Source organism: Coregonus clupeaformis, unplaced genomic scaffold, assembly GCF_020615455.1.
Source record: "Coregonus clupeaformis isolate EN_2021a unplaced genomic scaffold, ASM2061545v1 scaf0644, whole genome shotgun sequence".
NCBI lineage: Eukaryota > Metazoa > Chordata > Actinopteri > Salmoniformes > Salmonidae > Coregonus > Coregonus clupeaformis.
In genome coordinates, this window is record NW_025534099.1 from 1 (window position 1) to 140994 (window position 140994).

Genomic DNA, 140994 nt, shown 5'->3' on the forward strand with positions numbered 1-140994 from the left:
TGTTTCAGAGATGTCTGTTTCCGCCCGGTTTTGAACCGGGGACCTTTTCGCGTGTGAGGCGAACGTGATAACCACTACACTACTGAAACTACATGTTAAAAAAGTACAATGAGTATATAGAATTTTACTTATATTCTTTGCATGTATTTGCGTTCCCATAATGAGGAGCACATAAAACAAAGAGTTTTCCTTTATGTCTCAGAGGTCTCTGCTTCCGCACGGTTTTGAAACAGGGACCGAGAGCGGTTGAGTCAAACGTGATAACCGCTACACTACGGAAACTGCTAGTTGAAGAGTCTACAAGGAGTAAACAGAATTTTACTGATTTTCTTTGCATTTAAATGAATTCCCATAACGAGGCACTCATGAAAAGGAATGTTCTCCTCTACTGCTTCAGAGATGTCTGTTTCCGCCCGGTTTTGAACCGGGGACCTTTCGCGTGTGAGGCAAACGTGATAACCACTACACTACGGAAACTACATGTTTAAAAAACTACAATGAGTATATAGAATTTTACTTATATTCTTTGCATGTATTTGCGTTCCCATAATGAGGAGCACATAAAACACAGAGTTTTCCTTTATGTCTCAGAGGTCTCTGCTTCCGCACGGTTTTGAAACAGGGACCTAGAGCGGTTGAGTCAAACGTGATAACCGCTACACTACGGAAACTGCTAGTTGAAGAGTCTACAAGGAGTAAACAGAATTTTACTGATTTTCTTTGCATTTAAATGAATTCCGTTCACGAGGCACTCATGAATAGGAATGTTCTCCTCTAATGTTTCAGAGTTGTCTGTTTCCGCCCGGTTTTGAACCGGGGACCTTTCACGTGTGAGGCGAACATGATAACCACTACACTACTGAAACTTCATGTTTAAAAAAGTACAATGAGTATATAGAATTTTACTTATATTCTTTGCATTTATTTGCGTTCCAATAATGAGTAGCACATAAAACAAAGAGTTTTCCTTTATGTCTCAGAGGTCTCTGCTTCCGCACGGTTTTGAAACAGGGACCTAGAGCGGTTGAGTCAAACGTGATAACCGCTACACTACGGAAACTGCTAGTTGAAGAGTCTACAAGGAGTAAACAGAATTTTACTGATTTTCTTTGCATTTAAATGAATTCCCATAACGAGGCACTCATGAAAAGGAATGTTCTCCTCTACTGCTTCAGAGATGTCTGTTTCCGCCCGGTTTTGAACCGGGGACCTTTCGCGTGTGAGGCGAACGTGATAACCACTACACTACGGAAACTACATGTTAAAAAAACTACAATGAGTATATAGAATTTTACTTATATTCTTTGCATGTATTTGCGTTCCCATAATGAGGAGCACATAAAACAAAGAGTTTTCCTTTATGTCTCAGAGGTCTCTGCTTCCGCACGGTTTTGAAACAGGGACCTAGAGCGGTTGAGTCAAACGTGATAACCGCTACACTACGGAAACTGCTAGTTGAAGAGTCTACAAGGAGTAAACAGAATTTTACTGATTTTCTTTGCATTTAAATGAATTCCCATAACGAGGCACTCATGAAAAGGAATGTTCTCCTCTACTGCTTCAGAGATGTCTGTTTCCGCCCGGTTTTGAACCGGGGACCTTTCGCGTGTGAGGCGGAACGTGATAACCACTACACTACGGAAACTACATGTTAAAAAAACTACAATGAGTATATAGAATTTTACTTATATTCTTTGCATGTATTTGCGTTCCCATAATGAGGAGCACATAAAACAAAGAGTTTTCCTTTATGTCTCAGAGGTCTCTGCTTCCGCACGGTTTTGAAACAGGGACCTAGAGCGGTTGAGTCAAACGTGATAACCGCTACACTACGGAAACTGCTAGTTGAAGAGTCTACAAGGAGTAAACAGAATTTTACTGATTTTCTTTGCATTTAAATGAATTCCCATAACGAGGCACTCATGAAAAGGAATGTTCTCCTCTAATGTTTCAGAGATGTCTGTTTCCGCCCGGTTTTGAACCGGGGACCTTTCGCGTGTGAGGCGAACGTGATAACCACTACACTACGGAAACTACATGTTAAAAAAACTACAATGAGTATATAGAATTTTACTTATATTCTTTGCATGTATTTGCGTTCCCATAATGAGGAGCACATAAAACAAAGAGTTTTCCTTTATGTCTCAGAGGTCTCTGCTTCCGCACGGTTTTGAAACAGGGACCTAGAGCGGTTGAGTCAAACGTGATAACCGCTACACTACGGAAACTGCTAGTTGAAGAGTCTACAAGGAGTAAACAGAATTTTACTGATTTTCTTTGCATTTAAATGAATTCCCATAACGAGGCACTCATGAAAAGGAATGTTCTCCTCTACTGCTTCAGAGATGTCTGTTTCCGCCCGGTTTTGAACCGGGGACCTTTCGCGTGTGAGGCGAACGTGATAACCACTACACTACGGAAACTACATGTTTAAAAAAACTACAATGAGTATATAGAATTTTACTTATATTCTTTGCATGTATTTGCGTTCCCATAATGAGGAGCACATAAAACAAAGAGTTTTCCTTTATGTCTCAGAGGTCTCTGCTTCCGCACGGTTTTGAAACAGGGACCTAGAGCGGTTGAGTCAAACGTGATAACCGCTACACTACGGAAACTGCTAGTTGAAGAGTCTACAAGGAGTAAACAGAATTTTACTGATTTTCTTTGCATTTAAATGAATTCCCATAACGAGGCACTCATGAAAAGGAATGTTCTCCTCTACTGCTTCAGAGATGTCTGTTTCCGCCCGGTTTTGAACCGGGGACCTTTCGCGTGTGAGGCGAACGTGATAACCACTACACTACGGAAACTACATGTTTAAAAAACTACAATGAGTATATAGAATTTTACTTATATTCTTTGCATGTATTTGCGTTCCCATAATGAGGAGCACATAAAACACAGAGTTTTCCTTTATGTCTCAGAGGTCTCTGCTTCCGCACGGTTTTGAAACAGGGACCTAGAGCGGTTGAGTCAAACGTGATAACCGCTACACTACGGAAACTGCTAGTTGAAGAGTCTACAAGGAGTAAACAGAATTTTACTGATTTTCTTTGCATTTAAATGAATTCCCATCACGAGGCACTCATGAAAAGGAATGTTCTCCTCTAATGTTTCAGAGATGTCTGTTTCCGCCCGGTTTTGAACCGGGGACCTTTCGCGTGTGAGGCGAACGTGATAACCACTACACTACTGAAACTACATGTTAAAAAAGTACAATGAGTATATAGAATTTTACTTATATTCTTTGCATGTATTTGCGTTCCCATAATGAGGAGCACATAAAACAAAGAGTTTTCCTTTATGTCTCAGAGGTGTCTGCTTCCGCACGGTTTTGAAACAGGGACCGAGAGCGGTTGAGTCAAACGTGATAACCGCTACACTACGGAAACTGCTAGTTGAAGAGTCTACAAGGAGTAAACAGAATTTTACTGATTTTCTTTGCATTTAAATGAATTCCCATAACGAGGCACTCATGAAAAGGAATGTTCTCCTCTACTGCTTCAGAGATGTCTGTTTCCGCCCGGTTTTGAACCGGGGACCTTTCGCGTGTGAGGCGAACGTGATAACCACTACACTACAGAAACTACATGTTCAAAAACTACAATGAGGATATAGAATTTTACTTATATTCTTTGCATGTATTTGCGTTCCCATAATGAGGAGCACATAAAACAAAGAGTTTTCCTTTATGTCTCAGAGGTCTCTGCTTCCGCACGGTTTTGAAACAGGGACCTAGAGCGGTTGAGTCAAACGTGATAACCGCTACACTACGGAAACTGCTAGTTGAAGAGTCTACAAGGAGTAAACAGAATTTTACTGATTTTCTTTGCATTTAAATGAATTCCCATAACGAGGCACTCATGAAAAGGAATGTTCTCCTCTATTGTTTCAGAGATGTCTGTTTCCGCCCGGTTTTGAACCGGGGACCTTTTCGCGTGTGAGGCGAACATGATAACCACTACACTACGGAAACTACATGTTAAAAAAACTACAATGAGTATATAGAATTTTACTTATATTCTTTGCATGTATTTGCGTTCCCATAATGAGGAGCACATAAAACAAAGAGTTTTCCTTTATGTCTCAGAGGTCTCTGCTTCCGCACGGTTTTGAAACAGGGACCTAGAGCGGTTGAGTCAAACGTGATAACCGCTACACTACGGAAACTGCTAGTTGAAGAGTCTACAAGGAGTAAACAGAATTTTACTGATTTTCTTTGCATTTAAATGAATTCCCATAACGAGGCACTCATGAAAAGGAATGTTCTCCTCTACTGCTTCAGAGATGTCTGTTTCCGCCCGGTTTTGAACCGGGGACCTTTCGCGTGTGAGGCGAACGTGATAACCACTACACTACGGAAACTACATGTTTAAAAAAACTACAATGAGGATATAGAATTTTACTTATATTCTTTGCATGTATTTGCGTTCCCATAATGAGGAGCACATAAAACAAAGAGTTTTCCTTTATGTCTCAGAGGTCTCTGCTTCCGCACGGTTTTGAAACAGGGACCTAGAGCGGTTGAGTCAAACGTGATAACCGCTACACTACGGAAACTGCTAGTTGAAGAGTCTACAAGGAGTAAACAGAATTTTACTGATTTTCTTTGCATTTAAATGAATTCCCATAACGAGGCACTCATGAAAAGGAATGTTCTCCTCTACTGCTTCAGAGATGTCTGTTTCCGCCCGGTTTTGAACCGGGGACCTTTCGCGTGTGAGGCGAACGTGATAACCACTACACTACTGAAACTACATGTTAAAAAAACTACAATGAGTATATAGAATTTTACTTATATTCTTTGCATGTATTTGCGTTCCCATAATGAGGAGCACATAAAACAAAGAGTTTTCCTTTATGTCTCAGAGGTCTCTGCTTCCGCACGGTTTTGAAACAGGGACCTAGAGCGGTTGAGTCAAACGTGATAACCGCTACACTACGGAAACTGCTAGTTGAAGAGTCTACAAGGAGTAAACAGAATTTTACTGATTTTCTTTGCATTTAAATGAATTCCCATAACGAGGCACTCATGAAAAGGAATGTTCTCCTCTACTGCTTCAGAGATGTCTGTTTCCGCCCGGTTTTGAACCGGGGACCTTTCGCGTGTGAGGCGAACGTGATAACCACTACACTACTGAAACTACATGTTAAAAAAACTACAATGAGTATATAGAATTTTACTTATATTCTTTGCATGTATTTGCGTTCCCATACTGAGGAGCACATAAAACAAAGAGTTTTCCTTTATGTCTCAGAGGTCTCTGCTTCCGCACGGTTTTGAAACAGGGACCTAGAGCGGTTGAGTCAAACGTGATAACCGCTACACTACGGAAACTGCTAGTTGAAGAGTCTACAAGGAGTAAACAGAATTTTACTGATTTTCTTTGCATTTAAATGAATTCCCATAACGAGGCACTCATGAAAAGGAATGTTCTCCTCTACTGCTTCAGAGATGTCTGTTTCCGCCCGGTTTTGAACCGGGGACCTTTCGCGGTGAGGCGAACGTGATAACCACTACACTACGGAAACTACATGTTCAAAAAACTACAATGAGGATATAGAATTTTACTTATATTCTTTGCATGTATTTGCGTTCCCATAATGAGGAGCACATAAAACACAGAGTTTTCCTTTATGTCTCAGAGGTGTCTGCTTCCGCAGGGTTTTGAAACAGGGACCTAGAGCGGTTGAGTCAAACGTGATAACCGCTACACTACGGAAACTGCTAGTTGAAGAGTCTACAAGGAGTAAACAGAATTTTACTGATTTTCTTTGCATTTAAATGAATTCCCATAACGAGGCACTCATGAAAAGGAATGTTCTCCTCTATTGTTTCAGAGATGTCTGTTTCCGCCCGGTTTTGAACCGGGGACCTTTCGCGTGTGAGGCGAACGTGATAACCACTACACTACGGAAACTACATTTAAAAAAAACTACAATGAGTATATAGAATTTTACTTATATTCTTTGCATGTATTTGCGTTCCCATAATGAGGAGCACATAAAACAAAGAGTTTTCCTTTATGTCTCAGAGGTCTCTGCTTCCGCACGGTTTTGAAACAGGGACCTAGAGCGGTTGAGTCAAACGTGATAACCGCTACACTACGGAAACTGCTAGTTGAAGAGTCTACAAGGAGTAAACAGAATTTTACTGATTTTCTTTGCATTTAAATGAATTCCCATCACGAGGCACTCATGAAAAGGAATGTTCTCCTCTAATGCTTCAGAGATGTCTGTTTCCGCCCGGTTTTGAACCGGGGACCTTTCGCGTGTGAGGCGAACGTGATAACCACTACACTACGGAAACTACATGTTCAAAAAACTACAATGAGGATATAGAATTTTACTTATATTCTTTGCATGTATTTGCGTTCCCATAATGAGGAGCACATAAAACACAGAGTTTTCCTTTATGTCTCAGAGGTGTCTGCTTCCGCAGGGTTTTGAAACAGGGACCTAGAGCTGTTGAGTCAAACGTGATAACCGCTACACTACGGAAACTGCTAGTTGAAGAGTCTACAAGGAGTAAACAGAATTTTACTGATTTTCTTTGCATTTAAATGAATTCCCATAACGAGGCACTCATGAAAAGGAATGTTCTCCTCTATTGTTTCAGAGATGTCTGTTTCCGCCCGGTTTTGAACCGGGGACCTTTCGCGTGTGAGGCGAACGTGATAACCACTACACTACAGAAACTACATTTTAAAAAAACTACAATGAGTATATAGAATTTTACTTATATTCTTTGCATGTATTTGCGTTCCCATAATGAGGAGCACATAAAACAAAGAGTTTTCCTTTATGTCTCAGAGGTCTCTGCTTCCGCACGGTTTTGAAACAGGGACCGAGAGCGGTTGAGTCAAACGTGATAACCGCTACACTACGGAAACTGCTAGTTGAAGAGTCTACAAGGAGTAAACAGAATTTTACTGATTTTCTTTGCATTTAAATGAATTCCCATAACGAGGCACTCATGAAAAGGAATGTTCTCCTCTATTGTTTCAGAGATGTCTGTTTCCGCCCGGTTTTGAACCGGGGACCTTTTGCGTGTGAGGCGAACGTGATAACCACTACACTCAAAACTACATTTAAAAAATACTACAATGAGTATATAGAATTTTACTTATATTCTTTGCATGTATTTGCGTTCCCATAATGAGGAGCACATAAAACAAAGAGTTTTCCTTTATGTCTCAGAGGTCTCTGCTTCCGCACGGTTTTGAAACAGGGACCTAGAGCGGTTGAGTCAAACGTGATAACCGCTACACTACGGAAACTGCTAGTTGAAGAGTCTACAAGGAGTAAACAGAATTTTACTGATTTTCTTTGCATTTAAATGAATTCCCATAACGAGGCACTCATGAAAAGGAATGTTCTCCTCTAATGTTTCAGAGATGTCTGTTTCCGCCCGGTTTTGAACCGGGGACCTTTCGCGTGTGAGGCGAACGTGATAACCACTACACTACGGAAACTACATGTTTAAAAAACTACAATGAGTATATAGAATTTTACTTATATTCTTTGCATGTATTTGCGTTCCCATAATGAGGAGCACATAAAACAAAGAGTTTTCCTTTATGTCTCAGAGGTCTCTGCTTCCGCACGGTTTTGAAACAGGGACCTAGAGCGGTTGAGTCAAACGTGATAACCGCTACACTACGGAAACTGCTAGTTGAAGAGTCTACAAGGAGTAAACAGAATTTTACTGATTTTCTTTGCATTTAAATGAATTCCCATAACGAGGCACTCATGAAAAGGAATGTTCTCCTCTACTGCTTCAGAGATGTCTGTTTCCGCCCGGTTTTGAACCGGGGACCTTTCGCGTGTGAGGCGAACGTGATAACCACTACACTACGGAAACTACATGTTAAAAAAACTACAATGAGGATATAGAATTTTACTTATATTCTTTGCATGTATTTGCGTTCCCATAATGAGGAGCACATAAAACACAGAGTTTTCCTTTATGTCTCAGAGGTCTCTGCTTCCGCACGGGTTTTGAAACAGGGACCTAGAGCTGTTGAGTCAAACGTGATAACCGCTACACTACGGAAACTGCTAGTTGAAGAGTCTACAAGGAGTAAACAGAATTTTACTGATTTTCTTTGCATTTAAATGAATTCCCATCACGAGGCACTCATGAAAAGGAATGTTCTCCTCTATTGTTTCAGAGATGTCTGTTTCCGCCCGGTTTTGAACCGGGGACCTTTCGCGTGTGAGGCGAACGTGATAACCACTACACTACGGAAACTACATTTGAAAAAAACTACAATGAGTATATAGAATTTTACTTATATTCTTTGCATGTATTTGCGTTCCCATAATGAGGAGCACATAAAACAAAGAGTTTTCCTTTATGTCTCAGAGGTCTCTGCTTCCGCACGGTTTTGAAACAGGGACCTAGAGCGGTTGAGTCAAACGTGATAACCGCTACACTACGGAAACTGCTGGTTGAAGAGTCTACAAGGAGTAAACATAATTTTACTGATTTTCTTTGCATTTAAATGAATTCCCATAACGAGGCACTCATGAAAAGGAATGTTCTCCTCTACTGTTTCAGAGATGTCTGTTTCCGCCAGGTTTTGAACAGGGGACCTTTCGCGTTTGAGGCGAACGTGATAACCACTACACTACTGAAACTACGCGTTTAAACAACTACAATGAGTATATAGAATTGTTCTTATATTCTTTGCATGTATTTGCATTCCCATAATGAGGAGCACATAAAACAAAGAGTTTTCCTTTATGTCTCAGAGGTCTCTGCTTCCGCACGGTTTTGAAACAGGGACCTAGAGCGGTTGAGTCAAACGTGATAACCGCTACACTACGGAAACTGCTAGTTGAAGAGTCTACAAGGAGTAAACATAATTTTACTGATTTTCTTTGCATTTAAATGAATTCCCATAACGAGGCACTCATGAAAAGGAATGTTCTCCTCTACTGCTTCAGAGATGTCTGTTTCCGCCCGGTTTTGAACCGGGGACCTTTCGCGGTGAGGCAAACGTGATAACCACTACACTACGGAAACTACATGTTCAAAAAAACTACAATGAGGATATAGAATTTTACTTATATTCTTTGCATGTATTTGCGTTCCCATAATGAGGAGCACATAAAACACAGAGTTTTCCTTTATGTCTCAGAGGTGCTCTGCTTCCGCACGGTTTTGAAACAGGGACCTAGAGCGGTTGAGTCAAACGTGATAACCGCTACACTACGGAAACTGCTAGTTGAAGAGTCTACAAGGAGTAAACAGAATTTTACTCATTTTCTTTGCATTTAAATGAATTCCCATAACGAGGCACTCATGAAAAGGAATGTTCTCCTCTATTGTTTCAGAGATGTCTGTTTCCGCCCGGTTTTGAACCGGGGACCTTTCGCGTGTGAGGCGAACGTGATAACCACTACACTACGGAAACCACATGTTAAAAAAACTACAATGAGTATATAGAATTTTACTTATATTCTTTGCATGTATTTGCGTTCCCATAATGAGGAGCACATAAAACACAGAGTTTTCCTTTATGTCTCAGAGGTCTCTGCTTCCGCACGGTTTTGAAACAGGGACCTAGAGCGGTTGAGTCAAACGTGATAACCGCTACACTACGGAAACTGCTAGTTGAAGAGTCTACAAGGAGTAAACAGAATTTTACTGATTTTCTTTGCATTTAAATGAATTCCCATAACGAGGCACTCATGAAAAGGAATGTTCTCCTCTAATGCTTCAGAGATGTCTGTTTCCGCCCGGTTTTGAACCGGGGACCTTTCGCGTGTGAGGCGAACGTGATAACCACTACACTACGGAAACTACATTTAAAAAAAACTACAATGAGTATATAGAATTTTACTTATATTCTTTGCATGTATTTGCGTTCCCATACTGAGGAGCACATAAAACAAAGAGTTTTCCTTTATGTCTCAGAAGTCTCTGCTTCCGCACAGTTTTGAAACAGGGACCTAGAGCGGTTGAGTCAAACGTGATAACCGCTACACTACGGAAACTGCTAGTTGAAGAGTCTACAAGGAGTAAACAGAATTTTACTGATTTTCTTTGCATTTAAATGAATTCCCATAACGAGGCACTCATGAAAAGGATTGTTCTCCTCTACTGTTTCCGCCCGGTTTTGAACCGGGGACCTTTCGCGTGTGAGGCAAACATGATAACCACTACACTACAGAAACAACATGTTCAAAAAACTACAATGAGTATATAGAATTGTACTTACATTATTTGCATGTATTTGCGTTCCATTAATGAGGAGCACATAAAACACAGAGTTTTCCTTTATGTCTCAGAGGTCTCTGCTTCCGCACGGTTTTGAAACAGGGACCTAGAGCGGTTGAGTCAAACGTGATAACCGCTACACTACGGAAACTGCTAGTTGAAGAGTCTACAAGGAGTAAACAGAATTTTACTGATTTTCTTTGCATTTATATAAATTCCCATAACGAGGCACTCATGAAAAGGAATGTTCTCCTCTACTGTTTCAGAGATGTCTGTTTCCGCCCGGTTTTGAACCGGGGACCTTTCGCGTGTGAGGCGAACGTGATAACCACTACACTACGGAAACTACATGTTTAAAAAAACTACAATGAGTATATAGAATTTTACTTATATTCTTTGCATGTATTTGCGTTCCCATAATGAGGAGCACATAAAACAAAGAGTTTTCCTTTATGTCTCAGAGGTCTCTGCTTCCGCACGGTTTTGAAACAGGGACCGAGAGCGGTTGAGTCAAACGTGATAACCGCTACACTACGGAAACTGCTAGTTGAAGAGTCTACAAGGAGTAAACAGAATTTTACTGATTTTCTTTGCATTTAAATGAATTCCCATAACGAGGCACTCATGAAAAGGAATGTTCTCCTCTAATGTTTCAGAGATGTCTGTTTCCGCCCGGTTTTGAACCGGGGACCTTTCGCGTGTGAGGCGAACGTGATAACCACTACACTACTGAAACTACATGTTAAAAAAAGTACAATGAGTATATAGAATTTTACTTATATTCTTTGCATGTATTTGCGTTCCCATACTGAGGAGCACATAAAACAAAGAGTTTTCCTTTATGTCTCAGAGGTCTCTGCTTCCGCACGGTTTTGAAACAGGGACCTAGAGCGGTTGAGTCAAACGTGATAACCGCTACACTACGGAAACTGCTAGTTGAAGAGTCTACAAGGAGTAAACAGAATTTTACTGATTTTCTTTGCATTTAAATGAATTCCCATAACGAGGCACTCATGAAAAGGAATGTTCTCCTCTACTGCTTCAGAGATGTCTGTTTCCGCCCGGTTTTGAACCGGGGACCTTTCGCGTGTGAGGCGAACGTGATAACCACTACACTACGGAAACTACATGTTTAAAAAACTACAATGAGTATATAGAATTTTACTTATATTCTTTGCATGTATTTGCGTTCCCATAATGAGGAGCACTTAAAACAAAGAGTTTTCCTTTATGTCTCAGAGGTCTCTGCTTCCGCACGGTTTTGAAACAGGGACCTAGAGCGGTTGAGTCAAACGTGATAACCGCTACACTACGGAAACTGCTAGTTGAAGAGTCTACAAGGAGTAAACAGAATTTTACTGATTTTCTTTGCATTTAAATGAATTCCCATCACGAGGCACTCATGAAAAGGAATGTTCTCCTCTAATGTTTCAGAGATGTCTGTTTCCGCCCGGTTTTGAACCGGGGACCTTTCGCGTGTGAGGCGAACGTGATAACCACTACACTACGGAAACTACATGTTAAAAAAAAGTACAATGAGTATATAGAATTTTACTTATATTCTTTGCATGTATTTGCGTTCCCATAATGAGGAGCACATAAAACAAAGAGTTTTCCTTTATGTCTCAGAGGTCTCTGCTTCCGCACGGTTTTGAAACAGGGACCTAGAGCGGTTGAGTCAAACGTGATAACCGCTACACTACGGAAACTGCTAGTTGAAGAGTCTACAAGGAGTAAACAGAATTTTACTGATTTTCTTTGCATTTAAATGAATTCCCATAACGAGGCACTCATGAAAAGGAATGTTCTCCTCTACTGCTTCAGAGATGTCTGTTTCCGCCCGGTTTTGAACCGGGGACCTTTCGCGTGTGAGGCGAACGTGATAACCACTACACTACGGAAACTACATGTTCAAAAAACTACAATGAGGATATAGAATTTTACTTATATTCTTTGCATGTATTTGCGTTCCCATAATGAGGAGCACATAAAACACAGAGTTTTCCTTTATGTCTCAGAGGTGTCTGCTTCCGCAGGGTTTTGAAACAGGGACCTAGAGCGGTTGAGTCAAACGTGATAACCGCTACACTACGGAAACTGCTAGTTGAAGAGTCTACAAGGAGTAAACAGAATTTTACTGATTTTCTTTGCATTTAAATGAATTCCCATAACGAGGCACTCATGAAAAGGAATGTTCTCCTCTACTGTTTCAGAGATGTCTGTTTCCGGCCCGGTTTTGAATCGGGGACCTTTCGCGTGTGAGGCGAACGTGATAACCACTACACTACAGAAACTACAAGAAAAACTACAGTGAGTATATAGAATTTTACTGATATTCTTTGCATGTATTTGCGTTCCCATAATGAGGAGCACATAAAACAAAGAGTTTTCCTTTATGTCTCAGAGGTCTCTGCTTCCGCACGGTTTTGAAACAGGGACCTAGAGCGGTTGAGTCAAACGTGATAACCGCTACACTACGGAAACTGCTAGTTGAAGAGTCTACAAGGAGTAATCAGAATTTTACTGATTTTCTTTGCATTTAAATGAATTCCCATAAAGAGGCACTCATGAAAAGGAATGTTCTCCTCTAATGCTTCAGAGATGTCTGTTTCCGCCCGGTTTTGAACCGGGGACCTTTCGCGTGTGAGGCGAACGTGATAACCACTACACTACGGAAACTACATGTTAAAAAAACTACAATGAGTATATAGAATTTTACTTATATTCTTTGCATGTATTTGCGTTCCCATAATGAGGAGCACATAAAACAAAGAGTTTTCCTTTATGTCTCAGAGGTCTCTGCTTCCGCACGGTTTTGAAACAGGGACCTAGAGCGGTTGAGTCAAACGTGATAACCGCTACACTACGGAAACTGCTAGTTGAAGAGTCTACAAGGAGTAAACAGAATTTTACTGATTTTCTTTGCATTTAAATGAATTCCCATAACGAGGCACTCATGAAAAGGAATGTTCTCCTCTACTGCTTCAGAGATGTCTGTTTCCGCCCGGTTTTGAACCGGGGACCTTTCGCGTGTGAGGCGAACGTGATAACCACTACACTACGGAAACTACATGTTAAAAAAACTACAATGAGTATATAGAATTTTACTTATATTCTTTGCATGTATTTGCGTTCCCATAATGAGGAGCACATAAAACAAAGAGTTTTCCTTTATGTCTCAGAGGTGTCTGCTTCCGCAGGGTTTTGAAACAGGGACCTAGAGCGGTTGAGTCAAACGTGATAACCGCTACACTACGGAAACTGCTAGTTGAAGAGTCTACAAGGAGTAAACAGAATTTTACTGATTTTCTTTGCATTTAAATGAATTCCCATAACGAGGCACTCATGAAAAGGAATGTTCTCCTCTACTGTTTCAGAGATGTCTGTTTCCGCCCGGTTTTGAACCGGGGACCTTTCGCGTGTGAGGCGAACGTGATAACCACTACACTACTGAAACTACATGTTACAAAAACTACAATGAGTATATAGAATTTTACTTATATTCTATGCATGTATTTGCGTTCCCATAATGAGGAGCACATAAAACACAGAGTTTTCCTTTATGTCTCAGCTTCCGCACGGTTTTGAAACAGGGACCTAGAGCGGTTGAGTCAAACGTGATAACCGCTACACTACGGAAACTGCTAGTTGAAGAGTCTACAAGGAGTAAACAGAATTTTACTCATTTTCTTTGCATTTAAATGAATTCCCATAACGAGGCACTCATGAAAAGGAATGTTCTCCTCTACTGTTTCAGAGATGTCTGTTTCCGCCCGGTTTTGAACCGGGGACCTTTCGCGTGTGAGGCGAACGTGAAAACCACTACACTACGGAAACCACATGTTAAAAAAACTACAATGAGTATATAGAATTTTACTTATATTCTTTGCATGTATTTGCGTTCCCATAATGAGGAGCACATAAAACAAAGAGTTTTCCTTTATGTCTCAGAGGTCTCTGCTTCCGCACGGTTTTGAAACAGGGACCGAGAGCGGTTGAGTCAAACGTGATAACCGCTACACTACGGATACTGCTAGTTGAAGAGTCTACAAGGAGTAAACAGAATTTTACTGATTTTCTTTGCATTTAAATGAATTCCCATAACGAGGCACTCATGAAAAGGAATGTTCTCCTCTACTGCTTCAGAGATGTCTGTTTCCGCCCGGTTTTGAGCCGGGGACCTTTCGCGTGTGAGGCCAACGTGATAACCACTACACTACGGAAACTACATGTTAAAAAAAGTACAATGAGTATATAGAATTTTACTTATATTCTTTGCATGTATTTGCGTTCCCATAATGAGGAGCACATAAAACAAAGAGTTTTCCTTTATGTCTCAGAGGTCTCTGCTTCCGCACGGTTTTGAAACAGGGACCGAGAGCGGTTGAGTCAAACGTGATAACCGCTACACTACGGAAACTGCTAGTTGAAGAGTCTACAAGGAGTAAACAGAATTTTACTGATTTTCTTTGCATTTAAATGAATTCCCATAACGAGGCACTCATGAAAAGGAATGTTCTCCTCTACTGCTTCAGAGATGTCTGTTTCCGCCCGGTTTTGAACCGGGGACCTTTTCGCGTGTGAGGCGAACGTGATAACCACTACACTACGGAAACTACATGTTAAAAAAACTACAATGAGGATATAGAATTTTACTTATATTCTTTGCATGTATTTGCGTTCCCATAATGAGGAGCACATAAAACAAAGAGTTTTCCTTTATGTCTCAGAGGTGTCTGCTTCCGCACGGTTTTGAAACAGGGACCTAGAGCGGTTGAGTCAAACGTGATAACCGCTACACTACGGAAACTGCTAGTTGAAGAGTCTACAAGGAGTAAACAGAATTTTACTGATTTTCTTTGCATTTAAATGAATTCCCATAACGAGGCACTCATGAAAAGGAATGTTCTCCTCTATTGTTTCAGAGATGTCTGTTTCCGCCCGGTTTTGAACCGGGGACCTTTCGCGTGTGAGGCGAACGTGATAACCACTACACTACGGAAACTACATTTTAAAAAAACTACAATGAGTATATAGAATTTTACTTATATTCTTTGCATGTATTTGCGTTCCCATAATGAGGAGCACATAAAACAAAGAGTTTTCCTTTATGTCTCAGAGGTCTCTGCTTCCGCACGGTTTTGAAACAGGGACCTAGAGCGGTTGAGTCAAACGTGATAACCGCTACACTACGGAAACTGCTAGTTGAAGAGTCTACAAGGAGTAAACAGAATTTTACTGATTTTCTTTGCATTTAAATGAATTCCCATCACGAGGCACTCATGAAAAGGAATGTTCTCCTCTACTGCTTCAGAGATGTCTGTTTCCGCCCGGTTTTGAACCGGGGACCTTTCGCGTGTGAGGCGAACGTGATAACCACTACACTACTGAAACTACATGTTAAAAAAAGTACAATGAGTATATAGAATTTTACTTATATTCTTTGCATGTATTTGCGTTCCCATACTGAGGAGCACATAAAACAAAGAGTTTTCCTTTATGTCTCAGAGGTCTCTGCTTCCGCACGGTTTTGAAACAGGGACCTAGAGCGGTTGAGTCAAACGTGATAACCGCTACACTACGGAAACTGCTAGTTGAAGAGTCTACAAGGAGTAAACAGAATTTTACTGATTTTCTTTGCATTTAAATGAATTCCCATAACGAGGCACTCATGAAAAGGAATGTTCTCCTCTACTGCTTCAGAGATGTCTGTTTCCGCCCGGTTTTGAACCGGGGACCTTTCGCGTGTGAGGCGAACGTGATAACCACTACACTACGGAAACTACATGTTCAAAAAACTACAATGAGGATATAGAATTTTACTTATATTCTTTGCATGTATTTGCGTTCCCATAATGAGGAGCACATAAAACACAGAGTTTTCCTTTATGTCTCAGAGGTGTCTGCTTCCGCACAGTTTTGAAACAGGGATCTAGAGCGGTTGAGTCAAACGTGATAACCGCTACACTACGGAAACTGCTAGTTGAAGAGTCTACAAGGAGTAAACAGAATTTTACTGATTTTCTTTGCATTTAAATGAATTCCCATAACGAGGCACTCATGAAAAGGAATGTTCTCCTCTACTGCTTCAGAGATGTCTGTTTCCGCCCGGTTTTGAACCGGGGACCTTTCGCGTGTGAGGCGAACGTGATAACCACTACACTACTGAAACTACATGTAAAAAAAAGTACAATGAGTATATAGAATTTTACTTATATTCTTTGCATGTATTTGCGTTCCCATAATGAGGAGCACATAAAACAAAGAGTTTTCCTTTATGTCTCAGAGGTCTCTGCTTCCGCACGGTTTTGAAACAGGGACCTAGAGCGGTTGAGTCAAACGTGATAACCGCTACACTACGGAAACTGCTAGTTGAAGAGTCTACAAGGAGTAAACAGAATTTTACTGATTTTCTTTGCATTTAAATGAATTCCCATCACGAGGCACTCATGAAAAGGAATGTTCTCCTCTAATGTTTCAGAGATGTCTGTTTCCGCCCGGTTTTGAACCGGGGACCTTTCGCGTGTGAGGCGAACGTGATAACCACTACACTACTGAAACTACATGTTAAAAAACTACAATGAGTATATAGAATTTTACTTATATTCTTTGCATGTATTTGCGTTCCCATAATGAGGAGCACATAAAACAAAGAGTTTTCCTTTATGTCTCAGAGGTCTCTGCTTCCGCACGGTTTTGAAACAGGGACCTAGAGCGGTTGAGTCAAACGTGATAACCGCTACACTACGGAAACTGCTAGTTGAAGAGTCTACAAGGAGTAAACAGAATTTTACTGATTTTCTTTGCATTTAAATGAATTCCCATAACGAGGCACTCATGAAAAGGAATGTTCTCCTCTACTGCTTCAGAGATGTCTGTTTCCGCCCGGTTTTGAACCGGGGACCTTTCGCGTGTGAGGCGAACGTGATAACCACTACACTACGGAAACTACATGTTTAAAAAACTACAATGAGTATATAGAATTTTACTTATATTATTTGCATGTATTTGCGTTCCCATAATGAGGAGCACTTAAAACACAGAGTTTTCCTTTATGTCTCAGAGGTCTCTGCTTCCGCACGGTTTTGAAACAGGGACCGAGAGCGGTTGAGTCAAACGTGATAACCGCTACACTACGGAAACTGCTAGTTGAAGAGTCTACAAGGAGTAAACAGAATTTTACTGATTTTCTTTGCATTTAAATGAATTCCCATAACGAGGCACTCATGAAAAGGATTGTTCTCCTCTACTGTTTCCGCCCAGTTTTGAACCGGGGACCTTTCGCGTGTGAGGCGAACGTGATAACCACTACACTACAGAAACTACATGTTAAAAAAACTACAATGAGTATATAGAATTTTACTTATATTCTTTGCATGTATTTGCGTTCCCATAATGAGGAGCACATAAAACACAGAGTTTTCCTTTATGTCTCAGAGGTCTCTGCTTCCGCACGGTTTTGAAACAGGGACCTAGAGCGTTTGAGTCAAACGTGATAACCGCTACACTACGGAAACTGCTAGTTGAAGAGTCTACAAGGAGTAAACAGAATTTTACTGATTTTCTTTGCATTTAAATGAATTCCCATAACGAGGCACTCATGAAAAGGAATGTTCTCCTCTACTGCTTCAGAGATGTCTGTTTCCGCCCGGTTTTGAACCGGGGACCTTTCGCGGTGTGAGGCGAACGTGATAACCACTACACTACGGAAACTACATGTTAAAAAAACTACAATGAGTATATAGAATTTTACTTATATTCTTTGCATGTATTTGCGTTCCCATAATGAGGAGCACATAAAACAAAGAGTTTTCCTTTATGTCTCAGAGGTGCTCTGCTTCCGCAGGGTTTTGAAACAGGGACCTAGAGCGGTTGAGTCAAACGTGATAACCGCTACACTACGGAAACTGCTAGTTGAAGAGTCTACAAGGAGTAAACAGAATTTTACTGATTTTCTTTGCATTTAAATGAATTCCCATAACGAGGCACTCATGAAAAGGAATGTTCTCCTCTATTGTTTCAGAGATGTCTGTTTCCGCCCGGTTTTGAACCGGGGACCTTTCGCGTGTGAGGCGAACGTGATAACCACTACACTACGGAAACTACATTTTAAAAAAACTACAATGAGTATATAGAATTTTACTTATATTCTTTGCATGTATTTGCGTTCCCATAATGAGGAGCACATAAAACAAAGAGTTTTCCTTTATGTCTCAGAGGTCTCTGCTTCCGCACGGTTTTGAAACAGGGACCGAGAGCGGTTGAGTCAAACGTGATAACCGCTACACTACGGAAACTGCTAGTTGAAGAGTCTACAAGGAGTAAACAGAATTTTACTGATTTTCTTTGCATTTAAATGAATTCCCATCACGAGGCACTCATGAAAAGGAATGTTCTCCTCTAATGTTTCAGAGATGTCTGTTTCCGCCCGGTTTTGAACCGGGGACCTTTCGCGTGTGAGGCGAACGTGATAACCACTACACTACTGAAACTACATGTTATAAAAAGTACAATGAGTATATAGAATTTTACTTATATTCTTTGCATGTATTTGCGTTCCCATACTGAGGAGCACATAAAACAAAGAGTTTTCCTTTATGTCTCAGAGGTCTCTGCTTCCGCACGGTTTTGAAACAGGGACCTAGAGCGGTTGAGTCAAACGTGATAACCGCTACACTACGGAAACTGCTAGTTGAAGAGTCTACAAGGAGTAAACAGAATTTTACTGATTTTCTTTGCATTTAAATGAATTCCCATAACGAGGCACTCATGAAAAGGAATGTTCTCCTCTACTGCTTCAGAGATGTCTGTTTCCGCCCGGGTGTTGAACCGGGGACCTTTCGCGTGTGAGGCGAACGTGATAACCACTACACTACGGAAACTACATGTTCAAAAAACTACAATGAGTATATAGAATTTTACTTATATTCTTTGCATGTATTTGCGTTCCCATTATGAGGAGCACATAAAACACAGAGTTTTCCTTTATGTCTCAGAGGTCTCTGCTTCCGCACGGTTTTGAAACAGGGACCTAGAGCGGTTGAGTCAAACGTGATAACCGCTACACTACGGAAACTGCTGGTTGAAGAGTCTACAAGGAGTAAACATAATTTTACTGATTTTCTTTGCATTTAAATGAATTCCAATAACGAGGCACTCATGAAAAGGAATGTTCTCCTCTACTGTTTCAGAGATGTCTGTTTCCGCCAGGTTTTGAACAGGGGACCTTTCGCGTTTGAGGCGAACGTGATAACCACTACACTACTGAAACTACGCGTTTAAACAACTACAATGAGTATATAGAATTGTTCTTATATTCTTTGCATGTATTTGCGTTCCATTAATGAGGAGCACATAAAACAAAGAGTTTTCCTTTATGTCTCAGAGGTCTCTGCTTCCGCACGGTTTTGAAACAGGGACCGAGAGCGGTTGAGTCAAACGTGATAACCGCTACACTACGGAAACTGCTAGTTGAAGAGTCTACAAGGAGTAAACAGAATTTTACTGATTTTCTTTGCATTTAAATGAATTCCCATAACGAGGCACTCATGAAAAGGAATGTTCTCCTCTAATGCTTCAGAGATGTCTGTTTCGCCCGGTTTTGAACCGGGGACCTTTCGCGTGAGGCGTAACGTGATAACCACTACACTACGGAAACTACATTTAAAAAAAACTACAATGAGTATATAGAATTTTACTTATATTCTTTGCATGTATTTGCGTTCCCATACTGAGGAGCACATAAAACAAAGAGTTTTCCTTTATGTCTCAGAAGTCTCTGCTTCCGCACAGTTTTGAAACAGGGACCTAGAGCGGTTGAGTCAAACGTGATAACCGCTACACTACGGAAACTGCTAGTTGAAGAGTCTACAAGGAGTAAACAGAATTTTACTGATTTTCTTTGCATTTAAATGAATTCCCATAACGAGGCACTCATGAAAAGGAATGTTCTCCTCTACTGCTTCAGAGATGTCTGTTTCCGCCCGGTTTTGAACCGGGGACCTTTCGCGTGTGAGGCAAAGTGATAACCACTACACTACGGAAACTACCTGTTCAAAAAACTACAATGAGGATATAGAATTTTACTTATATTCTTTGCATGTATTTGCGTTCCCATAATGAGGAGCACATAAAACACAGAGTTTTCCTTTATGTCTCAGAGGTGCTCTGCTTCCGCACGGGTTTTGAAACAGGGACCTAGAGCGGTTGAGTCAAACGTGATAACCGCTACACTACGGAAACTGCTAGTTGAAGAGTCTACAAGGAGTAAACAGAATTTTACTGATTTTCTTTGCATTTAAATGAATTCCCATAACGAGGCACTCATGAAAAGGAATGTTCTCCTCTAATGTTTCAGAGATGTCTGTTTCCGCCCGGTTTTGAACCGGGGACCTTTCGCAGTGTGGCGAACGTGATAACCACTACACTACGGAAACTACATTTTGAAAAAACTACAATGAGTATATAGAATTTTACTTATATTATTTGCATGTATTTGCGTTCCATTAATGAGGAGCACATAAACACAGAGTTTTCCTTTATGTCTCAGGGGTCTCTGCTTCCGCACGGTTTTGAAACAGGGACCTAGAGCGGTTGAGTCAAACGTGATAACCGCTACACTACAGAAACTGCTAGTTGAAGAGTCTACAAGGAGTAAACAGAATTTTACTGATTTTCTTTGCATTTAAATGAATTCCCATCACGAGGCACTCATGAAAAGGAATGTTCTCCTCTAATGTTTCAGAGATGTCTGTTTCCGCCCGGTTTTGAACCGGGGACCTTTGGGTGTGAGGCGAACGTGATAACCACTACACTACTGAAACTACATGTTAAAAAAAGTACAATGAGTATATAGAATTTTACTTATATTCTTTGCATGTATTTGCGTTCCCATTCTGAGGAGCACATAAAACAAAGAGTTTTCCTTTATGTCTCAGAGGTCTCTGCTTCCGCACGGTTTTGAAACAGGGACCGAGAGCGGTTGAGTCAAACGTGATAACCGCTACACTACGGAAACTGCTAGTTGAAGAGTCTACAAGGAGTAAACAGAATTTTACTGATTTTCTTTGCATTTAAATGAATTCCCATAACGAGGCACTCATGAAAAGGAATGTTCTCCTCTACTGCTTCAGAGATGTCTGTTTCCGCCCGGTTTTGAACCGGGGACTTTTCGCGTGTGAGGCGAACGTGATAACCACTACACTACTGAAACTACATGTCAAAAAAAGTACAATGAGTATATAGAATTTTACTTATATTCTTTGCATGTATTTGCGTTCCCATTCTGAGGAGCACATAAAACAAAGAGTTTTCCTTTATGTCTCAGAGGTGTCTGCTTCCGCAGGGTTTTGAAACAGGGACCGAGAGCGGTTGAGTCAAACGTGATAACCGCTACACTACGGAAACTGCTAGTTGAAGAGTCTACAAGGAGTAAACAGAATTTTACTGATTTTCTTTGCATTTAAATGAATTCCCATAACGAGGCACTCATGAAAAGGAATGTTCTCCTCTACTGCTTCAGAGATGTCTGTTTCCGCCCGGTTTTGAACCGGGGACCTTTCGCGTGTGAGGCGAAACGTGATAACCACTACACTACGGAAACTACATGTTTAAAAAAACTACAATGAGTATATAGAATTTTACTTATATTCTTTGCATGTATTTGCGTTCCCATAATGAGGAGCACATAAAACAAAGAGTTTTCCTTTATGTCTCAGAAGGTCTCTGCTTCCGCACGGTTTTGAAACAGGGACCTAGAGCGGTTGAGTCAAACGTGATAACCGCTACACTACGGAAACTGCTAGTTGAAGAGTCTACAAGGAGTAAACAGAATTTTACTGATTTTCTTTGCATTTAAATGAATTCCCATCACGAGGCACTCATGAAAAAGGAATGTTCTCCTCTACTGTTTCAGAGATGTCTGTTTCCGCCGGTTTTGAACCGGGGACCTTTGCGCGTGAGGGCTAACGTGATAACCACTACACTACGGAAACTACATGTGTAAAAAAACTACAATGAGTATATAGAATTTTACTTATATTCTTTGCATGTATTTGCGTTCCCATACTGAGGAGCACATAAAACAAAGAGTTTTCCTTTATGTCTCAGAGTGCTCTGCTTCCGCAGGGTTTTGAAACAGGGACCTAGAGCGGTTGAGTCAAACGTGATAACCGCTACACTACGGAAACTGCTAGTTGAAGAGTCTACAAGGAGTAAACAGAATTTTACTGATTTTCTTTGCATTTAAATGAATTCCCATAACGAGGCACTCATGAAAAGGAATGTTCTCCTCTACTGCTTCAGAGATGTCTGTTTCCGCCCGGTTTTGAACCGGGACCTTTCGCGTGAGGCGAACGGAAACCACACACTAAAAAAAAACAAAAAGAAATTCTTTGCATGATTGCAAAAGATTATGTCTCACACGGTTTTGAAACGGACTGAGAGCGTGATAACATACACTACTGAAACTACATGTTAAAAAAAAGTACAATGAGTATATAGAATTTTACTTATATTATTTGCATGTATTTGCGTTCCATACTGAGGAGCACATAAAACAAAGAGTTTTCCTTTATGTCTCAGAAGGTCTCTGCTTCCGCACAGTTTTGAAACAGGGACCCAGAGCGGTTGAGTCAAACGTGATAACCGCTACACTCACGGAAACTGCTAGTTGAAGAGTCTACAAGGAGTAAACAGAATTTTACTGATTTTCTTTGCATTTAAAATGAATTCCCATAACGAGGCACTCATGAAAAGGAATGTTCTCCTCTAATGCTTCAGAGATGTCTGTTTCGCCCGGTTTTGAACCGGGGACCTTTCGCGTGTGAGGCGAACGTGATAACCACTACACTACGGAAACTACATGTTCAAAAAAGTACAATGAGGATATAGAATTTTACTTATATTCTTTGCATGTATTTGCGTTCCCATAATGAGGAGCACATAAAATACAGAGTTTTCCTTTATGTCTCAGAGGTGTCTGCTTCCGCAGGGTTTTGAAACAGGGACCTAGAGCGGTTGAGTCAAACGTGATAACCGCTTACACTACGGAAACTGCTAGTTGAAGAGTCTACAAGGAGTAAACAGAATTTTTACTGATTTTCTTTGCATTTAAATGAATTCCCATAACGAGGCACTCATGAAAAGGAATGTTCTCCTCTACTGCTTCAGAGATGTCTGTTTCCGCCCGGTTTTGAACCGGGGACCTTTCGCGGTGAGGCAAACGTGATAACCACTACACTACGGAAACTACATGTTAAAAAAACTACAATGAGTATATAGAATTTTACTTATATTCTTTGCATGTATTTGCGTTCCCATAATGAGGAGCACATAAAACAAAGAGTTTTCCTTTATGTCTCAGAGGTCTGCTTCCGCACGGTTTTGAAACAGGGACCGGGAGCGGTTGAGTCAAACGTGATAACCGCTAGCACTACGGAAACTGCTAGTTGAAGAGTCTACAAGGAGTAAACAGAATTTTACTGATTTTCTTTGCATTTAAATGAATTCACCCGAGGCACTCATGAAAAGGAATGTTCTCCTCTACTGCTTCAGAGATGTCTGTTTCCGCCCGGTTTTGAACCGGGGACCTTTCGCATGTGATGTTACGAACCCCGTGGCTCTAAACATCTAGGGTGGATGGACATGAGACCCGTAACATAAATTCATGTAAATTATAAGTGTGGCATGGAATAGGTGAGAACAAATAAGACACAACTACCATGAACTACCGTCAAACACAAAGTGTTTATTTATGAACACACGGTAAGGGTTTGGGAAAAAGGGCTGAGCAGGACCCAAGAAATGAAACAATAGTGTAAAAACCCCTAAACTGATCTAGCCTGCCTGAAGAACCGCTAGGCTACTGCTACCATACAAAAATACAGTGGGTGGTCCGCTCAGGTCTAACTGGTGTTTATAGACAGATTTCTTCCTACGGGTAATGTACGCCCAAGGGCAACTAGCTTAAACCCCCCTTTCCCAAAAAAACACACAAAACTACTAAACAGGGTACTCAGCAATTAAATAAGTACACAGGATACAACAGTATCCACACTCAGGTAAAGAAATATATTCTAATAATGTTACCAATAGGGTAACCAACAACCTAGTGCGTACACAACACACAGGACACCACCGTGTCCATACTCACATATGGCAAAAAGTCTCTCTCTCTCAACAAACACAAGTCTGGTTTTTATAAAATGGGATGTGTGATTGAACAAACGAATAACAGGTGGTGCAATTAACAGGAATGTTCACTGATTGGTCCAATCAGCAGACACCTCAACGACCACCAATCAGGAACATACAGGACACCTGTGATTAGGGCAGAAAGAGTAGAAACACACAAAAACACAGGATACCTGTATCCGTAACACTCCCACCCTTAAAAGAGCAAACCAAAATGGTTTGCGACACACGTACTATCACAACACCCAAATTCACAAATCATCCTATCGGGATAACAAAAAAAAACCTAGATCATTACACACGAGACAAAGCATCTGCCAACACATTATCTAACCCCTTTTTGTGGCGGATCTCCAAATTATAATTTTGCACGACAAGTGCCCAACGCATAAGGCGTTGGTTCTGGTTGCACATCCGGTGGAGAAAAACTAAGGGGGTTATGGTCAGTATACACTACCACTGGTAATGCACTGGAACCAACATAAACTTCAAAGTACTGCAGAGCTAACAACAAAGCTAGAGCTTCTTGTTCAATGGTGGAATAGTTTGTCTGACATTTGTTAAATTTCCGTGAAAAAATAACAGACAGGATGGTCCACTCCACTCTGGTCTTGCTGCAGTAGAACAGCACCAGCACCTCTGGCACTTGCATCTACCTCCAGTTTAAACGGCCGCTCAAAATCTGGCGCAGCAAGAACAGGAGTACTACACAAGAGTGCTTTAGCAGTGTTGAAAGCAGTACAACAATCTTCAGACCATACAAATTTTCTCGCCGGACTGAGCAAATCCAGTTAATGGAGCAACTACCGCAGAGAAATTTTTACAGAAACTACGGTAGTAGCCAACCATCCCTAAAAAACGGCGTAGCTCTCTTCTGGTGGTAGGTGCGGGAAATGCGTTTATAGCTGAGACCTTGGCATCTACAGGGCGCACCTGACCATGGCCGACCTGTTTACCAAGATAAGTAACAGTAGCCTTCCCAAACTCGCACTTTGCTAAGTTCAGGGTTAGAGAAGCGGTTGCTAGACGTTCACACACTACCCTTAGAGTGTTAACATGATCAGACCACTCAGTTGAATAAATGACCAGATCATCAAGGTAAAGCACTACAATTAGGAACTCCAGCCAATACTGTGTTAACCAGGCGTTGGAAAGTGGCTGGTCGTTCCGCATCCCAAATGCCATGACAGCATATTGTAGGAAGTGATCTGGGGTCACAAATGCAGAGAGATGTCGGAGGCACGTGGGGTTAACGGCACCTGCCAGTAACCTTTTAGAAGATCTAATTTGGTTACATAGGTAGCAGCACCAACAGTATCAATACAGTCATCCAGTCTGGGTAACGGGAACGAGTCGGGCACTGTGACAGCATTGACTTTCCGATAGTCCGTACATAATCTGGATGTCCCATCAGGTTTAGGAACCAGAATGCACGGAGAACTCCAAGGACTTGAACTTGGCATAGCCAGGTTATTCTCCAGCAAATAACCGACCTCACCCCTCATTATCTTTCTCTTAGCGACGTTGACACGATAAGGATGTTGCTTGATAGGTGCAGCGTTTCCAACATTAATGTCATGTTCTAACACATTTGTACATGTAGGAACATCATTAAAAAGACATGGAAAGCTGTGTAATAGTCTCACAATATCATCTGACTGTCTGTCCGTTAAATGAATCAGGCTTGGACGGGAGAGACAGCAGCATCTCTGAATTGGGCAATCTAGCACACTGCTGCTGAGTATTGCGCAACTCCAAACCATCTCCGTCCACATCATTAACATGACCTCCCACTACAGCCGTAGCAGCAACAGAGACAGCCGACTCGGCCAGTTTCTCTGGACTGTCTACCTGAGTAACGGGTCTGTTGTGGTATGTCTTCAACATGTTAACGTGGCACACACGAGATTGGCGTTTTCTATCAGGAGTCTGTATCACATAGTCAGTTTCAGTTAGTTTCTTTTCAATGACATAAGGACCAGAGAAACGTGCTGACAATGACGCTCCTGGCACAGGCAACAACACAAGAACTCGGTCACCTGGCTGCAGTGAACGAGAAACAGCCTGTGTGTCATAGTGTCGTTTCATCCGTTTCTGTGAGGAAGACAGCGCCCTTTGCTAGAGCACAGGCAGCATGTAGGCGGCTCACGGACAGCAAACAACACTAGAGGAACTCCCTCATCCCAATCTTTCTCAGATTCCAAACAATATTTACGGAGCATAGACTTCAGGGTCTGATGCCAACGTTCAAGCGCACCCTGAGACTCTGGGTGATATGCGCTTGACACACGGTGTAACTGACAAGGATTTTAACACTTGTTTGAACAGTGTAGAAAGGAAATTCGTACCCTGATCAGTTTGTATCACCTTAGGTAATCCAAAAGTTGAGAAGAATTTGATCAACGCTTTACTCACCACCGGAGCAGTAATCCTTCGCAGAGGAATGGCCTCTGGGTACCTGGTGGCCACACACATAATTGTCAACATAAACTGGTTACCAGATTTTGTTTTTGGTAATGGTCCAACACAATCAACCATCACATGTTCGAATGGTTCACCTATGGCGGTATGGGACAAAGAGGCGCGGGGAAATAACCTGGTTCGGTTCCCAACTACTTGACAGGTGTGGCAAGTCCGACAGAACTGAGCCACATCTTGTTTTAAGCCAGGCCAAAAGAAATGTCGCAAAACACGATCATAAGTCTTGGTGACTCCCAGATGTCCGGACCACTGGTGATCATGAGCGAGGGATAAAACATTTTGTCGAAAGGCTGTAGGAATCACTATTTGGTAAACAGCATTCCAATCTCCGCCAGCGTCAACATGGGATGTCCATTTACGCATGAGGAGATTACCATCAATGAAGTATGCCATGTTTTTCTTCTTTAGCTCGTCCTCTGAGACAACACTAGAAAAACATTTAGCCAGGCTAATGTCAACCTGTTGGTTAGCGATCAGCTGCTCACGAGTAACTGGTAACTGTATTGCTTCAGCAACAAGTTCCACATCCTTCTTCCTTTCTCTGGGCTGTTGGTCAGACTGCACCCAGCTTACCAGAGGTAGCACTCGAACTATCCTCTGGGTCACACTCTCTGAATAGAATCGTGTCTGACAAATCTACCACTTCACCCACTTGTCGTGCTTGAGCACGTGTGACAGCACAAGCGGGGAACACATCTGGATAACCCTGTGCCAGCTCCTCGGAGAGAGACTGGTCACTTTTATCCAATACCTCCAATATGGGTATTACCTTTCCCTCCGGCAATATCGTTGCCCATTATAAATGTCACACCTTTTACTGGCAACATAGGACGTACGCCCACTCTGAACAATCCACTGACTAACTCAGAGTGTGCACGTTCACAAAGTGCAATGGCACTGGGACGAAACCCATTTCAATTCCTTGTACTAACACATTGGAACCACAATATGTATTATTAGACAAGGGCAACACATCAGATAGTATGAACGACTGCGCCGCACCAGTATCTCTGAGGATTCTAACTGGACGCTGAGACGCTTCATCATCTGATATAGAAACAAACCCCTCAAAAATGAACGGTTCATAACTGTGATCTGGGACAGGGACTTTCAAACCACATTCACTATGAGGCTTCTGTCTTGATTCCGGCCCTACAACCGTACTGAATCAGCCCAACACCCGTTGGCGGCCCGGCAAGTGCTGAGGCATCCCGGTTTGCGTTTTAGCAGAAAGCAATCATTAACTATATGTCCCACCTTATGACAATAGAAACAGTGACGCACATCTTTTGGGCGTGCTGGATGTACTGCTGGTCGACTAGGACTAGAAGTTAGCAACTCCGCAGCCCTGCTCTCCGTACGAGCCGAAAACACGCTCTTATGCGTCAACACAAACTCGTCTGCCAATACAGACGCTTCCGACAGTGAGGATACTTTCTGTTCGTTCAGATAAACTACAATGCGTTCCGGTAAACAATTTTTAAACTCCTTCTAACAAGATTAACTCCCGTAGAGAGTTAAAATCAGTTACCTTACTTGCACTGTGCCATTTGTCAAACAGATTTCCTTTGTCTCTAGCAAACTCCACATAAGTCTGAGTAGGAGACTTTTTATGAGACCTAAATCTCTGTCGATATGCCTCAGGAACAAGCTCATAGGCACGAAGAACAGTAGCTTTGACCACTTCATAATTCAAACTGTCTTCAAGAGGTAGCGCTGCCAGAACCTCTTGGGCTTTACCTGTTAGCTTACACTGAAGTAATAGGCACCATACTCCTCGTCGGGCCATTTCAATGCTACCGCTATACGCTCAAACACACTGAAATAGGAATCAACCTCTGACTCCCTAAACACAGGTACCAAGGTGATCTGTCTACTAATATCAAATGTAGCAGACGACACCGCTGGTGAGGCTGGCTCACTAGCAGGCATAGTATGAGCAGAGACTAACCTCGCTGTTTCTGCCTCTAGTTCCATTTACGATCTCCAGTTCCATCTTACGCGTCTCCAGTTCTTGATCAAGCCTACGCGTCTCCAGTTCCATCTTACGCGTCTCCTGTTCTGCCTCTAGCTTACGCTCTCTGTTCTGCCTCTAGCTTACGCGTCTCTGTTCTATCTTACGCGTCTCCTGTTCTGCCTCTAGTTCCATTTTACGCATCTCCAGCTTGTCTTGCCTGATGTGTGCCCGCTCTTCCGCCTCCATTTGGAGCCGCGTCGAGCGGACATCGATCCTGGCATCACTGTCAGTCAGTGGGGAGAGTGGGTCATAACGGGGCAATGTGGCTGGAGCCTTAGCCTCGTCCTCAGACACTGATGGGCTTACAGGAACAGCAACCACATCCCCTACAGGAGCAGCAGACTCAGGCGGCGGTAACTCAAGCACTCGCTCGTTTAACAATATCGCTAACACTACTTCCCTAACTTCTGCTTTCACTAAACCCCTCGGTATGGGTACAGAAAAGTGGTCAGCCAAAGCCTGTAGATCCACTCTACGGCAATTATCAAAAACCTCCCACGTAGGGTTTTCCAAAAATGCCTCCAACTCAAAAGTAGCCATCCTACTAGCAACACGAGCCGTCGACTACTGAACACACAAAAAAAACAGGTAGTTACAGCTGCTAAGCTCAACACTGAACCAGACACTAACTAATTTACATGAGTAGCATGGGATAGATAGGATCCCGGACGAGCCCCCCACTTTATGTTACGAACCCCCGTGGCTCTAAACATCTAGGGTGGATGGACATGAGACCCGTAACATAAATTCATGTAAATTATAAGTGTGGCATGGAATAGTGAGAACAAATAAGACACAACTACCATGAACTACCGTCAAACACAAAGTGTTTATTTATGAACACACGGTAAGGGTTTGGGAAAAAGGGCTGAGCAGGACCCAAGAAATGAAACAATAGTGTAAAACCCCCTAAACTGATCTAGCCTGCCTGAAGAACCGCTAGGCTACTGCTACCATACAAAAATACAGTGGGTGGTCCGCTCAGGTCTAACTGGTGTTTATAGACAGATTTCTTCCCACGGGTAATGTACGCCCAAGGGCAACTAGCTTAAACCCCCCTTTTCCCAAAAAAACACACAAAACTACTAAACAGGGTACTCAGCAATTAAATAAGTACACAGGATACAACAGTATCCACACTCAGGTAAAGAAATATATTCTAATAATGTTACCAATAGGGTAACCAACAACTTAGTGCGTACACAACACACAGGACACCACCGTGTCCATACTCACATATGGCAAAAAGTCTCTCTCTCTCAACAAACACAAGTCTGGTTTTTATAAAATGGGATGTGTGATTGAACAAACGAATAACAGGTGGTGCAATTAACAGGAATGTTCACTGATTGGTCCAATCAGCAGACACCTCAACGACCACCAATCAGGAACATACAGGACACCTGTGATTAGGGCAGAAAGAGTAGGAATACACAAAAACACAGGATACCTGTATCCGTAACAGATTTGTCAGACACGATTCTATTCAGAGAGTGTGACCCAGAGGATAGTTCGGGTGCTACCTCTGGTGAGCTGGTGCAGTCTGACCAACAGTCCAGAGAAAGGAAGAAGGATGTGGAACTTGTTGCTGAGGCAATACAGTTACCAGTTACTCGTGAGCAGCTGATCGCTAACCAACAGGTTGACATTAGCCTGGCTAAATGTTTTTCTAGTGTTGTCTCAGAGGACGAGCTAAAGAAGAAAAAACATGGCATACTTCATTGATGGTAATCTCCTCATGCGTAAATGGACATCCCATGTTGACGCTGGCGGAGATTGGAATGCTGTTTACCAAATAGTGATTCCTACAGCCTTTCGACAAAATGTTTTATCCTCGCTCATGATCACCAGTGGTCCGGACATCTGGGAGTCACCAAGACTTATGATCGAGTTTTTGCGACATTTCTTTTGGCCTGGCTTAAAACAAGATGTGGCTCAGTTCTGTCGGACTTGCCACACCTGTCAAGTAGTTGGGAAACCGAACCAGGTTATTTCCCCGCGCCTCTTTGTCCCATACCGGCCATAGGTGAACCATTCGAACATGTGATGGTTGATTGTGTTGGACCATTACCAAAAACAAAATCTGGTAACCAGTTTATGTTGACAATTATGTGTGTGGCCACCAGGTACCCAGGGGCCATTCCTCTGCGGAGGATTACTGCTCCGGTGGTGAGTAAAGCGTTGATCAAATTCTTCTCAACTTTTGGATTACCTAAGGTGATACAAACTGATCAGGGTACGAATTTCCTTTCTAAACTTTTCAAACAAGTGTTAAAATCCTTGTCAGTTACACACCGTGTGTCAAGCGCATATCACCCAGAGTCTCAGGGTGCGCTTGAACGTTGGCATCAGACCCGAAGTCTATGCTCCGTAAATATTGTTTGGAATCTGAGAAAGATTGGGATGAGGGAGTTCCTCTAGTGTTGTTTGCTGTCCGTGAGACAGTACAGGAATCCCTAGGGTTCAGCCCAGCTGAACTGGTGTTTGGACACACCATGAGAGGACCTATGAAAGTCCTTAGGATCAGTTTTTTGTCACAAGAGTTGTGTGTGAAAGAAAATGTGTTGGACTACGTTAGTCGCTTTCGTGAGCGCCTACATGCTGCCTGTGCTCTAGCAAAGGAAGCGCTGTCTTCCTCACAGAAACGGATGAAACGACACTATGACACACAGGCTGTTTCTCGTTCACTGCAGCCAGGTGACCGAGTTCTTGTGTTGTTGCCTGTGCCAGGAGCGTCATTGTCAGCACGTTTCGCTGGTCCTTATGTCATTGAAAAAGAAACTAACTGAAACTGACTATGTGATACAGACTCCTGATAGAAAACGCCAATCTCGTGTGTGCCACGTTAACATGTTGAAGACATACCACAACAGACCCGTTACTCAGGTAGACAGTCCAGAGAAACTGGCCGAGTCGGCTGTCTCTGTTGCTGCTACGGCTGTAGTGGGGAGGTCATGTTAATGATGTGGACGGAGATGGTTTGGAGTTGCGCAATACTCAGCAGCAGTGTGCTAGATTGCCCAATTCAGAGATGCTGCTGTCTCTCCCGTCAAGCCTGATTCATTTAACGGACAGACAGTCAGATGATATTGTGAGACTATTACACAGCTTTCCATGTCTTTTTAATGATGTTCCTACATGTACAAATGTGTTAGAACATGACATTAATGTTGGAAAGCTGCACCTATCAAGCAACATCCTTATCGTGTCAACGTCGCTAAGAGAAAGATAATGAGGGGTGAGGTCGGTTATTTGCTGGAGAATAACCTGGCTATGCCGAAGTTCAAGTCCTTGGAGTTCTCCGTGCATTCTGGTTCCTAAACCTGATGGGACATCCAGATTATGTACGGACTATCGGAAAGTCAATGCTGTCACAGTGCCCGACTCGTTCTCGTTACCCAGACTGGATGACTGTATTGATACTGTTGGTGCTGCTACCTATGTAACCAAATTAGATCTTCTAAAAGGTTACTGGCAGGTGCCGTTACACCCCACGTGCCTCCGACATCTCTGCATTTGTGACCCCAGATCACTTCCTACAATATGCTGTCATGGCATTTGGGATGCGGAACGCACCAGCCACTTTCCAACGCCTGGTTAACACAGTATTGGCTGGAGTTCCTAATTGTAGTGCTTACCTTGATGATCTGGTCATTTATTCAACTGAGTGGTCTGATCATGTTAACACTCTAAGGGTAGTGTGTGAACGTCTAGCAACCGCTTCTCTAACCTGAACTTAGCAAAGTGCGAGTTTGGGAAGGCTACTGTTACTTATCTTGGTAAACAGGTCGGCCATGGTCAGGTGCGCCCTGTAGATGCCAAGGTCTCAGCTATAAACGCATTTCCCGCACCTACCACCAGAAGAGAGCTACGCCGTTTTTTAGGGATGGTTGGCTACTACCGTAGTTTCTGTAAAAATTTCTCTGCGGTAGTTGCTCCATTAACGGATTTGCTCAGTCCGGCGAGAAAATTTGTATGGTCTGAAGATTGTTGTACTGCTTTCAACACTGCTAAAGCACTCTTGTGTAGTACTCCTGTTCTTGCTGCGCCAGATTTTGAGCGGCCGTTTAAACTGGAGGTAGATGCAAGTGCCAGAGGTGCTGGTGCTGTTCTACTGCAGCAAGACCAGAGTGGAGTGGACCATCCTGTCTGTTATTTTTCACGGAAATTTAACAAATGTCAGACAAACTATTCCACCATTGAACAAGAAGCTCTAGCTTTGTTGTTAGCTCTGCAGTACTTTGAAGTTTATGTTGGTTCCAGTGCATTACCAGTGGTAGTGTATACTGACCATAACCCCTTAGTTTTTCTCCACCGGATGTACAACCAGAACCAACGCCTTATGCGTTGGGCACTTGTCGTGCAAAATTATAATTTGGAGATCCGCCACAAAAAGGGGTTAGATAATGTGTTGGCAGATGCTTTGTCTCGTGTGTAATGATCTAGGTTTTTTTTGTTATCCCGATAGGATGATTTGTGAATTTGGGTGTTGTGATAGTCGTGTGTCGAAACCATTTTGGTTTGCTCTTTTAAGGGTGGGAGTGTTACGGATACAGGTATCCTGTGTTTTTGTGTGTTTCTACTCTTTCTGCCCTAATCACAGGTGTCCTGTATGTTCCTGATTGGTGGTCGTTGAGGTGTCTGCTGATTGGACCAATCAGTGAACATTCCTGTTAATTGCACCACCTGTTATTCGTTTGTTCAATCACACATCCCATTTTATAAAAACCAGACTTGTGTTTGTTGAGAGAGAGAGATTTTTGCCATATGTGAGTATGGACACGGTGGTGTCCTGTGTGTTGTGTACGCACTAAGTTGTTGGTTACCCTGTTGGTAACATTATTAGAATATATTTCTTTACCTGAGTGTGGATACTGTTGTATCCTGTGTACTTATTTAATTGCTGATTACCCTGTTTAGTAGTTTTGTGTGTTTTTTGGGAAAAGGGGGTTTAAGCTAAGTTGCCCTTGGGCGTACATTACCCGTAGGGAAGAAATCTGTCTATAAACACCAGTTAGACCTGAGCGGACCACCCACTGTATTTTTGTATGGTAGCAGTAGCCTAGCGGTTCTTCAGGCAGGCTAGATCAGTTTAGGGGTTTTACACTATTGTTTCATTTCTTGGGTCCTGCTCAGCCCTTTTCCCAAACCCTTACCGTGTGTTCATAAATAAACACTTTGTGTTTGACGGTAGTTCATGGTAGTTGTGTCTTATTTGTTCTCACTATTCCATGCCACACTTATAATTTACATGAATTTATGTTACGGGTCTCATGTCCATCCACCCTAGATGTTTAGAGCCACGGGGTTCGTAACACTCTAATGGGGGTAAACAGAGAGAACTCACCCCAGGCGGGAAGGGAAACACTGGGGAGAGAATCCAAACCATGGAGTAAAAATGTACAGTACACTGGGTGCTGGGTGCCAAATGGAACAACAACAGCTTGTGAGGAGAAGTTTGTGTGTTGGGTGTGTGTTACGAACCCCGTGGCTCTAAACATCTAGGGTGGATGGACATGAGACCCGTAACATAAATTCATGTAAATTATAAGTGTGGCATGGAATAGTGAGAACAAATAAGACACAACTACCATGAACTACCGTCAAACACAAAGTGTTTATTTATGAACACACGGTAAGGGTTTGGGAAAAAGGGCTGAGCAGGACCCAAGAAATGAAACAATAGTGTAAAACCCCTAAACTGATCTAGCCTGCCTGAAGAACCGCTAGGCTACTGCTACCATACAAAAATACAGTGGGTGGTCCGCTCAGGTCTAACTGGTGTTTATAGACAGATTTCTTCCTACGGGTAATGTACGCCCAAGGGCAACTAGCTTAAACCCCCCTTTTCCCAACAAACACACAAAACTACTAAACAGGGTACTCAGCAATTAAATAAGTACCCAGGATACAACAGTATCCACACTCAGGTAAATAAATATATTCTAATAATGTTACCAATAGGGTAACCAACAACTTAGTGCGTACACAACACACAGGACACCACCGTGTCCATACTCACATATGGCAAAAAGTCTCTCTCTCTCAACAAACACAAGTCTGGTTTTTATAAAATGGGATGTGTGATTGAACAAACGAATAACAGGTGGTGCAATTAACAGGAATGTTCACTGATTGGTCCAATCAGCAGACACCTCAACGACCACCAATCAGGAACATACAGGACACCTGTGATTAGGGCAGAAAGAGTAGAACACACAAAAACACAGGATACCTGTATCCGTAACACTCCCACCCTTAAAAGAGCAAACCAAAATGGTTTGCGACACACGTACTATCACAACACCCAAATTCACAAATCATCCTATCGGGATAACAAAAAAACCTAGATCATTACACACGAGACAAAGCATCTGCCAACACATTATCTAACCCCCTTTTTGTGACGGATCTCCAAATTATAATTTTGCACGACAAGTGCCCAACGCATAAGGCGTTGGTTCTGGTTGTACATCCGGTGGAGAAAAACTAAGGGGTTATGGTCAGTATACACTACCACTGGTAATGCACTGGAACCAACATAAACTTCAAAGTACTGCAGAGCTAACAACAAAGCTAGAGCTTCTTGTTCAATGGTGGAATAGTTTGTCTGACATTTGTTAAATTTCCGTGAAAAATAACAGACAGGATGGTCCACTCCACTCTGGTCTTGCTGCAGTAGAACAGCACCAGCACCTCTGGCACTTGCATCTACCTCCAGTTTAAACGGCCGCTCAAAATCTGGCGCAGCAAGAACAGGAGTACTACACAAGAGTGCTTTAGCAGTGTTGAAAGCAGTACAACAATCTTCAGACCATACAAATTTTCTCGCCGGACTGAGCAAATCCGTTAATGGAGCAACTACCGCAGAGAAATTTTTACAGAAACTACGGTAGTAGCCAACCATCCCTAAAAAACGGCGTAGCTCTCTTCTGGTGGTAGGTGCGGAAATGCGTTTATAGCTGAGACCTTGGCATCTACAGGGCGCACCTGACCATGGCCGACCTGTTTACCAAGATAAGTAACAGTAGCCTTCCCAAACTCGCACTTTGCTAAGTTCAGGGTTAGAGAAGCGGTTGCTAGACGTTCACACACTACCCTTAGAGTGTTAACATGATCAGACCACTCAGTTGAATAAATGACCAGATCATCAAGGTAAGCACTACAATTAGGAACTCCAGCCAATACTGTGTTAACCAGGCGTTGGAAAGTGGCTGGTGCGTTCCGCATCCCAAATGCCATGACAGCATATTGTAGGAAGTGATCTGGGGTCACAAATGCAGAGATGTCGGAGGCACGTGGGGTTAACGGCACCTGCCAGTAACCTTTTAGAAGATCTAATTTGGTTACATAGGTAGCAGCACCAACAGTATCAATACAGTCATCCAGTCTGGGTAACGGGAACGAGTCGGGCACTGTGACAGCATTGACTTTCCGATAGTCCGTACATAATCTGGATGTCCCATCAGGTTTAGGAACCAGAATGCACGGAGAACTCCAAGGACTTGAACTTGGCATAGCCAGGTTATTCTCCAGCAAATAACCGACCTCACCCCTCATTATCTTTCTCTTAGCGACGTTGACACGATAAGGATGTTGCTTGATAGGTGCAGCGTTTCCAACATTAATGTCGTGTTCTAACACATTTGTACATGTAGGAACATCATTAAAAAGACATGGAAAGCTGTGTAATAGTCTCACAATATCATCTGACTGTCTGTCCGTTAAATGAATCAGGCTTGACGGGAGAGACAGCAGCATCTCTGAATTGGGCAATCTAGCACACTGCTGCTGAGTATTGCGCAACTCCAAACCATCTCCGTCCACATCATTAACATGACCTCCCACTACAGCCGTAGCAGCAACAGAGACAGCCGACTCGGCCAGTTTCTCTGGACTGTCTACCTGAGTAACGGGTCTGTTGTGGTATGTCTTCAACATGTTAACGTGGCACACACGAGATTGGCGTTTTCTATCAGGAGTCTGTATCACATAGTCAGTTTCAGTTAGTTTCTTTTCAATGACATAAGGACCAGAGAAACGTGCTGACAATGACGCTCCTGGCACAGGCAACAACACAAGAACTCGGTCACCTGGCTGCAGTGAACGAGAAACAGCCTGTGTGTCATAGTGTCGTTTCATCCGTTTCTGTGAGGAAGACAGCGCTTCCTTTGCTAGAGCACAGGCAGCATGTAGGCGCTCACGAAAGCGACTAACGTAGTCCAACACATTTTCTTTCACACACAACTCTTGTGACAAAAACTGATCCTTAAGGACTTTCATAGGTCCTCTCATGGTGTGTCCAAACACCAGTTCAGCTGGGCTGAACCCTAGGGGATTCCTGTACTGTCTCACGGACAGCAAACAACACTAGAGGAACTCCCTCATCCCAATCTTTCTCAGATTCCAAACAATATTTACGGAGCATAGACTTCAGGGTCTGATGCCAACGTTCAAGCGCACCCTGAGACTCTGGGTGATATGCGCTTGACACACGGTGTGTAACTGACAAGGATTTTAACACTTGTTTGAACAGTGTAGAAAGGAAATTCGTACCCTGATCAGTTTGTATCACCTTAGGTAATCCAAAAGTTGAGAAGAATTTGATCAACGCTTTACTCACCACCGGAGCAGTAATCCTTCGCAGAGGAATGGCCTCTGGGTACCTGGTGGCCACACACATAATTGTCAACATAAACTGGTTACCAGATTTTGTTTTTGGTAATGGTCCAACACAATCAACCATCACATGTTCGAATGGTTCACCTATGGCCGGTATGGGACAAAGAGGCGCGGGGAAATAACCTGGTTCGGTTTCCCAACTACTTGACAGGTGTGGCAAGTCCGACAGAACTGAGCCACATCTTGTTTTAAGCCAGGCCAAAAGAAATGTCGCAAAACACGATCATAAGTCTTGGTGACTCCCAGATGTCCGGACCACTGGTGATCATGAGCGAGGGATAAAACATTTTGTCGAAAGGCTGTAGGAATCACTATTTGGCAAACAGCATTCCAATCTCCGCCAGCGTCAACATGGGATGTCCATTTACGCATGAGGAGATTACCATCAATGAAGTATGCCATGTTTTTCTTCTTTAGCTCGTCCTCTGAGACAACACTAGAAAAACATTTAGCCAGGCTAATGTCAACCTGTTGGTTAGCGATCAGCTGCTCACGAGTAACTGGTAACTGTATTGCTTCAGCAACAAGTTCCACATCCTTCTTCCTTTCTCTGGGCTGTTGGTCAGACTGCACCAGCTTACCAGAGGTAGCACTCGAACTATCCTCTGGGTCACACTCTCTGAATAGAATCGTGTCTGACAAATCTACCACTTCACCCACTTGTCGTGCTTGAGCACGTGTGACAGCACAAGCGGGGAACACATCTGGATAACCCTGTGCCAGCTCCTCGGAGAGAGACTGGTCACTTTTATCCAATACCTCCAATATGGGTATTACCTTTCCTCCGGCAATATCGTTGCCCATTATAAATGTCACACCTTTTACTGGCAACATAGGACGTACGCCCACTCTGAACAATCCACTGACTAACTCAGAGTGTACGTTCACAAAGTGCAATGGCACTGGGACGAAACCCATTTCAATTCCTTGTACTAACACATTGGAACCACAATATGTATTATTAGACAAGGGCAACACATCAGATAGTATGAACGACTGCGCCGCACCAGTATCTCTGAGGATTCTAACTGGACGCTGAGACGCTTCATCATCTGATATAGAAACAAACCCCTCAAAAATGAACGGTTCATAACTGTGATCTGGGACAGGGACTTTCAAACCACATTCACTATGAGGCTTCTGTCTTGATTCCGGCCCCTACAACCGTACGAATCAGCCCAACACCCGTTGGCGGCCTGGCGTGCTGAGGCATCCCCGGTTTGCGTTTTAGCAGAAAGCAATCATTAACTATATGTCCCACCTTATGACAATAGAAACAGTGACGCACATCTTTTGGGCGTGCTGGATGTACTGCTGGTCGACTAGGACTAGAAGTTAGCAACTCCGCAGCCCCTGCTCTCCGTACGAGCCGAAAACACGCTCTTATGCGTCAACACAAACTTCGTCTGCCAATACAGACGCTTCCGACAGTGAGGATACTTTCTGTTCGTTCAGATAAACTACAATGCGTTCCGGTAAACAATTTTTAAACTCCTCTAACAAGATTAACTCCCGTAGAGAGTTAAAATCAGTTACCTTACTTGCACTGTGCCATTTGTCAAACAGATTTCCTTTGTCTCTAGCAAACTCCACATAAGTCTGAGTAGGAGACTTTTTATGAGACCTAAATCTCTGTCGATATGCCTCAGGAACAAGCTCATAGGCACGAAGAACAGTAGCTTTGACCACTTCATAATTCAAACTGTCTTCAAGAGGTAGCGCTGCCAGAACCTCTTGGGCTTTACCTGTTAGCTTACACTGAAGTAATAGGCACCATACCTCGTCGGGCCATTTCAATGCTACCGCTATACGCTCAAACACACTGAAATAGGAATCAACCTCTGACTCCTAAACACAGGTACCAAGGTGATCTGTCTACTAATATCAAATGTAGCAGACGACACCGCTGGTGAGGCTGGCTCACTAGCAGGCATAGTATGAGCAGAGACTAACCTCGCGCCTCTAGTTCCATTTTACGCATCTCCAGTTCCATCTTACGCGTCTCAGTTCTTGATCAAGCCTACGCGTCTCCAGTTCCATCTTACGCGTCTCCTGTTCTGCCTCTAGCTTACGCGTCTCCTGTTCTGCCTCTAGCTTACGCGTCTCCTGTTCTATCTTACGCGTCTCCTGTTCTGCCTCTAGTTCCATTTTACGCATCTCCAGCTTGTCTTGCCTGATGTGTGCCCGCTCTTCCGCCTCCATTTGGAGCCGCGTCGAGCGGACATCGATCCTGGCATCACTGTCAGTCAGTGGGGAGAGTGGGTCATAACGGGGCAATGTGGCTGGAGCCTTAGCCTCGTCCTCAGACACTGATGGGCTTACAGAAACAGCAACCACATCCCCTACAGGAGCAGCAGACTCAGGCGGCGGTAACTCAAGCACTCGCTCGTTTAACAATATCGCTAACACTACTTCCCTAACTTCTGCTTTCACTAAACCCCTCGGTATGGGTACAGAAAAGTGGTCAGCCAAAGCCTGTAGATCCACTCTACGGCAATTATCAAAAACCTCCCACGTAGGGGTTTTCCAAAAATGCCTCCAACTCAAAAGTAGCCATCCTACTAGCAACACGAGCCGTCGACTACTGAACACACAAAAAAAACAGGTAGTTACAGCTGCTAAGCTCAACACTGAACCAGACACTAACTAATTTACATGAGTAGCATGGGATAGATAGGATCCCGGACGAGCCCCCACTTTATGTTACGAACCCCGTGGCTCTAAACATCTAGGGTGGATGGACATGAGACCCGTAACATAAATTCATGTAAATTATAAGTGTGGCATGGAATAGTGAGAACAAATAAGACACAACTACCATGAACTACCGTCAAACACAAAGTGTTTATTTATGAACACACGGTAAGGGTTTGGGAAAAAGGGCTGAGCAGGACCCAAGAAATGAAACAATAGTGTAAAACCCCCTAAACTGATCTAGCCTGCCTGAAGAACCGCTTAGGCTACTGCTACCATACAAAAATACAGTGGGTGGTCCGCCCAGGTCTAACTGGTGTTTATAGACAGATTTCTTCCTACGGGTAATGTACGCCCAAGGGCAACTAGCTTAAACCCCCTTTTCCCAAAAAACACACAAAACTACTAAACAGGGTACTCAGCAATTAAATAAGTACACAGGATACAACAGTATCCACACTCAGGTAAAGAAATATATTCTAATAATGTTACCAACAGGGTAACCAACAACGTAGTGAGTACACAACACACAGGACACCACCGTGTCCATACTCACATATGGCAAAAAGTCTCTCTCTCTCAACAAACACAAGTCTGGTTTTTATAAAATGGGATGTGTGATTGAACAAACGAATAACAGGTGGTGCAATTAACAGGAATGTTCACTGATTGGTCCAATCAGCAGACACCTCAACGACCACCAATCAGGAACATACAGGACACCTGTGATTAGGGCAGACAGAGTAGGAACACACAAAAACACAGGATACCTGTATCCGTAACACCACTACACTACAGAAACTTAATGTTTTAAAAACTACAATGAGTATATAGAATTGTACTTATATTATTTGCATGTATTTGCGTTCCCATAATGAGGAGCACATAAAACACAGAGTTTTCCTTTATGTCTCAGAAGTCTCTGCTTCCGCACAGTTTTGAAACAGGGACCTAGAACGTTTGAGTCAAACGTGATAACCACTACACTACATGTTAAAAGAACTACAATGAGTATATAGAATTTTACTTATATTCTTTGCATGTATTTGCGTTCCCGTAATACGCAGAGTTTTCTGTTACGTCTTGTATGTGTCAGCGGTCTCTGCTTCCGCACGGTTTTGAAACAGGGACCTAGAGCGGTTGAGTCAAACGTGATAACCGCTGCACTACGGAAACTGCTAGTTGAAGAGTCTACAAGGAGTAAACAGAATTTTACTGATTTTCTTTGCATTTAAATGAATTCCCATAACGAGGCACTCATGAAAAGGAATGTTCTCCTCTACTGCTTCAGAGATGTCTGTTTCCACCCGGTTTTGAACCGGGGACCTTTCACGTATGAGGCAAACGTGATAACCACTACACTACGGAAACTACATGTTCAAAAAACTACAATGAGGATATAGAATTTTACTTATATTCTTTGCATGTATTTGCGTTCCCATAATGAGGAGCACATAAAACACAGAGTTTTCCTTTATGTCTCAGAGGTGTCTGCTTCCACAGGGTTTTGAAACAGGGACCTAGAGCGGTTGAGTCAAACGTGAAAACCGCTACACTACGGAAACTGCTAGTTGAAGAGTCTACAAGGAGTAAACAGAATTTTACTGATTTTCTTTGCATTTAAATGAATTCCCATAACGAGGCACTCATGAAAAGGCATGTTCTCCTCTACTGCTTCAGAGATGTCTGTTTCCGCCCGGTTTTGAACCGGGGACCTTTCGCGTGTGAGGCAAACGTGATAACCACTACACTACTGAAACTACATGTTTTAAAAACTACAATGAGTATATAGAATTGTACTTATATTATTTGCATGTATTTGCGTTCCCATAATGAGGATCACTTAAAACACAGAGTTTTCCTTTATGTCTCAGAAGTCTCTGCTTCCGCACAGTTTTGAAACAGGGACCTAGAACGTTTGAGTCAAACGTGATAACCGCTACACTACGGAAACTGCTAGTTGAAGAGTCTACAAGGAGTAAACAGAATTTTGCTGATTTTCCTTGCATTTAAATGAATTCCCATCATGAGGCACTCATGAAAAAGGAATGTTCTCCTCTAATGTTTCAGAGATGTCTGTTTCCACCCGGTTTTGAACCGGGGACCTTTCAGCGTGTGAGGAAAACGTGATAACCACTACACTACAAAAACTACATGTTAAAAGAACTACAATGAGTATATAGAATTTTACTTATATTCTTTGCATTTATTTGCGTTCCAATAATGAGTAGCACATAAAACGCATAGTTTTCTGTTACGTCGTGTATGTGTCAGCGGTCTCTGCTTCCACACGGTTTTGAAACAGGGACCTAGAGCGGTTGAGTCAAACGTGATAACTGCTACACTACGGAAAATGCTAGTTGAAGAGTCTACAAGGAGTAAACAGAATTTTACTGATTTTCTTTGCATTCAAATGAATTCCCATAACGAGGCACTCATGAAAAGGAATGTTCTCCTCCACTGCTTCAGAGATGTCTGTTTCCGCCCGGTTTTGAACCGGGGACCCTTCGCGTGTGAGGCGAACATGATAACCACTACACTACGGAAACTACATGTTACAAATTGTACAATGAGTATATAGAATTTTACCTATATTCTTTGCATGTATTTGCGTTCCCATAATGAGAGCACATAAAACACAGAGTTTTCCTTTATGTCTCAGAGGTCTCTGCTTCCGCACGGTTTTGAAACAGGGACCTAGAGCGGTTGAGTCAAACGTGATAACCGCTACACTACGGAAACTGCTAGTTGAAGAGTCTACAAGGAGTAAACAGAATTTTACTGATTTTCTTTGCATTTAAATGAATTCCCATCACGAGGCACTCATGAATAGGAATGTTCTCCTCTAATGTTTCAGAGATATGTGTTTCCACCCGGTTTTGAACCGGGGACCTTTTTGCGTGTGAGGCGAACGTGATAAACAATACACTACGGAAACTACATGTTAAAAAAACTACAATGAGTATATAGAATTATACTTATATTCTTTGCATGTATTTGCGTTCCCATAATGAGGAGCACATAAAACACAGAGTTTTCCTTTATGTCTCAGGAGGTCTCTGCTTCCTTGACGGTTTTGAAACAGGGACCGAGAGCGGTTGAGTCAAACGTGATAACCGCTACACTACGGAAACTGCTAGTTGAAGAGTCTACAAGGAGTAAACAGAATTTTTACTGATTTTCTTTGCATTTAAATGAATTCCCATCACGAGGCACTGATGAATAGGAATGTTCTCCTCTAATGTTTCAGAGATGTCTGTTTCCACCCGGTTTTGAACCGGGGACCTTTCGCGTGTGAGGCGAACGTGATAACCACTACACTACGTGTTAAAAGAACTACAATGAGTATATAGAATTTTTGTTATATTCTTTGCATGTATTTGCATTCCCATAATACGCAGAGTTTTCTGTTACGTCTTGTATGTGTCAGCGGTCTCTGCTTCCGCACGGTTTTGAAACAGGGACCTAGAGCGGTTGAGTCAAACGTGATAACCGCTACACTACGGAAACTGCTAGTTGAAGAGTCTACAAGGAGTAAACAGAATTTTACTGATTTTCTTTGCATTTAAATGAATTCCCATAACGAGGCACTCATGAAAAGGAATGTTCTCCTCTACTGTTTCAGAGATGTCTGTTTCCGCCCGGTTTTGAACCGGGGACCTTTCGCGTGTGAGGCGAACGTGATAACCACTACATGTTAAAAGAACTACAATGAGTATATAGAATTTTACTTATATTCTTTGCATGTATTTGCATTCCCATAATACGCAGAGTTTTCTGTCACGTCTTGTATGTGTCAGCGGTCTCTGCTTCCGCACGGTTTTGAAACAGGGACCTAGAGCGGTTGGGTCAAACGTGATAACCGCTACACTACGGAAACTGCTAGTTGAAGAGTCTACAAGGAGTAAACAGAATTTTACTGATTTTCTTTGCATTTAAATGAATTCCCATCACGAGGCACTCATGAAAAGGAATGATCTCCTCTACTGCTTCAGAGATGTCTGTTTCCGCCCGGTTTTGAACCGGGGACCTTTCACGTGTGAGGCGAAATTGATAACCACTACACTACGGAAACTACATGTTAAAAAAACTACAATGAGTATATAGAATTTTACTTATATTCTTTGCATGTATTTGCGTTCCCATAATACGCAGAGTTTTCTGTTACGTCTTGTATGTGTCAGCGGTCTCTGCTTCCACACGGTTTTGAAACAGGGACCTAGAGCGGTTGAGTCAAACGTGATAACCTCTACACTACGGAAACTACATGTTAAAAAAAGTACAATGAGTATATAGAATTTTACTTATATTCTTTGCATGTATTTGCGTTCCCATACTGAGGAGCACATAAAACAAAGAGTTTTCCTTTATGTCTCAGAAGTCTCTGCTTCCGCACAGTTTTGAAACAGGGACCTAGAACGTTTGAGTCAAACGTGATAACCGCTACACTATGGAAACTGCTAGTTGAAGAGTCTACAAGGAGTAAACAGAATTTTACTGATTTTCTTTGCATTTAAATGAATTCCCATAACGAGGCACTCATGAAAAGGAATGTTCTCCTCTACTGCTTCAGAGATGTCTGTTTCCACCCGGTTTTGAACCGGGGACCTTTCGCGTGTGAGGCGAATGTGATAACCACTACACTACGGAAACTACCTGTTCAAAAAACTACAATGAGGATATAGAATTTTACTTATATTCTTTGCATGTATTTGCGTTCCCATAATGAGGAGCACATAAAACACAGAGTTTTCCTTTATGTCTCAGAGGTGTCTGCTTCCGCAGGGGTTTTGAAACAGGGACCTAGAGCGGTTGAGTCAAACGTGATAACCGCTACACTACGGAAACTGCTAGTTGAAGAGTCTACAAGGAGTAAACAGAATTTTACTGATTTTCTTTGCATTTAAATGAATTCCCATAACGAGGCACTCATGAAAAGGAATGTTCTCCTCTACTGCTTCAGAGATGTCTGTTTCCGCCCGGTTTTGAACCGGGGACCTTTCGCGTGTGAGGCAAACGTGATAACCACTACACTACAGAAACTACATGTTTAAAAAACTACAATGAGTATATAGAATTGTACTTATATTATTTGCGTTCCCATAATGAGGAGCACTTAAAACACAGAGTTTTCCTTTATGTCTCAGAAGTCTCTGCTTCCGCACAGTTTTGAAACAGGGACCTAGAGCGGTTGAGTCAAACGTGATAACCGCTACACTACGGAAACTGCTAGTTGAAGAGTCTACAAGGAGTAAACAGAATTTTACTGATTTTCTTTGCATTTAAATGAATTCCCATAACGAGGCACTCATGAAAAGGAATGTTCTCCTCTATTGTTTCAGAGATGTCTGTTTCCGCCCGGTTTTGAACTGGGGACCTTTCGCGTGTCAGGCGAACATGATAACCACTACACTACAGAAACTACTTTTTAAAAAAACTACAATGAGTATATAGAATTTTACTTATATTCTTTGCATGTATTTGCGTTCCCGTAATGAGGAGCACATAAAACAAAGAGTTTTCCTTTATGTCTCAGAGGTCTCTGCTTCCGCACAGTTTTGAAACAGGGACCTAGAGCGGTTGAGTCAAACGTGATAACCGCTACACTACGGAAACTGCTATTGAAGAGTCTACAAGGAGTAAACAGAATTTTACTGATTTTCTTTGCATTTAAATGAATTCCCATCACGAGGCACTCATGAAAAGGAATGTTCTCCTCTAATGTTTCAGAGATGTCTGTTTCCGCCCGGTTTTGAACCGGGGACCTTTCGCGTGTGAGGCAAACGTGATAACCACTACACTACTGAAACTACATGTTAAAAAAAGTACAATGAGTATATAGAATTTTACTTATATTTTTTGCATGTATTTGCGTTCCCATACTGAGGAGCACATAAAACAAAGAGTTTTCCTTTATGTCTCAGAAGTCTCTGCTTCCGCACAGTTTTGAAACAGGGACCTAGAACGTTTGAGTCAAACGTGATAACCGCTACACTATGGAAACTGCTAGTTGAAGAGTCTACAAGGAGTAAACAGAATTGTACTGATTTTCTTTGCATTTAAATGAATTCCCATAACGAGGCACTCATGAAAAGGAATGTTCTCCTCTACTGCTTCAGAGATGTCTGTTTCCGCCCGGTTTTGAACCGGGGACCTTTCGCGTGTGGCTGAACGTGATAACCACTACACTACGGAAACTACATGTTCAAAAAACTACAATGAGGATATAGAATTTTACTTATATTCTTTGCATGTATTTGCGTTCCCATAATGAGGAGCACATAAAACACAGAGTTTTCCTTTATGTCTCAGAGGTGTCTGCTTCCGCAGGGTTTTGAAACAGGGACCTAGAGCGGTTGAGTCAAACGTGATAACCGCTACACTACGGAAACTGCTAGTTGAAGAGTCTACAAGGAGTAAACAGAATTTTACTGATTTTCTTTGCATTTAAATGAATTCCCATAACGAGGCACTCATGAAAAGGAATGTTCTCCTCTAATGTTTCAGAGATGTCTGTTTCCGCCCGGTTTTGAACCGGGGACCTTTCGCGTGTGAGGCGAACGATATAACCACTACACTATGGAAACTACGTGTTAAAAAAAGTACAATGAGTATATAGAATTTTACTTATATTCTTTGCATGTATTTGCGTTCCCATAATACGCAGAGTTTTCTGTTACGTCTTGTATGTGTCAGCGGTCTCTGCTTCCGCACGGTTTTGAAACAGGGACCTAGAGCGGTTGAGTCAAACGTGATAACCGCTACACTACGGAAACTGCTAGTTGAAGAGTCTACAAGGAGTAAACATAATTTTACTGATTTTCTTTGCATTTAAATGAATTCCCATAACGAGGCACTCATGAAAAGGAATGTTCTCCTCTACTGTTTCAGAGATGTCTGTTTCCGCCAGGTTTTGAACAGGGGACCTTTCGCGTTTGAGGCGAACATGATAACCACTACACTACGTGTTTAAACAACTACAATGAGTATATAGAATTTTTGTTATATTCTTTGCATGTATTTGCATTCCCATAATACGCAGAGTTTTCTGTTACGTCTTGTATGTGTCAGCGGTCTCTGCTTCCGCACGGTTTTGAAACAGGGACCTAGAGCGGTTGAGTCAAACGTGATAACCGCTACACTACGGAAACTGCTAGTTGAAGAGTCTACAAGGAGTAAACAGAATTTTACTGATTTTCTTTGCATTTAAATGAATTCCCATCACGAGGCACTCATGAAAAGGAATGATCTCCTCTACTGCTTCAGAGATGTCTGTTTCCGCCCGGTTTTGAACCGGGGACCTTTCACGTGTGAGGCGAAATTGATAACCACTACACTACGGAAACTACATGTTAAAAAAACTACAATGAGTATATAGAATTTTACTTATATTCTTTGCATGTATTTGCGTTCCCATAATACGCAGAGTTTTCTGTTACGTCTTGTATGTGACAGCGGTCTCTGCTTCCACACGGTTTTGAAACAGGGACCTAGAGCGGTTGAGTCAAACGTGATAACCTCTACACTACGGAAACTACATGTTTAAAAAACTACAATGAGTATATAGAATTGTACTTATATTATTTGCATGTATTTGCGTTCCCATAATGAGGAGCACTTAAAACACAGAGTTTTCCTTTATGTCTCAGAAGTCTCTGCTTCCGCACAGTTTTGAAACAGGGACCTAGAGCGGTTGAGTCAAACGTGATAACCGCTACACTACGGAAACTGCTAGTTGAAGAGTCTACAAGGAGTAAACAGAATTTTACTGATTTTCTTTGCATTTAAATGAATTCCCATCACGAGGCACTCATGAAAAGGAATGTTCTCCTCTAATGTTTCAGAGATGTCTGTTTCCGCCCGGTTTTGAACCGGGGACCTTTCGCGTGTGAGGCAAACGTGATAACCACTACACTACTGAAACTACATGTTATAAAAAGTACAATGAGTATATAGAATTTTACTTATATTCTTTGCATGTATTTGCGTTCCCATACTGAGGAGCACATAAAACAAAGAGTTTTCCTTTATGTCTCAGAAGTCTCTGCTTCCGCACAGTTTTGAAACAGGGACCTAGAACGTTTGAGTCAAACGTGATAACCGCTACACTATGGAAACTGCTAGTTGAAGAGTCTACAAGGAGTAAACAGAATTTTACTGATTTTCTTTGCATTTAAATGAATTCCCATAACGAGGCACTCATGAAAAGGAATGTTCTCCTCTACTGCTTCAGAGATGTCTGTTTCCGCCCGGTTTTGAACCGGGGACCTTTCGCGTGTGAGGCGAACGTGATAACCACTACACTACGGAAACTACCTGTTCAAAAAACTACAATGAGGATATAGAATTTTACTTATATTCTTTGCATGTATTTGCGTTCCCATAATGAGGAGCACATAAAACACAGAGTTTTCCTTTATGTCTCAGAGGTGTCTGCTTCCGCAGGGTTTTGAAACAGGGACCTAGAGCTGTTGAGTCAAACGTGATAACCGCTACACTACGGAAACTGCTAGTTGAAGAGTCTACAAGGAGTAAACAGAATTTTACTGATTTTCTTTGCATTTAAATGAATTCCCATAACGAGGCACTCATGAAAAGGAATGTTCTCCTCTACTGCTTCAGAGATGTCTGTTCCCACCCGGTTTTGAACCGGGGACCTTTCGCGTGTGAGGCAAACGTGATAACCACTACACTACAGAAACTACATGTTTAAAAAACTACAATGAGTATATAGAATTGTACTTATATTATTTGCGTTCCCATAATGAGGAGCACTTAAAACACAGAGTTTTCCTTTATGTCTCAGAAGTCTCTGCTTCCGCACAGTTTTGAAACAGGGACCTAGAGCGGTTGAGTCAAGCGTGATAACCGCTACACTACGGAAACTGCTAGTTGAAGAGTCTACAAGGAGTAAACAGAATTTTACTGATTTTCTTTGCATTTAAATGAATTCCCATAACGAGGCACTCATGAAAAGGAATGTTGTCCTCTATTGTTTCAGAGATGTCTGTTTCCTCCCGGTTTTGAACTGGGGACCTTTCGCGTGTCAAGCGAACATGATAACCACTACACTACAGAAACTACTTTTTAAAAAACTACAATGAGTATATAGAATTTTACTTATATTCTTTGCATGTATTTGCGTTCCCGTAATGAGGAGCACATAAAACAAAGAGTTTTCCTTTATGTCTCAGAGGTCTCTGCTTCCGCACAGTTTTGAAACAGGGACCTAGAGCGGTTGAGTCAAACGTGATAACCGCTACACTACGGAAACTGCTATTGAAGAGTCTACAAGGAGTAAACAGAATTTTACTGATTTTCTTTGCATTTAAATGAATTCCCATCACGAGGCACTCATGAAAAGGAATGTTCTCCTCTAATGTTTCAGAGATGTCTGTTTCGCTCGGTTTTGAACCGGGGACCTTTCGCGTGTGAGGCGAACGTGATAACCACTACACTACTGAAACTACATGTTAAAAAAAGTACAATGAGTATATAGAATTTTACTTATATTCTTTGCATGTATTTGCGTTCCCATACTGAGGAGCACATAAAACAAAGAGTTTTCCTTTATGTCTCAGAAGTCTCTGCTTCCGCACAGTTTTGAAACAGGGACCTAGAACGTTTGAGTCAAACGTGATAACCGCTACACTACGGAAACTGCTAGTTGAAGAGTCTACAAGGAGTAAACAGAATTTTACTGATTTTCTTTGCATTTAAATGAATTCCCATAACGAGGCACTCATGAAAAGGAATGTTCTCCTCTACTGCTTCAGAGATGTCTGTTTCCGCCCGGTTTTGAACCGGGGACCTTTCGCGTGTGAGGCAAACGTGATAACCACTACACTACAGAAACTACATGTTCAAAAAACTACAATGAGGATATAGAATTTTACTTATATTCTTTGCATGTATTTGCGTTCCCATAATGAGGAGCACATAAAACACAGAGTTTTCCTTTATGTCTCAGAGGTGTCTGCTTCCGCAGGGTTTTGAAACAGGGACCTAGAGCGGTTGAGTCAAACGTGATAACCACTACACTACGGAAACTGCTAGTTGAAGAGTCTACAAGGAGTAAACAGAATTTTACTGATTTTCTTTGCATTTAAATGAATTCCCATAACGAGGCACTCATGAAAAGGAATGTTCTCCTCTACTGCTTCAGAGATGTCTGTTTCCGCCCGGTTTTGAACCGGGGACCTTTCGCGTGTGAGGCGAATGTGATAACCACTACACTACGGAAACTACCTGTTCAAAAAACTACAATGAGGATATAGAATTTTACTTATATTCTTTGCATGTATTTGCGTTCCCATAATGAGGAGCACATAAAACACAGAGTTTTCCTTTATGTCTCAGAGGTGTCTGCTTCCGCAGGGTTTTGAAACAGGGACCTAGAGCTGTTGAGTCAAACGTGATAACCGCTACACTACGGAAACTGCTAGTTGAAGAGTCTACAAGGAGTAAACAGAATTTTACTGATTTTCTTTGCATTTAAATGAATTCCCATAACGAGGCACTCATGAAAAGGAATGTTCTCCTCTACTGCTTCAGAGATGTCTGTTTCCACCCGGTTTTGAACCGGGGACCTTTCGCGTGTGAGGCAAACGTGATAACCACTACACTACAGAAACTACATGTTTAAAAAACTACAATGAGTATATAGAATTGTACTTATATTATTTGCGTTCCCATAATGAGGAACACTTAAAACACAGAGTTTTCCTTTATGTCTCAGAAGTCTCTGCTTCCGCACAGTTTTGAAACAGGGACCTAGAGCGGTTGAGTCAAACGTGATAACCGCTACACTACGGAAACTGCTAGTTGAAGAGTCTACAAGGAGTAAACAGAATTTTACTGATTTTCTTTGCATTTAAATGAATTCCCATAACGAGGCACTCATGAAAAGGAATGTTCTCCTCTATTGTTTCAGAGATGTCTGTTTCCTCCCGGTTTTGAACTGGGGACCTTTGCGTGTCAAGCTGAACATGATAACCACTACACTACAGAAACTACTTTTAAAAAAACTACAATGAGTATATAGAATTTTACTTATATTCTTTGCATGTATTTGCGTTCCCGTAATGAGGAGCACATAAAACAAAGAGTTTTCCTTTATGTCTCAGAGGTCTCTGCTTCCGCACAGTTTTGAAACAGGGACCTAGAGCGGTTGAGTCAAACGTGATAACCGCTACACTACGGAAACTGCTATTGAAGAGTCTACAAGGAGTAAACAGAATTTTACTGATTTTCTTTGCATTTAAATGAATTCCCATCACGAGGCACTCATGAAAAGGAATGTTCTCCTCTAATGTTTCAGAGATGTCTGTTTCCGCCCGGTTTTGAACCGGGGACCTTTCGCGTGTGAGGCAAACGTGATAACCACTACACTACTGAAACTACATGTTAAAAAAAGTACAATGAGTATATAGAATTTTACTTATATTCTTTGCATGTATTTGCGTTCCCATACTGAGGAGCACATAAAACAAAGAGTTTTCCTTTATGTCTCAGAAGTCTCTGCTTCCGCACAGTTTTGAAACAGGGACCTAGAACGTTTGAGTCAAACGTGATAACCGCTACACTATGGAAACTGCTAGTTGAAGAGTCTACAAGGAGTAAACAGAATTGTACTGATTTTCTTTGCATTTAAATGAATTCCCATAACGAGGCACTCATGAAAAGGAATGTTCTCCTCTACTGCTTCAGAGATGTCTGTTTCCGCCCGGTTTTGAACCCGGGGACCTTTCAGCGTGAGGCGTAACGTGATAACCACTACACTACAGAAACTACATGTTCAAAAACTACAATGAGGATATAGAATTTTACTTATATTCTTTGCATGTATTTGCGTTCCCATAATGAGGAGCACATAAAAGACAGAGTTTTCCTTTATGTCTCAGAGGTGTCTGCTTCCGCAGGGTTTTGAAACAGGGACCTAGAGCGGTTGAATCAAACGTGATAACCGCTACACTACGGAAACTGCTAGTTGAAGAGTCTACAAGGAGTAAACAGAATTTTACTGATTTTCTTTGCATTTAAATGAATTCCCATAACGAGGCACTCATGAAAAGGCATGTTCTCCTCTACTGCTTCAGAGATGTCTGTTTCCGCCCGGTTTTGAACCGGGACCTTTTCGCGTGTGAGGCAAACGTGATAACCACTACACTACGGAAACTACATGTTTTAAAAACTACAATGAGTATATAGAATTGTACTTATATTATTTGCATGTATTTGCATTCCCATAATGAGGATCACTTAAAACACAGAGTTTTCCTTTATGTCTCAGAAGTCTCTGCTTCCGCACAGTTTTGAAACAGGGGACCTAGAACGTTTGAGTCAAACGTGATAACCGCTACACTACGGAAACTGCTAGTTGAAGAGTCTACAAGGAGTAAACAGAATTTTGCTGATTTTCCTTGCATTTAAATGAATTCCCATCATGAGGCACTCATGAAAAGGAATGTTCTCCTCTAATGTTTCAGAGATGTCTGTTTCCACCCGGTTTTGAACCGGGGACCTTTCGCGTGTGAGGAAAACGTGATAACCACTACACTACAAAAACTACATGTTAAAAGAACTACAATGAGTATATAGAATTTTACTTATATTCTTTGCATTTATTTGCGTTCCAATAATGAGTAGCACATAAAACGCATAGTTTTCTGTTACGTCTTGTATGTGTCAGCGGTCTCTGCTTCCACACGGTTTTGAAACAGGGACCTAGAGCGGTTGAGTCAAACGTGATAACCGCTACACTACGGAAAATGCTAGTTGAAGAGTCTACAAGGAGTAAACAGAATTTTACTGATTTTCTTTGCATTCAAATGAATTCCCATAACGAGGCACTCATGAAAAGGAATGTTCTCCTCTACTGCTTCAGAGATGTCTGTTTCCGCCCGGTTTTGAACCGGGGACCTTTCGCGTGTGAGGCGAACGTGATAACCACTACACTACGGAAACTACATGTTACAAATTGTACAATGAGTATATAGAATTTTACTTATATTCTTTGCATGTATTTGCGTTCCCATAATGAGGAGCACATAAAACACAGAGTTTTCCTTTATGTCTCAGAGGTCTCTGCTTCCGCACGGTTTTGAAACAGGGACCTAGAGCGGTTGAGTCAAACGTGATAACCGCTACACTACGGAAACTGCTAGTTGAAGAGTCTACAAGGAGTAAAAAGAATTTTACTGATTTTCTTTGCATTTAAATGAATTCCCATCACGAGGCACTCATGAATAGGAATGTTCTCCTCTAATGTTTCAGAGATATGTGTTTCCACCCGGTTTTGAACCGGGGACCTTTTGCGTGTGAGGCGAACGTGATAAACAATACACTACGGAAACTACATGTTAAAAAAACTACAATGAGTATATAGAATTATACTTATATTCTTTGCATGTATTTGCGTTCCCATAATGAGGAGCACATAAAACACAGAGTTTTCCTTTATGTCTCAGAGGTCTCTGCTTCCGCACGGTTTTGAAACAGGGACCGAGAGCGGTTGAGTCAAACGTGATAACCGCTACACTCACGGAAACTGCTAGTTGAAGAGTCTACAAAGGAGTAAACAGAATTTTACTGATTTTCTTTGCATTTAAATGAATTCCCATCACGAGGCACTCATGAATAGGAATGTTCTCCTCTAATGTTTCAGAGATGTCTGTTTCCACCCGGTTTTGAACCGGGGACCTTTCGCGTGTGAGGCGAACGTGATAACCACTACATGTTAAAAGAACTACAATGAGTATATAGAATTTTACTTATATTCTTTGCATGTATTTGCGTTCCCATAATACGCAGAGTTTTCTGTCACGTCTTGTATGTGTCAGCGGTCTCTGCTTCCGCACGGTTTTGAAACAGGGACCTAGAGCGGTTGGGTCAAACGTGATAACCGCTACACTACGGAAACTGCTAGTTGAAGAGTCTACAAGGAGTAAACAGAATTTTACTGATTTTCTTTGCATTTAAATGAATTCCCATCACGAGGCACTCATGAAAAGGAATGTTCTCCTCTACTGCTTCAGAGATGTCTGTTTCCGCCCGGTTTTGAACCGGGGACCTTTCGCGTGTGAGGCGAACGTGATAACCACTACAGTACGGACACTACATGTTAAAAAAACTACAATGAGTATATAGAATTTTACTTATATTCTTTGCATGTATTTGCGTTTCAATAATGAGTAGCACATAAAACGCATAGTTTTCTGTTACGTCTTGTATGTGTCAGAGGTGTCTGCTTCCGCACGGTTTTGAAACAGGGACCTAGAGCGGTTGAGTCAAACGTGATAACCACTACACTACGGAAACTGCTAGTTGAAGAGTCTACAAGGAGTAAACAGAATTTTACTGATTTTCTTTGCATTTAAATGAATTCCCATAACCGAGGCACTCATGAAAAGGAATGTTCTCCTCTATTGTTTCAGAGATGTCTGTTTCCGCCCGGTTTTGAACCCGGGGTCCTTTCGCGTGTGAGGCGAACGTGATAACCACTACACTACAGAAACTAAAAAAACTACAATGAGTATATAGAATTTTACTTATATTATTTGCATGTATTTGCGTTCCCATAATGAGGAGCACATAAAACACAGAGTTTTCCTTTATGTCTCAGAGGTCTCTGCTTCCGTCACGGTTTTGAAACAGGGACCGAGAGCGGTTGAGTCAAACGTGATAACCGCTACACTATGGAAAATGCTAGTTGAAGAGTCTACAAGGAGTAAACAGAATTTTACTGATTTTCTTTGCATTTAAATGAATTCCCATAACGAGGCACTCATGAAAAGGAATGTTCTCCTCTAATGTTTCAGAGATGTCTGTTTCCGCCCGGTTTTGAACCGGGGACCTTTCGCGTGTGAGGCGAACGTGATAACCACTACACTACGGAAACTACATGTTAAAAGAACTACAAAGAGTATATAGAATTTTACTTATATTCTTTGCATGTATTTGCGTTCCCATAATGAGGAGCACATAAAACAAAGAGTTTTCCTTTATGTCTCAGAGGTCTCTGCTTCCACGGTTTTGAAACAGGGACCGAGAGCGGTTGAGTCAAACGTGATAACCGCTTCACACTACGGAAACTGCTAGTTGAAGAGTCTACAAGGAGTAAACAGAATTTTACTGATTTTCTTTGCATTTAAATGAATTCCCCATAACGAGGCACTCATGAAAAGGAATGTTCTCCTCTAATGTTTCAGAGATGTCTGTTTCGCCTGGTTTTGAACCGGGGACCTTTCGCGTGTGAGGTGACCGATATAACCACTACACTATGGAAACTACGTGTTAAAAAAAGTACAATGAGTATATAGAATTTTACTTATATTCTTTGCATGTATTTGCGTTCCTATACATACGAGAGTTTTCTGTTACGTCTTGTATGTGTCAGCGGTCTCTGCTTCCGCACGGTTTTGAAACAGGGACCGAGAGCGGTTGAGTCAAACGTGATAACCTCTACACTCACGGAAAATGCTAGTTGAAGAGTCTACAAGGAGTAAACAGAATTTTACTGATTTTCTTTGCATTTAAATGAATTCCCATAACGAGGCACTCATGAAAAGGAATGTTCTCCTCTATTGTTTCAGAGATGTCTGTTTCCGCCGGTTTTGAACGGGGACCTTTCGCGTGTGAGGCTGACGTGATAACAACTACACTACGGAAACTACATGTTAAAAGAACTACAATGAGTATATAGAATTTTACTTATATTCTTTGCATGTATTTGCGTTCCCCATAATGAGGAGCACATAAAACAAAGAGTTTTCCTTTATGTCTCAGAGGTCTCTGCTTCCGCACGGTTTTGAAACAGGGACCGAGGCGGTTGAGTCAAACGTGATAACCGCTACACTACGGAAACTGCTAGTTGAAAAGTCTACAAGGAGTAAACAGAATTTTACTGATTTTCTTTGCATTTAAATGAATTCCCATCACGAGGCACTCATGAATAGGAATGTTCTCCTCTAATGTTTCAGAGATGTCTGTTTCCACCCGGTTTTGAACCGGGGACCTTTCAGCGTGTGAGCGAGCGTGATAACCACTACATGTTAAAAGAACTACAATGAGTATATAGAATTTTACTTATATTCTTTGCATGTATTTGCATTCCCATAATACGCAGAGTTTTCTGTCACGTCTTGTATGTGTCAGCGGTCTCTGCTTCCGATGATTTTGAAACAGGGACCTAGAGCGGTTGGGTCAAACGTGATAACCGCTACACTACGGGAAACTGCTAGTTGAAGAGTCTACAAGGAGTAAACAGAATTTTACTGATTTTCTTTGCATTTAAATGAATTCCCATCACGAGGCACTCATGAAAAGGGAATGTTCTCCTCTACTGCTTCAGAGATGTCTGTTTCCGCCCGGTTTTGAACCGGGGACCTTTCAGCGTGTGGCGAAATTGATAACCACTACACTACGGAAACTACCAGGTTAAAAAACTACAATGAGTATATAGAATTTTACTTATATTCTTTGCATGTATTTGCGTTCCCATAATACGCAGAGTTTTCTGTTACGTCTTGTATGTGTCAGCGGTCTCTGCTTCCACACGGTTTTGAAACAGGGACCTAGAGCGGTTGAGTCAAACGTGATAACCTCTACACTACGGAAAATGCTAGTTGAAGAGTCTACAAGGAGTAAACAGAATTTTACTGATTTTCTTTGCATTTAAATGAATTCCCATAACGAGGCACTCATGAAAAGGAATGTTCTCCTCTATTGTTTCAGAGATGTCTGTTTCCGCCCGGTTATGAACCGGGGTCCTTTCGCGTGTGAGGCGAACGTGATAACCACTACACTACAGAAACTACATGTTAAAAAAATCTACAATGAGTATATAGAATTTTACTTATATTATTTGCATGTATTTGCGTTCCCCATAATGAGGAGCACATAAAACACAGAGTTTTCCTTTATGTCTCAGGAGGTCTCTGCTTCCGCACGGTTTTGAAACAGGGACCGAGACCGGTTGAGTCAAAGCGTGATAACCGCTACACTATGGAAAATGCTAGTTGAAGAGTCTACAAGGAGTAAACAGAATTTTACTGATTTTCTTTGCATTTAAATGAATTCCCATCACGAGGCACTCATGAAAAGGAATGTTCTCCTCTAATGTTTCAGAGATGTCTGTTTCCGCCCGGTTTTGAATCGTGGACCTTTCGCGTGTGAGGCAAACTTGATAACCACTACACTACATGTTAAAAAAAGTACAATGAGTATATAGAATTTTACTTATATTCTTTTGCATGTATTTGCGTTCCCATAATGAGGAGCACATAAAACACAGAGTTTTCCTATATGTCTCAGAGGTCTCTGCTTCCGCACGGTTTTGAAACAGGGACCTAGGAGCGGTTGAGTCAAACGTGATAACCGCTACACTACGGAAACTGCTAGTTGAAGAGTCTACAAGGAGTAAACAGAATTTTACTGATTTTGTTTGCATTTAAATGAATTCCCATAACGAGGCACTCATGAAAAGGAATGTTCTCCTCTACTGCTTCAGAGATGTCTGTTTACGCCCGGTTTTGAACCGGGGACCTTTCGCGTGTGAGGCGAACGTGATAACCACTACACTTGGAAACTTCATGTTAAAAAAACTACAATGAGTACATAGAATTTTACTTATATTCTTTGCATGTATTTGCGTTCCCATAATACGAGAGTTTTCTGTTACGTCTTGTATGTGTCAGCGGTCTCTGCTTCCACACGGTTTTGAAACAGGGACCTAGAGCGGTTGAGTCAAACGTGATAACCTCTACACTACGGAAAATGCTAGTTGAAGAGTCTACAAGGAGTAAACAGAATTTTACTGATTTTCTTTGCATTTAAATGAATTCCCATAACGAGGCACTCATGAAAAGGAATGTTCTCCTCTATTGTTTCAGAGATGTCTGTTTCGCCCGGGTTATGAACAGGGGTCCTTTCGCGTGTGAGGCGAAACGTGATAACCACTACACTACAGAAACTACATGTTAAAAAATCTACAATGAGTATATAGAATTTTACTTATATTATTTGCATGTATTTGCGTTCCCATAATGAGGAGCACATAAAACACAGAGTTTTCCTTTATGTCTCAGAGGTCTCTGCTTCCACTGCGGTTTTGAAACAGGGACCGAGACCGGTTGAGTCAAACGTGATAACCGCTACACTATGGAAAATGCTAGTTGAAGAGTCTACAAGGAGTAAACAGAATTTTACTGATTTTCTTTGCATTTAAATGAATTCCCATCACGAGGCACTCATGAAAAGGAATGTTCTCCTCTAATGTTTCAGAGATGTCTGTTTCGCCCGGTTTTGAATCGTGGACCTTTCAGCGTGTGAGGCAAACTTGATAACCACTACACTACATGTTAAAAAAAGTACAATGAGTATATAGAATTTTACTTATATTCTTTGCATTTATTTGCGTTCCCATAATGAGGAGCACATAAAACACAGAGTTTTCCTATATGTCTCAGAGGTCTCTGCTTCCATGCGGTTTTGAAACAGGGACCTAGAGCGGTTGAGTCAAACGTGATAACCGCTACACTCACGGGAAACTGCTAGTTGAAGAGTCTACAAGGAGTAAACAGAATTTTACTGATTTTGTTTGCATTTAAATGAATTCCCATAACGAGGCACTCATGAAAAGGAATGTTCTCCTCTACTGCTTCAGAGATGTCTGTTTACGCCCGGTTTTGAACCGGGGACCTTTCGGCGTGTGAGGCGAACGTGATAACCACTACACTTCGGAAACTTCATGTTAAAAAAACTACAATGAGTACATAGAATTTTACTTATATTCTTTGCATGTATTTTGCGTTCCCATAATACGAGAGTTTTCTGTTACGTCTTGTATGTGTCAGCGGTCTCTGCTTCCACACGGTTTTGAAACAGGGACCTAGAGCGGGTTGAGTCAAACGTGATAACCTCTACACTACGGAAAATGCTAGTTGAAGAGTCTACAAGGAGTAAACAGAATTTTACTGATTTTCTTTGCATTTAAATGAATTCCCATAACGAGGCACTCATGAAAAGGAATGTTCTCCTCTATTGTTTCAGAGATGTCTGTTTCCGCCCGGTTATGAACCGGGGTCCTTTCGCGTGTGAGGCGAACGTGATAACCACTACACTACAGAAACTACATGTTAAAAAAATCTACAATGAGTATATAGAATTTTACTTATATTATTTGCATGTATTTGCGTTCCCATAATGAGGAGCACATAAAACACAGAGTTTTCCTTTATGTCTCAGAGGTCTCTGCTTCCGCACGGTTTTGAAACAGGGACCGAGACCGGTTGAGTCAAACGTGATAACCGCTACACTATGGAAAATGCTAGTTGAAGAGTCTACAAGGAGTAAACAGAATTTTACTGATTTTCTTTGCATTTAAATGAATTCCCATCACGAGGCACTCATGAAAAGGAATGTTCTCCTCTAATGTTTCAGAGATGTCTGTTTCCGCCCGGTTTTGAATCGTGGACCTTTCGCGTGTGAGGCAAACTTGATAACCACTACACTACATGTTAAAAAAAGTACAATGAGTATATAGAATTTTACTTATATTCTTTGCATGTATTTGCGTTCCCCATAATGAGGAGCACATAAAAACACAGAGTTTTCCTATATGTCTCAGAGGTCTCTGCTTCCGCACGTGTTTGAAACAGGGACCTAGAGCGGTTGAGTCAAACGTGATAACCGCTACACTGACGGAAACTGCTAGTTGAAGAGTCTACAAGGAGTAAACAGAATTTTACTGATTTTGTTTGCATTTAAATGAATTCCCATAACGAGGCACTCATGAAAAGGGAATGTTCTCCTCTACTGCTTCAGAGATGTCTGTTTACGCCCGGTTTTGAACCGGGGACCTTTCGCGTGTGAGGCGAACGTGATAACCACTACACTTCGGAAACTTCATGTTAAAAAAACTACAATGAGTACATAGAATTTTACTTATATTCTTTGCATGTATTTGCGTTCCCATAATACGCAGAGTTTTCTGTTACGTCTTGTATGTGTCAGCGGTCTCTGCTTCCACACGGTTTTGAAACAGGGACCTAGAGCGGTTGAGTCAAACGTGATAACCTCTACACTACGGAAAATGCTAGTTGAAGAGTCTACAAGGAGTAAACAGAATTTTACTGATTTTCTTTGCATTTAAATGAATTCCCATAACGAGGCACTCATGAAAAGGAATGTTCTCCTCTATTGTTTCAGAGATGTCTGTTTCCGCCCGGTTATGAACCGGGGGTCCTTTCGCGTGTGAGGCGAACGTGATAACCACTACACTACAGAAACTACATGTTAAAAAAATCTACAATGAGTATATAGAATTTTACTTATATTATTTGCATGTATTTAGCGTTCCCATAATGAGGAGCACATAAAACACAGAGTTTTCCTTTATGTCTCAGAGGTCTCTGCTTCCGTACGGTTTTGAAACAGGGACCGAGACCGGTTGAGTCAAACGTGATAACCGCTAGCACTATGGAAAATGCTAGTTGAAGAGTCTACAAGGAGTAAACAGAATTTTACTGATTTTCTTTGCATTTAAATGAATTCCCATCACGAGGCACTCATGAAAAGGAATGTTCTCCTCTAATGTTTCAGAGATGTCTGTTTCCGCCCGGTTTTGAATCGTGGACCTTTCGCGTGTGAGGCAAACTTGATAACCACTACACTACATGTTAAAAAAAGTACAATGAGTATATAGAATTTTACTTATATTCTTTGCATTTATTTGCGTTCCCATAATGAGGAGCACATAAAACACAGAGTTTTCCTATATGTCTCAGAGGTCTCTGCTTCCGCACGGTTTTGAAACAGGGACCTAGAGCGGTTGAGTCAAACGTGATAACCGCTACACTACGGAAACTGCTAGTTGAAGAGTCTACAAGGAGTAAACAGAATTTTACTGATTTTGTTTGCATTTAAATGAATTCCCGTAACGAGGCACTCATGAAAAGGAATGTTCTCCTCTACTGCTTCAGAGATGTCTGTTTACGCCGGTTTTGAACCCGGGGACCTTTCGCGTGTGAGGCGAACGTGATAACCACTACACTACGGAAACTTCATGTTTAAAAAACTACAATGAGTACATAGAATTTTTCTTATATTCTTTGCATGTATTTGCGTTCCCATAATACGCAGAGTTTTCTGTTACGTCTTGTATGTGTCAGCGGTCTCTGCTTCCACACGGTTTTGAAACAGGGACCTAGAGCGGTTGAGTCAAAGCGTGATAACCTCTACACTACGGAAAATGCTAGTTGAAGAGTCTACAAGGAGTAAACAGAATTTTACTTATTTTCTTTGCATTTAAATGAATTCCCATAACGAGGCACTCATGAAAAGGAATGTTCTCCTCTACTGCTTCAAAGATGTCTGTTTCCGCCCGGTTATGAACCTGGGACCTTTCGCATGTGAGGCGAACGTGATAACCACTACACTACAGAAACTACATGTTTTAAAAACTACAATGAGTATATAGAATTTTACTTATATTATTTGCATGTATTTGCGTTCCCATAATGAGGAGCACATAAAACACAGAGTTTTCCTTTATGTCTCAGAGGTTTCTGCTTCCGCACGGTTTTGAAACAGGGACCGAGAGCGGTTGAGTCAAATGTGATAACCGCTACACTACGGAAACTGCTAGTTGAAGAGTCTACAAAGGAGTAAACAGAATTTTACTGATTTTCTTTTGCATTTAAATGAATTCCCATCACGAGGCACTCATGAATAGGAATGTTCTCCTCTACTGTTTCAGAGATGTCTGTTTCCGCCAGGTTTTGAACAGGGGACCTTTCGCGTTTGAGGCGAACATGATAACCACTACACTACGTGTTTAAACAACTACAATGAGTATATAGAATTTTTGTTATATTCTTTGCATGTATTTGCATTCCCATAATACGCAGAGTTTTCTGTTACGTCTTGTATGTGTCAGCGGTCTCAGCTTCCGCACGGTTTTGAAACAGGGACCTAGAGCGGTTGAGTCAAACGTGATAACCGCTACACTACGGAAACTGCTGGTTGAAGAGTCTACAAGGAGTAAACATAATTTTACTGATTTTCTTTGCATTTATATGAATTCCCATAACGAGGCACTCATGAAAAGGATTGTTCTCCTCTACTGTTTCAGAAATCTCTGTTTCCCCCCGGTTTTGAATCGGGGACCTTTCGCGTGTGAGGCGAACGTGATAACCACTACACTAGGGACACTACGTTTTTAAAAAACTACAATGAGTATATAGAATTTTACTTATATTATTTGCATGTATTTGCGTTCCCATAATGAGGAGCACATAAAACACAGAGTTTTCCTTTCTATATCAGAGGTCTCTGCTTCCGCTGCGGTTTTGAAACAGGGACCTAGAGCAGTTGAGTCAAACGTGATAACCGCTACACTACGGAAACTGCTGTTTGAAGAGTCTACAAAGAGTAAACAGAATTTTACTGATTTTCTTTGCATTTAAATGAATTCCCATAACGAGGCACTCATGAAAAGGATTGTTCTCCTCTACTGTTTCAGAGATCTCTGTTTCCTCCCGGTTTTGAACCGGGGACCTTTGCGATGTGAGGCGAAAGTGATAACCACTACACTACAGAAACTATATGTTAAAAACACTGCAATGAGTATACAGAATTTTACTTATATTCTTTGCGTTCCCATAATGAGGAGCACATAAAATACAGAGTTTTCCTTTACGTCTCAGAGGTCTCTGCTTCCGCACGGTTTTGAAACAGGGACCTAGAGCGGTTGAGTCAAACGTGATAACCACTACACTACGGAAACTGCTGTTTGAAGAGTCTACAAGGAGTAAACAGAATTTTACTGATTTTCTTTGCATTTTTATGAATTCCCATAACGAGGCACTCTTGAAAAGAATTGTTCTCCTCTACTGTTTCAGAGATCTCTGTTTCCGCCCAGTTTTGAACCGGGGACCTTTCGCGTGTGAGGCTAACGTGATAACCACTACACTACAGAAACTACATGTTAAAGTAACTTCAATGACTGTATAGAATTTTACTTATATTCTTTGCATGTATTTGCGTTCCCATAATGAGGAGCACATAAAACACAGAGTTTTCCTTTATGTCTCAGAGGTCTCTGCTTCCGCACGGTTTTGAAACAGGGACCTAGAGCGGTTGAGTCAAACGTGATAACCACTACACTACTGAAACTGCTGGTTGAAGAGTCTACAAGGAGTAAACAGACTTTTACTGATTTTCTTTGCATTTAAATGAATTCCCATAACGAGGCACTCATGAAAAGGATTGTTCTCCTCTACTGTTTCAGAGATCTCTGTTTCCGCCCGGTTTTGAACAGGGGGACCTTTCGCGTGTGAGGCGAACGTGGTAACCACTACACTACAGAAACTTCAGGTTGAAGAGTCTACAAGGAGTAAACTGAATTTTACTGATTTTCTTTGCATTTATATGAATTCCCATAACGAGGCACTCATGAAAAGGAATGTTCTCCTCTAATGTTTCAGAGATGTCTGTTTCCGCCCTGTTTTGAACCGGGGACCTTTTGTGTGTGAGGCGAACGTGATAACCACTACACTACGGACACTACATGGTAAAAAAACTACAATGAGTATATAGAATTTTACTTATATTCTTTGCATGTATTTGCGTTCCAATAATGAGTAGCACATAAAACGCATAGTTTTCTGTTACGTCTTGTATGTGTCAGAGGTCTCTGCTTCCGCACGGTTTTGAAACAGGGACCTAGAGCGGTTGAGTCAAACGTGATAACCGCTACACTAAGGAAACTGCTAGTTGAAGAGTCTACAAGGAGTAAACAGAATTTTACTGATTTTCTTTGCATTTCAATGAATTCCCATAACGAGGCACTCATGAAAAGGATTGTTCTCCTCTACTGTTTCAGAGATGTCTGTTTCCGCCCGGTTTGAACCGGGGACCTTTCGCGTGTGAGGCAAACGTGATAACCACTACACTAAGGACACTACGTTTTTAAAAAACTACAATGAGTATATAGAATTTTACTTATATTATTTGCATGTATTTGCGTTCCCATAATGAGGAGCACATAAAACACAGAGTTTTCCTTTCTATGTCAGAGGTCTCTGCTTCCGCACGGTTTTGAAACAGGGACCTAGAGCGGTTGAGTCAAACGTGATAACCACTACACTACGGAAACTACATGTTAAATAAACTACAATGAGTATATAGAATTTTACTTATATTCTTTGAATGTATTTGCGATCCCATAATGAGGAGCACATAAAACACAGAGTTTTCCTTTATGTCTCAGAGATCTCTCTTTCCGCCCGGTTTTGAACAGGGGACCTTTCGCGTGTGAGGCGAACGTGATAACCACTACACTACAGAAACTACGTGTTAAAATAACTTCAATGACTGTGTAGAATTTTACTTATATTCTTTGCATGTATTTGCGTTCCCATAATGAGGAGCACATAAAACACAGAGTTTTCCTTTATGTCTCAGCTTCCGCATGGTTTTGAAACAGGGACCTAGAGCGGTTGAGTCAAACGTGATAACCGCTACACTAAGGAAACTGCTGGTTGAAGAGTCTACAAGGAGTAAACAGAATTTTACTGATTTTCTTTGCATTTATAGGAATTCCCATAACGAGGCACTCATGATAATGATTGTCCTCCTCTACTGTTTCAGAGATCTCTGTTTCCACCCGGTTTTGAAACGGGGACCTTTTGCATGTGAGGCAAACGTGATAACCACTACACTACGGAAACTACATGTTAAAAAAACTACAATGAGTATATAGAATTGTACTTATATTATTTGCATGTATTTGCGTTCCCATAATGAGGAGCACATAAAACACAGAGTTTTCCTTTATGTGTCAGAGGTCTCTGCTTCCGCACGGTTTTGAAACAGGGACCTAGAGCGGTTGAGTCAAATGTGATTACCGCTACACTACGGAAACTACGTGTTTAAAAAACTACAATGAGTATATAGAATTGTACTTATATTATTTGCATGTATTTGCATTCCCATAATGAGGAGCACATAAAACACAGAGTTTTCTGTTACGTCTTGTATGTGTCAGCAGTCTCTGCTTCCGCAGGGTTTTGAAACAGGGACCTAGAGCGGTTGAGTCAAACGTGATAACCTCTACACTACGGAAACTGCTGGTTGAAGAGTCTACAAGGAGTTAACAGAATTGCACTGATATTCTTTGCATGTATTTGAATTCCCATAATAAAGTATTTCTGAAAAGCCGAGATATCTCTTACGAATATGGACCTTTGCAAGTGAGACAAAGGTGTTGAGCACTAAACTATAGAAACTTCTGGTTAAAGCATCGACAAGGAGTAAACTGTATTTTATTGATTTTCATTGTTTTTATATGAATTCCCATAATGAGGCATTGATGAAAAGTGACATTCTATGATTTATCCAGGTATTACACACGCCAGAGACCTCTATTTACGCCTGTTTTTCAAACAGGGTCATTTCTATGTGAGGCGTAAAGCCATACTATTATGCATCGGAAACTTCTGGTTGAAAAGAATAATGAGTAAACAGAATTGTACTGATTTTTGTTGCATTTATATGAATTCCCTTAATGAGGAGCACATAAAAAGCAGAGTTTTCCGTTCTTACTTTTATGTGTCAGAGATCTGTTTCCGCCTAAATTTTGAACCTTTTTGCGTGTAGAGGCAAATGTGATAACCTCGACACTACGGAAACTGCTGGTTGAAGAGTCTACAAGGAGTAAACAGAATTGTACTGATATTCGTTGCATTTATATGAATTCCCATAACAAGGCATCCTGGGAAAGCAGTGTCTGCTGTCTTTTACTTCTGCAGTCAGAGATCTGTGTTTCCGCCTGGTTTTGAAACAGGGACCTTTCGCGTGTGGGAGCGAATGTAAAATCCACTACACTACGGAAACTTCTGGTTGGTCCATAAACAAGAAGTTAACTGTATTCACGGATATTCCTTGCATTTATATGAATTCCCATAATGAGACATTAATGAAAAGCGGACTTCTCTGTTATGAATCAGGTACTTCTCGGATGTGATAATCACTACACTACAGAAACCGCTGGGTGAATCACCTACTTGGAGTTAACAGAGTTCATGAGGCATTGATGAAAAGCAGAGTTCTCTGTTATGAATCAGGTACTTCTCACATGTGTCAGAGATCTCTTTTTCCGCCCGTTTTTGAACCGGGGACCTTTGGTGTGTGAGCCGGATATAGTAAAGCTTTCCTTTCCTTAATTTGTCCTATTAATTCTCTATAGTCATGTCACTATGGGTGTAATATATCTCTGGCCACTGGTTGGTTTTGTGGCTCTGTTCCACACCCCATAGGCTACTGTCTGTCAATACTATAACATTAGCTACTCCTCAGTAAAAGGCACATGCCCGCTATGAATTTGCAAAAAGGCACCTAAAGACTTTCAGACCATGAGAAACAAGATTCTCTGGTCTGATGAAACCAAGATTGAACTCTTGTTAGTTTGTTATTTTTTATAACATTTGCAAAAATGTCTAAAAACCTGTTTTTGCTTTGTCATTATGGGGTATTGTGTGTAGATTGATGAGGGGGGAAAAACAATTTAATCCATTTTAGAGTAAGGCTGTAACGTAACAAAATGTGGGAAAAGTCAAGGGGGTTTTGAATACTTTCCGAATGCACTGTATGTGTGAAATGCTTGATAGTGTGTGATGTAAACATAGAGGTCTACTTTCTTGGGGACCTGAATATTGACTGGTTTTTCAGAAAGCTTTCCGCTCAAGAGGAAGCTTCTCACTGTAACCAGTGCATGTAATGTGGTTCAGGTTATTCATTAACCTACCAGTGTGTTTACATACACTACAGGAACAAGATCATCCACATGTATTGATCACATTTTTACTAATACTGTAGAACTTTGTTCTAAAGCTGTATCCGTGCCCATTGGATGCAGTGATCACAATATAGTGGCTCTATCCAGGAAAGCCAAAGTTCCAAAAGCTGGGCCTAAAATAGTGTATAAGAGATCATACAAAAGATTTTGCTGTGACTCTTATGTGGATGATGTTAAAAATATTTGTTGGTCTGATGTGATTAATAAGGAGCATCCAGACGCTGCACTTGATGAATTTAGGAAATTGCTTCTTCCAATTATTGATAAACATGCACCTGTTAAGAAACTGACTGTTAGAACTGTTAAGGCTCCATGGATTGATGAGGAATTGAAAAACTGTATGGTTGAAAGTGTTGTGACGTGACTTTAACATTATTCTGAAGACTTTTAGCTCTAATTAACTAACTATGTTTAATTGTTCCCGATTAAATGAATCATGTAACAATTAACTCATCAGAGATCTGGGGCACTACGAGAGCAGTGCTTTAAAGAGTTACCATCTCCTGAATTAAACTCTAAAAGGTCTTTACCTATCGCATCTATAAACAGTGAACTTATTAATCATAACCTCGTATCATGTCATCATTCTGAAATTCATAACCTCCTTGCATCTGCAAAAACTCTAGCCTTACTTATGACTCAATACTACACAAAAGTGTTTAATTATTTATTTACTAGCTTATTAAATGGGAACACAGGATAAACACACACACTCTGCAGCGGTTAGTGACTGGAGAAAACAGGTCCCTAGTGGAATGACAACAACATGGCTGCTTTTTCAACAGAAGAGATGGAGAGGAAGAAAGAGAGGGACAGAGACACTTAACCTTGACACATTCAGAAACTACTCTCACCTACAGTAATTACATACTTGGCACATGAACCGCCGCCACATTGAGTAAGAAATCAGTGAATGTATTTACGTGAAATGTCTTAGTTCACCAGGGGATCTCGGTGAACCGGGCTACCTGGAAGGGGGGTGGGCCTGTTCACGGCACGCTTGTAAGTCTCTTATTGTTAAAAATGGTTCCAATAGTCTTCTACTGTTGTCTTTCTTCGTAGTTGTCCAGTCTCCGATAACTTGTCACATAGTCCTGAACAGAACTACAGAATAGATTTTCCTTCCATTTGCTCTTGAAGTTGCTTCTTTGAAGATAGGCTAGCCAGCCGTATCGATGGTTCCCCAGTGGGGTGATGAGAGGTTGGTTCTTTCAAGATAGGCTAGCCAGCCGTATCGATGGTTCCTCAGTGGGGTGATGAGAGGTTGGTTCTTTGAAGATAGGCTAGCCAGCCGTATCGATGGTTCCTCAGTGGGGTGATGAGAGGTTGGTTCTTTGAAGATAGGCTAGCCAGCCATATCGATGGTTCCTCAGTGGGGGTTATGAGAGGTTGGTTCTGTGAAGATAGGCTAACCAGCCGTATCGATGGTTCCCCAGTGGGGTGATGAGAGGTTGGTTCTTTCAAGATAGGCTAGCCAGCCGTATCGATGGTTCCCCAGTGGGGTGATGAGAGGTTGGTTCTTTGAAGATAGGCTAGCCAGCCGTATCGATGGTTCCTCAGTGGAGTGATGAGAGGTTGGTTCTTTGAAGATAGGCTAGCCAGCCGTATCGATGGTTCCCCAGTGGGGTGATGAGAAGTTGGTTCTTTGAAGATAGGCTAGCCAGCCGTATCGATGGTTCCTCAGTGGGGTGATGAGAGGTTGGTTCTTTGAAGATAGGCTAGCCAGCCATATCGATGGTTCCTCAGTGGGGTGATGAGAGGTTGGTTCTGTGAAGATAGGCTAGCCAGCCGTATCGATGGTTCCCCAGTGGGGTGATGAGAGTAGCTTAATACGATAGTTTGAGCAGAGTAGCAGATGGTCCTACTTAAATTCACTTTCCAAGATACCTTACTTAGGACCAGTGGTGGAAAAAGTACTCAATTGTCATACTTGAGTAAAAGTAAAGATACCTTAATAGAAAATGACTCAAGTAAAAGTGAAAGTCAACCAGTAAAATACTACTTGAGTAAAAGTCTAAAAGTAGTTTTAAATATACTTAAGTATCAAAAGTAAAACTAAAAGTGTAAATCATTTCAAATTCCTTATATTAAGCAAACCAGATGGCGCCATTTTCTTGTTTTCTTAATTTACAGATAGCCAGGGGCACGTGCCAACACTCAGTCATCATTTATAAACGAAGAATTTGTGTTTAGTGAGTCCAGATCAGAGGCAGTAGGGGTGACCAGGGGTGTTCTCTTGATAAGTGCATAAATTGGACAATTTTCTTGTCAAAATGTAACAAGTACTTTTGGGTGTCAGGGAAAATGTATGGAGTAAAAAGTACATTATTTTCTTTAGGAATGTAGTGAAGTAAAAGTTGGCTAAAAATATAAATAGTAAAAGTAAAAGTACAGATACTCAAAAAAACGACTTAAGTATTTTTACTTAAGTACTTTACACCACTGCTTAGGAAAGGTAATCAGCCGTACCCAGTGATTATCCGGGAGGTGGGTTTATTTTCTTCACCTCGTGTTGAGATTCAAAGTTCCAACCATTTTTAAACGTGTGGCTGCCAGCTCACGCTTTTTTGGTCTAATGTGTTCATTCGTAACCTACTTTTTATACACTCTGCTCGAAAGGGGGTGGTTCCGTCAGGTTGACACGCTTTCTGACCTCACTTTGGTGGTGACTACTAACTGTGCAAAGTTATGAAAAACAATTATCTCATGTAAGTTCTCAAATCACGTCCCTCTTTTTAACAAAAACACTTTCATCATTTTTCATATTATATACCCAATGCACAGGATGGACACTTCGTATATGTAGTGGGTATACTTTCCAAGTTACAGTATTTCCTTTATAACATTTTTAATGACATCACAAAATAATAAACCAAATGACATTCTATAGATCGCCTCCGACCATTCCCCACGTTCTATGTTAGAAATATTGTTCCAATATTCTCTTTTGAATGTGTTGGAGTTTCAGCGGAAAAGGTCTGTGGAGACAAAGGACATTCCTTTGGTGAATCTTGAGAGGGAGGGCCTTCTTTGTTGATTTACAACAGGGTGTGAGCTCTTAACCCCCTCTATGGTGAATCTTGAGAGGGAGGGCCTTCTTTGTTGATTTACAACAGGGTGTGAGCTCTTAACCCCCTCTATGGTGAATCTTGAGAGGGAGGGCCTTCTTTGTTGATTTACAACAGGGTGTGAGCTCTTATCCCCCTCTATGGTGAATATTGAAAGGGAGGGCCTTCTTTTGTTGATTTACAACAGGGTGTGAGCTCTTAACCCCGCTCTATGGTGAATCTTGAGAGGGAGGGCCTTCTTTGTTGATTTACAACAGGGTGTGAGCTCTTAACCCCCTCTATGGTGAATCTTGAGAGGGAGGGCCTTCTTTGTTGATTTACAACAGGGTGTGAGCTCTTAACCCCCTCATTGGTGAATCTTGAGAGGGAGGGCCTTCTTTGTTGATTTACAACAGGGTTTGAGCCTTAACCCCCTCTATGGTGAATCTTGAGAGGGAGGGCCTTCTTTGTTGATTTACAACAGGGTGTGCGCTCTTAACCCCCTCTATGGTGAATCTTGAGAGGGAGAGCCTGGCCTTCTTTGTTGATTTACAACAGGGTGTGAGCTCTTAACCCCCTCTATGGTGAATCTTGAGAGGGAGGGCCTTCTTTGTTGATTTACAACAGGGTGTGAGCTCTTAACCCCCTCTATGGTGAATCTTGAGAGGGAGGGCCTTCTTTGTTGATTTACAACAGGGTGTGAGCTCCTAACCCCCTCTATGGTGAATCTTGAGAGGGAGGGCCTTCTTTGTTGATTTACAACAGGGTGTGAGCTCTTAACCCCCCTCTATGGTGAATCTTGAGAGGGAGAGCCTTCTTTGTTGATTTACAACAGGGTGTGAGCTCTTAACCCCCCTCTATGGTGAATATTGAGAGGGAGGGCCTGCTTCGTTGATTTACAACAGGGTGTGAGCTCTTAACCCCCCTCTATGGTGAATCTTGAGAGGGAGGGCCTTCTTTGTTGATTTACAACAGGGTGTGAGCTCTAACCCCCCTCTATGGTGAATATTGAGAGGGAGGGCCTTCTTTGTTGATTTACAACAGGGTGTGAGCTCTTAACCCCCCTCTATGGTGAATCTTGAGAGGGAGGGCCTTCTTTGTTGATTTACAACAGGGTTTGAGCTCTTAACCCCACTCTATGGTGAATCTTGAGAGGGAGGGCCTTCTTTGTTGATTTACAACAGGGTGTGAGCTCTTAACCCCCCTCTATGGTGAATCTTGAGAGGAGGGCCTTCTTTGTTGATTTACAACAGGGTGTGAGCTCTTAACCCCCCTCATTGGTGAATCTTGAGAGGGAGGGCCTTCTTTATTGATTTACAACAGGGTTTGAGCTCTTAACCCCCCTCTATGGTGAATCTTGAGAGGGAGGACCTTCTTTGTTGATTTACAACAGGGTGTGAGCTATTAACCCCCCTCTATGGTGAATCTTGAGAGGGAGGGCCTTCTTTGTTGATTTACAACAGGGTGTGAGCTCTTAACCCCCCTCTATGGTGAATCTTGAGAGGGAGGGCCTTCTTTGTTGATTTACAACAGGGTGTGAGCTCTTAACCCCCCTCTATGGTGAATCTTGAGTGGGAGGGCATTCTTTGTTGATTTACAACAGGGTGTGAGCTCTTAACCCCCTCTATGGTGAATCTTGAGAGGGGAGAGCCTTCTTTGTTGATTTACAACAGGGTGTGAGCTCTTAACCCCCTCTATGGTGAATCTTGAGAGGGAGGGCCTTCTTTGTTGATTTACAACAGGGTGTGAGCTCTTAACCCCCCTCTATGGTGAATCTTGAGAGGGAGGGCCTTCTTTGTTGATTTACAACAGGGTGTGAGCGCTTAACCCCCCTCATTGGTGAATATTGAGAGGGAGGGCCTTCTTTGTTGATTTACAACAGGGTTTGAGCTCTTAACCCCCCTCTATGGTGAATCTTGAGCGGGAGGACTTTCTTTGTTGATTTACAACAGGGTGTGAGCTCTTAACCCCCTCTATGGTGAATCTTGAGAGGGAGGGCCTTCTTTGTTGATTTACAACAGGGTGTGAGCTCTTAACCCCCTCTATGGTGAATCTTGAGAGGGAGGGCCTTCTTTGTTGATTTACAACAGGGTGTGAGCTCTTAACCCCCTCTATGGTGAATCTTGAGAGGGAGAGCCTGTCCTTCTTTGTTGATTTACAACAGGGTGTGAGCTCTTAACCCCCTCTATGGTGAATCTTGAGAGGGAGGGCCTTCTTTGTTGATTTACAACAGGGTGTGAGCTCTTAACCCCCTCTATGGTGAATCTTGAGAGGGGAGGGCCTTCTTTGTTGATTTACAACAGGGTGTGAGCTCTTAACCCCCCTCTATGGTGAATCTTGAGAGGGAGGGCCTTCTTTGTTGATTTACAACAGGGTGTGAGCTCTTAACCCCCTCTATGGTGAATCTTGAGAGGAGGGCCTTCTTTGTTGATTTACAACAGGGTGTGAGCGCTTAAACCCCCCTCATTGGTGAATATTGAGAGGGAGGGCCTTCTTTGTTGATTTACAACAGGGTTTGAGCTCTTAACCCCCCTCTATGGTGAATCTTGAGCGGGAGGACTTTCTTTGTTGATTTACAACAGGGTGTGAGCTCTTAACCCCCTCTATGGTGAATCTTGAGAGGGAGGGCCTTCTTTGTTGATTTACAACAGGGTGTGAGCTCTTAACCCCCCTCTATGGTGAATCTTGAGAGGGAGGGCCTTCTTTGTTGATTTACAACAGGGTGTGAGCTCTTAACCCCCCTCTATGGTGAATCTTGAGAGGGAGAGCCTGTCCTTCTTTGTTGATTTACAACAGGGTGTGAGCTCTTAACCCCCCTCTATGGTGAATCTTGAGAGGGTGTTACGGTCCGGCACTGTTGGTCCTGTTCCCGCTTGTTTTCCTTTTCCTTTTTTCCCTGTGTGTGTCTGTCTCCCCCTGCTGTGCAGCCCAGTCAGAGGATCTAGGTCAGGGGGCGTGGCCATTCTCTCTCATGCTCAGTTACATCCAGCTGCAGTTCATTGTCACCAATCAACCAGCAGTTATCTACCCGGGCTGGACACCTCTCCAGCGCCAGTTCGTTCCTACACCACCTGTGATCCCGTCTGTTCCTGCTGCCTGCCTGCCTGCCATTCCCACGCCGCAACCTGCTCATCTGTTGTCTGATATCCTCGTCATCCAGCTCTCGGTACTACTGGCTCTCCACCCCACTCAGCTCCTACCCCGGTCTGAAGCTACTCCACCCTGAACTGTTTCTCTCTGCCAAAACACGCTGAATAAACAACATCCTAATTCACCCTCTTTGTCCGTGTGTCCGTCTCTGCACCTGAGTCCCCCACCCAGCCTAACAGAACGAACTGGCCAAACATGGACTCAGCAGAGATGCCACATGAAACAACGGGTGATGGCGTACAACGCGCCCTCCATTCACAGGGAATGTTATTGGGACAACACGACCAACTCATCCGGTCTCTATTGGATAATAACCAGCGGTTGTTGGATCAAGTATCTCATCTCACCTCTCAGGTAGCTAACCTGGTAACACTCACTACTCTTCCTCCCTCTGCTTCTCCTCCGCCTGTTCCTCCTACAGTGGCTCCAGGCTCGGCTTCCGCTCCTGCCCTTCGGGAACCACCTACAACCTCACCCGAACCTTTCACCGGGGACCTGAACAAATGCCGTGGTTTCCTGCTTCAGTGCCGCTTGGTGTTCCAACAGAAGCCCCTGTCTTTCTCCACGGAATCCTCAAAGGTACATTACGCTCTGGGGTTACTGAGGGCAAAGCTTTGATTTGGGCAGAAGCGGCTTGTTCTACTCAGCAGATTGCCAGCCTGTCGTTTGACGATTTTTCCTCTCAATTGAAAGTTGTGTTTGATCACCGGACCATGCCGGGACCGCCACAAAGAGACTGTTGAAGCTACGACAGGGCACGGGTAGCGTGGCTGAATACGCCATTGATTTTTGGACCTTGGCAGCCCGATTCCAAGTGGAATGACGAAGCTCTTCAGGGAGCGTTTGTTAACGGTTTAAGTGACACGATTAAGAATGAACTAGCTGTTCGTGATGAGCCTGCTAACCTTCATGTTCTCGTTTCCCTTGCTACACGAATAGACAACAGGCTACGGGAGAGGAGACAGGAGAGGGGCGGTCGGGTCCACACCGCAGGCGGGGCCCTCGCTTTCTGCAACCCGAGCAACACCACCACTCGGACACCGCCCACACACCTCAGCGGATCCCTCCACGGAACTAGACGAGCCCATGCAGCTGGGCTCGTGCTCGTCTGTCCCCTGCCGAAAAGGAACGGCGCATGCGGGCTGGTGAGTGCATGTACTGTGGGGACCGCACTCATTTCCTGGTTAACTGTCCGGTTCGCCCAAAAGACAAAGCTCGCAGGTAAAAGTGGCGTACTTGCAGTGCTACACCTGACTCAATGCCCACAGCACCCCGTCTAGTTATCCCAGCTACAGTCCAGTTCAGGAATCTGTCTCTCCCATTAGCTGCTCTCATTGACTCTGGTGCTGAGGATAGTTTCCTTGACGTTAACCTGGTCACTCAGGCTGAGATCCCTGTTAAGCCCTTGCCTAAGCCTATAACAGTAACCGCTATAGACGGCCATCAGTTTGCCAACATCACCCACCAAACTGTCCCCGTTTCTCTCATGCTGTCCGGCAATCACAAAGAAACCATCCAGTTTAAAGTAGTCTCCTCCTCGGCCTCCCCTCTTATCCTCGGTTTCCCTTGGCTTAGCCTTCACAACCCCCATATTGACTGGCAAAACCACAAAATACACAGTTGGAGCACTCACTGCCATTCTGCTTGCCTTGGGTCGGCTATTCCGCCTCGGTAGGTTCCCCTGCTTCCCCTGTCAAACCCCCAGACCTCTCTTCAGTCCCTGAAGAGTACCTGGACCTGGCCGAGGTATTCAGTAAGTCCAAGGCACTTTCACTACCACCTCATAGGCCATACGATTGCGCTATTGAGTTACTGCCTGGAGCCCCTTTGCCGTCCAGTCGGCTTTTCAATCTGTCCCGTCCTGAGAGAGAAGCTATGGGAAACCTACATAGGCGACTCCCTAGCCTCTGGCATCATTCGTCCCTCATCTTCCGCTGTTGGTGCTGGGTTCTTTTTTTGTAGAGAAGAAGGACAAAACATTACGCCCTGCATTGACTACAGAGGACTAAATAACATCACAGTCAGAAATACGTACCCCCTGCCTCTCATCAACTCAGCATTTGAACCCCTTCGATGGTGCCACCGTGTTTACCAAACTCGACCTGCGAACGCTTACCACCTCGTTAGGATCAGGCAGGGAGACGAATGGAAAACTGGGTTCAATACCCCTCTCGGACACTTTGAATACCTAGTCATGCCATTCGGTCTCACTAACGCCCCAGCAGTGTTTCAGGCCATGGTTAACGATGTGTTGAGGGATTTTCTACACCGTTTTGTGTTTGTCTATTTGGATGACATTCTAATATTCTCTAAGTCACAGGATGAACACGTCTCCCACGTCCGTCTGGTTCTCCAACGCCTCATGGAAAATAAACTGTATGTGAAAGCAGAAAATGTGAGTTCCACCGGCAGTCCGTCCCCTTTTTGGGCTTTATTATCGGCGGGGACAAGTGTCACCAGACCCTGACAAGATCAGGAGCGGTTGCGGAGTGGCCCACACCCACGTCTCGGAAGCAGCTAACGCTTCCTGGGCTTCGCCAACTTCTACCGCCGCTTCATCAGGGGTTTCAGCCGAGTGGTTGCCCCCTGACCAAGCTCACCTCCCCAAAGGTGCCATTCCTGTGGACGCCTGAGGCCGAGTCAGCCGTGAGTACATTGGGAAGGAACTGTTCTCCACCTCACCTGTTCTTATTCATCCAGACACTAGTTTGCAGTTTATTGTGGAAGTGGACGCCTCTGATTCGGGGTGGGGGCTGTCCTGTCACAACGTTCCCCCACGGACCAGAAGCTCCATCCTGTGGCCTTTTTCTCCAGGAGATTGACCCCTGCTGAGAAGAACTACGACGTGGGTAACCGGGAGTTGCTTGCTGTCAAGTTGGCGTTGGAGGAGTGGAGGCACTGGCTAGACGGAGCAGAGCAACCCTTCATAGTCTGGACAGACCACAAGAACCTGGCTTACATCCAGTCATCCAAGAGGCTAAACTCCCGTCAGGCCAGATGGGCTCTGTTCTTCAGCAGGTTCAAGTTTATTTTAACATATCGTCCCTGGCACACGTAATGTCAAGCCTGATGCTCTCTCTCGCCAGTTTACAGACAATGAAGACTCCAGCAATCCTGAACCTGTTCTGCCTGCTTCCTGTTTGGTGGCGGCTGTTCACTGGGAAATCGAGTCCCTCGTCCGATCGGCACAAGAGTCGGAACCTGGATCGGCCGATGGCCCCCGACCTTCTCTATGTTCCCGCAGTCGTGCGGCCGCAAGTGCTCAACTGGATCCACACCTCGCGCTTCTCCTGCCACCCTGGTATGAACCGTACACTGTCGCTACTGAAGAGGCACTTTTGGTGGCCATCCGTCGAGACTGACGTCTGGGAGTACGTGGCGGCCTGTTCCATCTGTGCCCAAAATAAGGCTTCCCACCGGGCTACTTCGGGCCTGCTGCGGCCTCTCCCAGTCCCGAGTCGTCCTTGGTCTCACGTGGCCTTGGACTTCGTCACTGGACTTCCTATGTCTGAGGGTAATGACACCATACTCACCATCGTGGACAGATTCTCTAAATCTGCCCATTTTGTTGCATTACCAAAATTACCGCTCTGCCAGTGAGACAGCTTCGACCTCTTTGTCCTACATGTATTCCGTCCCCATGGAATACCTGTGGACATAGTGTCCGATAGAGGCCCACAGTTCATTTCTCGGGTATGGAAGGAGTTTTGTTCTGCTCTGGGTGCCTCTGTCAGTCTCTCATCAGGTTTCCATCCCCAGTCCAATGGCCAGACTGAGAGGACCAATCAGGACCTGGAGGCTGCTCTACGCTGTGTGACATCCCAGAACCCGTCCACCTGGGCCAAACACCTCCCGTGGGTCGAATATGCCCACAATTCCCTCACCTCATCTGCCACCGGCCTTTTTCACCATTTGAGGCGGCTTTGGGGTACCAACCAGCCATTGTTCCCGTCTCAGGAAAAGGGTTAGCCGTCCCGTCAGTTCAGGATAACCTTCGTCGCTGCCGCAAGGTGTGGGTGGACACCCGTGAGGCCCTTCTACGGACAGCAGAGCGTAACAAGAGAGTGGCGGACAGGCACAGGGTAGTCGCTCCCCAGTTCCAGCCTGGTCAGCGAGTCTGGCTCTCCTCCAGCAACATCCCCCTGCGCACTGACTCCCGTAAGCTGTCGCCCCGGTATTTGGGTCCTTTCGAGATCGACTCCATCATCAACCCTTCGGCTGTTCGGTTGGAAGCTTCCCCAGGCCATGAGAGTCCATCCTACATTTCACGTGTCCCAGCTGAAGCTGGTCTCCTCCAGCCCTTTGTGTCCGCCTCGTGGATCCCCCTCCGCCACCGCGTGATATTGGCCGACCATCCAGCCTACACGGTGCGGAGACTGCTGGACGTCCGGAGGGACCACCCTGACAAGCCGGGTGGGTCGCGGGTGGCGCCCGTTGAGGGGTACTGTTACGGTCCGGCACTGTTGGTCCTGTTCCCGCTTGTTTTCCTTTTCCTTTTTCCCCGTGTGTGTCTGTCTCCCCTGCTGTGCAGCCCAGTCAGAGGATCTAGTTCAGGGGCGTGGCCATTCTCTCTCATGCTCAGTTACATCCAGCTGCAGCTCATTGTCACCAATCAACCAGCAGTTATCTACCCGGGCTGGACACCTCTCCAGCGCCAGTTCGTTCCTACACCACCTGTGATCCCGTCTGTTCCTGCTGCCTGCCTGCCTGCCATTCCCACGCCGCAACCTGCTCATCTGTTGTCTGATATCCTCGTCATCCAGCTCTCGGTACTACTGGCTCTCCACCCCACTCAGCTCCTACCCCGGTCTGAAGCTACTCCACCCTGAACTGTTTCTCTCTGCCAAAACACGCTGAATAAACAACATCCTAATTCACCCTCTTTGTCCGTGTGTCCGTCTCTGCACCTGAGTCCCCCACCCAGCCTAACAGAGGGAGGGCCTTCTTTGTTGATTTACAACAGGGTGTGAGCTCTTAACCCCCCTCTATGGTAAATCTTGAGAGGGAGGGCCTTCTTTGTTGATTTACAACAGGGTGTGAGCTCTTAACCCCCTCTATGGTGAATCTTGAGAGGGAGGGCCTTCTTTGTTGATTTACAACAGGGTGTGAGGCTCTTAACCCCCCTCTATGGTGAATATTGAGAGGGAGGGCCTTCTTTGTTGATTTACAACAGGGTGTGAGCTCTTAACCCCCTCTATGGTGAATCTTGAGAGGGAGGGCCTTCTTTGTTGATTTACAACAGGGTGTGAGCTCTTAACCCCCTCTATGGTGAATCTTGAGAGGGAGGGCCTTCTTTGTTGATTTACAACAGGGTGTGAGCTCTTAACCCCCTCTATGGTGAATCTTGAGAGGGAGGGCCTTCTTTGTTGATTTACAACAGGGTGTGAGCTCTTAACCCCCTCTATGGTGAATCTTGAGAGGGAGGGCCTTCTTTGTTGATTTACAACAGGTGTGAGCTCTTAACCCCCTCTATGGTAAATCTTGAGAGGGAGGGCCTTCTTTGTTGATTTACAACAGGGTGTGAGCTCTTAACCCCCTCTATGGTGAATCTTGAGAGGGAGGGCCTTCTTTGTTGATTTACAACAGGGTGTGAGCTCTAAACCCCCTCTATGGTGAATATTGAGAGGGAGGGCCTTCTTTGTTGATTTACAACAGGGTGTGAGCTCTTAACCCCTCTATGGTGAATCTTGAGAGGGAGGGCCTTCTTTGTTGATTTACAACAGGGTGTGAGCTCTTAACCCCCCTCTATGGTGAATCTTGAGAGGGAGGGCCTTCTTTGTTGATTTACAACAGGGTGTGAGCTCTTAACCCCCCTCTATGGTGAATCTTGAGAGGGAGGGCCTTCTTTGTTGATTTACAACAGGGTGTGAGCTGTTAACCCCCTCTATGGTGAATCTTGAGAGGGAGGGGCCTTCTTTGTTGATTTACAACAGGGTGTGAGCTCTTAACCCCCTCTATGATGAATCTTGAGAGGGAGGGCCTTCTTTGTTGATTTACAACAGGGTGTGAGCTCTTAACCCCCTCTATGGTGAGTCTTGAGAGGGAGGGCCTTCTTTGTTGATTTACAACAGGGTGTGAGCTCTTAAACCCCCTCTATGGTGAATCTTGAGAGGGAGGGCCTTCTTTGTTGATTTACAACAGGGTGTGAGCTCTTAACCCCCCTCTATGGTGAATCTTGAGAGGGAGAGCCTTCTTTGTTGATTTACAACAGGGTGTGAGCTCTTAACACCCCTCTATGGTTAATCTTGAGAGGGAGGGCCTTCTTTGTTGATTTACAACAGGGTGTGAGCTCTTAACCCCCCTCTACGGTGAATCTTGAGAGGGAGAGCCTGTCCTTCTTTCTTGATTTACAACAGGGTGTGAGCTCTTAACCCCCCTCTACGGGTGAGAGTGGGTCTTATTGAAGTTATTCATTGCAAACCTGATCTGACCTATTTGGATTCTCGTGGACAGTCTTTACAAAAGAGATGGGGCAAAAGGAGTGGCTAATAAGTCTGGCTGCACTTCTGACTGGCTGACTTAACGCACATTGAGGAATTATGTGACTAAACTCAACAAAAAGAAGAAGAAACTGTATTATGAAGCCAAGATCAATGATATAAAGAATGATGGAAAAACACTTTGGAGTACTTTAAATGAAATTGTGGGCAGAAAGACAAATTCAACTCCATCTTTCATCGAGTCAGGTGGCTTATTCATCACAAAAGCATTTGATGTTGCCAATTATTTTAATGTTTACTTCATTGGCAAAGTGGGCAAACCTAGGCAGAAAATGCCAACAACGAACATTGAGCCATCGTATTTATGCATGAAAAAAACAAATAATGAAAGAAAAGCAAGTTTGAATTTTGTAAAGTTAGTGTGGGAGAGCTGGAAAATTATTGTTATCGATCAATAATGACAAACCTCCGGCATTGACAACTTAGATGGAAAGCTACTGAGGATGGTAGCTGACTCTATAGCCACTCCTATCTGTCATATCTTTAATCTGAGCCTAGAGGAAAGTCTTTGTCCTCAGGCCTGGAGAGAAGCCAAAGTAATTCCGCTACCCAAGAGTGGCAAAGCGGCCTTTACTGGTTCTAACAGTAGACCTATCAGCTTGCTACCAGCGCTTAGCAAACTGTTGGAAAATAATGATGTTTAACCAAATACAATGCTATTTCTCTGTAAACAAACTAACAACAGACTTTCAGCATGCTTATAGAGAAGGGCACTCAACATGTACTGCACTGACACAAATGACTGATGATTGGTTGAAAGAAATTGATAATACGAAGATTGTGGGAGCTGTACTGTTAGATTTCAGTGGAGCCTTTGATATTATTGACCATAACCTGTTGTTGAAAAAACTTGTTATGGCTTTCAACATCTGCCATATCGTGGATTCAGAGCTATCTATCTAATAGAACTCAAAGGGTTTTCGTTAATGGAAGATTCTCTAATGTCAAACATGTAAAGTGTGGTGTACCGCAGGGCAGCTCTCTAGGCCCTCTACTCTTTTCTATTGTTACCAATGACCTGCCACTGGCATTAAACAAAGCATGTGTGTCCACTCCAAGAAAAGCAAGTTTGAATTTTGTAAAGTTAGTGTGGGAGAGCTGGAAAATTATTGTTATCGATCAATAATGACAAACCTCCGGCATTGACAACTTAGATGGAAAGCTACTGAGGATGGTAGCTGACGCTATAGCCACTCCTATCTGTCATATCTTTAATCTGAGCCTAGAGGAAAGTCTTTGTCCTCAGGCCTGGAGAGAAGCCAAAAGTAATTCCGCTACCCAAGAGTGGCAAAGCGGCCTTTACTGGTTCTAACAGTAGACCTATCAGCTTGCTACCAGCTCTTAGCAAACTGTTTAAAAAAATGATGTTTGACCAAATACAATGCTATTTCTCTGTAAACAAATTAACAACAGACTTTCAGCATGCTTATAGAGAAGGGCACTCAACACATACTGCACTGACACAAATGACTGATGATTGGTTGAAAGAAATTGATAATACGAAGATTGTGGGAGCTGTACTGTTAGATTTCAGTGCAGCCTTTGATATTATTGACCATAACCTGTTGTTGAAAAAACTTGTTATGGCTTTCAACATCTGCCATATCGTGGATTCAGAGCTATCTATCTAATAGAACTCAAAGGGTTTTCTTTAATGGAAGCTTCTCTAATGTCAAACATGTAAAGTGTGGTGTACGCAGGGCAGCTCTCTAGACCCTCTACTCTTTTCTATTTTTACCAATGACCTGCCACTGGCATTAAACAAAGCATGTGTGTCCATGTATGCTGATGATGCAACCATATATGCATCAGCAACCACAGCTAATGAAGTCACTGAAACCCTTAACAAAGAGTTGCATTCTGTTTTGGAATGGGTGGCCAGTAATAAATAATAATCTCTAAAACTAAGAGCATTGTATTTGGTACAAATCATTCCCTAAGTTCTAGACCTGAGCTGAATCTGGTAATGAATGGTGTGGCTGTTGAACAAGTTGAGGAGACTAAATTACTTGGCGTTACCTTACATTGTAAACTGTCATGGTCAAAACATATAGATTCAATTGTTGTAAAGATGGGGAGAGGTCTGTCCGTAATAAAGAGATGCTCTGCTTTTTTGACACCACACTCCAAAAAACTATTCCTGCAGGCTCTAGTTTTGTCTTATGATTATTGTCCAGTCCTGTGGTCCAGTGCTGCAAGGAAAGACCTAGTTAAGCTGCAGCTGGCCCAGAACAGAGCAGCACGTCTTGCTCTTCATTGTAATCAGAGGGCTGATATAAATAATATGCATGCCAGTCTCTCTTGGCTAAGAGTTGAGGAGAGACTGACTGCATCACTTCTTCTTTTTAAAAGAAACATTCATGTGTTGAAAATCCCAAATTGTTTGCATAGTCAACTTACACACAGCTCTGACACACACACTTACCCCACCAGACATGCCACCAGGGATCTTTTCACAGTCCCCAAATCCAGAACAAATTCAAGAAAACAACAGCTAATGGGGATCCTAATAAAATACCAAATACCAAAATACCAAACACTCATAAATATGCCATTGATTTCATTAAATTCAACCTCAATGTTAAGCAATCTTCTCTTGTTATCTTCAGATTGTGCTTTTAAAACGTTACACTCTCACATGATATAGATGCCTTGCTCTGAAGAGGCACTCAGTTAATCACAGTGGGTCCCCTCCTCTCCTGTAAATCTAGTTAATCACAGTGGGTCCCCTCCTCTCCTGTAAAACTAGTTAATCACAGTGGGTCCCCTCCTCTCCTGTAAAACTAGTTAATCACAGTGGGTCCCCTCCTCTCCTGTAAAACAAGTTAATCACAGTGGGTCCCCTCCTCTCTGTAAAACTAGTTAATCACAGTGGGTCCCCTCTCTCCTGTAAAACAAGTTAATCACAGTGGGTCCCCTCCTCTCCTGTAAATCTAGTTAATCACAGTGGGTCCCCTCCTCCTGTAAAACTAGTTAATCACAGTGGGTCCCCTCCTCTCCCTGTAAAACTAGTTAATCACAGTGGGTCCCCTCCTCTCCTGTAAAACTAGTTAATCACAGTGGGTCCCCTCCTCTCCTGTAAAACTAGTTAATCACAGTGGGTCCCCTCCTCCTGTAAAACTAGTTAATCACAGTGGGTCCCCTCCTCTCCTGTAAAACTAGTTAATCACAGTGGGTCCCCTCCTCTCCTGTAAAACTAGTTAATCACAGTGGGTCCCCTGCTCTCCTGTAAAACTAGTTAATCACAGTGGGTCCCCTCCTCTCCTGTAAAAACTAGTTAATCACAGTGTGTCCCCTCCTCTCCTGTAAAACTAGTTAATCACAGTGGGTCCCCTCCTCCTGTAAAACTAGTTAATCACAGTGGGTCCCTCCTCTCCTGTAAAACTAGTTAATCACAGTGGGTCCCCTCCTCTCCTGTAAAACTAGTTAATCACAGTGGGTCCCCTCCTCTCCTGTAAAACTAGTTAATCACAGTGGGTCCCCTGCTCTCCTGTAAAACTAGTTAATCACAGTGGTCCCCTCCTCTCCTGTAAAACTAGTTAATCACAGTGGGTCCCCTCCTCTCCTGTAAAACTAGTTAATCACAGTGGGTCCCCTCCTCTCCTGTAAAACTAGTTAATCACAGTGGGTCCCCTCCTCTCCTGTAAAACTAGTTAATCACAGTGGGTCCCCTCCTCTCCTGTAAAAACTAGTTAATCACAGTGGGTCCCCTCCTCTCCTGTAAAACTAGTTAATCACAGTGGGTCCCCTCCTCTCCTGTAAAACTAGTTAATCACAGTGGGTCCCCTCCTCTCCTGTAAAACTAGTTAATCACAGTGGGTCCCCTCCTCTCCTGTAAAACTAGTTAATCACAGTGGGTCGCCTCCTCTCCTGTAAAACTAGTTAATCACAGTGGGTCCTCCTCTCCTGTAAAACAAGTTAATCACAGTGGGTCCCTCCTCTCCTGTAAAACTAGTTAATCACAGTGGGTCCCCTCCTCTCCTGTAAAACTAGTTAATCGCAGTGGGTCCCCTCCTCTCCTGTAAAACTAGTTAATCATAGTGGGTCCCCTCCTCTCCTGTAAAACTAGTTAATCACAGTGGGTCCCCTCCTCTCCTGTAAAACAAGTTAATCACAGTGGGTCCCCTCCTCTCCTGTAAAACTAGTTAATCACAGTGGGTCCCCTCCTCTCCTGTAAAACGAGTTAATCACAGTGGGTCTCTCCTCTCCTGTAAAACTAGTTAATCACAGTGGGTCCCCTGCTCTTCTGTAAAACTAATTAATCACAGTGGGTCCCCTCCTCCTGTAAAACTATTTAATCACAGTGGGTCCCCTCCTCTCCTGTAAAACTAGTTAATCACAGTGGGTCCCCTCCTCCTGTAAAACTAGTTAATCACAGTGGGTCCCTCCTCCTGTAAAACTAGTTAATCACAGTGGGTCCCCTCCTCTCCTGTAAAACTAATTAATCACAGTGGGTCCCCTCCTCTCCTGTAAAACTAGTTAATCACAGTGGGTCCCCTGCTCTCCTGTAAAACTAGTTAATCACAGTGGGTCCCCTCCTCTCCTGTAAAACTAGTTAATCACAGTGGGTCCCCTGCTCTCCTGTAAATCTAGTTAATCACAGTGGGTCCCCTCCTCTCCTGTAAAACTAATTAATCACAGTGGGTCCCCTCCTCTCCTGTAAAACTAGTTAATCACAGTGGGTCCCCTGCTCTCCTGTAAAACTAGTTAATCACAGTGGGTCCCCTCCTCTCCTGTAAAACTAGTTAATCACAGTGGGTATCTTCCTATCCTGTAAAACTAGTTAATCACAGTGGGTCCCCTCCTCCTGTAAAACTAGTTAATCAGAGTGGGTCCCTCCTCTCCTGTAAAACTAGTTAATCACAGTGGGTCCCCTCCTCTACTGTAAAACTAGTTAATCATAGTGGGTCCCCTGCTCTCCTGTAAAACTAGTTAATCACAATGGGTCCCCTCCTCTCCTGTAAAACTAGTTAATCATAGTGGGTCCCCTCCTCTCCTGTAAAACAAGTTAATCACAGTGGGTCCCCTCCTCTCCTGTAAAACTAGTTAATCACAGTGGGTCCCCTCCTCTCCTGTAAAACTAGTTAATCATAGTGGGTCCCCTGCTCTCCTGTAAAACTAGTTAATCACAGTGGGTCCCCTCTCTCCTGTAAAACTAGTTAATCATAGTGGGTCCCCTGCTCTCCTGTAAAACTAGTTAATCACAGTGGGTCCCCTCCTCTCCTGTAAAACTAGTTAATCACAGTGGGTCCGCTCCTCTCCTGTAAAACAAGTTAATCACAGTGGGTCCCCTCCTCTCCTGTAAAACTAGTTAATCACAGTGGGTCCCCTCCTCTCCTGTAAAACAAGTTAATCACAGTGGGTCCCCTCCTCTCCTGTAAAACTAGTTAATCACAGTGGGTCCCCTCCTCTCCTGTAAAACTAGTTAATCACAGTGGGTCCCCTCCTCTCCTGTAAAACTAGTTAATCATAGTGGGTCCCCTGCTCTCCTGTAAAACTAGTTAATCACAGTGGGTCCCCTCCTCTCCTGTAAAACTAGTTAATCACAGTGGGTCACCTCCTCTCCTGTAAAACTAGTTAATCACAGTGGGTCACCTCCTCTCCTGTAAAACTAGTTAATCACAGTGGGTCCCCTCCTCTCCTGTAAAACTAGTTAATCACATTGGGTCCCCTCCTCCTGTAAAACTAGTTAATCACAGTGGGTCCCCTCCTCTCCTGTAAAACTAGTTAATCACAGTGGGTCCCCTCCTCTCCTGTAAAACTAGTTAATCACAGTGGGTCCCCTCCTCCTGTAAAACTAGTTAATCACAGTGGGTCCCCTGCTCTCCTGTAAAACTAGTTAATCACAGTGGGTCCCCTCCTCCTGTAAAACTAGTTAATCACAGTGGGTCCCCTGCTCTCCTGTAAAACTAGTTAATCACAGTGGGTCCCCTCCTCTCCTGTAAAACTAGTTAATCACAGTGGGTCCCCTCCTCTCCTGTAAAACTAGTTAATCACAGTGGGTCCCCTCCACCTGTAAAACTAGTTAATCACAGTGGGTCCCCTCCTCTCCTGTAAAACTAGTTAATCACAGTGGGTCCCCTCCTCTCCTGTAAAACTAGTTAATCACAGTGGGTCCCCTCCTCTCCTGTAAAACTAGTTAATCACAGTGGGTCCCCTCTTCTCCTGTAAAACTAGTTAATCATAGTGGGTCCCCTGCTCTCCTGTAAATCTAGTTAATCACAGTGGGTCCCCTCCTCTCTGTAAAACTAATTAATCACAGTGGGTCCCCTCCTCTCCTGTAAAACTAGTTAATCACAGTGGGTCCCCTGCTCTCCTGTAAAACTAGTTAATCACAGTGTGTCCCTCCTCTCCTGTAAAACTAGTTAATCACAGTGGGTCCCCTCCTCCTGTAAAACTAGTTAATCACAGTGGGTCCCCTTCTCTCCTGTAAAACAAGTTAATCACAGTGGGTCCCCTCCTCTCCTGTAAAACTAGTTAATCACAGTGGGTCCCCTCCTCCTGTAAAACTAGTTAATCACAGTGGGTCCCCTCCTCTCCTGTAAAACTAGTTAATCACAGTGGGTCCCTCCTCCTGTAAATCTAGTTAATCACAGTGGGTCCCCTCCTCTCCTGTAAAACTAGTTAATCACAGTGGGTCCCCTGCTCTCTTGTAAAACTAGTTAATCACAGTGGGTCCCCTCCTCTCCTGTAAAACTAGTTAATCACAGTGGGTCCTCTCCTCTCCTGTAAAACTAGTTAATCACAGTGGGTCCCCTCTCTCCTGTAAAACTAGTTAATCACAGTGGGTCCCCTGCTCTCCTGTAAAACTAGTTAATCACAGTGGGTCCCCCTCCTCTCCTGTAAAACTAGTTAATCACAGTGGGTCCCCTCCTCTCCTGTAAAACTAGTTAATCACAGTGGGTCCCCTCCTCTCCTGTAAAACTAGTTAATCACAGTGGGTCCCCTCCTCTCCTGTAAAACTAGTTAATCACAGTGGGTCCCCTCCTCTCCTGTAAAACTAGTTAATCACAGTGGGTCCCCTCCTCTCCTGTAAAACTAGTTAATCACAGTGGGTCAATCAATCAATCAATCAATTTTATTTTATATAGCCCTTCTTACATCAGCTAATATCTCGAAGTGCTGTACAGAAACCCAGCCTAAAACCCCAAACAGCTAGTAATGCAGGTGTAGAAGCACGGTGGCTAGGAAAAACTCCTAGAAAGGCAAAACCTAGGAAGAAACCTAGAGAGGAACCAGGCTATGAGGGGTGGCCAGTCCTCTTCTGGCTGTGCCGGGTGGAGATTATAACAGAACCATGCCAAGATGTTCAAAAATGTTCATAAGTGACAAGCATGGTCAAATAATAATCAGGAATAAATCTCAGTTGGCTTTTCATAGCCGATCATTTGAGTTTAAAACAGCAGGTCTGGGACAGGTAGGGGTTCCATAACCGCAGGCAGAACAGTTTAAACTGGAATAGCAGCAAGGCCAGGCGGACTGGGGACAGCAAGGAGTCACCACGGCCGGTAGTCCCGAGCGTATGGTCCTAGGGCTCAGGTCTCTCAGTTGGCTTTTCATAGCCGATCATTTAGAGTTGAAAACAGCAGGTCTGGGACAGGTAGGGGTTTCGTAGCCGCAGGCAGAACAGTTGAAACTGGAATAGCAGCAAGGCCAGGCGGACTGGGGACAGCAAGGTGTCATCATGCCCGGTAGTCTGACGTATGGTCCTAGGGCTCAGGTTCTCAGAGAGAAAGAGAGAACGAGAGAATTAGAGAGAGCATACTTAAATTCACACAGGACACTGGATAAGACAGGAGAAGTACTCCAGGTATAACCAACTAACCCCAGCCCCCCGACACATAAACTACTGCAGCATAAATACTGGAGGCTGAGACAGGAGCGGTCCGGAGACACTGTGGCCCCATCCGAAGAAACCCCGGACAGGGCCAAACAGGAAGGATATAACCCCACCCACTCCGCCAAAGCACAGCCCCCGCACCACTAGAGGGATATCCCCAACCACCAACTTACAATCCTGAGACAAGGCCGAGTATAGCCCACAGAGGTCTCACCACAGCACAAACCAAGGGGGGCGCCAACCCAGACAGGAAGATCACGTCAGTAACTCAACCCACTCAAGTGACGCACCCCTCCCAGGGGACGGCATGAAAGAGCACCAGCAAGCCAGTGACTCAGCCCCTGCAACAGGGTTAGAGGCAGAGAACCCCAGTGGAGAGGGGAACCGGCCCGGCAGAGACAGCAAGGGCTGTTCGTTGCTCCAGCCTTTCCGTTCACCTTCACACTCCTGGGCCAGACTACACTCAATCATATGACCTACTGAAGAGATAAGTCTTCAGTAAAGACTTAAAGGTTGAGACCGAGTCTGCGTCTCTCACATGGGTAGGCAGACTGTTCCATAAAAATGGAGATCTATAGGAGAAAGCCCTGCCTCCCGCTGTTTGCTTAGAAATTCTAGGGACAATTAGGAGGCCTGCGTCTTGTGACCGTAGCGTACGTATTGGTATGTGCGGCAGGACCAACTCGGAAAGATAGGTAGGAGCAAGCCCATGTAACGCTTTATAGGTTAACAGTAAAACCTTGAAATCAGCCCTTGCCTTAACAGGAAGCCAGTGTAGGGAAGCTAGCACTGGAGTAATATGATCAAATTTCTTGGTTCTAGTCAGGATTCTAGCAGCCGTATTTAGCACTAACTGAAGTTTATTTAGTGCTTTATCCGGGTAGCCGGAAAATAGAGCATTGCAGTAGTCTAATCTAGAAGTAACAAATGCATGGATTAATTTTTCTGCATCATTTTTGGACAGAAAATGTCTGATTTTTTGCAATGTTACGAGATGGAAAAAAGCTGTCCTTGAAACAGTCTTGATATGTTCGTCAAAAGAGAGATCAGGGTCAAGAGTAACGCCTAGGTCCTTCACAGTTTTATTTGAGACGACTTTACAACCATCAAGATGAATTGTCAGATTTAACAGAAGATCTTGGGACCTAGTACAAGCATCTCTGTTTTGTCCGAGTTTAAAAGTAAAAAGTTTTCAGCCATCCACTTCCTTATGTCTGAAACACAGGCTTCTAGCGAGGGGCAATTTTGGGGCTTCACCATGCTTCATTGAAATGTACAGCTGTGTGTCATCCGCATAGCAGTGAAAGTTAACATTATGTTTTCGAATAACATCCCCAAGAGGTAAAATATATAGTGAAAACAATAGTGGTCCTAAACGGAACCTTGAGGAACACCGAAATGTACAGTTGATTTGTCGGAGGACAGACCATTCACAGAGACAAACTGATATCTTTCCGACAGGTAGGATCTAAACCAGGCCAGAACTTGTCCGTGTAGACCAATTTGGGTTTCCAGTCTCTCCAAAAAGAATGTGGTGATCGATGGTGTCAAAGGCAGCACTAAGGTCTAGTAGCACGAGGACAGATGCAGAGCCTCGGTCTGACGCCATTAAAAGGTCATTTACCACCTTCACAAGTGCAGTCTCAGTGCTATGATGGGGTCTAAAACCAGACTGAAGCATTTCTATACATTGTTTGTCTTCAGAAAGGCAGTGAGTTGCTGCGCAACAGCTTTTTCTAAAATTTTTGAGAGGAATGGAAGATTCGATATAGGCCGATAGTTTTTTATATTTTCCGGGTCAAGGTTTGGCTTTTCAAGAGAGGCTTTATCACTGCCACTTTTAGTGAGTTTGGTACACATCCGGTGGATAGAGAGCTGTTTATTATGTTCAACATAGGAGGGCCAAGCACAGGAAGCAGCTCCTTCAGCAGTTTAGTAGGAATAGGATCCAGTATGCAGCTTGAAGGTTTAGAGGCCATGATTATTTTCATCATTGTGTCAAGAGATATAGTACTAAAACACTTAAGTGTCTCTCCGATCCCAGGCCCTCGCAGAAATCTGTGCAGATCCAGGACAGCTAAGCCCTGGAGGAATACGCAGATTCAAAGAGGAGTCCGTAATTTGCTTTCTAATGGTCATGATCTTTTCCTCAAAGAAGTTCATGAATTTATCACTGCTGAAGTGAAAACCATCCTCTCTTGGGGAATGCTGCTTTTTAGTTAGCTTTGCAACAGTATCAAAAAGAAATTTTGGATTGTTCTTATTTTCCTCGATTAATTTGGAAAAGTAGGATGATCGAGCAGCAGTGAGGGCTCTTGTACTGCACGGTACTGTCTTTCCAAGCTAGTCGGAAGACTTCCAGTTTGGTGTGGCGCCATTTCGTTCCAATTTCCTGGAAGCTTGCTTCAAAGCTCGGGTATTTCTGTATACCAGGGAGCTAGTTTCTTATGACAAATGTTTTTCGTTTTAGGGGTGCAACTGCATCTAGGGTATTGCGCAAGGTTAAATTGAGTTCCTCGTTAAGTGGTTAACTGATTTTTGTCCTCTGACGTCCTTGGGTAGGCAGAAGGAGTCTGGAAGGGCATCAATGAATTTTTGTGTTGTCTGAGAATTTATAGCACGACTTTTGATGCTCCTTGGTTGGGGTCTGAGCAGATTATTTGTTGCGATTGCAAACGTAATAAAATGGTGGTCCGATAGTCCAGGATTTTGTGGAAAACATTAAGATCTACAACATTTATTCCATGGGACAAAACTAGGTCCAGAGTATGACTGTGGCAGTGAGTAGGTCCAGAGACATGTTGGACAAAACCCACTGAGTCGATAATGGCTCCGAAAGACTTTTGGAGTGGGTCTGTGGACTTCTCCATGTGAATATTAAAATCACCAAAAATTAGAATATGATCTGCTATGACTACAAGGTCTGATAGGAATTCAGGAAACTCAGAGAGGAACGCTGTATATGGCCCAGGAGGCCTGTAAACAGTAGCTATAAAAAGTGATTGAGTAGGCTGCATAGATTTCATGACTAGAAGCTCGAAAGATGAAAACGTCATTTTTTTTTTTTGTAAATTGAAATTTGCTATCGTAAATGTTAGCAACACCTCCGCCTTTGCGGGATGCACGGGGAATATGGTCACTAGTGTAACCAGGAGGTGAGGCCTCATTTAACACAGCAAATTCATCAGGCTTAAGCCATGTTTCAGTCAGGCCAATCACATCAAGATTATGATCAGTGATTAGTTCATTGACTATGACTGCCTTTGAAGTGAGGGATCTAACATTAAGTAACCCTATTTTGAGATGTGAGGTATCACGATCTCTTTCAATAATGGCAGGAATGGAGGAGGTCTTTATCCTAATAAGATTGCTAGGGTGAACACCACCATGTTTAGTTTTGCCCAACCTAGGTCGAGGCACAGACACAGTCTCAATGGGTATGGCTGAGCTGACTACACTGACTATGCTATTGGCAGACTCCACTAAGCTGGCAGGTTGGCTAACAGCCTGCTGCCTGGCCTGCACCCTATTTCACTGTGGGGCTAGAGGAGTTAGAGCCCTATCTATGTTGGTAGATAAGAGGAGAGGGCACCCCTCCAGTTAGGATGGAGTCCGTCACTCCTCAGCAGGTCAGGCTTGATCCTGTTTGTGGGTGAGTCCCAGAAAGAGGGCCAATTATCCACAAATGTTATCTTTGGGAGGGGCAGAAAACAGTTTTCAACCAGCGATTGAGTGCTGAGACTCTGCTGTAGAGCTCGTCACTTCCCCTAACTGGGAGGGGGCCAGAGACAATTACTCGATGCCGACACATCTTTCTAGCTGATTTACACGCTGAAGCTATGTTGCACTTGGTGACCTCTGACTGTTTCATCCTAACATCGTTGGTGCCGACGTGGATAACAATATCTCTATACTCTCTACACTCGCCAGTTTTAGCTTTAGCCAGCACCATCTTTAGATTAGCCTTAACGTCGGTAGCCCTGCCCCCTGGTAAACAGTGTATGATCGCTGGGTGATTCGTTTTAAGTCTAATACTGCGGGTAATGGAGTCGCCAATGACTAGGGTTTTCAATTTGTCAGAGCTAATGGTGGGAGCCTTCGAGTCTCAGACCCGTAACGGGAGGAGTAGAGACTAGAGAAGACTCAGACTCAGACTCCGACTCGCACATAATGGGGAAAACCGGTTGAAGGTTTCTGTCGGCTGAATGAGCGACACCGGTTGAGCATTCCAACAGTATTTCCTCCAGAAGCCATGAAAAAGTTGTCCGGCTGCGGGGACTGTGCGGGGGATTTATACTAACATTACTGTCTGTACTTACTGGTGGCACAGACGCTGTTTCTTCCTTTCCTACACTGATATTACCCTTGCCTAACGATTGCGTCTGAAGCTGGGCTTGTAGCACAGCTATTCTCGCCGTAAGGCGAGAATTCTCCTGTATATTATGAGTACAGCGACTGCAATTAGAAGACATCATGTTAATGTTACTACTTAGCTTCGGCTGTTGAAGATGTTGATGAACCATGTCCAGATAAAGCGTCCGGAGTGAAAAAGTTGAATAAGGGAAAAAAGTTGCGATGGAAAAAAGGAAAATAACGTAAAGTTGGCAGCTAAAACGCACAGGAAAAAGACTCTTCTGACTCTTCTGTCTCGGGATAAACGTCCGGGGTGAAAAAAGTTTAACGAAAAAGATGAGTGAGGACAAAACTAAAAAGTTGGTAAATTTGTTGAACACAGAGATTGATTAAACGTTTATTAAAAGTAAAACGTGAATAGTTTGTTAGGTAGCCAAGTAGCAACAAACAGCAGAGCAGCACGGAGACAATGCGGTCCCCTCTTCTCCTGTAAAACTAGTTAATCATAGTGGGTCCCCTGCTCTCCTGTAAATCTAGTTAATCACAGTGGGTCCCCTCCTCTCCTGTAAAACTAATTAATCACAGTGGGTCCCTCCTCTCCTGTAAAACTAGTTAATCACAGTGGGTCCCCTGCTCTCCTGTAAAACTAGTTAATCACAGTGTGTCCCCTCCTCTCCTGTAAAACTAGTTAATCACAGTGGGTCCCCTCCTCCTGTAAAACTAGTTAATCACAGTGGGTCCCCTCCTCTCCTGTAAAACAAGTTAATCACAGTGGGTCCCCTCCTCTCCTGTAAAACTAGTTAATCACAGTGGGTCCCCTGCTCTCCTGTAAAACTAGTTAATCACAGTGGGTCCCCTCCTCTCCCTGTAAAACTAGTTAATCACAGTGGGTCCCCTCCTCCTGTAAATCTAGTTAATCACAGTGGGTCCCCTCCTCTCCTGTAAAACTAGTTAATCACAGTGGGTCCCCTGCTCTCCTGTAAAACTAGTTAATCACAGTGGGTCCCCTCCTCTCCTGTAAAACTAGTTAATCACAGTGGGTCCCCTCCTCTCCTGTAAAACAAGTTAATCACAGTGGGTCCCCTCCTCTCCTGTAAAACTAGTTAATCACAGTGGGTCCCCTGCTCTCCTGTAAAACTAGTTAATCACAGTGGGTCCCCCCCTCTCCTGTAAAACTAGTTAATCACAGTCGGTCCCTCCTCTCCTGTAAAACTAGTTAATCACAGTGGGTCCCCTCCTCTCCTGTAAAAACGAGTTAATCACAGTGGGTCCCCTGCTCTCCTGTAAAACTAGTTAATCACAGTGGGTCCCCCCTCTCCTGTAAAACTAGTTAATCACAGTCGGTCCCCTCCTCTCCTGTAAAACTAGTTAATCACAGTGGGTCCCCTCCTCTCCTGTAAAACTAGTTAATCACAGTGGGTCCCCCCTCTCCTGTAAAACTAGTTAATCACAGTGGGTCCCCTCCTCTCCTGTAAAACTAGTTAATCACAGTGGGTCCCCTCCTCTCCTGTAAAACAAGTTAATCACAGTGGGTCCCCTCCTCTCCTGTAAAACTAGTTAATCACAGTGGGTCCCCTCCTCTCCTGTAAAACTAGTTAATCACAGTGGGTCCCCTCCTCTCCTGTAAAACTAGTTAATCACAGTGGGTCCCCTCCTCTCCTGTAAAACAAGTTAATCACAGTGGGTCCCCTCCTCTCCTGTAAAACTAGTTAATCACAGTGGGTCCCCTCCTCTCCCTGTAAAACTAGTTAATCACAGTGGGTCCCCTCTCCTCTCCTGTAAAACTAGTTAATCATAGTGGGTCCCCTCCTCTCCTGTAAAACTAGTTAATCACAGTGGGTCCCCTCCTCTCCTGTAAAACAAGTTAATCACAGTGGGTCCCCTCCTCTCCTGTAAAACTAGTTAATCACAGTGGGTCCCCTCCTCTCCTGTAAAACGAGTTAATCACAGTGGGTCTCCTCCTCTCCTGTAAAACTAGTTAATCGCAGTGGGTCCCCTGCTCTCCTGTAAAACTAGTTAATCACAGTGGGGTCCCCCTCCTCCTGTAAAACTATTTAATCACAGTGGGTCCCCTCCTCTCCTGTAAAACTAGTTAATCACAGTGGGTCCCCCTCCTCCTGTAAAACTAGTTAATCAGAGTGGGTCCCCCTCCTCCTGTAAAACTAGTTAATCACAGTGGGTCCCCTCTCTCCTGTAAAACTAATTAATCACAGTGGGTCCCCTCCTCTCCTGTAAAACTAGTTAATCACAGTGGGTCCCCTGCTCTCCTGTAAAACTAGTTAATCACAGTGGGTCCCCTCCTCTCCTGTAAAACTAGTTAATCACAGTGGGTCCCCTGCTCTCCTGTAAATCTAGTTAATCACAGTGGGTCCCCTCCTCTCCTGTAAAACTAATTAATCACAGTGGGTCCCCTCCTCTCCTGTAAAACTAGTTAATCACAGTGGGTCCCCTGCTCTCCTGTAAAACTAGTTAATCACAGTGGGTCCCCTCCTCTCCTGTAAAACTAGTTAATCACAGTGGGTATCTTCCTTGCCTGTAAAACTAGTTAATCACAGTGGGTCCCCTCCTCCTGTAAAACTAGTTAATCAGAGTGGGTCCCCTCCTCTCCTGTAAAACTAGTTAATCACAGTGGGTCCCCTCCTCTACTGTAAAACTAGTTAATCATAGTGGGTCCCCTGCTCTCCTGTAAAACTAGTTAATCACAGTGGGTCCCCTCCTCTCCTGTAAAACTAGTTAATCATAGTGGGTCCCCTCCTCTCCTGTAAAACAAGTTAATCACAGTGGGTCCCCTCCTCTCCTGTAAAACTAGTTAATCACAGTGGGTCCCCTCCTCTCCTGTAAAACTAGTTAATCAAAGTGGGTCCCCTGCTCTCCTGTAAAACTAGTTAATCACAGTGGGTCCCCTCCTCTCCTGTAAAACTAGTTAATCATAGTGGGTCCCCTGCTCTCCTGTAAAACTAGTTAATCACAGTGGGTCCCCTCCTCTCCTGTAAAACTAGTTAATCATAGTGGGTCCGCTCCTCTCCTGTAAAACAAGTTAATCACAGTGGGTCCCCTCCTCTCCTGTAAAACTAGTTAATCACAGTGGGTCCCCTCCTCTCCTGTAAAACAAGTTAATCACAGTGGGTCCCCTCCTCTCCTGTAAAACAAGTTAATCACAGTGGGTCCCCTCCTCTCTTGTAAAACGAGTTAATCACAGTGGGTCCCTCCTCTCCTGTAAAACTAGTTAATCACAGTGGGTCCCCTCCTCTCCTGTAAAACTAGTTAATCATAGTGGGTCCCCTGCTCTCCTGTAAAACTAGTTAATCACAGTGGGTCCCCTCCTCTCCTGTAAAACTAGTTAATCACAGTGGGTCACCTCCTCTCCTGTAAAACTAGTTAATCACAGTGGGTCACCTCCTCTCCTGTAAAACTAGTTAATCACAGTGGGTCCCCCTCCTCTCCTGTAAAACTAGTTAATCACATTGGGTCCCCTCCTCCTGTAAAACTAGTTAATCACAGTGGGTCCCCTCCTCTCCTGTAAAACAAGTTAATCACAGTGGGTCCCCTCCTCTCCTGTAAAACAAGTTAATCACAGTGGGTCCCCTCCTCTCCTGTAAAACTAGTTAATCACAGTGGGTCCCCTCCTCCTGTAAAACTAGTTAATCACAGTGGGTCCCCTGCTCTCCTGTAAAACTAGTTAATCACAGTGGGTCCCCTCCTCCTGTAAAACTAGTTAATCACAGTGGGTCCCCCTGCTCTCCTGTAAAACTAGTTAATCACAGTGGGTCCCCCTCCTCTCCTGTAAAACTAGTTCATCACAGTGGGTCCCCTCCTCTCTCCTGTAAAACTAGTTAATCACAGTGGGTCCCCTCCTCCTGTAAAACTAGTTAATCACAGTGGGTCCCCTCCTCTCCTGTAAAACTAATTAATCACAGTGGGTCCCCTCCTCTCCTGTAAAACTAGTTAATCACAGTGGGTCCCCTCCTCTCCTGTAAAACTAGTTAATCATAGTGGGTCCCCTGCTCTCCTGTAAAACTAGTTAATCACAGTGGGTCCCCTCCTCTCCTGTAAAACTAGTTAATCATAGTGGGTCCCCTGCTCTCCTGTAAAAAACTAGTTAATCACAGTGGGTCCCCTCCTCTCCTGTAAAACTAGTTAATCATAGTGGGTCCGCTCCTCTCCTGTAAAACAAGTTAATCACAGTGGGTCCCCTCCTCTCCTGTAAAACTAGTTAATCACAGTGGGTCCCCTCCTCTCCTGTAAAACTAGTTAATCACAGTGGGTCCCCTCCTCTCCTGTAAAACTAGTTAATCACAGTGGGTCCCCTCCTCTCCTGTAAAACTAGTTAATCACAGTGGGTCCCCTCTTCTCCTGTAAAACTAGTTAATCATAGTGGGTCCCCTGCTCTCCTGTAAATCTAGTTAATCACAGTGGGTCCCCTCCTCTCCTGTAAAACTAATTAATCACAGTGGGTCCCCTCCTCTCCTGTAAAACTAGTTAATCACAGTGGGTCCCCTCCTCTCCTGTAAAACTAGTTAATCATAGTGGGTCCCCTGCTCTCCTGTAAAACTAGTTAATCACAGTGGGTCCCCTCCTCTCCTGTAAAACTAGTTAATCATAGTGGGTCCCCTGTTCTCCTGTAAAACTAGTTAATCACAGTGGGTCCCCTCCTCTCCTGTAAAACTAGTTAATCATAGTGGGTCCGCTCCTCTCCTGTAAAACAAGTTAATCACAGTGGGTCCCCTCCTCTCCTGTAAAACTAGTTAATCACAGTGGGTCCCCTCCTCTCCTGTAAAACAAGTTAATCACAGTGGGTCCCTCCTCTCCTGTAAAACAAGTTAATCACAGTGGGTCCCCTCCTCTCTTGTAAAACGAGTTAATCACAGTGGGTCCCCTCCTCTCCTGTAAAACTAGTTAATCACAGTGGGTCCCCTCCTCTCCTGTAAAACTAGTTAATCATAGTGGGTCCCCTGCTCTCCTGTAAAACTAGTTAATCACAGTGGGTCCCCTCCTCTCCTGTGAAACTAGTTAATCACAGTGGGTCACCTCCTCTCCTGTAAAACTAGTTAATCACAGTGGGTCACCTCCTCTCCTGTAAAACTAGTTAATCACAGTGGGTCCCCTCCTCTCCTGTAAAACTAGTTAATCACATTGGGTCCCCTCCTCCTGTAAAACTAGTTAATCACAGTGGGTCCCCTCCTCTCCTGTAAAACAAGTTAATCACAGTGGGTCCCCTCCTCTCCTGTAAAACAAGTTAATCACAGTGGGTCCCCTCCTCTCCTGTAAAACTAGTTAATCACAGTGGGTCCCCTCCTCCTGTAAAACTAGTTAATCACAGTGGGTCCCCTGCTCTCCTGTAAAACTAGTTAATCACAGTGGGTCCCCTCCTCCTGTAAAACTAGTTAATCACAGTGGGTCCCCTGCTCTCCTGTAAAACTAGTTAATCACAGTGGGTCCCCTCCTCTCATGTAAAACTAGTTAATCACAGTGGGTCCCCTCCTCTCCTGTAAAACTAGTTAATCACAGTGGGTCCCCTCCTCCTGTAAAACTAGTTAATCACAGTGGGTCCCCTCCTCTCCTGTAAAACTAGTTAATCACAGTGGGTCCCCTCCTCTCCTGTAAAACTAGTTAATCATAGTGGGTCCCCTGCTCTCCTGTAAAACTAGTTAATCACAGTGGGTCCCTCCTCTCCTGTAAAACTAGTTAATCATAGTGGGTCCCCTGCTCTCCTGTAAAACTAGTTAATCACAGTGGGTCCCCTCTCTCTCCTGTAAAACTAGTTAATCATAGTGGGTCCGCTCCTCTCCTGTAAAACAAGTTAATCACAGTGGGTCCCCTCCTCTCCTGTAAAACTAGTTAATCACAGTGGGTCCCCTCCTCTCCTGTAAAACAAGTTAACCACAGTGGGTCCCCTCCTCTCCTGTAAAACAAGTTAATCACAGTGGGTCCCCTCCTCTCTTGTAAAACGAGTTAATCACAGTGGGTCCCCTCCTCTCCTGTAAAACTAGTTAATCACAGTGGGTCCCCTCCCTCTCCTGTAAAACTAGTTAATCATTTTGGGTCCCTGCTCTCCTGTAAAACTAGTTAATCACAGTGGGTCCCCTCCTCTCCTGTAAAACTAGTTAATCACAGTGGGTCACCTCCTCTCCTGTAAAACTAGTTAATCACAGTGGGTCACCTCCTCTCCTGTAAAACTAGTTAATCACAGTGGGTCCCCTCCTCTCCTGTAAAACTAGTTAATCACATTGGGTCCCCTCCTCCTGTAAAACTAGTTAATCACAGTGGGTCCCCTCCTCTCCTGTAAAACAAGTTAATCACAGTGGGTCCCCTCCTCTCCTGTAAAACAAGTTAATCACAGTGGGTCCCCTCCTCTCCTGTAAAACTAGTTAATCACAGTGGGTCCCCTCCTCCTGTAAAACTAGTTAATCACAGTGGGTCCCCTCCTCTCCTGTAAAACTAGTTAATCACAGTGGGTCCCCTCCTCCTGTAAAACTAGTTAATCACAGTGGGTCCCCTGCTCTCCTGTAAAACTAGTTAATCACAGTGGGTCCCCTCCTCTCCTGTAAAACTAGTTAATCACAGTGGGTCCCTCCTCTCTGTAAAACTAGTTAATCACAGTGGGTCCCCTCCTCCTGTAAAACTAGTTAATCACAGTGGGTCCCCTCCTCTCCTGTAAAACTAGTTAATCACAGTGGGTCCCCTCCTCTCCTGTAAAAACTAGTTAATCACAGTGGGTCCCCTCCTCTCTGTAAAACTAGTTAATCACAGTGGGTCCCCTCTTCTCCTGTAAAACTAGTTAATCATAGTGGGTCCCCTGCTCTCCTGTAAATCTAGTTAATCACAGTGGGTCCCCTCCTCTCCTGTAAAACTAATTAATCACAGTGGGTCCCCTCCTCTCCTGTAAAACTAGTTAATCACAGTGGGTCCCCTGCTCTCTGTAAAACTAGTTAATCACAGTGTGTCCCCTCCTCTCCTGTAAAACTAGTTAATCACAGTGGGTCCCCTCCTCCTGTAAAACTAGTTAATCACAGTGGGTCCCCTCCTCTCCTGTAAAACAAGTTAATCACAGTGGGTCCCCTCCTCTCCTGTAAAACTAGTTAATCACAGTGGGTCCCCTCCTCCTGTAAAACTAGTTAATCACAGTGGGTCCCCTCCTCTCCTGTAAAACTAGTTAATCACAGTGGGTCCCCTCCTCCTGTAAATCTAGTTAATCACAGTGGGTCCCCTCCTCTCCTGTAAAACTAGTTAATCACAGTGGGTCCCCTGCTCTCCTGTAAAACTAGTTAATCACAGTGGGTCCCCTCCTCCTGTAAAACTAGTTAATCACAGTGGGTCCCCTCCTCTCCTGTAAAACTAGTTAATCACAGTGGGTCCCCTCCTCTCCTGTAAAACTAGTTAATCACAGTGGGTCCCCTCCTCTCCTGTAAAACTAGTTAATCACAGTGGGTCTCCTCTCCTCTCCTGTAAAACTAGTTAATCATAGTGGGTCCCCTCCTCCTGTAAAACTAGTTAATCACAGTGGGTCCCCTCCTCTCCTGTAAAACAAGTTAATCACAGTGGGTCCCTCCTCTCCTGTAAAACTAGTTAATCACAGTGGGTCCCCTCCTCCTGTAAAACTAGTTAATCACAGTGGGTCCCCTCCTCTCCTGTAAAACTAGTTAATCACAGTGGGTCCCCTCCTCCTGTAAATCTAGTTAATCACAGTGGGTCCCCTCCTCTCCTGTAAAACTAGTTAATCACAGTGGGTCCCCTGCTCTCCTGTAAAACTAGTTAATCACAGTGGGTCCCCTCCTCCTGTAAAACTAGTTAATCACAGTGGGTCCCCTCCTCTCCTGTAAAACTAGTTAATCACAGTGGGTCCCCTCCTCTCCTGTAAAACTAGTTAATCACAGTGGGTCCCCTCCTCTCCTGTAAAACTAGTTAATCACAGTGGGTCCCCTCCTCTCCTGTAAAACTAGTTAATCACAGTGGGTCTCCTCTCCTCTCCTGTAAAACTAGTTAATCATAGTGGGTCCCCTCCTCTCCTGTAAAACTAGTTAATCGACAGTGGGTCCCCTCCTCTCCTGTAAAACTAGTTAATCACAGTGGGTCCCCTCCTCCTGTAAAACTAGTTAATCACAGTGGGTATCTTCCTCTCCTGTAAAACTATTTGGTCTGAGGGAATAAACCTTATTATAATAAATAATTGAAGACAATTGAAAAAAATCCATAAACTGATTAAACTTTATTAAAACTTGTAATGTAATTATTGTTTTAAGTGCAGGGTACCAACTTCTGAGGGAATAAACTATTGTGTTTATTTTAATAAACAGAGTAAACTTTGTTATCATGTGATTCATGTTTTAAGTACAGTGTAACAAGTATTGTAAATAATAATGTGTCCCTGGGTGGGATCGAACCCTGTCAAATAAAATGACAGAAAAGGTCAACTAAGGTCACTCAAAATTGTGCTACGGCTATCCATGACAGGCCACTGCATGTTAGTCTAACGTGATAACCACTACACCACGGAAACTGCTGCTTGAAGCATCTACAAGGAGTAAACTGATTAACCACTACACCACGGAAACTGCTGCTTGAAGCATCTACAAGGAGTAAACTGATTAACCACTACACCACGGAAACTGCTGCTTGAAGCATCTACAAGGAGTAAACTGATTTTCACTGATATTCGTTGCATGTATTTGAATTCCGACAGTGAGGCAAACACGATAGCCACTACACTACGGAAAATTCTACTTGAAAAATGCTACTCTCTCACTGTCTCACTCTAACTGTCTCTCTCTCTCTCTCACCATCTCTCTGTCTGTCTCCCTAACGCTTCCAGTCTCAGTTCCCCCCCGGGTAAGGGTTATTAGCCAACCAGTCTGGAAACAATAGACCACTATGAAACATCTGGGAAACCAGGCCTGCTATTCATAGCACACTTTGAAAAGGCATTTGATAAAGTACGACTGGGGTTTATATATAAATGCCTGGAGCATATCAATTTTGGAGAATCTCTCTTATAAAATGGGTTAAAATCATGTATAGTAACCCTAGGTGTAAAATAGTAAATAATGGCTATTTCTCCTAAAGTTTAAACTGTCAAGAGGAGTGAAACAAGGTTGTCCACTATTGGCATATCTATTTATTATGGCCATCGCTATTAAAATCAGATCCAACAATAATTTCAAGGGATTAGAAATCCAGGGCTTAAAAACAAAGGTGTCATTGTGCGCTGTTGATTCATGTTTTCTTTTAAATCCACAACTTGAATCCCTCCACAGCCTCATAGAGGATCTAGAAACATTTTCTAACCTCTCTGGATCATTGTCATGCTGAAAGACCCAGCCACGTTTCATCTTCAATGCCCTTACTGATGGAAGGAGGTTTTCACTCAAAATCTCACGATACATGGCCCCATTCATTCTTTCCTTTACACGGAACAGTCGTCCTGGTCCCTTTGCAGAAAAAACAGCCCCAAAGCATGATGTTTCCACCCCCATGCTTCACAGTAGGTATGGTGTTCTTTGGATGCAACTCAGCATTCTTGTCCTCCAAACACGACGAGTTGAGTTTTTACCAAAAAGTTCTATTTTGGTTTCATCTGACCATATGACATTCTCCCAATCCTCTTCTGGATCATCCAAATGCACTCTAGCAAACTTCAGACGGGCCTGGACATGTACTGGCTTAAGCAGGGGGACACGTCTGGCACTGCAGGATTTGAGTCCCTGGCGGCGTAGTGTGTTACTGATGGTAGGCTTTGTTAATTTGGTCCCAGCTCTGCAGGTCATTCACTAGGTCCCCCGTGTGGTTCTGGGATTTTTGCTCACCGTTCTTGTGATCATTTTGACCCACGGGGTGAGATCTTGCGTGGAGCATATGGGGATTGGAAGTGATGCAGACAGTCTGTGTGTTTGAGGAACTAAAAGAGCTGATTAATCACTTTCAGACTATCAAAATGAAAAGTTAGGAAACAATGAAGAAGCACTCGAAAGAGAAATGTATAATGAGCAATGGACATTAAACCGGTGGAAATGTGTCCTTTGGTCTGGAGTCCAAACTGTTTCCAACCGCTGTGGCTTTGTGAGATGCGGTGTGTGTGAACAGATGATCTCCGCATGTGTATTTCCCACTGTAAAGCATGGAGGAGGAGGTGTTATGGGGTGAGGGGGCCTTGCTGGTGACACTGTCTGCGATTTATTTAGAATTCAAGGCACACTTAACCAGCATAGCTACCACAGCATTCTGCAGCGATACACCATCCCATCTGGTTTGGGCTTATTGGGACTATCATTTGTTTTTCAACAGGACAATGACCCAACACACCTCCAGGCTGTGTAAGGGCTACTTTACCAAGAAGGAGAGTGATGGAGTGCTGCATCAGATGACCTGGCCTCCACAATCCCCCGACCTCAACCCAACAAGTGCTCAGCATATGTGGGAACTCCTTCAAGACTGTTGGAAAAGCATTCCAGGTGAAGCTGGTTGAGAGAATGCCAAGAGTGTGCAAAGCTGTCATCAAGGCAAAGGGTGGCTATTTGAAGAATCTCAAATATAAAATATATTTTCATTTGTTTAACACTTTTTTTGGTTACTACATGATTCCATGTGTGTTATTTCATAGTTCTGATGTCTTCACTATTATTCTACAATGTAGAAAATAGTAGAAATAAAGAAAACCCTTCAATGAGTAGGTGTGTCCAAACTTTTTGACTGGTACTGTATGTGTACACACACTCACACACCAACTCACCCACTCACCCACTCACCCACACACCCACCCACTCACCCACACACTCACCCACTCACCCACACCCACTCACCCACACACATTTAGATGTACCCAGCCCTCCTTGAACCCAGAGAGAGGAACAGAGAGGAGGGTGTGTTGAGGGGGAGGTTGAAGTGGGAGGGAAGAGAGAGAGGGGAGGAGAGAAGAGAGAGAGGAGGGTGTGTTGAGGGGAGGTTGAGTGGGAGGAGAGAAGAGAGAGAGGAGGGGAGTGTTGAGAGGTTGGAGTGGGAGGAGAGAAGAGAGAGAGGAGGGGAGTGTTGAGAGGTTGGAGTGGGAGGAGAGAAGAGAGAGGGGGAGGAGGGAAGAGAGAGGGGGAGGCGAGAAGAGAGGGGGAGGCGAGAAGAGAGAGGGGGGAGGAGAGAAGAGAGAGGGGGAGGAGAGAAGAGAGAGGGGGAGGATAGAAGAGAGAGGGGAGGAGGAGGGAAGAGAGAGGGAGGAGGGAGAGAGAGAGGGGGAGGAGGGAAGAGAAAGGGGAGGAGGAAGAGCGAGTGGGATTGGGGAAGAGAGAGGGAGGAGGGAAGAGAGAGGGGGGAGGAGGGAAGTGAGAGGGGAGGAAGAAGAGAGACGGGGAGGAGGAAGAGAGACGGGGAGGAGGAAGAGCGAGTGGGATTGGGGAAGAGAGAGGGGAGGCAGGAAGAGGCAGGGGGAGGAGGGGAAGTGAGAGGGGAGGAGGGGAGAGAGAGGGGGGAGGAGAGAAGAGAGAGGGGGAGGATAGAAGAGAGAGGGGAGGAGGGAAGAGAAAGGGGGAGGGAAGAGAGAGGGGGAGGAGAGAAGAGAGAGAGAGGAAAGAAAGAGAGCAAAGAGAGCCGTTTGTGTGTCAGAGAGAAGAGGGGAGAGAGCGGGAGGGGGAAGGTTATAGAGAGAAGAGGGGAGAGAGAGAGAATAGAAAGACCATTATATCACTGCTGAGCGATACAGACCATGGCTGAACAGAGAGGTAGGGTTACAGCTCTGCCTGACACACACACACACACACACACACACACACACACACCACTTCCTTTTCTGTGACAACGTTACAATTGATGCAGTAAAGAGGTCAATGGGACGCAGGACGTTGTTCTAAATAGTGTCTGAATGTTCTAAATAAGAATTTCCCAAACTCGGTCCTCTGACCCCAAGGGGTGCATTTTTGTTTTTTGCCTAGCACAACACAGCTGATGCACATAATCAACTAATCATCAAGCTTTGATCATTTGAATCAGCTGTGTAAAAAACCCAAAATGTGAACCCTTGGGGTCCCCAGGACAGAATGTTCTAAATAGTGTCTGAATGTTCTAAATAGTGTCTGAATGTTCTAAATAGTGTCTGAGTGTTCTAAATAGTGTCTGAATGTTCTAAATAGTGTCTGAGTGTTCTAAATAGTGTCTGAATGTTCTAAATAGTGTCTGAGTGTTCTAAATAATATCTGAGTGTTCTAAATAGTGTCTGAATGTTCTAAATAGTGTCTGAGTGTTCTAAATAGTGTCTGAGTGTTCTAAATAGTGTCTGAGTGTTCTAAATAGTGTCTGAATGTTCTAAATAGTGTCTGAGTGTTCTAAATAGTGTCTGAATGTTCTAAATAGTATCTGAGTGTTCTAAATAGTGTCAGAGTGTTCTAAATAGTGTCTGAGTGTTCTACAGCAGGTGCCTGAGGGTTCTAATGAATGTAGAGTTAGGTTTAGTGTCTGGTTTTGTGTTAGGGTTAGGTGTTACGGTTAAGGGTTAGAGGTTAGTTCTAAGGGGCTTTAGGGATTAGAGGATCGTTTTAGGTTAGTATGTGTAATATGGTGTCTGTCCTCCAAGCTCCCATGATGCTTTGCTTTCTCAAAGAGGAAGCCAACTTCCTGTTGCTGAGTCATGTCAGTCAGAGGGTCCACTTTTAACAGGAAGTGACTAGATGAGAGACTGTGAGGGTTGAGGTTAGTTTCTTTAGGTTTAGGATTCTTTTAAGGGTGTTCGGTCTCAGAGGACATTGGAAGGGTTAGAGGACAGTGGAATTTAATGTGAAAGGGTTAGAGGACTTTTTCCTAATTTTGTTGGGTTACAGCCTAAATTCAAAATGGATTAAATATATTTTTTTCTCTCACCCGTCTACACACAATACCCCATAATGACAAAGTGAAAATATGTTTTTAGAAATGTTTGCAAATGTATTGAAAATGAAAGACAGAAATATCTCATTTCCAACAGTATTCACCCCCCTGAGTCAATACATGTTACAATCACCTTTGATTACAGCTGTGAGTGTTTCTAGTTCGGTCATAAGAGTTTTCCACTCCTGGATTGTACAAGTATTTGCAAATTATTATAAAAAATTATTCAAGCTCTGTCAAGTTGGTTGTTGATCCTTGCTAGACAGCCATTTTCAAGTCTTGCCATAAGATTTTCAAGCCGATTTAAGTCAAAACTGTAACTAGGCAACTCAGGAACGTTCAATGTAGTCTTGGTAAGCAACTACAGTGTATACAGTGGCTTGCAAAAGTATTCACCCCCCTTGGCATTTTTCCTATTTTGTTGCCTTTACAACCTGGAATTAAAATGGATTTTTTGGGGTTTGTATCATTTGATTTACACAATATGCCTACCACTTTGAAGATGCAAAATATTTTTTTTTGGAAACAAACAAGAAATAAGACAAAAAAACTGAAAACTTGAGCGTGCATAACTATTCACCCCCCCAAAGTCAATACTTTGTAGAGCCACCTTTTGCAGCAATTACAGCTGCAAGTCTCTTGGGGTATGTCTCTATAAGCTTGGCACATCTAGCCACTGGGATTGTTGCCCATTCTTCAAGGCAAAACTGCTCCAGCTCCTTCAAGTTGGATGGGTTCCGCTGGTGTACAGCAATCTTTAAGTCATACCACAGATTCTCAATTGGATTGAGGTCTGGGCTTTGACCAGGCCATTCCAAGACATTTAAATGTTTCCCCTTAAACCACTCAAGTGTTGCTTTAGCAGTATGCTTAGGGTAATTGTCCTGCTGGAAGGTGAACCTCCGTCCCAGTCTCAAATCTCTGGAAAACTGAAACAGGTTTCCCTCAAGAATTTCCCTGTATTTAGCGCCATCCATCATTCCTTCAATTCTGACCAGTTTCCCAGTCCTTGCTGATGAAAAACATCCCCACAGCATGATGCTGCCGCCACCATGCTTCACAATGGGGATGGTGTTCTCCGGGTGATGATAGGTGTTGGGTTTGCGCCAGACATAGCGTTTTCCTTGATCACCAAAAAAACTCAATTCTAGTGTCATCTGACCAGAGTACCTTCTTCCATATGTTTGGGGAGTCTCCCACATGCCTTTTGGCGAACACCAAACGTGTTTGCTTATTTTTTTCTTTAAGCAATGGCTTTTTCTGGCCACTCTTCCGTAAAGCCCAGCTCTGTGGAGTGTACGGCTTAAAGTGGTCCTATGGACAAATACTCCAATCTTCCGCTGTGGAGCTTTGCAGCTCCTTCAGGGTTATCTTTGGTCTCTTTGTTGCCTCTCTGATTAATGCCCTCCTTGCCTGGTCTGTGAGTTTTGGTGGGCGGCCTCTCTTGGCAGGTTTGTTGTGGTGCCATATTCCTTCCATTCTTTAATAATGGATTTAACGGTCCTCCGTGAGATGTTCAAAGTTTCTGATATTTTTTTATAACCCAACCCTGATCTGTACTTCTCCACAACTTTGTCCCTGACCTGTTTGGAGAGCTCCCTTGGTCTTCATGGTGCCGCTTGCTTGGTGGTGCCTTGCTTAGTGGTGTTGCAGACTCTGGGGCCTTTCAGAACAGGTGTATATATACTGAGATCATGTGACAGATCATGTGACACTTAGATTGCACACAGGTGGACTTTATTTAAATAATAAATGTGACTTCTGAAGGTAATTGGTTGCACCAGGTCTTATTTAGGGGCTTCATAGCAAAGGGGTGAATACATATGCACGCACCACTTTCCCGTTATTAATTTTCTAGAATTTTTGAAACAAGTTATTTTTTTTCATTTCACAAATTTTGACTATTTTGTTTATGCCCATTACATGAAATCCAAATAAAAATCCATTTAAATTACAGGTTGTAATGCAACAAAATAGGAAAAACGGCAAGGAGGATGAATACTTTTGCAAGGCACTGTATTTGGCCTTTTTGTGTGTTTAAGGTTATTGTCCTGCTGAAAGTTGAATTCATTTCCCAGTGTCTGGAGGAAAGCAGACTGAACCAGGTTTTCATGTAGGATTTTGCCTGTGCTTAGCTCCATTCCATTTTCTTTTTATCCTGATAAACTCCTCAGTCCTTAACGATGACAAGCATACCCCTTAACATGATGCAGCCACCACTATGCTCAGTAATGTGTTATAATGGATTTGCCCCAAGCATAACACTTTGTATTCAGGACAAAAGTTAATTGCTTTGCCACATTTTAAGCAGCATTACTTTTGTATTTGCATTTGTATTTATTATGAACCCCCATTAGTTCCTGCCAAGGCAGCAGCTACTCTTCCTGGGGTTTATTATGGATCCCCATTAGTTCCTGCCAAGGAAGCAGCTACTCTTCCTGGGGTTTATTATGGATCCCCATTAGTTCCTACCAAGGCAGCAGCTACTCTTCCTGGGGTTTATTATGGATCCCCATTAGTTCCTGCCAAGGCAGCAGCTACTCTTCCTGGGGTTTATTATGGATCCCCATTAGTTCCTGCCAAGGCAGCAGCTACTCTTCCTGGGGTCCAAACACATTAAGGCACTTACATTACACATAGAACAAAATATAAAACAGTACATCATATACATTATACCACTACATATCTACAATACAAAATGTATAATACCACCATACAACAATATTACAATGAATGTGTGTGTAGAGTGCGTGTGCTAGTGTGTGTGTGTATGCGTGTGTCTGTACCTGTGTGTGTGTCTCTTCACAGTCTCCGCTGTTCCATAAGGTGTATTTTTATCTGTTTTTTAAATCTGATTCTACTGCTTGCATCAGTTACCTGATGTGGAATAGAGTTCCATGTAGTCATGGCTCTATGTAGTACTGTGCGCCTCCCATAGTCTGATCTGGACTTGGGGACTGTGAAGAGACCTCTGGTGGCATGTCTTGTGAGGTACGCATGGGGGTCCGAGCTGTGTGCCAGTAGTTCAAATCAAATCAAATCAATTCAAATTTGTCACATGCACCGAATACAACAGATGTAGACCTTACAGTGAAATGCTCACAAGCCCTTAACCAACAATGCAGTTTAAAAAAGAATTAAAAAAAAATCACACAAAAAATACAATACAAAAATAATACGAAATAAAAGTAACAAATAATTAAAGGAACAATAATTAAATAACAGAGAGCTCAGGTGTATTCAGCTTGTCAACACCTCTTACAAAAACAAGTAGTGAATCAGTCAAACTCTCCTCCACTTTGAGCCATGAGAGATTGACATGCATATCATTGATGTTAGCTCCCCGTGTACTTTTAAGGGCCGGCCGTGCTGCCCTGTTCTGAGCCAATTGCAATTTTCCTAAGTCCCTCTTTATGGCACCTGACCACACGACTGAACAGAAGTCCAAGTGTGACAAAACTAGAGCCTGTAGGACCTGCCTTGTTGATAGTGCTGTTAGAGAAGGCAGAGCAGCGCTTTATTATGGACAGACTTCTCCCCATCTTAGCTACTGTTGTATCAATATGTTTTGACCATGAGAGTTTACAATCCAGGGTTACTCCAAGCAGTTTAGTCACCTCAACTTGCTCAATTTCCACAGTATTCTTATAATATTTAGTTGAGGTTTAGTGAATGATTTGTCCCAAATACAATGCTTTTACTTTTTTTAAAATATTTAGGACTAACTTATTCCTTGCTACCCATTCTGTAACTAACTGCAGTTCTTTGTTAAGTGCTGCAGTCATTTCAGTCACTGCAGTAGCTGAGGTGTATAGTGTTGAGTCATCCGCATACATAGACACACTGGCTTTACTCAAAGCCAGTTGCATGTCATTAGTAAAGATTGAAAAAAGTAAGGGGCCTCGACAGCTGCCCTGGGGAATTCCTGATTCTACCTGGATGATGTTAGAGAGGCTTCCATTAAAGAACACCCTCTGTGTTCTGTTAGACAGGTAACTCTTTATCCACAATATAGCAGGGGGTGTAAAGCCATAACACATACGTTTTTCCATCAACAGACTATGATCGATAATGTCAAAAGCCGCACTAACGTCTAACAAAACAGCCCCCACAATCTTTTTATCATCAATTTCTCTCAGCCAATCATCAGTCATTTGTGTAAGTGCTGTGCTTGTTGAGTGTCCTTCCCTATAAGCGTGCTGAAAGTCTGTTGTCAATTTGTTTACTGTGAAAAAACATTGTATCTGGTCAAACACCATTTTTTCATGAAGTTTACTAAGGGTTGGTAACAGGCTGATTGGTCGGCTATTTGAGCCAGTAAAGGGGGGCTTTAATATTCTTAGGTAGCGGAATGACTTTTTCTTCCCTCCAGGCCTGAGGGCACACACTTTCTAGTAGGCTTAGATTGAAGATATGGCAAATAGGAGTGGCAATATCGTCCACTATTATCCTCAGTAATTTTCCATCCAAGTCGTCAAATCCCGGTGACATGTCATTGTTGACATTAGTGCCTTGTTGCAAACAGGAAGCATGTTTTGGAATATTTTTATTCTGTACAGGCTTTTTCTTTCTTCTTTGTCAATTAGTAACTACAGTGTTGTTGATCCATCCTCAGTTTTTCTCCTATCACAGCCATTAAACTCTGTAATTCTTTTAAAGTCTCCATTGGCCTGATGGTGAAATCCCTGAGTGGTTTCCTTCCTCTCCGCCAACTGTATCTTTGTAGTGACTGGGTGTGTTGACACACCATCCAAAGTGTATATAATAACTTCACCATGCTCAATGGGGATATTCAATGTCTGCTTTTATATTTTTACCCATCTTCCAATAGGTGCCCTACATTGCGAGGCTTTGGAAAACTTCCCTGGTATTTGTGGTTGAATCAGTGTTTAACATTCGCTGCTTGACTGAAGGACCTTACAGATACAGAGTGTCACGATCGTCTAGAACAGATGAGGACCAAGGCGCAGCGTTGCAGGCAAACATACTCTTTATTATGAGACACGATCAAAACAACAAACGATACGTGACAGTTCACGGTCTAACACAAACCGACTGGAAACAAAATCCCACAAACACGAATGAAAAACAGACTGTATAAATATGGCTCCCAATCAGAGACAGCCAGCAACACCTGACACTCGTTGCCTCTGATTGGGAGCCACTCTGGCCAACATAGAAATAGCACCCATAGAACAAAACACATTGATCTACACACCCTGGCTCAACATAACAGTGTCCCCAGAGCCAGGGGCGTGACACAGAGAGAGGTAATCCTTCGAAAATCATGTTAAACACTATTATCGCACACAGTGAGTCCATGCAACGTATTATCGCACACAGTGAGTCCATGCAACGTATTATCGCACACAGTGAGTCCATGCAACGTATTATCGCACACAGTGAGTCCATGCAGCGTATTATCGCACACAGTGAGTCCATGCAACGTATTATCGCACACAGTGAGTCCATGCAGCGTATTATTGCACACAGTGAGTCCATGCAGCGTATTATCGCACACAGTGAGTCCATGCAACGTATTATGTGACTTGTGAAGCAGATTATTACTCCTGAACTTATTTAGGCTTTTCATAACAAAGGAGTTGAATACTTATTGACTGAAGACATTTCAGCTTTTCATTGTTAATTAATTAGTCTCAATTTAATCCATTTTAAATTCAGGCTGTAACACAACAACATGTGGAAAAAGTCAAGGGGTGTGAAGACTTTCTGATGGCACTGTAAACATGTTTCTATAATGTGAAAGGGTTAAGGTTAGAGGACAGTTATAGTTGTGTCACGATTCAGACAGACGACCAGAGGACCACAATTGCGTCACACCAGAAAGTTTATTAAACTTAAGGGAAAGGGGAAGTAGGGAGTGAATGAAGGCTCCAGGGGTAACAGGGATCCCGTCCAATGCGCTGGGTCTGTGCCCCCCCCAGTGGCAGCGATGCGTCCTATGAAGCCGGTGGTGGGTGGTCCAGAAGTCCTGGGGGGAGACACAGACACAACAGGGCGGAATGAAACCAGGCAGCAGTACAGTTCAAGGGAAATCCAAAATACGTAGTAGCAAGGCAGAAGGCTGGTCAGAGTTACCGGGATTGAAGAGTAGTCAGGAGTCGTAATGGCAGAAGCAGGTCTGGATCTCCTGAGGCAGAAGAGTATCCAAAAACAGGCAGGTCCGGGGTCACAAAACCAGGGTGAGCCAGAAGCGCGAGCAAACAGGTTCCGGGTGTGAGCTTTGCAGACGATCTGACACCGGAGAGCTGAAAGACAGGGCCTTAAATACTGGGAGAGGTTAGTGGGTAATGCAGCGCAGCTGGCAGAGTAATTAGAGCCGAGCAGAGCAGGGACAGGTGGAGCTAGTTAGGCTGAGTAGAGAGAGGGAGGTGAGCAGAGTGGAAGATAGTGGAAACAAATTAAGGTGGTAACCCGGTGGAGTGAGAGGGCTCATGACAGAACCCCCCAAGGGGACGGCCCCAGAAGTCCCAAGAGCAACACCACGCCGGGCGGGGAGGAGGGGAGCCGGAGGAGGGCTAGAACTCCTCCCGAACGGTCCGAGTGAACGTCCTCATCCTCGGAGGAAGCCGGAGGGCCGTGGTCGGGAGATGGGACAGGTCCCGAGACAGGATCAGGCACAGGACAGGAAGCCGAGCGGGCCGGACGGTTAGGGACCCCTCTGGGGCGGCTCCCTACGGATTGCAGGTTGATCAGGATGCCGTTGGTGGAAAGCGGTGATGAGAGTCCTATCCACAATCCGACTAGCTGGCACCCAGGTCCTTTCCTCAGGTCCATAGCCCTCCCAGTCAATGAGGTACTGGAGACCCCTACCCCTCCGTCTGGACCGAAGCAGGCGGCGGACGGTGTAAACCAGACCACCATCGACGAGCCGTGGAGGAGGAGGACCAGGCGCAGCAGGGACCAGCGGACTCTCATGGATGGGCTTAATCTTAGACACATGGAAAGTGGGGTGCACCCTCAGGGAATTAGGCAGTTGGAGCCGGACAGCAGTTGGGCTAATCACTCTTATGATAGGGAATGGGCCAATGAACCGAGGTGCCAGCTTCTGCGACTCCACCCTGAGTGGCAGGTTCTTCGATGACAACCACACCCTTTGACCAACATGGTAGGTGGGAGCAGGAATTCTCCGACGGTTGGCCCCGGTAGTGTAGCTGGCAACGGACCTGAGGAGTGTGGCTCGGGCTTGTGACCAGGTGCGGCGACATCGACGGGCAAAAGCAAGTGCAGATGGGCAAGTAACCTCCTCCTCCTGGCTGGCAAATAGAGGAGGCTGGTATCCATAAACACATTGGAAAGGGGACATACCGATGGCAGAGCAGGTCAGAGAATTGTGTGCGTACTCCACCCATGTCAATTGCTGCGACCAGGAGTGGGGGTTGCGTGAAGTCATGCATCGCAGTGCCTTCTCGAGCTCCTGATTAGCCCGCTCTGACTGCCCATTGGATTGGGGATGGAATCCGGAAGTCAGACTGACTGTGGCTCCCAGCAGGTGACAGAACTCCTTCCAAAAAGCGGAGGAGAATTGTGGACCACGGTCAGAAACAACATCCCTTGGCAGTCCGTGGATCCGGAAGACGTGTTCCAGGACCACCTGGGCGGTCTCCTTGGCGGTTGGGAGCTTGGGGAGGGGAATGAAGTGTGCCATCTTGCTGAAACGGTCAACGATGGTGAGAATGACGGTCATGCCACTTGAAGGGGGCAGCCCCGTGACAAAGTCAAGGGCGATGTGAGACCAGGGACGTCTGGGCACAGGCAGGGGCTGCAGCAATCCGGCTGGGGGGCTGGCAGGACGACTTGTGTTGGTTGCAGATGGGGCAGGCTTGGACGAATTCCCGTACATCCTTCCTCAGAGAGGGCCACCAGAACCTCTGGGCGAGCAGGTTGTAAGTGCGGGTGGAGCCAGGGTGACAAGCTAGGCGGGAGTCATGTCCCCACTGAATGACCTGGGACCTCAGGTCTTCGGGGGACAAAAAGGCGGTCAGCTGGGCAAGTGCTGGGACCTGGCTGGTTACGGAGAGCCTCCAGCACCTGTTCCTCAACAGCCCAGGTCAGAGCTGCAACGATGCAGGGACTTGGCAGAATCGACACAGGGTCCTTGGAGGGGGTGTCATCCTTCTGGAATTGACGGGAGAGGGCGTCTGGCTTGGTGTTGCGTGATCCAGGCCGGTATGACAGAGTGAAATTAAACCTGGTGAAGAACAGGCCCAGCGGGACTGCCTGGAGTTCAACCGTTTGGCCGTGCGGATGTACTCCAAGTTCTTATGATCGGTCCAAACGAGAAATGGAATGGTGGACCCCTCCAGCCAGTGACGCCACTCCTCCAAGGCAAGCTTCACAGCCAGCAGCTCACGGTTCCCTATGTCGTAATTGCACTCAGAGGGGGACAACCGACGTGAGAAAAAGGCACAGGGATGGAGCTTCCTATCCTCCGCAGCCCACTGAGAAATCACAGCACCAACTCCCACATCCGAGGCGTCCACCTCCACAATGAATTGCCGGTCCACATCAGGCATCTGGAGGATGGGAGCGGAGGTGAACCTCACCTTGAGGGTACTGAAGGCTTTGTCGGCTGCTGGGGTCCAGGTGAAGGGGTTGCTTGGTGCTGGTTAGAGCAGTGAGAGGGGCAGCAACGGTACTGTAGTTCCGGATAAACTTCCTATAGAAGTTAGCAAACCCCAGAAACTGTTGCAGCTTCTTTCTGTTCTCCGGAACTGGCCATGAAGTGACTGCTGATACTTTGGCAGGATCCATTTGGATACTTCCTTCTGCCACTATGTACCCCAGGAAGGCCACTGTCTTGACGTGAAACTCACATTTCTCTGCCTTGGCGTAGAGGGAATTCTCCAGAAGACGATGAAGGACTTGCTGGACATGGCGGGTGTGTTCAGACAGGTTTCTGGAGTAAATTAAGATGTCATCCAGGTAAACGAAGACAAACTTGTTTAACATGTCCCGCAGTACATCATTCACTAGAGCCTGGAACACAGCAGGAGCATTGGTGAGGCCAAAAGGCATAACCAGATACTCGTAGTGGCCTGTTGGTGTATTGAATGCGGTTTTCCATTCATCTCCCTCCCCGGATCCGCACTAGGTGGTAAGCGTTTCTGAGATCCAACTTGGTAAAAACAGTGGCTCCCTGGAGCAACTCAAAAGCAGAGGTGAGCAGAGGCAGAGGGTAACGGTTTTTCACTGTGATGTCGTTTGAGTCCCCTGTAGTCGATGCAGGGGCGAAGAGATCCGTCCTTCTTCCCCACAAAGAAGAAGCCAGCACCAGCAGGAGATGAAGATGAACGGATTAATCCCTGCGGACAGAGAGCCATTGATGTAGTCCTCCATGGACTTTCTTTCAGGAGCAGACAACGAATAAAGACGACCCCTTGGAGGAGCTGTTCCAGGGAGGAGGTCGATGGCACAGTCGTACGGTCGGTGAGGGGGCAGAGATGTGGCTCTTGCTTTGTTAAACACCTCTCTGAGACCATGGTAGCATTCTGGGACATTGGAGAGGTCAGGAGCGGAGTTAGTAGGTACTGGCCGAGGGGGTAGTGCGGCAGCAAGCAGGCAGGTTCGGTGGCAGTCCTCTCCCCACTCCCTGATCACCCCGGTCACCCAGTCGAGCTGAGGGTTGTGCCGGCGGAGCCATGGGTAACCCAGGATGAGGGGTTGGCCTGGAGAGGGGAGCAGGTGAAACTGGATAGTTTCTTGATGGTTTCCGGACAGACCCATCGAGACCGGGGCCGTGACATGAGTGACCGATCCGAGTAAGTGTCCGTCCAGTGCCCGGGCAGGAATAGGAGGTGTCAAACGGAGGTTCTCCAGTCCCAGTTGGCGTGCCAGCTTGATGTCCATTATGTTGGCTTCGGCGCCAGAATCCACCAGAGCAGCCAGGGTGTGAGTTGAGTCAGAGAGGCGGAGGTGAACTTGCAGCAGGGGTTTGCGGTCGGAGGACTGGATGGTCATTGAACTCAACCGGACTCCCCCTACGCCCGGTGAGCTTCGGCCCTTTAAAGGGCAGGTTACCACACGATGTCCATCACCTCCACAATAGAGGCAGAGGTTTGAGGTGAAGCGGCGCTGGCGCTCTGCAGGAGTGAGGGAGGCTCGCCCAATCTCCATAGGCTCAGACTGATCAAGCTGACCAGGGTGAGTGGCAGTAGATGACAGGAGCCCAGTCGGATCTCTCCGAATGCCGGTAGTAGGTGGACCTTGGCGCCCCCTCTCACGACGACGGGTCTGTATCCTTCTGTCGATCCTGACAGTCAGTGCGATGGCTTCATCAAGAGTGGAAGGCAGTTCATGGGAGACCAACTCGTCCTTGATATAGTCAGCCAAACTATGGAAGAACGCGTCCACCAACGATGGTGTGTTCCAAGAACTTCGTCTAGCCAGGGTTCGGAAGTCGATGGAATGGTCTGCGACTGTACGTCTGCCTTGTCGAATACTGAACAGTTCACGAGACGCCTCTGCGGTGGGTGAATCCAGGTCAAACACCTTCAGCATCTCCTCAGCAAACAGGTCGAAGGTTGCACATGCGGGGGTTTGACGTTCGAACTCTGCTGTTCCCCAGAGTCGAGCTCGGCCCGTCAGGTGAGTGATGGCATACCCAACTTTAGCCCCCTCCGTGGCGAAGGTCCTTGGCTGCAAGGAGAACTGAAGTCGGCAGCTAGTCAGGAATGGCCGGACCTGGGTTGAATCGCCGTTGAACCGCTCGGGGTTTCCAATCTTGGGTTCGGAGCAGCGGCTGCAATGACCGGGGCAGGTAACTCGGGGGGCTGGGCTGGTGGGCAGACTGGCTGGGGTAAGGTTGGTGAGGAGTTGAATGATCATGGCGAGTTGTTGTTGCTGCTGCTGGAACTGCTGCTCATGCTCATCGGTTTCCATGTCGGGAAAGTGTGCGCTGAGTCCATAATGGTCAGATCGTACTGTCACGATTCAGACAGACGACCAGAGGACCACAATTGCGTCACACCAGAAAGTTTATTAAACTTAAGGGAAAAGGGAAGTAGGGAGTGAATGAAGGCTCCAGGGGTAACAGGGATCCCGTCCAATGCGCTGGGTCTGTGCCCCCCAGTGGCAGCGATGCGTCCTATGAAGCCGGTGGTGGGTGGTCCAGAAGTCCTGGGGGGAGACACAGACACAACAGGGCGGAATGAAACCAGGCAGCAGTACAGTTCAAGGGAAATCCAAAATACGTAGTAGCAAGGCAGAAGGCTGGTCAGAGTTACCGGGATTGAAGAGTAGTCAGGAGTCGTAATGGCAGAAGCAGGTCTGGATCTCCTGAGGCAGAAGAGTATCCAAAAAACAGGCAGGTCCGGGGGTCACAAAACCAGGGTGAGCCAGAAGCGCGAGCAAACAGGTTCGGGTGTGAGCTTTGCAGACGATCTGACACCGGAGAGCTGAAAGACAGGGCCTTAAATACTGGGGAGAGGTTAGTGGGTAATGCAGCGCAGCTGGCAGAGTAATTAGAGCCGAGCAGAGCAGGGACAGGTGGAGCTAGTTAGGCTGAGTAGAGAGAGGGAGGTGAGCAGAGTGGAAGATAGTGGAAACAAATTAAGGTGGTAACCCGGTGGAGTGAGAGGGCTCATGACAAGTTGATATCAATATGTTTCTATAATGTGAAAGGGTTAAGGTTAGAGGACAGTTATAGTTGATATCAATATGTTTCTATAATGTGAAAGGGTTAAGGTTAGAGGACAGTTATAGTTGATATCAATATGTTTCTATAATGTGAAAGGGTTAAGGTTAGAGGACAGTTATAGTTGATATAAATATGTTTCTATAATGTGAAAGGGTTAAGGTTAGAGGACAGTTATAGTTTATATAAATATGTTTCTATATTGAACCCTGACCCTACATTGTTAAAGGGTTAGGGGACAGTAGAAGGTGATATCAATATATTTATATATTGAAACCTACATTGTGAAAGGGTTAGGGGACAGTAGAAGTTGATATCAATATATTTATATATTGAAACTGTCAAAAGTACCGATGTGGATGTGGTGGAGGAGTCAGGCGCAGGACACAGAGGATTCGTCCAAAAGACTTTACTAGTCCAAAGTGCAACAAACAATACACGACCTCGAAAACAAACGGAGGCGAGGGAATTACGCAACATGCGTAAAACAATCAACAAAACTAACAGCGCGCAAACACGCAGCTCCGCACGACAGGCAAACAACAACACACAATCTAACTAATACAAAACAGGGAACTTTTAGGACACGTAATCAGAACACAAACAGACACAGGTGTACAAGACAGACTAAAGCAATCACACCACGAAACATACAACGGTGGCAGCTAGTACTCCGGGACGGCGAATCGCCCGAAGCCTGCCCGAACCAGGAGGAGGAGCAGTCTCGGCCGAAACCGTGACAGTACAAATGTCTAGGCGCCTTACACTGGGCGCACACCGAGCAGGAGGAGACATAAACCCTCACATCCTTAGCTAACGTTGGCCACCAGTATTTCACGCTAAGGCAGTGCACTGTCCGGCCAATACCTGGATGTCCAGAGGAGGGTGATGTATGAGCCCAATAAATAAGACGATCACGAACCTCGAGCGGAACGTACTTCCGCCCCACAGGACACTCGGGGGGAGTAGGGTCGGCACGCAGTGCCCGCTCGATTTCCGCATCGACCTCCCATACCACCGGAGCCACCAGACAAGACTCCGGCAGTATGGAAGTGGGCTCAATGGACCTCTCCTCTGTGTCATACCGCCGGGACAGGGCGTCTGCCTTACCGTTCTGGGACCCTGGGATGTATGTGATCTTAAAAACAAACCGGGTCAGGAACATGTTCCACCTAGCCTGACGAGGGTTCAATCTCCTAGCTGCCCGGATGTACTCCAGGTTACGGTGATCGGTCAGAATGAGGAAAGGGTGTTGAGCCCCCTCAAGCCAATGCCTCCACACCTTTAGGGCCTGGACTACAGCTAACAGCTCCCTGTCCCCAACGTCACAATTGCGCTCCGCCGAGCTGAGTTTCTTAGAGTAGAACGCACAGGGGCGGAGCTTAGGTGGCGTGCCGGACCGTTGTGACAGGACTGCCCCAATACCGGTCTCGGACGCGTCTACCTCTACTTGGAATGGTAAAGAGGGATCCAGATGCGCCAGCACCGGGGCCGAGGTGAACAGGTTCTTCAGTTTGACAAATGCCCTGTCCGCCTCAGCTAACCACTGCAGACGAACCAGACCCCCCTTTAACAGGGACGTGATGGGAGCTGCCACCTGTCCAAAACCCCGGATAAACCTCCGGTAGTAATTAGCAAAACCCAAGAACTGCTGCACCTCTTTTACAGTGGTTGGAGTTTGCCAATTACGCACGGCCGACCTACACGGTCTACCTCTATCTCCACACCAGACGCGGACAACCGATAACCCAAAAGGAGACGGACTCCTGGAAGAACAGGCATTTCTCTGCCTTGACATACAAGTCATGCTCCAACAGTCTTCTCAACACTCGGCGCACCAGGGCTACATGCTCGGCTCGTGTAGAAGAGTACACTAGGATGTCGTCGATGTACACTACCACACCCTGCCCATGCATGTCCCGGAAAATCTCGTCAACAAAGGATTGGAAGACTGAAGGAGCATTCATTAGCCCGTATGGCATGACGAGATACTCGTAATGACCCGAGGTGGTGCTAAATTCCGTTTTCCATTCATCCCCCCTCCCTAATGCGCACCAGATTGTACGCGCTCCTGAGATCCAACTTTGTGAAGAACTGCGCTCCGCGTAATGACTCCGTCATAGTCGCAATCAGTGGAAGAGGGTAACTGTACTTAACCGTGGTCTGATTGAGACTACGTGTAATCAATACAGGGCGCAAACCCCCGTCCTTCTTCTTCACAAAGAAGAAACTCGAGGAAACCGGGAAGTGGAGGACCGTATGTATCCCTGTGCCAAGGACTCGGCTATGTAAGTCTCCATAGCCGCTGTCTCCTCTTGAGACAGGGGATACACACGGCTCCGCTGGAAGAGCCGCTCCTGTTTGGAGATTTATCGCACAGTCCCCCTGTCTATGAGGTGGTAGCCGTGTTGCCCTCGTTTTGCTGAACACGAGTGCTAAGTCCTCATACTCAGGGGGAATGGCATTGCGGGCACTTGGTTCGGACTCTCAACCGAGGTCGCCCCTAAGGAAACACCTAGACATCTCCTACACACTGGGCAGACCACTCCATAAGAGCCCTCTGTTGCCACGCAATGGTAGGATCATGGGTGCTTAACCAGGAAGCCCCCAACACCACGGGTGCGCAGGAGAGTCAATCAGATAAAACTGAATGATCTCCTCATGACCCCCCTGCGTCGTCATAGTAAGTGGTGCTGTGACTTCTCTGATCAGCCCCGACCCCAAGGGCCGGCTGTCTAAAGGCGTGGACAGGAAACGGGGCTTCTACCGGCCGAAGGGGAATTCCAAACCTATAACAAAATGCCCGATCAATAAAATTCCCAGCTGCGCCTGAATCTACTAGCGTCTTATGCTGGGACTGAGGTGCCACCTGTGGAAAACGCACAGGAATACTCATGTGACCAACAGAAAGCTCTGGGTAAGTGGGGGCGCCTACTCACCTGAAATGACTCCCCCAGTGCGTGGCCTGTTGTCACCTCTCTCAGAAGACCCTCCCCCAGCACCTGGCCGCGGTGTGTCCTCCACGGCCACAGTTGGTGCAGGGGTGGCCCCTCGGGTTCTCTCTCCTCCTCTCTCTAGCACCAGCACCCCCGAGCTCCATGGGAATCGCTCGGAGGTGCTGGAGGGTGGAATGGTCGGCCCCCACTCGGGGACGTCCCGCGGGTAGCCAGCAGGGTGTCGAGACGTATGGAGATGTCCACCAACTGGTCGAATGATAGGTTGGTGTCCCTGCAGGCCAGCTCACGACGAACGTCCTCTCATAGGCTGCACCGGTAATGGTCGATGAGGGCCCTCTCATTCCACCCCGCATCCGCCGCTAGCGTCCGGAACTCCAGTGCGAACTCCTGTGCGCTCCTCTTCCCCCTGTCGGAGGTGGAACAGACGCTCCCCGCCGCTTTCCCTTCAGGTGGGTGATCGAAGACAGCCCTGAAGCGGCGGGAGAACTCCGTGTAGGTGATGGTAGCGGCGTCTATTCCCCTCCATTTGGCGTTGTCCCACTCCAACGCCTTGCCGGATAGACAGGAGATGAGGGTGGAGACGCTCTCGTATCCCGAGGGCGCTGGGTGTATGGTAGCCAGGTAGAGTTCCACCTGCAGGAGGAACCCCTGACACCCGGCTGCAGAACCGTCATATGCCCTCGGGAGCGAGAGCCGAATGCCGCTGGGTTCCGGTGCTGAGAGAGGAGGACTGGCCGTTGGTGATGGGATGGAGTAAGAAGGCATGGGCACCTCTCCAGTCACCAACCGGCGCAGAGTGTTGGACACCTCGTCCATGGCGGCCCCAAGTTGCCGGATCATGGTGTCTTGATAGCTGATCCGCTCTTCCAGCGACTTGGGTGCCGCCGCTGCTCCTGCTGACTCCATAGTTGGGTGTGTTGTTCTGTCAAAAGTACCGATGTGGATGTGGTGGAGGAGTCAGGCGCAGGACACAGAGGATTCGTCCAAAAGACTTTACTAGTCCAAAGTGCAACAAACAATACACGACCTCGAAAACAAACAGAGGCGAGGGAATTACGCAACATGCGTAAAACAATAAACAAAACTAGCGCAAACACGCAGCTCCGCACGACAGGCAAACAACAACACACAATCTAACTAATACAAAACAGGGAACTTTTAGGACACGTAATCAGAACACAAACAGACACAGGTGTACAAGACAGACTAAAGCAATTACACCACGAAACATACAACGGTGGCAGCTAGTACTCGGGGACGGCGAACGCCGAAGCCTGCCCGAACCAGGAGGAGGAGCAGTCTCGGCCGAAACCGTGACAGAAACCTACATTGTTAAAGGGTTAGGGGACAGTAAAAGTTGATATCAATATATTTATATATTGAAACCTACATTGTTAAAGGGTAATTCACCAGAAGCTTAAGGTACAACTCTAAGGCACCTTGAGCTAATATGTAAGGCAGAAACGTGTTGGTTTGCTGAAAGTAAAAACAATTTCCATTGTTTTTAGAAGGTTAAAGAACTGTGGTTTCCGGTGTTGTTAGAGTGCTAAAGAACTGTGGTCTGAATTTCGTCCCATGACAAAAACTATAATGAATGGATTTTATTTTACAAATCTATCATGACACACAGGACTCTGTACTCTGAGGGTGGAAGGTGTGTGTGTTGGAGTGTGTGTGTGTGTAGTGGTGTCGTCAGATTGAACACAAGAATGGAGCAACATTAATATCTAACATGCGAGAAGAGACACTGTCTTTCCTTTTCCCGTACGTCACCTGGCCCTAAGCCAAGGCTTCACTGATGACCTCATCACATTAAACAGTACAATACTAACCACACCCTAACCCAAGGCTTCACTGATTACCTCATCACATTAAACAGCACAATACTAACCCTAACCCAAGGCTTCACTGATGACCTCATCACTTTAAACAGCACAATACTAACCCTAACCCTCACCCAAGGCTTTACTGATTAACTCATCACTTTAAACAGCACAATACTAACCCTAACCCAAGGCTTCACTGATTATCTCAAGTTTTGTCGCACCTGGACTACTGTTCAGTCGTGTGGTCATGTGCCACAAAGATGGACTTACAATTGGCTCAGAACAGGGCAGCACGGCTGGCCCTTGGATGTATACAGAGAGCTAACATTAATAATATGCATGTCAATCTCTCCTGGCTCAAAGTGGAGGAGAGATTGACTTCATCACTATTTGTTTTTGTGAGAAGTAATGAGCTGTCTGTTAAAACTACTACAGTGGGTCCTCGTTTAAAAGTAGTGTCATACTGCAGCACATCTTGCTGCAGAGTGTTATGACATGTTGGAGGGCATGAAGTCATAGTATTTTACTGTCAGCCATTGTTGCCATTTATGCTAGTTTGACCACCAGAGGGCATCTTTGATGGCGTCTTTATGAAACTTGTTTGTGCTTGCTTACTTTTCCAAATAATCCTACAGAGGTCCAGGCCAGACGTTTTGATTGCGATACCCTATCCGAAAGACCATATTCCAAGGTTTGTAATTAACGTAGTTTTGCCAAACAACACAAAATATTTTACAGATGGTCTCTCTTTCAAAATATGTTTTCCTAGAATAACCACAGCTCCATAAATACTGATGACAATCAGCAAATACCCATTTGGGGAAAATATCCTTTCGATTTTATTCTCTTATATTCCACCATATGCATATTGTAAAGGGCTGGGGAATATAAGCAAGTTCATTCCAGTGGCGCAGCCAGAGCCTCAGCACATGCGGCTTTGAGGATAAAATGCTCCGAAAGTTTTAGTCTATTATGATATTTATCTCAATGTACTGCTAGAGTGGGAAATAGATATATTAGGGAAAAGTCAGGGACAGGTGGGTTTAAGGCTTTTATTTAAATGAAGTTATTGAAATGCCATGGAGCTGTAGGCCTAAGAGCCCTGTTTACTGTAGCTGTTTTAGTGTAACTTACTTATTGGCATAAAGACCTTCTTCAAAATACATTATATCAATCAATTATTCATTCATTTGTGCATGTCATCACACAGCATACAAGTCATCCATGTCTTTAAATACAGTCAAGCATTTTAGTTATAAAACGAGATAACAAAGGGAGCCTTGAATAATTAAACAATGAATAAAGCATAACGTCAGCTAAAGCGATTTAATTCACAAATGCATTAATAAATCAAATAAAATCAAATTGTATTTGTCACATGCGCCGAATACAACAGGTGTAGACCTTACAGTGAAATGCTTCCTTACAAGCCCTTAACCAACAATGCAGTTTTAAGAAAGAATACCTAAAAAAAAATAAGGACAAAAAGTAACAAATAATTAAAGAGCACCAGTAAAATAACAATAGCGAGGCTATTTACAGGGGGTACCCGGTACTGAGTTAATGTGCGGGGGCACCGGTAAGTCAAGGTAATTGAGGTAATACAGTGCCTTGCAAAAGTATTCATCCCCCTTGGCGTTTTTCCTATTTTGTTGCATTACAACCTGTAATTTAAATGGATTTTTATTTGGATTTCATTTAATAGACATACACTAAATAGTCCAAATTGGTGAAGTGAAATGAAAAAAATAACTTGTTTCAAAGAAATTAAAAAAAAGTAATTACGGAAAAGTGGTGTGTGCATATGTATTCACCCCCTTTGCTATGAAGCCCCTAAATAAGATCTGGTGCAACCAATTACCTTCAGAAGTCACATTTATTAGTTAAAGTCCACCTGTGTGCAATCTAAGTGTCACATGATCTGTCACATGATCTCAGTATATATACACCTGTTCTGAAAGGCCCCAGAGTCTGCAACACCACTAAGCAAGGGGCACCACCAAGCAAGCGGCACCATGAAGACCAAGGAGCTCTCCAAACAGGTCAGGGACAAAGTTGTGGAGAAGTACAGATCAGGGTTGGGTTATAAAGAAATATCAGAAACTTTGAACATCCCACGGAGCACCATTAAATCCATTATTAGAAAATTGAAAGAATATGGCACCACAACAAACCTGCCAAGAGAAGGCCACCCACCAAAACTCACGGACCAGGCAAGGAGGGCATTAATCAGAGAGGCAACAAAGAGACCAAAGATAACCCTGAAGGAGCTGCAAAGCTCCACAGCGAGAGATTGGAGTATCTGTCCATAGGACCAATTCAAGCCGTACACTCCACAGAGCTGGGCTTTACGGAAGAGTGGCCAGAAAAAAGCCATTGCTTAAAGAAAAAATAAGCAAACACGTTTGGTGTTCGCCAAAAGGCATGTGGGAGACACCCAAAACATATGGAAGAAGGTACTCTTGAGCTATTTGGCCATCAAGGAAAATATTATGTCTGGCGCAAACCCAACACCTCTCATCACCCCGAGAACACCATCCCCATAGTGAAGTATGGTGGTGGCAGCATCATGCTGTGGGGATTTTTTCATCAGCAAGGACTGGGAAACTGGTCAGAATTGAAGGAATGATGGATGGCGCTAAATACAGGGAAATTCTTGAGGGAAACCTGTTTCAGTTTTCCAGAGATTTGAGACTGGGACAGAAGTTCACCTTCCAGCAGGACAATGACCCTAAGCATACTGCTAAAGCAACACTCGAGTGGTTTAAGAGGAAACATTGAAATGTCTTGAAATGGCCTAGTCAAAGCCCAGACCTCAATCCAATTGAGAATCTGTGGTATGACTTAAAGATTGCTGTACACCAGCGGAACCCATCCAACTTGAAGGAGCTGGAGCAGTTTTGCCTTGAAGAATGGGCAACAATCCCAGTGGCTAGATGTGCCAAGCTTATAGAGACATACCCCAAGAGACTTGCAGTTGTAATTGCTGCAAAATAGTTATGCACGCTCAAGTTTTCTGTTTTTTTGTCTTATTTCTTGTTTGTTTCACAAAAATATATATTTTGCATCTTCAAAGTGGTAGGCATGTTGTGTAAATCAAATGATACAAACCCCCCCAAAATCCTTTTTAATTCCAGGTTGTAAGGCAGTGGGGTGAATACTTTCGCAAGCCACTGTATGTACATGTAGGTAGAGTTATTAAAGTGACTATGCATAGATAATGAATAGAGAGTAGCAGCAGCGTAAAAGTGTGTGTGGGGCAATAGTCTGGTTAGCCATTTGATTAGATGTTAAGGAGTCTTATGGCTTGGGGGTAGAAGCTGTTTATATTGGCTGTACAAGAGACTTTAAAACCTTGTTACGTTAGATCCGACTATATGGGATTGGTTATAATTTGTTTGTAAATTATTATTGTATTTGTTGTGCTGTTTAAACTGTTAAAAATGTTTTATTTATCCGTGCTGAGTAGCCGAGGCTTCATGGCTTCGCCATCAACCTGTTCATTTAGCAGAAATCACCTGCGTATATTCAGTCAACACATATATTTTAAGATTATAATGGAATATAACATGACATTTTCGTTTCTCTTAGAATAAAAACCTTCCAGTGTAACAACAGTTTTAGTAAGTAATAAGCTACGGTCCAGTTACAGATTCTCTGACAAAGTAGAAACAAAAAACAAATTGTCTCCTGAGTGGCGCAGTGGTCTAAGGCACTAGAGATCCTGGTTTGAATCCAGGCTCTGTCGTAGCTGGCCACGACAGGGAGACCCATGGGGCGGCGCACAATTGGCCCAGGGTAGTGGAGGGAATGGCCGGCAGAGCATGGTGTTTGCAACGTCAGGGTTGTGGGGTTCGATTCCCATGGGGGGCCAATAATAAACAAACAAAAAAATGTATGCACTCACTAACTGTAAGTCGCTCTGGATAAGAGCGTCTGCTAAATGACTGAAATGTAAATTAAAATGTGCTCGCGAGGAAGAGCAATTCATACACTATTGTTCTAAATTCAATCACTCTCTTCTACATCATTCAGTTCATTCAAATTCAATCGTAATCAATTTTGTAACTCCCGTTCAACAACTCCAAATTGCTTTTGTATATGCTCTAAGGGGATAACGGAAATAACATGATATAGGGTTAATTAAATAATCGAAAGTAAAAATGTGATTATTTATTAGCCTAGTGGATACAAGGGTTTTAGGCATTTCATGTGAATTAGGCCTCTTGTATAATCATTGTCAAAGCGCAAGAGATACTGTTGCATGACAAACAGGTGCTGTTAGATTACAATATAATTGTTTTGCCCTTTTGGAACAGTGTAAACAATACTAAATACATTCTAAGTAATACCAGCGAGTCTGTTCTAAGTAATACCAGAGAGTCTGTTCTCAGTAATACCAGCGAGTCTGTTCTAAGTAATACCAGCGAGTCTGTTCTAAGTAATACCAGCGAGTCTGTTCTAAGTAATACCAGAGAGTCTGTTCTAAGTAATACCAGCGAGTCTGTTCTAAGTAATACCAGAGAGTCTGTTCTAAGTAATACCAGAGAGTCTGTTCTAAGTAATACCAGAGAGTCTGTTCTCAGTAATACCAGAGAGTCTGTTCTAAGTAATACCAGAGAGTCTGTTCTAAGTAATACCAGCGAGTCTGTTCTAAGTAATACCAGCGAGTCTGTTCTAAGTAATACCAGCGAGTCTGTTCTAAGTAATACCAGAGAGTCTGTTCTAAGTAATACCAGAGAGTCTGTTCTAAGTAATACCAGAGAGTCTGTTCTCAGTAATACCAGCGAGTCTGTTCTAAGTAATACCAGCGAGTCTGTTCTGTCACGATCGTCGTATAGAGATGACCAAGGCGCAGCGTTGCGGGTGAACATATTTATATTTATTGACTAGATCACACGATCAAAACAAAGAACGAAACGTGAAGTCCTTCGATACCCAACCAAAAGGAACAAGAAACCACAAAACACAAAGTGCAAGACAAACAGTTAAATATGGCTCCCAATCAGAGACACCCAGCTGACACTCGTTGCCTCTGATTGGGAGTCACACCGGCAAACATAGAAAATAAACAACCTAGAACACCCACCAGAGAAACAGAAAACATAGAATGAACACACCCTGGCTCAACATATTGAGTCCCCGAACCAGGGTGTGACATGTTCTAAGTAATACCAGCGATTCTGTTCTAATGAAACATAATGTGGATACAGCATAGCAAAGTTTAAAAACAGACGGATTTGTGAAATTGCTTTCTGCGACATTTGCAGTTGCATTTGGCTTGGTGATCACAGAATCAGTAAACAAACACTCAAATAGGCAACAGAAGCAGGAACAGAAGCATAGGGCTGAGTGACTCACTCATTCCGGTCTTTCTTTCAAAATAAATTATATTATAATGCAGGGTTAAAGACACATTCTTTCAGATTGACTTTAGCATATGCAGTCTCTCTCCTCTTGCTATAGCTCATTTAGTTTGAATTATTATGTGATTATAATATTTGTAGGGGTTGATGCATTTTTCGTTTCGGCAATTCAGGTCTGTGATATTGAGTTAGAAATGTAAAACTTTACAGGACTTAAGCCTCGAATACATTGCAAGTTTGCCCTTTTTGGTCATTAGCTACACTTTACAATAGGACTCAACTCTGACTGACCGCAGCATCTATCGGTAGTCTAAACTGGGGGCACAAACTGGGGGATTTTTTTCACACCTAGTCGAGCTATTAGACTGTCGTTTTGTAAATGAATGGAGGTGTGAATGTTTCAGTCCGAGAGTCTCTCTCCTCTCGCACTAGAGTCCTGCATCATCTGGCAGGTGGTCCCGGAGTTGAGAGAGAACATGGGGAAATACAATAGCTCAATTACACTTGACATGTGGACTGACCATTTTCTAAAAATAGGATACTTGTGCCTTACAGTCCATTACATAATTAAAGAGTGGATGTTATCCACCACGGAGTGGGACAGCGCAGCTCAAAACAGCAGATAACATAAGGCCAGCTATTGTGAAAGAATACTTGTGGATCTTGTTGATTTCCTCTATTGCTTCAAGAGGCCTGCTGTCCACCTGGTGTGGTTCCAAAGGATGATGCATCACCTTCAGATGGATGTCTGGTTCCAAAGGATAAAGCATCACCTTCAGATGGATGTCTGGTTCCAAAGGATAAAGCATCACCTTCAGATGGATGTCTGGTTCCAAAGGATAAAGCATCACCTTCAGATGGATGTCTGGTTCCAAAGGATAAAGCATCACCTTCAGATGGATGTCTGGTTCCAAAGGATAAAGCATCACCTTCAGATGGATGTCTGGTTCCAAAGGATAAAGCATCACCTTCAGATGGATGTCTGGTTCCAAAGGATAAAGCATCACCTTCAGATGGATGTCTGGTTCCAAAGGATAAAGCATCACCTTCAGATGGATGTCTGGTTCCAAAGGATGATGCATCACCTTCAGATGGATGTCTCTGGTTCCAAAGGATAAAGCATCACCTTCAGATGGATGTCTGGTTTCAGAGAGAAGCCAGCTGCGAGCCTGCGACCAGCCATGGTGGATGACATCCTTTTCCTGCACAGCAATTTGAAGAAATCCAGTGATGAATGGACTGTTGTTGAAGTTATTGTTTTAGTATATTTATTTGTTGTCTAATATTAGTTTTTTAAAGCAATTTGAGTTGTCAATGTTTCGCATTTATTGTGACAAAAAATATATATTGTTCTTAATTCATGGCATGGTTTCGTTTTAGCCAAATGTTGAATGGACATGCAGACAAATGAATTCATGCAGGAAAGAGGAACAATATCCTACTGTCTGTAGTCATGACAACAACTAGGCTAAATAAATGGATGTTATTTTGTTGGGTAACGGATCGGCTCTCGGAACTCAGAATGCCTTCTGGGAATGTTATAAATTCCAGAAGTTATGCGCAGAGTTAGAAAGTTGGCTGTCAGAAGTTTTACAATGGAAATTAACTTTTAATCCGTCTGCCGGCATATTTCAAGACATTACATACAGTGGGGGAAAAAAAGTATTTAGTCAGCCACCAATTGTGAAAGTTCTCCCACTTAAAAAGATGAGAGAGGCCTGTCATTTTCATCATAGGTACACGCCAACTATGACAGACAAATTGAGAAAAAAAATCCAGAAAATCACATTGTAGGATTTTTATGAATTTATTTGCAAATTATGGTGGAAAATAAGTATTTGGTCACCTACAAACAAGCAAGATTTCTGGCTCTCACAGACCTGTAACTTCTTCTTTAAGAGGCTCCTCTGTCCTCCACTCGTTACCTGTATTAATGGCACCTGTTTGAACTTGTTATCAGTATAAAAGACACCTGTCCACAACCTCAAACAGTCACACTCCAAACTCCACTATGGTCAAGACCAAAGAGCTGTCAAAGGACACCAGAAACAAAATTGTAAACCTGCACCAGGCTGGGAAGACTGAATCTGCAATAGGTAAGCAGCTTGGTTTGAAGAAATCAACTGTGGGAGCAATTATTAGGAAATGGAAGACATACAAGACCACTGATAATCTCCCCCGATCTGGGGCTCCACGCAAGATCTCACCCGTGGGGTCAAAATGATCACAAGAACGGTGAGCAAAAATCCCAGAACCACACGGGGGGACCTAGTGAATGACCTGCAGAGAGCTGGGACCAAAGTAACAAAGCCTACCATCAGTAACACACTACTCCGCCAGGGACTCAAATGCTGCATTGCCACGACGTGTCCCCCTGCTTAAGCAAGTACATGTCCAGGCCCATCTGAAGTTTGCTAGAGTGCATTTGGATGATCCAGAAGAGGATTGGGAGAATGTCATATGGTCAGATGAAACCAAAATATAACTTTTTGGTAAAAACTCAACTCATCGTGTTTGGAGGACAAAGAATGCTGAGTTGCATCCAAAGAATGCCATACCTACTGTGAAGCATGGGGGGTGGAAACATCATGCTTTGGGGCTGTTTTTCTGCAAAGGGACCAGGACGACTGATCCGTGTAAAGGAAAGAATGAATGGGGCCATGTATTGTGAGATTTTGAGTGAAAACCTCCTTCCATCAGCAAGGGCATTGAAGATGAAACGTGGCTGGGTCTTTAGCATGACAATGATCCCAAACACACCTCCCGGGCAATGAAGGAGTGGCTTCGGTAAGAAGCATTTCAAGTTCCTGGAGTGGCCTAGCCAGTCTCCAGATCTCAACCCCATAGAAAATCTTTGGAGGGAGTTGAAAGTCCGTGTTGCCCAGCGACAGCCCCAAAACATCACTGCTCTAGAGGAGATCTGCGTGGAGGAATGGGCCAAAATAACAGCAACAGGTGTGTGAAAACCCTTGTGAAGACTTACAGAAAACGTTTGACCTGTGTCATTGCCAACAAGGGGTATATAACAAAGTATTGAGAAACTTTTGTTATTGACCAAATACTTATTTTCCACCATAATTTGCAAATAAATTCATAAAAAATCCTACAATGTGATTTTCTGGAATTTATTTTCTCATTTTGTCTGTCATAGTTGACATGTACCTATGATGAAAATTACAGGCCTCTCTCATCTTTTTAAGTGGGAGAACATGCACAATTGGTGGCTGACTAAATACTTTTTTCCCCCACTGTATAAGGATGCAGTTAGATACCCTATGGGTTGGAAGATACTTTTCTCGTCAATCATCTTGAAAAAACATATACTTAAAAACTGAAAATTAACCAATGTCAGCCATTAAATGCTTTATTATCCAAATGTTGAAAGTGCGTGGGTGAAGGAGAGAAGCAAAATGGTGCAGGTTTTGGCTTGTGTCCGGTGTAGCAATCAATCAATCAATCAATTTTATTTTATATAGCCCTTCTTACATCAGCTAATATCTCGAAGTGCTGTACAGAAACCCAGCCTAAAACCCCAAACAGCTAGTAATGCAGGTGTAGAAGCACGGTGGCTAGGAAAACTCCTAGCACAGTTGATAGAGCATGGCACTTGCAACGCTAGGGTTGTGGGGTTCAATTCCCACGGGTACCAGTTTGAAAATGTATCGCAAAATGTATGAACTCACTACTGTTAGTCTCTGCTAAATGACTAAAATCTAATGTGAGGTGTGGTTCTGGGCCATTGTTTGTACCCCCCTGTCCTCCTGTCCTCACTGGACTCTTTCATTCAGTTTCTTCTTCACATCAGCAAAAAAGGACTGCCACTTTATACAGAGGGGCTATCACTCTTTCACATTGTGGTAAATAAAAGCCAGTTTGTTATTTAGAATTATTTATTTCTGTTTTTAAAGGGAGAGAAACCAAAAGCCCACCGTGCCTATTTTTTGAAAATCGTCAGTCCACATGTCAAGTGCAATTGCGGCATTGTACTTACTCAAGTTCTCTCTCAACTCCGAGACCACCGCCAGCTATTTCTTTTTTCCCTGATGCAGGACTCTAGTGCCAGAGAAGAGAGACTCTCGGACTGAAACATTCACACCTCCATTAATTTACCAAAAGATAGTCAATTTGTGCAACAGTTTAGACTACCGATAGATCAGCGTTCTAACTCCCCCTTGTGATAGTGTGGTGCAATGACAGGAATGATGCAATTTACCACAATCTGCCACCATCTACCACAAACGGCTGCGGCATAAACTCAAAACGTTTAATTGAGGAACCACTGTAGCACACAGCTCAGACACCCATGCATACCCCACAAGACCTGCCACCAGAGGTCTCTTCACAGTCCCCAAGTCCAGAACAGACTATGGGAGGTGCACAGTACTACATAGAGCCATGACTACATGGAACTCTATTCCACATCAGGTAACTGATGCAAGCAGTAAAATCAGATTTAAAAAACAGGTAAAAATACACCTTATGGAACAGCGGAGACTGTGAAGAGACACACACAGGTACAGACACACACAGGCACAGACACACACAGGCACTGACACATACAGGCACAGACACACACACGCACAGGATAACATACGCACTATACACACACGTACACATGGATTTTTGTGTTGTAGATATGTGGTAGTAGAGTAGAGGCCTGAGGGCACACACTTAATGTGCTTCACTGATTAACTCATCACATTAAACAGTAAAATACTAACCCTAACGCTAACCCCTAACCCAAGGCTTCACTGATTAACTCATCTCATTAAACAGTACAATACTAACCCTAACCCAAGGCTTCACTGTTCGACTCCTCTCATTAAACAGTACAATACTAACCCTAACCCTAACCCAAGGCTTGCTGATTAACTTCTCTCATTAAACAGCACAATCCTAACCCTAACCCAAGGCTTCACTGATCGACTCCTCTCATTAAACAGTACAATACTAAGCCTAACCCTAACTCAAGGCTTCACTGATCGACTCCTCTCATTAAACAGTACAATCCTAACCTAACCCTAACCCAAGGCTTCACTGATCGACTCCTCTCATTAAACAGTACAATACTAAGCCTAACCCAAGGCTGATTAACTTCTCTCATTGAACAGTACAATACTAAGCCTAACCCTAACCCAAGGCTTCACTGATCGACTCCTCTCATTAAACAGTACAATCCTAACCCAAGGCTTCACTGATTAACTTCTCTCATTAAACAGTACAATACTAAGCCTCAACCCAAGGCTTCACTGACTGACTCCTCTCATTAAACAGTACAATACTAAACCCAAATCCAAGGCTTCACTGATCGACTCCTCTCATTAAACAGTACAATACTAAGCCTAACCCTATCCCAAGGCTTCACTGATCGACTCCTCTCATTAAACAGTACAATCCTAACCCTAACCCAAGGCTTCACTGATCGACTCTCTCATTAAACAGTACAATACTAAGCCTAACCCTATCCCAAGGCTTCACTGATCGACTCCTCTCATTAAACAGTACAATCCTAACCCTATCCCAAGGCTTCACTGATCGACTCCTCTCATTAAACAGTACAATCCTAACCCTATCCCAAGGCTTCACTGATCGACTCCTCTCATTAAACAGTACAATCCTAACCCTAACCCAAGGCTTCACTGATCGACTCCTCTCATTAAACAGTACAATACTAACCCTAACCCTAACCCAAGGCTTCACTGATCGACTCCTCTCATTAAACAGTACAATCCCTAACCCAAGGCTTCACTGATTAACTTATCTCATTAAACAGTACAATACTAAGCTCCAACCCAGGCTTTACTGATCGACTCCTCTCATTAAACAGTACAATCTAACCCAAGGCTTCACTGATTAACTTCTCTCATTAAACAGTACAATACTAAGCCTAACCCAAAGGCTTCACTGACTGACTCCTCTCATTTAAACAGTACAATACTAAACCCAAATCCAAGGCTTCACTGATCGACTCCTCTCATTAAACAGTACAATACTAAGCCTAACCCTATCCCAAGGCTTCACTGATCGACTCCTCTCATTAAACAGTACAATCCTAACCCTAACCCAAGGCTTCACTGATCGACTCCTCTCATTAAACAGTACAATCCTAACCCTATCCCTCCCCCTTGTGATAGTGTGGTGCAATGACAGGAATGATGCAATTTACCACAATCTGCCACCATCTACCACAAACTGCTGCGGCACAAACTCAAAACGTTTAATTGAGGGGAACCACTGTAGCACACAGCTCAGACACCCATGCATACCCACAAGTCCTGCCACCAGAGGTCTCTTCACAGTCCCCAAGTCCAGAACAGACTATGGGAGGTGCACAGTACTACATAGAGCCATGACTACATGGAACTCTATTCCACATCAGGTAACTGATGCAAGCAGTAGAATCAGATTTAAAAAACAGATAAAAATACACCTTATGGAACAGCGGAGACTGTGAAGAGACACACACACAGGTACAGACACACACAGGCACAGACACACACAGGCACTGACACAACAGGCACAGACACACACACGCACAGGATAACAATACGACTATACACACACGTATACATGGATTTTGTGTTGTAGATATGTGGTAGTAGAGTAGAGGCCTGAGGGCACACACTTAATGTGCTTCACTGATTAACTCATCACATTAAACAGTAAATACTAACCCCAACCTAACCTAACCCAAGGCTTCACTGATTAACTAAATCTCATTAAACAGTACAATATAACCCCTAACCTTAAGCTTCACTGTTCGACTCCTCTCATTAAACAGTACAATACTAACCCTAACCCCTAACCCAAGGCTTCGGCTGATTAACTTCTCTCATTAAACAGCACACAATCCTAACCCTAACCCAAGGGCTTCGCTGATCGACTCCCTCATTAAAACAGTACAATACTAAGCCTAACCCCTAACCCAAGGCTTCAATGATCGACTCTCTCATTAAACAGTACAATCCTAACCTAACCCTAACCCAAGGCTTCACTGATCGACTCTCTCATTAAACAGTACAATACTAAGCCTAACCCAAGGCTGATTAACTCTCCTCATTGAACAGTACAATACTAAGCCTAACCCTAACCCAAGGCTTCACTGATCGACTCCTCTCATTAAACAGTACAATCCCTAACCCAAGGCTTCACTGATTAACTTCTCTCATTAAACAGTACAATACTAAGCCTAACCCAAGGCTTCACTGACTGACTCCTCTCATTAAACAGTACAATACTAAACCCAAATCCAAGGCTTCACTGATCGACTCTCTCATTAAACAGTACAATACTAAGCCTAACCTATCCCAAGGCTTCACTGATCGACTCCTCTCATTAAACAGTACAATCCTAACCCTAACCCAAGGCTTCACTGATCGACTCCTCTCATTAAACAGTACAATACTAACCCTAACCCTAACCCAAGGCTTCACTGATCGACTCCTCTCATTAAACAGTACAATCCTAACCCAAGGCTTCACTGATTAACTTCTCTCATTAAACAGTACAATACTAAGCCTAACCCAAGGCTTCACTGATCGACTCCTCTCATTAAACAGTACAATCCTAACCCAAGGCTTCACTGATTAACTTCTCTCATTAAACAGTACAATACTAAGCCTAACCCAAGGCTTCACTGACTGACTCTCTCATTAAACAGTACAATACTAAACCCAAATCCAAGGCTTCACTGATCGACTCCTCTCATTAAACAGTACAATACTAAGCCTAACCCTATCCCAAGGCTTCACTGATCGACTCCTCTCATTAAACAGTACAATCCTAACCCCTAACCCAAGGCTTCACTGATCGACTCCTCTCATTAAACAGTACAATACTAAGCCTAACCCTATCCCAAGGCTTCACTGATCGACTCCTCTCATTAAACAGTACAATCCTAACCCTATCCCAAGGCTTCACTGATCGACTCCTCTCATTAAACAGTACAATCCTAACCCCTAACCCAAGGCTTCACTGATCGACTCCTCTCATTAAACAGTACAATACTAACCTAACCCTAACCCAAGGCTTCACTGATCGACTCCTCTCATTAAACAGTACAATCCTAACCCAAGGCTTCACTGATTAACTTCTCTCATTAAACAGTACAATACTAAGCCTAACCCAAGGCTTCACTGATCGACTCCTCTCATTAAACAGTACAATCCTAACCCAAGGCTTCACTGATTAACTTCTCTCATTAAACAGTACAATACTAAGCCTAACCCAAGGCTTCACTGACTGACTCCTCTCATTAAACAGTACAATACTAAACCCAAATCCAAGGCTTCACTGATCGACTCTCTCATTAAACAGTACAATACTAAGCCTAACCCTATCCCAAGGCTTCACTGATCGACTCCTCTCATTAAACAGTACAATCCTAACCCTAACCCAAGGCTTCACTGATCGACTCCTCTCATTAAACAGTACAATCCTAACCCTATCCCTCCCCCCTTGTGATAGTGTGGTGCAATGACAGGAATGATGCAATTTACCACAATCGCCACCATCTACCACAAACTGCTGCGGCATAAACTCAAAACGTTTAATTGAGGAACCACTGTAGCACACAGCTCAGACACCCATGCATACCCCACAAGTCCTGCCACCAGAGGTCTCTTCACAGTCCCCAAGTCCAGAACAGACTATGGGAGGTGCACAGTACTACATAGAGCCATGACTACATGGAACTCTATTCCACATCAGGTAACTGATGCAAGCAGTAGAATCAGATTTAAAAAACAGATAAAAATACACCTTATGGAACAGCGGAGACTGTGAAGAGACACACACACAGGTACAGACACACACAGGCACAGACACACACAGGCACTGACACATACAGGCACAGACACACACACGCACAGGATAACATACGCACTATACACACACGTACACATGGATTTTGTGTTGTAGATATGTGGTAGTAGAGTAGAGGCCTGAGGGCACACACTTAATGTGCTTCACTGATTAACTCATCACATTAAACAGTAAAATACTAACCCTAACCCTAACCCTAACCCAAGGCTTCACTGATTAACTAATCTCATTAAACAGTACAATACTAACCCTAACCCAAGGCTTCACTGTTCGACTCCTCTCATTAAACAGTACAATACTAACCCTAACCCTAACCCAAGGCTTCGCTGATTAACTTCTCTCATTAAACAGCACAATCCTAACCCTAACCCAAGGCTTCGCTGATCGACTCCTCTCATTAAACAGTACAATACTAAGCCTAACCCTAACCCAAGGCTTCAATGATCGACTCCTCTCATTAAACAGTACAATCCTAACCTAACCCTAACCCAAGGCTTCACTGATCGACTCCTCTCATTAAACAGTACAATACTAAGCCTAACCCAAGGCTGATTAACTTCTCTCATTGAACAGTACAATACTAAGCCTAACCCCTAACCCAAGGCTTCACTGATCGACTCCTCTCATTAAACAGTACAATCCCTAACCCAAGGCTTCACTGATTAACTTCTCTCATTAAACAGTACAATACTAAGCCTAACCCAAGGCTTCACTGACTGACTCCTCTCATTAAACAGTACAATACTAAACCCAAATCCAAGGCTTCACTGATCGACTCCTCTCATTAAACAGTACAATACTAAGCCTAACCCTATCCCAAGGCTTCACTGATCGACTCCTCTCATTAAACAGTACAATCCTAACCCTAACCCAAGGCTTCACTGATCGACTCCTCTCATTAAACAGTACAATACTAACCCTAACCCTAACCCAAGGCTTCACTGATCGACTCCTCTCATTAAACAGTACAATCCTAACCCAAGGCTTCACTGATTAACTTCTCTCATTAAACAGTACAATACTAAGCCTAACCCAAGGCTTCACTGATCGACTCCTCTCATTAAACAGTACAATCCTAACCCAAGGCTTCACTGATTAACTTCTCTCATTAAACAGTACAATACTAAGCCTAACCCAAGGCTTCACTGACTGACTCCTCTCATTAAACAGTACAATACTAAACCCAAATCCAAGGCTTCACTGATCGACTCCTCTCATTAAACAGTACAATACTAAGCCTAACCCTATCCCAAGGCTTCACTGATCGACTCCTCTCATTAAACAGTACAATCCTAACCCTAACCCAAGGCTTCACTGATCGACTCCTCTCATTAAACAGTACAATCCTAACCCAAGGCTTCACTGATTAACTTCTCTCATTAAACAGTACAATACTAAGCCTAACCCAAGGCTTCACTGATCGACTCCTCATTAAACAGTACAATCCTAACCCAAGGCTTCACTGATTAACTTCTCTCATTAAACAGTACAATACTAAGCCTAACCCAAGGCTTCACTGACTGACTCCTCTCATTAAACAGTACAATACTAAACCCAAATCCAAGGCTTCACTGATCGACCCCTCTCATTAAACAGTACAATACTAAGCCTAACCCTATCCCAAGGCTTCACTGATCGACTCCTCTCATTAAACAGTACAATCCTAACCCTAACCCAAGGCTTCACTGATCGACTCCTCTCATTAAACAGTACAATCCTAACCCTAACCCAAGGCTTCACTGATCGACTCCTCTCATTAAACAGTACAATACTAAGCCTAACCCTATCCCAAGGCTTCACTGATCGACTCCTCTCATTAAACAGTACAATCCTAACCCTAACCCAAGGCTTCACTGATCGACTCCTCTCATTAAACAGTACAATCCTAACTCCTAACCCAAGGCTTCACTGATCGACTCCTCTCATTAAACAGTACAATCCTAACCCCTAACCCAAGGCTTCACTGATCGACTCCTCTCATTAAACAGTACAATCCTAACCCTAACCCAAGGCTTCACTGATCGACTCCTCTCATTAAACAGTACAATCCTAACCCTAACCCAAGGCTTCACTGATCGACTCCTCTCATTAAACAGTACAATACTAACCCTAACCCTCCCCCTTGTGATAGTGTGGTGCAATGACAGGAATGATGCAATTTACCACAATCTGCCACCATCTACCACAAACGGCTGCGGCATAAACTCAAAGCGTTTAATTGAGGAACCACTGTAGCACACAGCTCAGACACCCATGCATACCCCACAAGTCCTGCCACCAGAGGTCTCTTCACAGTCCCCAAGTCCAGAACAGACTATGGGAGGTGCACAGTACTACATAGAGCCATGACTACATGGAACTCTATTCCACATCAGGTAACTGATGCAAGCAGTAGAATCAGATTTAAAAAACAGATAAAAATACACCTTATGGAACAGCGGAGACTGTGAAGAGACACACACACAGGTACAGACACACACAGGCACAGACACACACAGGCACTGACACATACAGGCACAGACACACACACGCACAGGATAACATACGCACTATACACACACGTACACATGGATTTTGTGTTGTAGATATGTGGTAGTAGAGTAGAGGCCTGAGGGCACACACTTAATGTGCTTCACTGATTAACTCATCACATTAAACAGTAAAATACTAACCCTAACCCTAACCCTAACCCAAGGCTTCACTGATTAACTAATCTCATTAAACAGTACAATACTAACCCCTAACCCAAGGCTTCACTGTTCGACTCCTCTCATTAAACAGTACAATACTAAGCCTAACCCTAACCCAAGGCTTCACTGATCGACTCCTCTCATTAAACAGTACAATCCTAACCCTAACCCTAACCCAAGGCTTCACTGATCGACTCCTCTCATTAAACAGTACAATACTAAGCCTAACCCAAGGCTGATTAACTTCTCTCATTGAACAGTACAATACTAAGCCTAACCCTAACCCAAGGCTTCACTGATCGACTCCTCTCATTAAACAGTACAATCCTAACCCAAGGCTTCACTGATTAACTTCTCTCATTAAACAGTACAATACTAAGCCTAACCCAAGGCTTCACTGACTGACTCCTCTCATTAAACAGTACAATACTAAACCCAAATCCAAGGCTTCACTGATCGACTCCTCTCATTAAACAGTACAATACTAAGCCTAACCCTATCCCAAGGCTTCACTGATCGACTCCTCTCATTAAACAGTACAATCCTAACCCCTAACCCAAGGCTTCACTGATCGACTCCTCTCATTAAACAGTACAATACTAACCCTAACCCTAACTCAAGGCTTCACTGATCGACTCCTCTCATTAAACAGTACAATACTAACCCTAACCCTAACCCAAGGCTTCACTGATCGACTCCTCTCATTAAACAGTACAATACTAAGCCTAACCCAAGGCTGATTAACTTCTCTCATTGAACAGTACAATACTAAGCCTAACCCAAGGCTGATTAACTTCTCTCATTGAACAGTACAACATCAACACTGACACTTGTTCTATCTCTGTGTCTCCTCTGAATTCTCTTCTATTCTCCTTTTCTCTCATGTTGTTAACTAGTCTAGAGCTATCCTTCCTAAAGAGGACTCTAACCCTGTGACCTGGGCCCGGTTGCATAACATATCTTGTGTTTCCTTTAAGGATTAACCTTAAGGTGGAATTTTCCCCAACCTAAAGGAATTGTTTAATTTCATTGCATAAAGCTCCTCAACTGTTTTCCTAAGGTAAGGGCATCATTTAGTGTTTTCTACAGTAGTTGAAATGGCTACAGCAGAAAGAATCTCTGGTTACCATGGAAATGGACTGATTCACTGACTGAACTTCTAATCAAAGAGATTACATATTTTTCAGTAGACCGCAAACTAGGACCTACAGTGAGATGCAGAAGTATTGGGACAATGACACCCCTTGAATTTTTCCTACTCCCGCTCCGGCGCTCCATGTCGCCAGTCTACTAACCACCGGCCCTGGCAATCTTCATTACACACACCTGGTCCCCATCATTACACACACCTGGACTTCCTCATCACCTTGATGACCTTCCCTTTATTTAGCCCTCAGTAGCCTCAGTCATCAGGCAGTATTGGTTTGTTTTCATTCTCGTTCAGCTTCTCATGTTTTGTTTAACTGCATTCTTCATTATTAAACTCACCTTCTGCACCTGCTTCCTGACTCCTGGCATTTACGTGACAGTTACAAAGTGGGATGAAAATGGATTTAATTGTCATTTTTTGTCTACACTCTACACAAAATACTCTGTAATGTCAAAGTGGAAGACAAATTCAAACATTTGTAGAATAATATGAAAAATAAAAAACTGTTATATCTTGATTAGATAAGTAGTCAAACCCCTGAGTCAATACATGTTAGAATCACCTTTGGCAGCGATTACAGCTGTGAGTCTTTCTGGGTAAGTCTCTAAGAGCTTTCCACACCTGGATTGTGCAACATTTGCCCATTATTCTTTCACAATTCTTCAAGCTCTGTCAAATTGGTTGTTGATCATTGCTAGAAAACCATTTTCAGGTGTTGCTATACATTCCAAGCAGATTTAAGTCAAAACTGAAACTTCGGCCACTCAGGAACTTTCCCTGTCATCTTGATAAGCAACTCCAGTGTAGATTTGGCCTTGGGTTTTAGGTTGTTGTCCTGCTGAAAGGTGATTTCATCTCCCAGTGTTTTGTGGAAAGCAGACTGAACCAGGGTTTCCTCTTGGATTTTGCCTGTGTTTAGCTCCATTCCATTTATTTTTATCCTGAAAAACTCCCCAGTCCTGAACGATTACAAGCATACTCATAACATGATGCAGCCACCACTATGCTTGAAGATATGGAGAGTGGTACTCAGTGATGTGTTGTATTGGATTTGCCCCAAACATAACACTTTGTATTCAGGACAGAAAGTTAATTGCTTTGCCACATGTTCTGCAGTATTACTTTAGTGCCTTGTTGAAAACAGGATGCATGTTTTGGAATATTTGTATTCTGTTCAGGGTTCCTTCTTTTCACTCTGTCATTTAGGTTAGGATTGTGGAGTAACTACAATGTTGTTGATCCATCCTCAGTTTTCTCCTATCACAGCCATTAAACTCTGTAACTGTTTTAAAGTCACCATTGGCCTCATGGTGAAATCGCTGAGCGGTTTCCTTCCTCTCTGGCAACTGAGTTAGGAAGGGATGCCTGTATCTTTGTAGTGACTGAGTGTATTGATACACCATCCAAAGTGTAATTAATAACTTCACGATGCTCAAAGGGATATTCAATGTCTGCTTCGAATTTTTAAAAACCCATCTACCAATAGGTGCCCTTCTATGCGAGGCATTGATGATCATTTATAATTGCCAGCTACATTTTCCCCATCTTATACCTCCACATGCGTTGTTGTTGTCGGCTCTTAGCATGTATTTCGAGCAATTGAAAAGCTCATTCTTTGCTCGACTGAAGGACCTTACAGATAAT

At 43.8% G+C, this 140994-nt stretch overlaps 1 protein-coding gene and 59 non-coding genes across 60 annotated transcripts in view; 1 reads left to right on the forward strand and 59 right to left on the reverse strand.

Annotated features, from left to right (window-relative positions):
• Window positions 1-404: 404 nt before the first annotated feature.
• On the reverse strand, window positions 405-477 carry trnav-cac. The gene has a single exon. It is a non-coding gene; the product is annotated as a tRNA-Val (tRNA).
• Window positions 478-1182: 705 nt separating this feature from the next.
• Window positions 1183-1255, reverse strand: trnav-cac. The gene has a single exon. It is a non-coding gene; the product is annotated as a tRNA-Val (tRNA).
• Window positions 1256-1571: 316 nt separating this feature from the next.
• Window positions 1572-1645, reverse strand: trnav-cac. The gene has a single exon. It is a non-coding gene; the product is annotated as a tRNA-Val (tRNA).
• Window positions 1646-1961: 316 nt separating this feature from the next.
• Window positions 1962-2034, reverse strand: trnav-cac. The gene has a single exon. It is a non-coding gene; the product is annotated as a tRNA-Val (tRNA).
• A 316-nt stretch (window positions 2035-2350) lies between these two features.
• trnav-cac lies at window positions 2351-2423 on the reverse strand. The gene has a single exon. It is a non-coding gene; the product is annotated as a tRNA-Val (tRNA).
• Window positions 2424-2740: 317 nt separating this feature from the next.
• Window positions 2741-2813, reverse strand: trnav-cac. Its single transcript has one exon. It is a non-coding gene; the product is annotated as a tRNA-Val (tRNA).
• A 316-nt stretch (window positions 2814-3129) lies between these two features.
• On the reverse strand, window positions 3130-3202 carry trnav-cac. Its single transcript has one exon. It is a non-coding gene; the product is annotated as a tRNA-Val (tRNA).
• A 315-nt stretch (window positions 3203-3517) lies between these two features.
• On the reverse strand, window positions 3518-3590 carry trnav-cac. Its single transcript has one exon. It is a non-coding gene; the product is annotated as a tRNA-Val (tRNA).
• A 315-nt stretch (window positions 3591-3905) lies between these two features.
• On the reverse strand, window positions 3906-3979 carry trnav-cac. The gene has a single exon. It is a non-coding gene; the product is annotated as a tRNA-Val (tRNA).
• Window positions 3980-4295: 316 nt separating this feature from the next.
• trnav-cac lies at window positions 4296-4368 on the reverse strand. Its single transcript has one exon. It is a non-coding gene; the product is annotated as a tRNA-Val (tRNA).
• A 317-nt stretch (window positions 4369-4685) lies between these two features.
• Window positions 4686-4758, reverse strand: trnav-cac. The gene has a single exon. It is a non-coding gene; the product is annotated as a tRNA-Val (tRNA).
• Window positions 4759-5074: 316 nt separating this feature from the next.
• On the reverse strand, window positions 5075-5147 carry trnav-cac. Its single transcript has one exon. It is a non-coding gene; the product is annotated as a tRNA-Val (tRNA).
• A 704-nt stretch (window positions 5148-5851) lies between these two features.
• Window positions 5852-5924, reverse strand: trnav-cac. The gene has a single exon. It is a non-coding gene; the product is annotated as a tRNA-Val (tRNA).
• A 316-nt stretch (window positions 5925-6240) lies between these two features.
• On the reverse strand, window positions 6241-6313 carry trnav-cac. The gene has a single exon. It is a non-coding gene; the product is annotated as a tRNA-Val (tRNA).
• A 316-nt stretch (window positions 6314-6629) lies between these two features.
• trnav-cac lies at window positions 6630-6702 on the reverse strand. The gene has a single exon. It is a non-coding gene; the product is annotated as a tRNA-Val (tRNA).
• Window positions 6703-7405: 703 nt separating this feature from the next.
• Window positions 7406-7478, reverse strand: trnav-cac. Its single transcript has one exon. It is a non-coding gene; the product is annotated as a tRNA-Val (tRNA).
• A 316-nt stretch (window positions 7479-7794) lies between these two features.
• trnav-cac lies at window positions 7795-7867 on the reverse strand. The gene has a single exon. It is a non-coding gene; the product is annotated as a tRNA-Val (tRNA).
• Window positions 7868-8184: 317 nt separating this feature from the next.
• Window positions 8185-8257, reverse strand: trnav-cac. The gene has a single exon. It is a non-coding gene; the product is annotated as a tRNA-Val (tRNA).
• Window positions 8258-9352: 1095 nt separating this feature from the next.
• trnav-cac lies at window positions 9353-9425 on the reverse strand. The gene has a single exon. It is a non-coding gene; the product is annotated as a tRNA-Val (tRNA).
• A 316-nt stretch (window positions 9426-9741) lies between these two features.
• trnav-cac lies at window positions 9742-9814 on the reverse strand. Its single transcript has one exon. It is a non-coding gene; the product is annotated as a tRNA-Val (tRNA).
• A 301-nt stretch (window positions 9815-10115) lies between these two features.
• Window positions 10116-10188, reverse strand: trnal-caa. The gene has a single exon. It is a non-coding gene; the product is annotated as a tRNA-Val (tRNA).
• A 316-nt stretch (window positions 10189-10504) lies between these two features.
• trnav-cac lies at window positions 10505-10577 on the reverse strand. The gene has a single exon. It is a non-coding gene; the product is annotated as a tRNA-Val (tRNA).
• A 317-nt stretch (window positions 10578-10894) lies between these two features.
• Window positions 10895-10967, reverse strand: trnav-cac. The gene has a single exon. It is a non-coding gene; the product is annotated as a tRNA-Val (tRNA).
• A 316-nt stretch (window positions 10968-11283) lies between these two features.
• trnav-cac lies at window positions 11284-11356 on the reverse strand. The gene has a single exon. It is a non-coding gene; the product is annotated as a tRNA-Val (tRNA).
• A 316-nt stretch (window positions 11357-11672) lies between these two features.
• On the reverse strand, window positions 11673-11745 carry trnav-cac. The gene has a single exon. It is a non-coding gene; the product is annotated as a tRNA-Val (tRNA).
• A 317-nt stretch (window positions 11746-12062) lies between these two features.
• Window positions 12063-12135, reverse strand: trnav-cac. The gene has a single exon. It is a non-coding gene; the product is annotated as a tRNA-Val (tRNA).
• Window positions 12136-12837: 702 nt separating this feature from the next.
• trnav-cac lies at window positions 12838-12910 on the reverse strand. The gene has a single exon. It is a non-coding gene; the product is annotated as a tRNA-Val (tRNA).
• Window positions 12911-13226: 316 nt separating this feature from the next.
• On the reverse strand, window positions 13227-13299 carry trnav-cac. The gene has a single exon. It is a non-coding gene; the product is annotated as a tRNA-Val (tRNA).
• A 316-nt stretch (window positions 13300-13615) lies between these two features.
• Window positions 13616-13688, reverse strand: trnav-cac. Its single transcript has one exon. It is a non-coding gene; the product is annotated as a tRNA-Val (tRNA).
• A 307-nt stretch (window positions 13689-13995) lies between these two features.
• On the reverse strand, window positions 13996-14068 carry trnav-cac. Its single transcript has one exon. It is a non-coding gene; the product is annotated as a tRNA-Val (tRNA).
• Window positions 14069-14773: 705 nt separating this feature from the next.
• Window positions 14774-14847, reverse strand: trnav-cac. The gene has a single exon. It is a non-coding gene; the product is annotated as a tRNA-Val (tRNA).
• A 316-nt stretch (window positions 14848-15163) lies between these two features.
• Window positions 15164-15236, reverse strand: trnav-cac. Its single transcript has one exon. It is a non-coding gene; the product is annotated as a tRNA-Val (tRNA).
• A 316-nt stretch (window positions 15237-15552) lies between these two features.
• Window positions 15553-15625, reverse strand: trnac-aca. The gene has a single exon. It is a non-coding gene; the product is annotated as a tRNA-Val (tRNA).
• Window positions 15626-15941: 316 nt separating this feature from the next.
• trnav-cac lies at window positions 15942-16014 on the reverse strand. The gene has a single exon. It is a non-coding gene; the product is annotated as a tRNA-Val (tRNA).
• A 316-nt stretch (window positions 16015-16330) lies between these two features.
• Window positions 16331-16403, reverse strand: trnav-cac. The gene has a single exon. It is a non-coding gene; the product is annotated as a tRNA-Val (tRNA).
• A 316-nt stretch (window positions 16404-16719) lies between these two features.
• trnav-cac lies at window positions 16720-16792 on the reverse strand. The gene has a single exon. It is a non-coding gene; the product is annotated as a tRNA-Val (tRNA).
• Window positions 16793-17107: 315 nt separating this feature from the next.
• Window positions 17108-17180, reverse strand: trnav-cac. Its single transcript has one exon. It is a non-coding gene; the product is annotated as a tRNA-Val (tRNA).
• A 301-nt stretch (window positions 17181-17481) lies between these two features.
• On the reverse strand, window positions 17482-17554 carry trnav-cac. The gene has a single exon. It is a non-coding gene; the product is annotated as a tRNA-Val (tRNA).
• Window positions 17555-17870: 316 nt separating this feature from the next.
• On the reverse strand, window positions 17871-17944 carry trnav-cac. Its single transcript has one exon. It is a non-coding gene; the product is annotated as a tRNA-Val (tRNA).
• A 317-nt stretch (window positions 17945-18261) lies between these two features.
• On the reverse strand, window positions 18262-18334 carry trnav-cac. The gene has a single exon. It is a non-coding gene; the product is annotated as a tRNA-Val (tRNA).
• A 316-nt stretch (window positions 18335-18650) lies between these two features.
• On the reverse strand, window positions 18651-18723 carry trnav-cac. Its single transcript has one exon. It is a non-coding gene; the product is annotated as a tRNA-Val (tRNA).
• Window positions 18724-19039: 316 nt separating this feature from the next.
• Window positions 19040-19113, reverse strand: trnav-cac. Its single transcript has one exon. It is a non-coding gene; the product is annotated as a tRNA-Val (tRNA).
• Window positions 19114-20595: 1482 nt separating this feature from the next.
• On the reverse strand, window positions 20596-20667 carry trnac-aca. The gene has a single exon. It is a non-coding gene; the product is annotated as a tRNA-Cys (tRNA).
• Window positions 20668-21759: 1092 nt separating this feature from the next.
• Window positions 21760-21833, reverse strand: trnav-cac. Its single transcript has one exon. It is a non-coding gene; the product is annotated as a tRNA-Val (tRNA).
• A 20941-nt stretch (window positions 21834-42774) lies between these two features.
• Window positions 42775-42847, reverse strand: trnav-cac. Its single transcript has one exon. It is a non-coding gene; the product is annotated as a tRNA-Val (tRNA).
• Window positions 42848-44878: 2031 nt separating this feature from the next.
• Window positions 44879-44951, reverse strand: trnav-cac. Its single transcript has one exon. It is a non-coding gene; the product is annotated as a tRNA-Val (tRNA).
• A 317-nt stretch (window positions 44952-45268) lies between these two features.
• Window positions 45269-45341, reverse strand: trnav-cac. The gene has a single exon. It is a non-coding gene; the product is annotated as a tRNA-Val (tRNA).
• Window positions 45342-45647: 306 nt separating this feature from the next.
• On the reverse strand, window positions 45648-45720 carry trnav-cac. The gene has a single exon. It is a non-coding gene; the product is annotated as a tRNA-Val (tRNA).
• Window positions 45721-48538: 2818 nt separating this feature from the next.
• On the reverse strand, window positions 48539-48611 carry trnav-cac. The gene has a single exon. It is a non-coding gene; the product is annotated as a tRNA-Val (tRNA).
• A 316-nt stretch (window positions 48612-48927) lies between these two features.
• trnav-cac lies at window positions 48928-49000 on the reverse strand. The gene has a single exon. It is a non-coding gene; the product is annotated as a tRNA-Val (tRNA).
• A 306-nt stretch (window positions 49001-49306) lies between these two features.
• Window positions 49307-49379, reverse strand: trnav-gac. The gene has a single exon. It is a non-coding gene; the product is annotated as a tRNA-Val (tRNA).
• A 702-nt stretch (window positions 49380-50081) lies between these two features.
• Window positions 50082-50154, reverse strand: trnav-cac. Its single transcript has one exon. It is a non-coding gene; the product is annotated as a tRNA-Val (tRNA).
• A 316-nt stretch (window positions 50155-50470) lies between these two features.
• On the reverse strand, window positions 50471-50543 carry trnav-cac. Its single transcript has one exon. It is a non-coding gene; the product is annotated as a tRNA-Val (tRNA).
• Window positions 50544-50859: 316 nt separating this feature from the next.
• Window positions 50860-50932, reverse strand: trnav-cac. Its single transcript has one exon. It is a non-coding gene; the product is annotated as a tRNA-Val (tRNA).
• Window positions 50933-53191: 2259 nt separating this feature from the next.
• Window positions 53192-53264, reverse strand: trnav-cac. Its single transcript has one exon. It is a non-coding gene; the product is annotated as a tRNA-Val (tRNA).
• A 1476-nt stretch (window positions 53265-54740) lies between these two features.
• On the reverse strand, window positions 54741-54814 carry trnav-cac. Its single transcript has one exon. It is a non-coding gene; the product is annotated as a tRNA-Val (tRNA).
• Window positions 54815-55124: 310 nt separating this feature from the next.
• trnav-cac lies at window positions 55125-55197 on the reverse strand. Its single transcript has one exon. It is a non-coding gene; the product is annotated as a tRNA-Val (tRNA).
• Window positions 55198-57039: 1842 nt separating this feature from the next.
• On the reverse strand, window positions 57040-57112 carry trnav-cac. Its single transcript has one exon. It is a non-coding gene; the product is annotated as a tRNA-Val (tRNA).
• Window positions 57113-59355: 2243 nt separating this feature from the next.
• On the reverse strand, window positions 59356-59428 carry trnav-cac. The gene has a single exon. It is a non-coding gene; the product is annotated as a tRNA-Val (tRNA).
• A 44215-nt stretch (window positions 59429-103643) lies between these two features.
• The window catches only part of LOC123485287 (ectonucleoside triphosphate diphosphohydrolase 1-like), a 99100-nt gene continuing 61749 nt past the window's right edge, over window positions 103644-140994 (forward strand). The window contains 1 exon segment of the mRNA XM_045216236.1: window positions 103644-103744. Within this exon segment, the coding sequence (XP_045072171.1) occupies window positions 103729-103744 (16 nt within the window). The 5' untranslated portion in view covers window positions 103644-103728.